Source organism: Eucyclogobius newberryi, unplaced genomic scaffold (genome assembly GCF_026437365.1).
Source record: "Eucyclogobius newberryi isolate DKJ021-1_F unplaced genomic scaffold, fEucNew1.0.hap1 SCAF_13, whole genome shotgun sequence".
NCBI classification, from domain to species: domain Eukaryota; kingdom Metazoa; phylum Chordata; class Actinopteri; order Gobiiformes; family Gobiidae; genus Eucyclogobius; species Eucyclogobius newberryi.
In genome coordinates this window covers 31,245,940-31,380,812 of record NW_027315757.1, presented here as the reverse complement: position 1 = coordinate 31,380,812, position 134,873 = coordinate 31,245,940, and the positions used below count along the sequence as shown (strand labels likewise).

Genomic DNA, 134,873 nt, shown 5'->3' with positions numbered 1-134,873 from the left:
AACTCATACAAACTTCACACGAGTTAACGCACGTCTCAACGCCGTTCCGAAACGCGCACGTTCCCCCGTATTTCTGGCGGCGGAGTCCGTTGCATCCCTCCGCGTCTCTCTTGCCTACAGGCTTGTTTACAGTCGCCTCTTCCCGACATCCGCGTCACGTTCAAGGGGGTGTGGCGCACCAGCGAGCGCAGCCAATCGCGGCGCGCACCGGTCCCTGGCAGCGAGCGCGTGCGAGGGGTGTATATAAAAGGTTTGACAGCGGCTCACCCGAAACACACCTCAACACGCACTGGCCGAAGGGAGCGCGCTGGCGGAAAGGAAAAGGAAAAGCCCTGTTTAAGAACGCTCTGACGGGACCGCAAACACTGGACACGAGTTGATTTCACTTTCTCTTGGACTTTGGACGGCTTTTTGGAAAGGCGTTTTGTAAAATAAAAAAAAGAAAAAACACTGATTTTTGACGAAGGAGCTTACATTGACGCATGTTTTCTGCTGACATTTGTTCACTATCCAGAGTGACTTTATAAAAAAAAAAAAAAAACAGCGGGTAAGCTCCTCATTTTTTTTTCCTGTTACGACTTTATGTCTACAAAGATGGAACAGCCTTTTTATCATGACGACTCCTTTTTGCCGGCTTATGGCCACTCAGACGCGGCACTGCACGACTACAAAGCGCTAAAGCAGAATATGAATTTGAACTTGACAGAGCCGTATCGCAACCTGAAGTCTCAGCTGAGAGGCGAGGTGGAGGCGTACCACCACCAGCACCAGCACCACCACCACCACCACCACCCGGGCGCGCAGCCGGACTCCCTGAAGCTCGCGTCCCCCGAGCTGGAGAGACTCATCATCCAGAACAGCAACGGGGTCATCACCACTCCCACGCCGGGCCAGTACTTCTACAACCGGGGCATCACCGACGAGCAGGAGGGCTTCGCGGAGGGGTTCGTCAAGGCGCTGGATGAACTCCACAAGATGAACCAAATGGCACCGCCGAACGTGTCGCTCGGCGCGGCGGGCGGCGTCGCGGCGGCGTGCTCCGCGGCGGCCTCTAGCGTCTTCGGCTCGGCACTGCAGCCCGAGCCGCCCATCTACACCACGCTGAACGCCTTCTGCCCCAACACCAGCCTCACTTCCGCCTCCAGCTACCCCACCGCCACCATCAGCTACCTGCCGCCGCACCAGCAGCAGCAGCAGCACGCGAACACGGCGCCGTTCCAGCCGTCCCTCCCCGGGTCCTCGCTCCACCCGCAGCGGCTGCTCACGCTCAAAGAGGAACCGCAGACCGTCCCGGACTTCCTGAGCAGCGACGGCTCTCCGCCAATGTCCCCCATCGACCTGGAGACGCAGGAGCGCATCAAAGCCGAGAGGAAGAGGCTGAGGAACCGGCTGGCGGCGACCAAATGCCGGCGGCGCAAGCTCGAGCGCATCGCCCGGTTGGAGGATAAAGTGAAAGGGCTGAAAAGTGACAACGCGGGTCTGTCCAACACCGCGTCGGTGCTGCGGGACCAGGTGGCGCAGCTGAAGCAGAAGGTCCTGACGCACGTGAGCAGCGGCTGTCAGATCATGCTCGCCAGCAAAATGGAGGCGTTTTAAAACACACGGGACTACTGTATCTGACGATGATAATAATGAGACTGAAACGAAGTAAAAACACTGGAGTCATGTTGTACCGGCTCGTGTTGTGGACTGTATTGGGGGACATGGGACTTCCGGATGCTGGACACCGCTTGAGGGACCGTTCCACCTGAACATACAATGGCAGCCTCCAGACCTGGCACAATTTAGTCTGGTTCAAATGGTATAACATGAGAATTATTTGTACTTTTACAAATGTTATTGTCTTGCAATGCTGCATTTATTAAATGTGTAAATTATTTTTGTTTGTCTGGTTGATCCAGATAAACTAATAACGTCCAATGTTTACAATGTATTTTTTATTTGTGATGTGTATTTAAGTAAAGTGTCTTTAAATGAATGACATCCTCTCGAGTTGTCTTATTACACAATCTATTATTAGTAATAAGCATTTAAGGCTGGTCACCATAAGAACTCTTACACAAGCATTTTCTCTTTCCGTGTTTTTACGCACCAAACGTAGCATACGTCCTAATTACGCACGAGGCTTTCCGTATATGGACATGTTGTGAGCACTCCGTCACACAGAGGAGGGTTGTTGGGAACCCCCTCCCAGGCAACACAGCGTGGTTTCTGCTGAATGCCTCGCTCAGAGTCGGTCACAGTGGAACTTCCTCCAGTTGTTGCGCATTAAGGGCAAAGTAACAACATATAACGGTGATAAGCGATAAAGGAGATGACAGGACGTGCAATAAAGTAGTCTAAGCAACACAGTTCCTTTTCACCAATAAGGTCGACACCACCAAAATAAAAACTTGCAGTTGCAATAACTGTAGTTGAACCTGACCATTATTAGAAACAACTGCTCTTGAACATATATTTGCACCAAATTTACAAAAGTAACTTTTTTAATTCCCCATCTCTATTAAATCATATAGTTGTGATGTAGATGGAATTAAGTCATGAAGTAGAAGAACCAGAGCCAAACCTAAGTAATACAATAGTCATAATGAAATATTACATTTTAGATGCACAAAATAACAGTTTGTGTAGTAATATACAGACCCAGAGCTCAGAATATCTACTATAAAAACATTCTCATGCAATGGTATTTATTTATTTATTTATTTATTTGTCTATGGGAGTTTTTATTTATTTATAGGAGATCTTCTACTGAAAGTGTTTTTCAGACTTCCTATAAGTGATCTGTTCTTCTGGATCTACCTCTGTATCTACCTGCGTTGCACCAATGAAATTTCCCCATGTGGGACAATAAAGGAATATCTTATCTTATCTTATCTTAACCTAGCGGTTCTCCGCACATGTCCCAGGCATATTGGCAGAATTCACAGGGGAAGTGACAGTGTCTTGAGGAATGCTGGGGGTGTTTGTTGCGGGCGTCCTGAGGGTGCAGGGGATAGAGTGATGCCAAGCACAACATTCTGATGGGGACACATCACTGGACAAGTATGAGGGTCCAAAAGAGCAAAGAAAGGGGAAAGTCCCACATTAGAAAGACCTGAGTGAGTCAGTGAGGTCTGGGTCACCATACAAACCAAAGATCTGCAACCAATTGAGAGTATTGCAGAGTGCCATTATATACTCCGTAGTTCTTGCAAAAGGTTTATAAACCTATCCAAAGAAAAACCTCGGTGACACCGAGACTGTCTTAAAAAAGGCCAAACCAAAACTATAACTAAAGCAGCTCTGAGAAACTCCCCAAAGCAGGTCTAAAGTTACCCAACAATATTTTAGACTTGAAGTGTGCCTGACTTTTGAAGTCATGTTTTTAAGCATGAGCCTGACCAACGTTTAAAATCTTGGCCAATTATAATCCTAATTGCCAAAAATACTGTAGTTCAGATGGTGCCATTGTGAAGCCTGGTTTACATGATCTTTTTTTTTTTAAAACAATACATAACAGACAACACATTGAAAACAAATTGACATCTGACATCATCACCGCAACTGCTCTGCTGACCTTATTCTCAGAGATTCACAAAATGCACAAACAAGATTCTTATATCTGAGTGTGGACATCCCCTTTAATGCAGCTGAAAGTATCTTGAGTGGGTGAGCCTGGTTGTTTTTCCACATCTCTGGCACAGAAATAGGAGAGGCAGACGTGTTATTGACGGAAACATGGCACATGAAAGCCCTGTAGACAAGGCCTCCCTCCAAAACAGGTTGAGGTGAGAGTGCTCAGACCACAGGGCGCACAATGGGACGCCCTTCAAGTGGTTTGAGTGTGTCAGACAAACGCAAGAGCTTGTTCACGTCATAAGTACAAAAACTCTCATAGTTCTCCTAATGTCTTTCATCAACCAAGGAACAATGTTTTAAAACTAATTTAATGCACATTTCCCCCCCAGAACTTCCTCTGAGGATGGTTGTTTCAGTTTATGTTGTTTTCTTCTCCTAATTATTTCTTCTTCTTCTAATAATAATAATAATAATAATAATAATAATAATAATAATAATAATAATAATAATAATAATAATAATAATAATATAATATAATAATGGATGGGTGGATGGAATTATTATTATTATTATAATAGTTTTTTTTTAAGATAGATGGAGAAATTGGGCCAAGGACAGGTTGCGTGAGCATATCACACAAACATATTTTGTACCATTGGGGAGATGGGGATTCTTCAAACCAAGTCACAGGAGAGCAGTGTGAAGAAAATAATCACAATTTAAATCATCTGATAATAAGATAAGGTAAAATAAGATATGCCTTTAATGTCCACACATGGGGAAATTGTGGTGTTACAGCGCAGGTAGGTACAGGGGGAAAGGACAGATAAATAATAATAATAATTTACTGCTTTGAGAAATATGATGTTGTTTGATTATTGATTTGAACAATTCCGGACGGAGTTCTTTGCATCATTGTGTGACTGGAAACCGGTTGATTCGTTAAGTCTGTGAGGAGACTCTGTCTAATGTGCCACTGTAAATAGCTCTGAGCATCCTCTCCTCTCTTGTTCTACGCACGCGGCACCAGCAGGCCTACATATTCAAATTGCGCACGTCAAAAACGCGCACGCCGTCTCTTCCACTCCAGCCTGTGCTCCGCTCGCAGCCCACGGCACAGCGCGTCCGTGGGAACAGAGCGCTGACGTACGCACGACGACTGCTGCCTGGTGGGCTCGAGTTTCCCTCCGAGCCCCCTCCTCTCCCACGCACGCGCGCACGGCTCTTGAATTATTCCTCCCACCTCTCCGCGGCCGGCTGAGGCGCCTGCACGGTGTGGATTACCGCCGCCGCTATTAGAATGCAAAGTGATGTGGAATTAGGCCGGCTCATTATAAAAGTGATGGGGAAAGTTTAGCCGGGCAGAAGTAGGTTATTATGTGCATGTAAAAGTTTGGGAGATGAGTTCTTGGAGATGCAGTGTCCTGTGTGTTCTGTGTGGGTGTATTTCTTCCCTGTTTTTATTTAATTGTATTTTCATAAACAGTCAATATTCATGTGAAGCTGGCCTTATTATTGTTCTTATAGTTTGTTTCATACACAAATGCGGCCTATGATAAAAGAAAGACATGATACAACGTTGTTTATTATAATTTACCTTGAAATAAGTCATAGCTTCCATACTCAATATGTTACTTCTGCATTATGAGAGGCCTAAACTGAGTAAAGGAGACTTAATAATGGCTTTCATAATAAAACATGATATATATGGTGAGTCTATGTAGCCATGTCAGCCATGCAGTAATTGCACGTTTTTCCTTAAATGCCTAAGACAAGGTGTTAGTGGGGTTACAGTGCCACCTAATGGTAAAATGTTATTTCATTTTATTTTATTTATGTTTTTTAATTCAGTACCTAACATGATGGTGTTTTATTATTCTCAGCTGTAGTGTCAAGGCGGCTTGGTTAAAAAGGCATGGAGGTGTAGTTCCATGAATGAATGAATGTAAATCCTCCCTGCATCACTGGCTATGAGCTATTTCCATAGTTTCCATATCTGTGCTTGATTGTAATGTTTAAAAGTGTTACTCTTTTAAGTAAGCAACAGCAGCCATTATACACAGGGAAAAAAACACTTACCACATGTTGCAGAGTCTGGGTTTCTTATTAGTTTGAGTTTGAAGCTTATTGAAAGACATTAACTTGTTTTAGAGGCAACAAGTCTTTTGTCCTTTTTCCATTTGTACCAACTTGACTCAACTCAGACCTGCTTTAGCATATTTCCATTTGGTGCTACCTCTTCAGACCAGGTACTTTTTTAGTACCCTCTTCCTCCTTGGGTCAAGTCGAGCCAAGCAGGGACCAAACAAGACGAGCACAGACCGTCAGACGCTGATTGGGTAAAAGTGTTTCTGCTGCAGCAGGAACAGAACACCACTGTGTCCTCTGTAAACCAGATAAGACATGCTTTAGATGCACGTCCAAACTGAGTGCAGTGGGGCAGATAAAAGCACAGAAAGTGAGTTTACTGTGTAATCTGCTGCAGCTTCACTGACTCTTCCAACATAAAACTCAGGTGAAGAGCTACACCTGTCTCTTCAAAGTGGATTTGTATTGATATTTTGTGGACTGGGTGCCACTGAGCACCATTTGTAATGGAAATTCAACCAGATAATGGAGGAACGGCATTAGTGTCTTTGTGCAACGTGAATTGAATGGCAGTCTTTGCTTTTTCACTCAAAATGACAGGAGCCAGTGGTATTAAGTAAGTTCCACCACCAGGGGCGCTAAATGCTATGTAGTCCCTTTTCGTACATACAGTTATTGTGGAAGCTTTTAATTTGGCCCTTTGTTGAGTTTAGATTGATTGTTACTTGTTAGTTGTTTTTTCCTCCATCGCAGTAAGTACAACAAGCTCATATTTATAGGTGCAGTATATTTGCTGAATTCAGATTTTGCAGTCTCATTGTGAGGGATCAATAATTCTGTAACTGAACCTTAGACCTGCCCTATCATAGCACAAAAGTATTAAAGAAAATACAATACAAATTTAATAAATATTAAGATTGAGAAGAATATAATATAGAGCAAATGTGATGGATACTGTCATTATGTATCAGGCAGACACAGTCAAGAGTGTCAACGGTCCTCAAAGGTGGAGACGACACCGACCAAACATTTGAAATTCTGAAATTGATTTTAAAACAAATATTATGCACAATTAAAACGTAGGACTTTTTTAACTCCTAAAAAAGCTCTTGCAAATTTACAAATCGGCATGAAAATAAAACATGGATTTATTGTTTAAATAAGCACAGTAGGCAGGGAAAGATACTCACATCGTCCAATCAATTTTCAAACAGTTCTGCGCCATCATTGACCATTGTAAGCTGGATGTGTTTGAATCAGCATTTAATAGCAGGAATCTTATCCCAGAAATGCAGAGTTTTAAAAAAAAGTGAAGGTGATAAGTATCGCATCAACTACTTTTGACTGAAGTGCTTTTCGGTGTACTTTTGTCCTTTAATACACAAGGAAGCAGGGATGTATGTAAATGAGTATTCTGCAGCACATTTCTGCTCAAGGCAGACACTCAGACTGCCCTGTAAGACGCTCTGCAGGCGGTCTGCTATTTCAGAACACAAGAGTAGAGCTGCTATTCTAAACCAAGATGCTCTTTTGAATTCGGCCCTTTAAAAACAGCATCAAATACCAAACATGCAGACTCCATCAGTAATTCACACTATGTCCTCCGTGCAGACGCAGGTATGGGTTTAAGATTGCAATAATTTGGCATTCATTTTATGTAAACAAAAACGTTAAGAACTGTGAAAGTCTGTGGTTGCATTTAAAATGGTCTTTATTCAGAGTAAAGACAAGCACAGGGACATTATTTTGATAAAGAGGCACATTCCATCTTTTACCATTTACATTTTGTATCAGTTTAATCTAACAAGTATTTTTTCTACAGTGCCATTATAGAGGAACACATGAAAGTCTAGCAGAGCCTCATCTGGAGCCATCAATGCCTCCACTGGCAGGTCACGCGGTCTGCAAGGGACCGTCTGCTTCTGCATTTGAATTCTACCCCCAGGTTTTATTAAACTGTCAGAGCTCATCTCCTCAGCTTGTGCTACTCGTTAGAAAGACTAAAATACATTCATTATAATGTCTTCACAATTGTACGGCTCATGTAAGACATGCAAGTAGAATGTACATCATCACAGCATCACCACAGTATAAGAATCCACAGAACTGAAGTCCTAAATGATTTTAGACACATGGTAGGAGAAATACACAAAATATTTGTAATAAGTGCTTGATCTTCTTTTCAACAACAATGCTTAAGTTCATGTTACATGAAGACGGGGCTGAGAGTGATCATTTTATCTATAAGTGCCAGTCTACAAATGCTCTATAGTTAAATAGACATTTGCATATTGTGTGTATTACTGGAAGTGCAATACTCCCACTGTTATCATTAGAATTATCGACACACCAGCCCTTTCACCATTCAATGACTCCAAAATCACTATGGCAGCTCAGACCCAAATCTGAAGTTTTATAGAGCCTTTAAAATACTGTCGTCAGAATGTTCAAAATACTGGAAGCGACTGGAGGCCAAAGTGATGTGAATCATAATATTATTTAATATTATAAGTTATAATTGACATCAGATTTTAAATATTTATAATAAAAAAAATGAATTTCCAGGGTATATACACCCATAAAATACTATTTTCTAGCCATGACAGTTTAGTTGAACATAAAACATAATTTGTAGTAAAAGTATGTATATATATTTGTATTGTAAGTATTGGTCCAGTAAAAAATGTGTCAAGCATAATGTAATTACATAAACAAATAATGTTAAATAGTATAGTAAATGTCTTTTAAACCAGACTCTGATATCAGATCTATCTGAGTGGTTTTCATTTGATAAAATATTTTGTGATTTTCCCAGTTTCTCCATTGAAATCACATTATATCCAACCTAATTTTTGCCTCCATTCCAGAAAGTTTTTGTTTACAGACTTTTAAAGGGTCTATATGGAATCTTCAAAGCTATATCTAAACCTATATGACAACTGTGGTGTCTAGTTAACAGGGAAATGTTAACTTCAATAAAATCACTAATGACCGACTCTATTACATCACCGTATATAGTTGTGTTTATAAGCCGCTGCCGCTGCCCTCCCCGTCATCCACCCCCACTGAGCGTTTCCGTAGCACTGAGTTTGCCCTCCTCTGGGTGCGGGGCGGCAGAGGTGGTGGCGCGGTGTGGCAAGGGGCGCGGTACTGGGGCAACCCGGACTTGGTGGTGTCCAGTTCCTCCGGATCATCCTGCTGGGCTCTAAGGGCGGCCATCTTGTCTCTGTCAGAGGCGCTGAGGGTCAGGCACCCGCAGGGAGCACCTGTGCTCTCCATCAGCTCCTCGGGCTCATCCTCCACTGCCATGAAGGCATCGCCCCACAGGCTCTCACACAGGTCCCGTCCGTGCTGGTACATCTGTGGAGAGGACACAAGTGTCTTGTATAGATAATAAAGATAAAGAACTACTTTGATCATCTTTATTTTTTATCTTTATTTATCTTATTCATCTTTATTTATTTATTTGTCTATGGGAGTTTTTATTTATTTATAGGAGATCTTCTACTGAAAGTGTTTTTCAGACTTCCTAAAAGTGATCTGTTCTGTTCTTCTGTATCTACCGCTGTATCTACCTGCGTTGCACCAATGAAATTTCCCCATGTGGGACAATAAAGGAATATCTTATCTTATCTTATCTTGTTAATATATAATCTATGTTGAGGAGGAATTAGCATTGGTCATTAAATTTATATATAGCTTTTTAGAAACATATTTTTTCTCTTTTAGGTGAAATTCCAAGTGGTTTTCCAGACTGTCAAATGTACTTACTCCTTTGAATGACCTCCAAATGTCATTCAAACTGCATTAGAGCGAATTAAAAATGATTTACAATGACAACAATGGTCCTTAGTCCAATAAAGAGCAGAGGCTGCTGTTATGAGCCAGACCCACTGCCAGAGGTGACAGAGATGAATCTGACACACACTATCTATTCAAACTGTGTTCTCTCTCAAAATAGTGATTGGATAACAATTCTCCCCCTGCAGACACACAGTAAATATATCCTTTATTTTGGGCAATCTACAAGGCATCCTAACAAGTATGGACTGGCAAACAACAACAGAAAGAAGCTTTGATGAGCACCATTTTACTCTTTCTTGTTTGTAATTGAATATTTAGTCCAATCTCTAATCAAAAATGTTGAATACATCTAAAATATTGCTGCTCATCAAGTTTACGAAAATAACACAGAGCAACTGAAAACACTCTTTCATTAAATAAAATAGTTATGAACGAGACGGATGAAAGCTTCTGCTATGGCCTGTCAGCTATAACACATGGTTATCACATCTCGTCTGTTTTCCTGTCAGCAAACAGAGTAACTGTCGGAAAGAGAGAAAAAGCTATAACACATTTTAAAACCATTCCTATGTTATGACAGGTGTCACCATGCATGTGCTTAGAAATCATTGTCAGTATTGTTGTCTTTCTTAGGCGACAGACATCTGACACTTTACAATTCAATGTGAGCTATGGAGCTAAGTAATAGACTGTTTTTTGTCTGACGGTGCAAACAAAGCTGACTTTTGCATTGCCGTGTGTCCCGGGAGGTGTGATGGAGGAGACTTGGGGAGCTGAGATCGCCCTCTTCACCTCCTTCATCTGCTCCAGACTGCAGAGCAAATTACACGGCCCCCAGGCCAGCCCTGCCCCCACTGTGCACCAATTACAAACCATAGCAGCATCGATGAAGAGTTATCATAAAAGTCACCTAGCTTTTTGTGACAAGAAGACATTTATTTGTTCAGCTTTGTCTGGTTAAACCTTTCTTTGAGAGAAAAAGTCCAATTATTGCTGATATATTGCTGATGATTTCTGGAGCGTTAAAATACTTTGCATTAAGGTCAGGACATATATACGCAGAGTAGAATAGTATGGAGACTTTCCAAGCTTTACAAGAGTCTAAAAGCACTCCTGAGCACTGACTGACCGACACGTGGCGGCCATTCTGCCATTCCAACTGAGATCGAGTCAACAACCTTGCAGTTATACCTTACCACCTGAGTCACTGTCAACGAGTGACTCAGGGGCCAATTAGAGACGAGCCTCTAACTGGCACCAAAAAAAAAAAAACAGAAACCAAAAAACAGACAACAAAATAGCCCACAACAATACTGACAATGAGCCAGTTTTATTTCAAATAAAAAGGTCTGATTTTGATCTGACACATTCCCAGATCTGACCAGACCGCTGTAGTCCTCCAAAAGAAGAGGGCACTGCTGCATCTACACAGATCTTGGCGGCAGTTGCAGTGGGAGCAGTGCCAGTGGACTTTGCATGCACTGGATGTCTCTGTGTGGATGTATGAGCTTGTTTCTATGCAAATTGACATACAAAAAGTAGGAATTTACAATTCCCTTCTGTGGATACTAAAATAAAGCGCATAGTTATTTTTCTATTTGGCAGGGATTTCAGAAGGTGCGGCTGTACATCCTGCTGATAAACAAGGAATTTAGAGGAAGCCCCTTTTTCTTACAAAATAAATGCACCACAACAAAACATAATATGCATTAACCTTTAAATCAGACTTATATAAGACTTTATAGAGCTGTCGAGAAATTATTTTATGTTCAGGTTTAGTAGTTAGTAGCTTATTGTTAGTTGCCAAGACGTTTCAGTAAACCTTGAATTGAACCAGGATCAATTGATTAAAAATATTAGTATATAATTGTAAGCTGTTGTAGCCCTGGACAGTGTTACAAACTAGTGCTACTTTAGTTAGTGTTACTAACTGAAGTGGATCCGGTGAGAATTCATTTGGTCAACACTGTGACTCATTCCCCTTTTAGAAAACTGTATTCAGAGAGTTACCGGAATGTCTAGCTATTAGTTGTGTCCTAGATGAAAGTAGGCCAATGCCAACAAAACTGGGCAAACACAAAGACTTTAGAAGCTCTGCAGTGGCAAAATATCTGCTCCTGCTGCTACAATTAACAAAGCATGTAAGAAATGAGAAATAACTTTATTTTTGACATTGAAAGTTTAACTTTGACTTGACGTTTACTGCTGTTATAAATAGCACCATAAGAACCCAATAATAGTTTTGCAGCATGTTGTGCATCACGGGACTCTGACTGGCCAAAGAGCAGAATATACAGGGACACAGGGAGATGGATGGACATGTTTGTTTGTCCCAGCTGCTAGGCCTCTCGGTCACTCAGCCTCTTTAGAACCAGCTGCCTGTGTCCCCTTTTCATGCATGAGCCCACAGCCACATTAACCCTTCACTCTCTGATATCTCACTGAGCTGTTACCTGCCATGACGAGCTCATACCAACAGAACTGCCACTCCCAAAAGTAAAATGGAATAGGCTGATTAAGTAATGGTTAGAATTTGGACAATGGGTAGAAAGAGTAGACTTTTTGACAGTAAAATCCATTGTTTTTTACCTGTTGGTATGAAACACAGGATCCAGTGCAGTTCTGGCCCCGGGGGTCTTTGGCCCACTTGCGGGCACAGGTCATGTCCATTCTACATGCATCAAACCTAAAACAAAAGTAAAAACCATTAGAAAGTGGATCTGTACAAACTACAGAATCAATTTCATTTGGAAAGAATACTGAGTTTGGTCACAATCACGCCTGGATGGACAGAGATCCATGTATGATTGGTTCAATGGATTTTTAGAAGATAAAGTCAAACGGAATAAAAGAGATTAACAGGCCAGCAGATTACAAAAGAGGTTAAGAAGGAGGATGATTGAACCGTTATTCTCCCCCTAAGTAATAAGGTATTGTCCCACTAAGTTTGGCCAACTTTGATTTTCTTGATTTAGACATTGAGACAATGCATCTGATGTGTCCAATCAGGGAAAACTTCTGCCTCTATGGAGGCAGGAATATCACTTTGATGTGCTGCACAGTGACACAAGATATCTAGAAATCAGCTCATAATTATCTGACTTTCAACAGGACAATAGAAAATCCCCTTCTTTTATTATTTCCGTGGATGTCACTATTACAAAGCCCATGTGATTGGAATTAATATTGCACCGGGCTGTTGCTGCCATCATCTTGCCCTACAAGAGGCTAACCTTGATGTGGTTGGAGGTAATAACTCACCAGTCCCGGCAGAAGCTGTGGCACAGCGGCACGGCCTGGACGTACGAGGCGCGCTGAGGGTGAGGCCAGCGCGCAGCGTCCGGAGAGCAGCGGTAAAAACACGACACGCGCTTCAGGAAACCCTCACACCTGGAACACACCATCACAGGTATGGGATCATTATTGTTTTACACTGCAATAGGACTATTGAATATAGCAAGAGACCTAAACACACGTTTATATATCGGCTATAGCTCATACATTATATTTCAATTAAATGTCTGAAATTGCTGACTAGACTACTTTGTTTAGCTTATCAACCTTGTCATAACGTTCTCATAACGTCATAACCATAGTAAAAGCAGAGAAACTGACTTACTCTGGGCTCAGGGGTCCACACTTGTCCCAAGGCTCGTTCTTGTTGTTGGTGGAGGGGGCATGGGAGATGTCCCGGATGTGTTCCTCTGTACAACAGCTATCTGTCAGCAGAAATACATCCAGTCATGTGCTGTCCTGTCATTAGGCTACACTTTATTGTCACGTATTTTTCAGGATTGATACCCACTGTCTGCATAAAGAGAGCACTCCTGCAGATGAGGTTCTGGGCTGGGCACAGGTTTGTGTTTGCCATCCTGCAGACACAGCCCTTCAGAGTGGGATCCACCAATCAGTGCAGCCGCCAAAATTAGGCAAATTGGAGGCAGAAAGCAAAAGGTACCACCCATTTTCACAAAGTTGGGTTCTGTAAAAAATTCAGTACAAAATAAATAAGTAAATAAGTTGCATATTATAGGAAAAAAGAATCATCAGAATGTGCCCCTGAGTCTTTTCTTCAGTGTGTAAAAGAGTGTTCTTCAGCAGTAAAAGAGTTTCTCATCATCTTTACCACTTTATATGTCCTTTTCATATGGAACAAAACCAAAAACGTTTGGATGGGCTTGCAGAAGCATATTGACAGTTGACCACTGTACTGCTGTAGTCCTGCAGGACTTTAGCCTGGACGCTCTGCGTGTCTGACCTCGTCCACATGGTGAGCCTAATTAGGTGAGACTGTGGCACCTTGCTGAGTGGGACGACAGGCGGGTGCTTTAATCTGACAGAAGGCTGTCCGGAGCACAGCCTACAGAATTAAGCCAGTGTGGGGGAAGTGACCGCAGACAGACCAGGCTCTTAAGTTTCCTCACTTGTTTATGAAGCTCTGGGCAGTTTCTGCTTCAGCCTATTCTCTAGTCTGAGCATCAATCATTTGTTTTTAACACAATGGTGAAGATTTGAAAGAAATGTGAATACAATACAAACATTAAACAATATAGATTTCACATTATTAACGTTATAATATTTTTTTATTTGAATTTACTAAGCATCACTATCAAGTGAAAACATCTTTCTTTTTTCAACATTGCCGGCTCAGTGGTGGGAGAACTCCAATTTGTACATAATATGTGAATTTTGTTCACTGACAACGGCAATAAAACTGATCTGATTCTGATATTAGTGTGAATGTGGTGTTGGTAGTGGTTGGAGGGGCCTATGGCACAGACTCTTTGCCTTGCTTGCAGGGCAGCTGTGGCTACAAAAGGAGTGGATGAATAATGACTACCGGGTGGCACTGTGAAAGACCTGTAAAGCGCATTACAAGTGTAAGGAATTATTATTAATTCATAAGTTCACAAAGAACAATGTAAAACACGATACACATTTTGCCTTAGTGTTCTTGTAGAATTATGGAATTTTAAAGTGTAGTACAAGTTTAACCCCATGAACACAGAATTCTCCTGTTTTTCGATACGTAGTAAAATGCAATGCTGAACGAGTGCCTCATTATAGCCTCAAAATAACCAGTGGTGATCAAATAACGTTAAGCTCAATTACAAAGCGTTACTTTAAATACAACACACTGTTCTCCTTTGATCTTATTATTAGTAGTACCGTAATTACCTGTCGGTGAGAGAAAAAGAGGCGGTCAGTCTCGTCTGTGCTCTGCTGCTGTGTTGTGAGGCTGTGAATCCTTTGCTCTGCTCCGTCTCGCTCTGTCCCTCTCTGTCCCTCTCTGTCTGTGCTGTGATCTCTGCTGCCCAGAGGCTTCTCTCCACTTTGTCACAGTATTAAATGAAGGGCATGTCTGTCGTCTCTCCTCCCTCCCCTGACCAGGCTGGGAAAACACTCTCTCACCCCCACCACTCCTCTTCTCTCTGTTCTTGTTAATCTCCAAATAAGATGTTTACCAAATCCTCTGTGTTGACAGCCTTCGTGCATCTTAGTGCCAATGGAAACGCACAAACGAGATGGGAATAAATTGATTTAAAAGTAAAAAGAAGCCCAAGAGTGCCGTGTTGTCATTGTGAGGTGGTCGAGCATTCACACCTGCAGCTGAGTCACACCTGTCCTTCAGTGGCTGCGCTGGAGGTCAGACCACAGGGTCAGAGCTCGGTACAATGGATATTTAATACTGAGGGATTCGCTGAGGACACAGAACTCAAACTCTACGGAACAGAAATGGTGCAAACCACAGCACCTTTGTGTCCTGAAACATCAGCTGTCTGCTCCCAATATTCTCCCAACAACAGCATCTGCCGGTGGATCAAGTCCGAGGCACAGAACTCTCACATCGGGACACAATCAAATGTGGATTTTGGTCAATTCATTAGTTGTCTTGAACCTCTTGTCCTTTAAATAAAAACACAATAAAAGGGTAAGAGCGGTGTGAACACTTTATGTCCGCATCGCTCTAAGCCCCAATTATGTGCATAGTCATTTAAACATTCATATTGGTTTTGCCTAATCTCTAAATGCCTGGTTTGAATACGGATGACTGTACACGCCTGTGTATTTGTACACTGTGCTGCTTCTCTTGCCCTTTAATCCCAGTTCCTCTTGGACCGGGTACACCAGTCTAATCCCTTACTGCATGCCCTAATGAGACTTTTAACCAAAGTACAGGACATGGAGAGAGTCCGGTTGTCGATTATATCCGCCCAAAACTAGGAAACAACTGATGTTCCCTAGATTATGATTGGTTTTGGCAAAACCATGTTTGGAGGGACAAAACAGATTGGCTCTGGCTGAGAGATGAGGAAATGGGGCTGAATGTTGAGCCAGTTAAGACCACAGGTACACAACAGTCATCCAGGCTGACAATAGGAGTTATATACTGTAGAATAGCCTATGAGGTGGGTGGGTGTGGGTCAAGGGTCTTGGTGGGATTTGAAGCTCATAGCTTCCAGTAATGGGACAAGCACTCTAACCCAATAGAGTAGCAGTGACATCATAGCACATGAGATACTAAACTCTGTAGACTAAAATACAACTCGTTTCAAAGGAAGACCAGTGGATCCACCACATTTGGAGTATGATCCTTGCTTTTTTAACTGTATTTATTTATTTAGTTTATTTGAACTGGGACAGTGTACATTAATCAACATTTCTGTGAATGTGCCAGTATCAGCTGTAGTTAAGCTAGTTTCCAAATGTCGTCCCAGGCAAGGTGTAGAATTCCAGCAATATACAAAACATACTGCCAGAAAGCAGGGCTTATCACTGATAAGAAAACCCTGTTTTTCTTTGACATGTGACAAATAGTTTTGACTACACTGTAGACTCCTGAGAGCATTTTAAGATAAAAATGACTTCCACTGTCATCTTATTGTGATATTGTGTAATGAACAGTGAGTTTGTGCATACATTCATCAATATCTTTATTTCCAGCAGTAAACAAATGAGTGACGAAGTGACATTCATCCGGTAACTAGATGAGCAGTGGTCTGCGTCTTTGTGTTGGAGTTATTCTGGGAACAGAGGAGCTGTGGGACAAAGCAGATTACGTGTGCCCTTCTGTCCCTCATTTAATTCATTCTGGAATTTCCCCATTGTGAGATAAATAAAGTTGATCTTATCTTATCTTAAAAGGATTGGACCAGAGCCACTGTTGGCACCTTCGGGCAGTCCAACTAGCGACTAACATTTACTTAACCGCCATTTTGAGTTTATTTGTGCCACAAAAACACAGCAGATATTTTAACCTGCGTTCAAAAAGCTTTTGTGATGTCATTCTTCACTGTGTATTTGCTGCATATGGAATCAACAGTGGCGTTGTCTGTCTGCACAGTCACACAGTCTAGATACAAGATCAGTTAAGATAGACTTTAATATTCACATAGGAAAATTTGACCTCTGCATTTGACCCATCCTTCAATGCTGCTATTATTATTTTTGATTAGATCATTGGTAAAGTTATATGTTATTTTTATTGTGACACTAATATACAATAACATATACAATTTTGATGAGATTTACAGTCAAGTCCATCTCATTCATTTTTCAGGATAGAGCAGTAGACTGTGATAACTAGTGTTCATGATCATATGTAGAAACCAAAAATTATGTTTAAAACTTGGCAAAAATTTTATTATAACTTCAATTTGGTTAAGTTTCATGAATATATTAGAAGTGCAGGTTTCCACATAGCTGACCAAGCTTTCAAGTACTTACTATTTTATTCTATTGAAAAAATGAATGTGAATTTGACTTCTGCAGAGGTGATGACTGATGAGCTCACCACCCGCTTGTCTTCAGGTAATGTTAATGCATTGCCTGGAATGTTCCACAGGATGGCATTAAACTTTCAGGTGAAATAATAATATCTTCTCCAAGCTCTCCTCTAGGCTATGGACAGCTGGTTCTCAACAGTCAACATTAACGCAACCGATGCTGTACCAGTTAAAATGGACTGAAAACTGAAGCAACTAGGTTTGATAAAACATGTAAAGTTGGCTCTTTTTGCAGTAGTGTCCTTGAAAGACTTGGAGATATTCCTGGCACTGTTTGCTGCTTTTATGAACCTGCCACAGCAACCCCAGGTGATGAATGACTAAATATACTGAATACATTTCCAGTGACCCTTCAATATTAAAACCTTGCTAGACACAACCTAACTCCAAATCTCTATCTTAAATTTAAATCTTTGCCTTGAACTCGCAATGTGTTCCTTTAGCACGGATAATAAGCAGTTCTCTCTATGTTGTTCAGTTTGTCACATTTAATAACCAAGAAAAATGCCAGTGGATGTTTTGGAGCAAACAGACCCTGACCCTTCTCCTGACATAGATGCCATTTGTAAAATTATATATTTTCTTTTGAGCTAACTGTGGTTTTTACCGTGACAAAACAGAATCTGCAGTTGATAATCAAGAAAAAAGACATGCACACATTTCCTCCTCATTATTGGTGTTTATTTTCATTCAGTAACAGATTTGTATTTTTCCCCTCACAGCATTCTTGCTCTCAGCCATCCTCCTCATTCAGTAAGTAATGCTAAATTATTAGATCAGAGGCTTAACTCCAAAAAATCCCTGGTCGAAATGCTCTGTGGTTGTTCTCCATCTTGTGGTTATGTGGAAGCACTGCACGAACCACCACAGAACGTTCATGATGGTCTTCAGTAGCCATTTATGTGACATTAATGCATTCCATTAGGCACAGTGCCGTTTAGAGCATTAAGTATTAGCTTCATGACAGTCGTTCTCATTTGTCACACAGCCTCTGCTCTCCGTGCCATTACCAACCTCACGACAGAATTGAGTCCATCACTTAATATTGTAATGCTCCTAGAGACCGTTGGATCTTCTCTCTTTCAGGGTTTTCGCCATGTTCATTGTCAGCATAGTGACAGCGTACGTGGACAGGATCACAACGGTGCTGCTCACAAAATGCGAGGATGGTCCACGTTTGATTGCAGTCCTCCAGCTTGGCCTGTGTGTTTGAAGCACTGCGGTCTCTGTCTTCTGTACCAGGGGCTCCATGCTTGTACCTCCTTTACACAGGAAGCTGCTGCCACCAGTATTTCTCTCTACTCCTGGTACATGCCCTGTTCCTTAATGCTCCTTTATCTATCCAGCCAGGCCTCTATCACATGTATTAAATCCTCTGGCTCAGGTGGGTGCCCAACTACGTCAGCGGCATCTCTCTGGGACACATGTCTAGTACAGGAGGTCACCGACTGTCCAGACGGAAATTCAGAATAGAATGCACCAATGCCAATAGGGCAGATCAGCAAACCAGAGTTTATTTTGTTTTGAAATAACTGCACACCAATGAGTAGTTGTTCTTGACATGTGGCAAACCATTTAGCACAGTTTTCTAATTGTTAGAAAAATAAAATGGTAATAACACATTAAGTTCAGAGAGAATTGTATGCAGACAATTATCTAATCAGAAGATGTCTATGATAACCCAGGGGTGGGTGTGGTGAATACGCAATTAAAAAAAAAAAAAATCTATTTACTATCTCTAATTGTTATTTATTTGCAGAGAATGGTATTCTTACTGGTGGGCAACTGAGGAATTTGCAGAGCTCTGTGTTCTCATTTTAAGCGGGATCACAGGATTTAAATGTTTATTCAAATGTTAATTATTCATAACTGCTTACCCTTTAATATTCCAGTGGACCAGATCTTAGCATAGCATATGATGAGCTGGGACTTTCTTAGCTTGGTCCTATCGGCACCAGAGTTGACACACAAGTTTGGCTTTGTCACATGGTGTTTATTTCTCCCATTATTACACGTCTATATGTTATGAAGAAAATGTATATCAACAGTCCCAATATTCAACTGAATGGTTGGTGATATTTGCAGCAGAAGTGTCATGCCTGAAACAGCTTTTGAGATCAGCCCATTACTCATCTAAGTCCACACTCTTATTACACTTGCTGTATTATAATCTCATTTATTGTCCAATAGGCCTGGTAGATTGTGAGTCTCTCTTTCCTTCTATCTATTACTCATACAATAGCAGCTTTACATCTTATATGATATATTTAAGCTGTGGTAAAACCAAATGATCGATCTCAACCAGGTTTACCATGCATTAGGAGATATTTCACAGCCAGTTGAAGTGTGTTACTGTGTATTGTCTGCTGCTCAATAACTGATGGATGAACAATAACTTAACTTACAGCTGTTCATTTCCCTTAGTTTTAGCCCGTATTAAAACTCTGCATGGTAACAGTACTGTACCTTACCTTGCTTTTGTGCACATTTCCGGTCTGTGGAGGAGTCAGTTCAGGGTTGAAAGCATAAAGCCCCAGCTGTGTGCTACTTTCCAAATGTTGTTTACTCTTTGCGTCAGAGTAATAGGATTAGTGTGTTTGTGTGTATGCCTGTCTGAGGGACTTAAAACACCAGTGTTCTTGCCAAAGCTGCTTTGAAGTCACATCTTGCTGCCATTTCAATTTAACACTTATTTCTCTTCAACTTTAATTTAAATCAGTTTGGGCATTCAAAAGCACTCAGAGAGGTTTGGCCTTTGTTCCTGGTTGATACAAAATAGTGGACCTTTACTGTTGTAATAAGGAATAAAACATCTTCTTTTATATTTTCTTATCAAAACTTCAGCTGATTACATTTTTTTGTTATTATCATATGTTGGACATGTCTGCATTGCTTTTATATGTAGGCGATTGTAATCATGGTGATTGTCACTAGCAAAAATGGAACATTTGCATTCAGCAATCAGTGTGTAAATTCTGTAGTGCTGCAAGATACATTGCAATCTAATCTAAATTGCTATTTGAACGGTCCCAATTAGTAAATTGTAAAGATTGCAATTATTTAAGTAAAGTATTTTGAAATATATTTTTAAATGTGCAGGATTCTTATACCAGTTAAGCAGTTAGTATTTCAGCCTAATTTCAAATGTTAGTGTTAAAATGTGAACTTTTAACAAAATCCTTCAATGAAATTTAAAATCCCAAATGTATTTGAATTGCAACACTGATCCAAAAAAATATATTTTTTGAAAATTGCATCCAGAAGACTACGAGGGTAGTTTGTGTGCTTTGCAATGTGTGTCATTTTCACAAACACAAGAGACAATAGTTAACCTAGAACATATATGCGCACAAGCTTTATATTTGCACATTAGCCTGTTTCTCTGTGTGTTGGTTCAGTTGTGGCCTTAGCTTTCCTCCAATCCTCTTACAGTGGCCCATATGCAGAGCAGAGGAAGGCTTAGCCACATCCCACCTGGCTCCGCCCGCGTGCTGCAGGAAACAGGAGATGTGCCTCATTCACAAGAAAAACAGGATTACACACGTCCAATACCACCACTGACTTGACTCTGTGACTGGTCCAGTTCCTGAGGCAAGCAGTCCCAAGGAGCTCAACGATGTGAGGCCGGCACTAACACTGGTTGTTATGAAAAATGTTGGAAAACTGATCAGGTTTGAAATTTGGAGAAAAACAAATATTCCCTGGACCCCATGCAGTCTGCTTTTGGGCCACATGTGGAGTAGAGGATGCCACAACGTTACTCAATTTACTTTTTAAGCATTTAGAGGGGGTTGGAACACATTCACAACTTATTTTTATTTATTTTTCATCAGCATTTAATCCAACCACATATTCTTGCCAAGCAGCTTTTGGAACATTTTAATCTTGATTTTAATCTTGTGGGCTGGATTCTTCAAAGAGTAAGGGTCAATATAGTCCTTTCTGTTCATGTTGTACACTAACAAGTGCCAGAGCACCTATGAAAACAGGACTATCATAAAGTATGCAAACAATTTGGTTATAGTAATCTCCCTTCATGGCCCAATTGTTGAGCGTATTGTCAAATGGAGGGAAGAGTCATATCTACACTCAAATGTATCTCAAACCAAGGATATGATTATTTAAAGTGATCAGAGCAAAGGTGAGGATTCCGACAAATATCTTGGAAATTCAATGACTTTAAAATGAACTTTAACCTCAACTGTGTAGCTGTGTGTACAAAAGGCTACGAGCAAATTAATTCCTGTAAGAAAAGCTTTGTTCCAGCTGCTTTATTCTCGATGAATAAAATGTAAATTATCACAGTTGTGGACTTTTAGTGTGTTCATTGTTTATATATAGCACTATTTTGCATGGGAACATGAAATACTTTATTCTACTTTTGTATGTGTTTATCTGTCTATAACATTGATATGAATGAATGACATCTCAAAAAGGCAAAAAAGGAAAAAGTGAAAAAGTGAAAGGCAGTTATATATCTTTGTCTCCCGGATACAGTCAAATGTAGTCATTTGTCAGAACATCAAAAAATTATGTTTTACATGATGATAATATTTATTTTGGACTGTGGTCATTGCAATTATTTCAATGTATGCACTCATCAAATATGCCATACTGAAACCTGCATTTCAAACTATATTTTTAGGTTGTTTTATTTGTTTTGACACAGATACTCTAAAAGCCAGGGGTGTTCACAGAGGGCTGCATTTTGAAACTTATATGGAGCAGACGGCCACGAACAACCCGTGAAGTGAATCCTTCAAAATGTTGCATTTTGCATAGTTTCCATGAGCCTCCACACAATACTTTAACAATGATTGAAACATTAATAATAGGTGGTTATTACATCAAAATGTGTGATTCTTTCCAAATTTACTTAAAAAAGTATAACTTTTTGATCTTTGATCCAACTTAGCAGGGGGGCCAACAAAAATGGGTCTGAGGGCGCGCATTTGGCCCCCGGGCCATAGTTTGGACATGCATTCTTAAGATACTCTCATAATATCCTCCAGCTGGTGTTCATTTGAAGTACCAGCTTCCATCACAAGAGGTCACTGTTTATCAACACTTTATTAACTTGTAACTGCTGAAATGATCCTTTACCAGTCAGTTCTTCCTACATTTTGTTCAAATGCACAAACCTGACGGTTTTGTAAAGTGGTCTGTCGAAACGAGTTGGGACTGGCTTGTCAGGCAACTGGAATGACTGGTAAATGTGTCATATTTATCAGTAGAATAATTGCACATAAATCGTCTCCCATAAAAACGTATGAATAGGTGCACCTTTGATCCACTTCCTGTATGTTTTAGTCCGTTGCTTTTAAAATGTCTAAAATGTTTTATAATTAACAATTATTCTTTAGGGCTCTATTAGATGACATGCATTAGGTCGACACCTTAGTTCTTTTCTCCATTGGGAATACTTAGGAACGGAAGATCAGAGTGACACACAATACACTTACTATATGACTTACAATGTGTGACAAACAATACCCTTAAGTCTTTGCAGATTCATGTTGTTCCATGAATTGAAGCAAAGGTTTTTCCTTTTTCAAAATATACAGTTCAAATGAATTGTAAAGATAACCTTTAAAAATAAACAGAGGAGAGACAAACTTAAGTGAAGTAAAAGCAAAGGCAGACCATGAGCTTGTGTCTTGATTCTAAACATTAAGAAATAGTATAATATTAGTTCTAAACCTGCTCCATGCACGCTTTCATTTCAGAAGCAGCTCGCTTTACTAATGGAGCAATGTGGCATAAACTGGGGGTATTTGTTGTTTGAGACAGGTATATTGTTTTCCACAGATGCAGTGCTTAGTTGACATGTACAGGACACAGACACATGAGCAAAGAGGTGAGGAGGATATGTAGTTTCTATGGTTGTGCCAGATCTAAACATGGTCTAAACGATGGCACTTCCAGGTCTAAAAAAGAAACCCAATGAAGGACAACAATTTATTACATCAAATATAAATTCAACAAATATTTGTATTACAGGGGGCCAATGGGTAAGCTTTACTGTAGAAGCAAAAGAAGAAAAACAGCTTTAATTAATACATGTCATAATTTGGTTCTGGTTTGAGCCCAGTTTAGTCCTAATGTAAACTTAAATTTGTCCTGTTCTAGTCTTGGTTTAGTCCAGGCTTAGCTCGGGGTTTAATTCCAGTTTAGTTGTGGTTTTGATGTTGTTGTGCAACTGTGAACACACACAACATGTCCATTGGTTACTAGGATCAAAGAGGTTGGGTCTATCATTTTACCTTTGGGATTCTAGAATATGATTCACATGTTTTAAATGTCACCATAACCGTGTGATCAAAGCAAATACGTGCCATTATATAAGCTGGTCTATTTCCGATCTGGTGTCCTGTGTAATCGGGCCGAGTTGACCTTCAAAGTTCTACTCATCCACAAAAAGCCTCTCTTCGACCCTCGATTCAAAACCACACGAGGTGTTACTGAAATGACCCATTTACTACAGGACCCACGCCAGTCTGTGGGTTATGATGACATCACCGCAGCCATCGGAGCAGACTTCCACCTGGGCTTCACATTCTCACTTCCTTCCGCCGCTGCTCCAGCTCACACGGATCGACCCGGCCTTCATCCACTGCAGAGTGTGAAAATCCATACCGCCGAGTGCACGTTGTTAATAAAGAATGAACGTCTGTGTTGTACTTTTGTCATTATTGTTGTTTATGTCATTCGCCTTTCATATATTCCAACAGATGTTAGTGCTGCCTCTATATTTCGCCTTTTGTGTTTTTCACAGACTCCCGAAAACAGCCTCCATCAGCACTGCCACAGTCTGCCAGATCTGGTCCATCTAATCTAACGCAGACGCTGCTTACTCTCTCGTTTGTGCATTTGGACAGCGCAGCAGTAAACTCATTTGACATTCTGCTCCTTATCCACAGCACTCTGTTAAATCAAATGCTGCTCTTTTTGCTTTACCTCTAAAATGAAGTCAGTGTTTTTGAGCCACCAGCTGTGTCCCTTCTGGTGAGCGGAGGCCTAGTTTTGGAGAATTGCTGACCTCATGCTGTTATTGGCACTTATAAGGTCCAGCCTGTGTTGAACGCTCAGACCATATGTTATATAAAACTGTGTGAACGTCCTAATCCTGGTGTTACGCAAGGACTTTAGCCAAGTCCCGAATACTGGTGAAATCAGGATTTTAAACATGACGTGATGTCCTACCTTTCCCAAAAGAGTATCAGTATTTATTTTACTTAAATCATCCTGTATAGTTCAATTCTTCTATATAATAACAATGTTGAATAGCCTAAACGACTGCCCTTATAAACAAACTTAGATGAATCATATTTTAGATGATGTACTTGGCGTGATATTGAACAGTACAGTAAATGCTCTCTTAAGACATAGGGAGTTTAATGTCTGGATTCCTGTCATTTGAAGTGCAGTGCAGCATATATACTAAAAGCTGCAAGATCATGTTTCTATTTTAGTTTATTTTTTTACCGTGCACTCAGGCAAGTTTCACCCCGATCCTCTTTCAGTATCATTATTGCAGCTATCAGTTGTCGTTTGTAGAGACACTGTAAGTCACTGCAAAAGATGTACTTAGAACGTCTGACCAGTTAGTTTGTCCAGTTAGACAGAAATCATTTTCCATTTTCAGTCTAAATAAGCCTTGAGTTAGTCTTGATTTTGTCATGGTAAAGCTTTAATTTCTGCCAGTTTGACTAATACATTAAGGTTTAACTAGAATTATTGTGTCAAAGAGTATATTTAAATCTCAATATTGCAGCCATATCACATACAATATTGTGCAGCCCTAAAAAAAAGCTTTCTTACTGTTGAAGGAGAGTAGTTACCTTCCTCAAAAAAAAAAGTAAAAAGCCACCTATTAAAGAGAGTAAACGACACGACGTGCAGTCAATCAGGATGTACTTAGCAACAGTCTTGCTATAACACTCCTGAGATAATGAAATGGATGTTTATTGCAGACATGATGATATGATATGATGTGTTCTGCTTTACAGATAAAAGTAGCCAAGTGTCAATAACCTGGCATATTCTACACCAGTGGATAAGAGGAAGTGAAAGAGAAACAGCAGAAGTTACAAACAGGAACTTAAAAAAACAACAGAAAACGTAAACAATGGCTCAAAAAACGACCCACTGACGCGGGCACAGAGCGAGTGGTCCGCCGGGCTCTGCCTCCTGTCGCTGTCTGTGGTGCTGGACTGGCACCGGTCACGTGGTCCCCCTCCCCCTCCAGCAGACCCTCGCGGCACGTCCCACAGCGTCGCGCGCGGCTCGTGGAGGCGGCTGCGCATTGCTCCTCTGACGGTTTCCCTCACGTCTCTCGTTCACGGAGGGGGGAGGGGCGGCGGCAGGGATTCCCACGAAGGGGCTACAAGTATCGCGTTGCTGCCGTAGCCCCGTCCAGTCCCGTGTCTGCAGTTAGGGGGGGGGGAAGTGTGAAGGTAGATCACACACTAAACAACCGGGGAGGGATGCACGGACGCGACAGCACGTTTACCGAACCGCACACTGACTGAAACACCGCGCTACTTTGTGCCGTCAGCGCCCCGGGGGGGGGGGGGGGGGGGGGGGGGGCTCCAAGCGATTCAAGAGCCACAGCCCGCGGTCGGAGCTCCCGGACACCCCGTTCTTTGTAGCCGCACGAGATACGAGATCACGTTTTTGAAGCCGTCCTGCGCCAGCTCCTGAAAACCCAACGACATCGTGCGTTTTGTCCGCGAAGGATGGCAGTTCCGCCCCGCGCGCTCTTCTTCTTCCTCCGACGTGTCACGGGACCCTCCGGACCACTCTCCCGCCACTGAATGATCTGCTGAAAAAGGACAGTGCGTGTGTGCGTGTGCGTGTGTGTGTGCGTGTGTGTGCGTGCGTGCGTGTGTGTGCGTGTGTTTGTGTGCGTGTGTGTCCCAGCCATGGATGACTCGGGGATAATAAGACGTCGTAGGCTGCAGGTGAGTGGTTGAGCTACACTGGGGGTTAGAACCTTGGCACATTATTTGTCAAGAAGAGCTGGTTTAGACTGTCATTGTGTTGCCCTCGCGCCCTTAGACCCTGTGTTTAGTGTCATCTGATCCGTCCAAACGCTGTTGTACCACAGTAGTACTTTGTTTGAGGGGCCAGTGTGTAGTAAAGTAGTACAAATACATTCACATACAGCTTTAGCCCACAGTGGGGATGATTGTTAGTTGTCATATAGTTTGTGGGGCAGGCAATGGGGCAATGGCAGGCCGAGCCATTGTATGCAAATTCTGGTAATTACAATAATGTGAGTAGTAATAACTATGGTTACAGCGTAATAGTCTCAGTAACATGGAAGGGTATTTTGAATAAACAATGTGATTTTCACAGTCAAAACGTGATCGGTCGACAGAATTTAAAAATATCTTTCAATTCTATTTATGTTTGTAGCGCCCAAAATCACAACAGCAGTGAAAAAACAGATTAAACAATGTTCATAGGGACTTGGCAATGTCCCAGCATCCGGTGTCCTCAGACAAATGTCCTAAGCTCCCCTGTCCTTAGACCGTCCGTCTCGGCCAGGAAAAACTACAAAACCTGTTTGGTAAATAGTAGAAACCTGGAGGAGTTCCACAGTGAAGGAGAGATCCCACTCCCTCAGACGGACGCGAGAGAGACAGTGGAGCTGGAGCCACTCAGGAGGGGAACCAGTTCTTCAGGAGGAGAACCAGTTCTTCAGGAGGAGAACCAGTTCTTCAGGAGGAGAACCAGTCTTTGAGGCAGTTTAAGAACCGTTCATATGACATCTTTGTAAACGAGGGGTTGTTCCAGCTCTGCCTCAGCCTCACAGCAAGAAACCAAGAATGATTGTGAATCGTCACAGGCTTCGTGTCTCACATCCAAGCTGCTCTCAGCCCCCTTCAGCTGAAAAGATGAGCAGAAGAAATTGAATCTTTAAGAAACTCCCCTTTGGCGGCTCTGCTTCTTTCTGAGCCCCTCCTGGTGATAAGAACGGTTAATGTTCAAATTCTGAGTGGGATTGTTTCGCTAACAACCACTTTTGAAATCTATGATCCGTTTCAGTTGTCTCGAGTTCCACTTGACCTTGTGGAGAAAGGAACGGAAAGAAAATGAGTGTTTTACATGAAGAGATTCCCCAAAAATATACATCTCAGAACCTGTTATTTACTGTCGTGTCAAAGAAACCGTATGTCTTGTTGCATTCAAACAGACAGCAAAAGCAGAATACAAGATTGAGCATCGTTTTTTGCCTCAATATCAACAGAAAACTTAATCCTTTGCATCTGCGATATGGATAATGACATTGGTTTGCCGTCACCTGACACTCTAGGCTACGTTCTGGCTCACACTGGCCGACTGGACAGGCTTAACTCTGTAACTACACCCTGCTCTAGCTCTCGTCAAGGCGTCTCTTTTAAACACACGTCTCATAAAAGCAACATTTAGCCTCTGCCCTGTAGCGCTCCTTTTATGGTCCTCTCTGTCTTCACGAGTGACTCCACGACCGCGTAAACGATGCAACCAATCGCGCCGCATACCGATGTGTAAAAGCGATGTTTAAAAAGCAGTCGATTTAAGTGCGAGTGCTCCGTCCCAAGTGGATTCCTCCATCTTTGCAAGTGCATTTGAGTGAACGAAGCCAAGATGAGCAGCTGAGTAAAAATGTGGCCTCATTCTCCTACTGTCTCCCCTTCTGGAGCGTCACAAATAAATGGTGTAAAAAAGATCAACTTTCGGCTGTGACAGAGAACAGAGGAAGCAGAGGATCATGGGGGGGATTACCGCGGTGACGAGGTGAGCTGTGATGTATGACAGCAGCTTCTGGAGAACGAATCATCAAAGAGGCGCAAAGAACTGCCACTCCATCAGAAATACAAGCACAATATTTCGTATGGGTCGATATTGTATTTTCTGTATCGTTAGAAAAAGCAATGGTGCTACCAAGGTGTTGACTTTGCGTGTAGTTAGTGGTTTATTAGCGATTTACAACAGAAGGTTACTTTTCTTTTTCATATATACACAGATGCTCTGATGCTAATTAAAGAAACTAGTGATTACATGACTCATTCTCTTTGCCATGCGCGATATATTTGTTGAATTAAACATAGAATCCTTGACTAAAAAGCTGTGTTGTGGCTATTGATACTGCAAAAACGCCTTCAACAATTAAGCTTAAGTGTCAGTACATTGGAAAAGTATGTAGAAATGTAAAGCTCTAAACACAAGGATGTAACGCTCACTGACATTGTATTGGTCCGAGCCTGAAGCCGTTTGTACCTGAGGCGGGTGATAGAGCGGATAATCTCCAGTTAATCTCGGAGACACTTAGCAACCGACACCGACAAACCTTAAGCTAGCGTCGTTTACAGCAGCCTTTGAATGTCAATTATATACATCATAGTAAGTCACTTCACGGCATAATGAGTCACTATTAGACACTTATTTTACAAAATGAACGATTGTCAATCTACTTTTATACTCTTTGACAGACGGTTTTGTAAAAAAAAAAAAAAACGGTTTTATGGGTGGAAGCTGTGCAGTTGATTTACCAGGCAGTATTCGCGCTTGCCTGGCCATTTGTCATCATCTCCATGTGCCTGTGAACAAAATGATGTGTTGACGGGTGTAATTGGCTCGGTGGGTCCCGTGGGTGCCCTCAGCCCAACTGGCCCTGCTGAGAGTCTCCCGCCCAGTGCCATATGGCCACACGCCCCTCTTTTTCCTCAAATGTACCGGTAGTTTTTCCCCCACTTTGTGCCAAGTGAAAGTCTTTGTGTGCTTTTGGATCCTCAGACAAGCGCGACAGAAAACATGTCAAAATACCACGTGTTCAGGCAAATACAACACACGCCTGTCACCATTACTGTCACTATATCGACTTATTGTTCAATAGACAGCTGGAGCAATATTATTTGGGGTGCAATGTTTATTGTGTGTACAGTTCTTGTTATTTTTATAGTATGATACGGTATGAGCTGTAAAGGGTCAAATACGTTACTCATTGTAGACTCATTATAGATACTAAATAAGTACTATTTCGCTATTTAACGACATTATACATTTAGAAAAGGGTTTACTGAGATGAGCTGATTTTTAGGTTATTTTTGTCCACAACATAAAGTAGTTTCCGTTATAGAATTTATAGTGATATCTTTCTTTAGTAATATATTGCACTCAAAATGTGTTGTTAAGACAGGCCTACATCAACTTTGGAGGTAATTTGAAAGATTCAGCTGAATTATGGCTGGGCTTGTACTGTTGGAACTATAAACTACTGAAGGCTTAAGTTTTAACTTTAAACACTTATTACTCGCAAACAAAAGGCTATTACTGCTGTTGTATGTTGATGCCTCCTTTTCGAACATCGAGTGCACAATAAGGTCTAATAGCAGTGAGCCATTTGGTAACATGGTTGTAACATATGTGTAATACAACAAAAAATATGATCATTTTCTAAAACAATGTAATGATTATATTAGCCATCATGTCTCACCACCATTGTCCCTGTCCATCTGTCTCACAGCCCTGAACACATGAGTCCAGCAGTGACTCCTGGAGCTCTCATGCTCAGTCAGATTGCTGGTTTTGCTGTTGGTTTCGAGGCCTCCCTCACCACAGCTCCACCATTCTCCTTCTGTTTGAATCGAAAGGACTGACTGTCTTCACAGAGCTTTATGTGCATCAGTTTTTGTGATTTTATTACAAGGGCATTTTTTTTTCTTTGAGCAAAGCCTTGAGCCCTGGGACGGCACAGCATAAGGAGAGTTATAATGAGAGTAAGACTGTGAGAGATGCTGCAAGTGAAAATATGTCATACATGTTGGATGTGAGTTAAAGAACAAGAAGTCATTTGTATGTAGTGGTACTGCGCACTTTCTTGAGTTAGGATTTAGTTTTCATAAAGATTGACTTCTTTGACTGTGGAAGTATATTGCCTTCTAAAATACTAGTGTTGCAGAGATCTGTTAACTTTGCCTTGATGTTAGGGATGTACTTGTCCTGTGTGGCCTCTGTCAGGGGTAAACTGATCCTGCTCATGGAGACTGACAGTCGTGGGGCGACATGAGGAAACAGAAGCCCGCAGTGTGAACACGCTGCACTGAAGTTATCTGAGTTGCAACTAAACAAGAGACAAGTGCATTCAATGCAACAGAAGCAAGCAATAAACAAGTCTAAGTGTTACAGCCTTTTCTCTCTCAAAGCAAAGCATTCACCTACAATTATACTGACAATTATTCTGATAATTATACTGACAATTATACTGACAAAGACCCCAAAAGCGGACGACCTGGTCTTAAATTAACAACAATAAACAAAATATGAATGGCTTTGTAGATGTTGTATAAAGTTCAATATAGTACTTCAAATGTAATAAATAATAAATCGAGACCCCGCAAAAATAGGACTTGGATCTTGTTTTAAGGCATTTCTACTAAATTAACGCTAAATAAGTAGGATTATTAAGTTTATTTCAAGACTTCTTGATAAGTAAAAATCACTTTATACTGCACTGGTATAAGAAGGTATAATTTAGCAATGATTACGTTTTCACCACCACATCTCAGATTCAGCACCGTACAGCATGTGAAGGGTCCACTACACTCTGTACCCTCTGTCACGTTCCTTTGGGGGGTTTGCAAAATCAATATAGGCTCCCAACTTGCGATGATGTCTATCCAAATGACTCCAGCGTCATGTTTCTCATATGTGATGCTTGTCATTTTTGCATGAGATGTCCCATCTGCTGTCACTCACTCCTCACTTCATTAGTGAAACTACAGACAACAGCCTTCCATCTCGGGCCTTCACATATTTAGACGTTGGGTATTCAGTCATGCAGTGAGCTGTAAGCATGATTCACTAATTGAACCCCGTGGGACTTAAAAACCTTGTTTTCATATATATGTATATACAGTACCTATCCTGCGTGGCTTTTCTGTGTGGGATTCTCGTCATTGAAATGTGACTCACAAGGAAACAGCCTTCACTATGTTCCATGCAAATGACCAATTTCAAAGACTAAAGCTGAGAAATGAGCTCTTCTGTGACCCTTTGTACAGATTCCTGGATGAAGAGAAAATAAATGAGACCCGTCCCGAAGAGGTTTGGTAGTTTTTCATTACAGAGAAGGAGGGTCTAAGGACAGGGGAGTTTGTGACATTTGTCTAAGGACACGGAGTTTGTGACATTTGTCTAAGGACAGGGGAGTTTGTGACATTTGTCTAAGGACACGGGAGTTTGTGACATTTGTCTAAGGACACGGGAGTTTGTGGCATTTGTCTAAGGACAGGGGAGTTTGTGACATTTGTCTAAGGACACGGGAGTTTGTGACATTTGTCTAAGGACAGGGGAGTTTGTGACATTTGTCTAAGGACAGGGGAGTTTGTGACATTTGTCTAAGGACAGGGGAGTTTGTGACATTTGTCTAAGGACACGGGATGCTGGGACATTTGTCTAAGGACACGGGAGTTTGTGACATTTGTCTAAGGACAGGGGAGTTTGTGACATTTGTCTAAGGACACGGGATGCTGGGACATTTGTCTAAGGACACGGGAGTTTGTGACATTTGTCTAAGGACAGGGGAGTTTGTGACATTTGTCTAAGGACACGGGATGCTGGGACATTTGTCTAAGGACACGGGAGTTTGTGACATTTGTCTAAGGACAGGGGAGTTTGTGACATTTGTCTAAGGACACGGGATGCTGGGACATTTGTCTAAGGACACGGGAGTTTGTGAAATTTGTCTAAGGACAGGGGAGTTTGTGACATTTGTCTAAGGACACGGGATGCTGGGACATTTGTCTAAGGACACGGGAGTTTGTGACATTTGTCTAAGGACACGGGAGTTTTTGACATTTGTCTAAGGACAGGGGATGCTGGGACATTTGTCTAAGGACACGGGATGCTGGGACATTTGTCTAAGGACACGGGATGCTGGGACATTTGTCTAAGGACAGGGGAGTTTGGGACATTTGTCTAAGGACACGGGATGCTGGGACATTTGTCTAAGGACACGGGATGCTGGGACATTTGTCTAAGGACATGGGATGCTGGGACATTTGTCTAAGGACACGGGATGCTGGGACATTTGTCTAAGGACATGGGATGCTGGGACATTTGTCTAAGGGATGCTGGGACATTTGTCTAAGGACACGGGATGCTGGGACATTTGTCTAAGAGATGCTGGGACATTTGTCTAAGGACATGGGATGCTGGGACATTTGTCTAAGGGATGCTGGGACATTTGTCTAAGGACAGGGGAGTTTGGGACATTTGTCTAAGGACACGGGATGCTGGGACATTTGTCTAAGGGATGCTGGGACATTTGTCTAAGGACACGGGATGCTGGGACATTTGTCTAAGGACATGGGATGCTGGGACATTTGTCTAAGGACATGGGATGCTGGGACATTTGTCTAAGGGATGCTGGGACATTTGTCTAAGGACACGGGATGCTGGGACATTTGTCTAAGGGATGCTGGGACATTTGTCTAAGGGATGCTGGGACATTTGTCTAAGGACACGGGATGCTGGGACATTTGTCTAAGGACATGGGATGCTGGGACATTTGTCTAAGGGATGCTGGGACATTTGTCTAAGGGATGCTGGGACATTTGTCTAAGGACATGGGATGCTGGGACATTTGTCTAAGGGATGCTGGGACATTTGTCTAAGGGATGCTGGGACATTTGTCTAAGGACATGGGATGCTGGGACATTTGTCTAAAGGATGCTGGGACATTTGTCGAAGGACACGGGATGCTGGGACATTTGTCTAAGGACACGGGATGCTGGGACATTTGTCTAAGGACATGGGATGCTGGGACATTTGTCTAAGGGATGCTGGGACATTTGTCTAAGGGATGCTGGGACATTTGTCTAAGGACATGGGATGCTGGGACATTTGTCTAAGGGATGCTGGGACATTTGTCGAAGGACACGGGATGCTGGGACATTTGTCTAAGGACACGGGATGCTGGGACATTTGTCTAAGGACATGGGATGCTGGGACATTTGTCTAAGGGATGCTGGGACATTTGTCTAAGGGATGCTGGGACATTTGTCTAAGGACATGGGATGCTGGGACATTTGTCTAAGGGATGCTGGGACATTTGTCTAAGGACACGGGATGCTGGGACATTTGTCTAAGGGATGCTGGGACATTTGTCTAAGGGATGCTGGGACATTTGTCTAAGGACATGGGATGCTGGGACATTTGTCTAAGGGATGCTGGGACATTTGTCGAAGGACACGGGATGCTGGGACATTTGTCTAAGGGATGCTGGGACATTTGTCTAAGGACATGGGATGCTGGGACATTTGTCTAAGGGATGCTGGGACATTTGTCGAAGGACACGGGATGCTGGGACATTTGTCTAAGGACACGGGATGCTGGGACATTTGTCTAAGGACATGGGATGCTGGGACATTTGTCTAAGGGATGCTGGGACATTTGTCTAAGGGATGCTGGGACATTTGTCTAAGGACATGGGATGCTGGGACATTTGTCTAAGGGATGCTGGGACATTTGTCTAAGGACACGGGATGCTGGGATATTTGTCTAAGGGATGCTGGGACATTTGTCTAAGGACATGGGATAATGGGACATTTGTCTAAGGGATGCTGGGACATTTGTCTAAGGACACGGGATGCTGGGACATTTGTCTAAGGGATGCTGGGACATTTGTCTAAGGGATGCTGGGACATTTGTCTAAGGACATGGGATGCTGGGACATTTGTCTAAGGGATGCTGGGACATTTGTCTAAGGACACGGGATGCTGGGATATTTGTCTAAGGGATGCTGGGACATTTGTCTAAGGACATGGGATGCTGGGACATTTGTCTAAGGGATGCTGGGACATTTGTCTAAGGACACGGGATGCTGGGATATTTGTCTAAGGGATGCTGGGACATTTGTCTAAGGGATGCTGGGACATTTGTCTAAGGACACGGGATGCTGGGATATTTGTCTAAGGGATGCTGGGACATTTGTCTAAGGGATGCTGGGACATTTGTCGAAGGACACGGGATGCTGGGACATTTGTCGAAGGGATGCTGGGACATTTGTCGAAGGACACGGGATGCTGGAACCGCTGTAGTGATTTTGGGCGTCACAAAAATAAATTGAATTGAATAAATGATGCTACAGCAATGACACAATATTCAAAACGTGGCACTTTGTGATTGTGGCTGAGCTTTCTTGATTGAATTTCCACACAAGTTAATAAATGTACCTGACAAGGATTTAGTATGAGACTAAAAGGATTGGAAAAGATTGTGACATGTGACCTGGCTGATAATGACTGTGATAGCGAGGTTATTGCAATATTTTAATACACTTTTTGACTCAATAATTTAGGTTCTATTGAAAGTAAAATTACCACGTCTTCGTTTACAAGTCCCTCTGTCAAAACGAAGGCTCAAAACTATATGACAGGTTCTCATGTTTTTCTAATTGTGATGTTATTTGGTGAGTTCGTCCATGAGGTCAATATTTATACTTGTTTTTCAGGATGTAATGCTGAGTTCTACAAACCTCCAAAAGCGCCATTCCATCAAAAATGCAGAGAAAATTAGCTGATCATGTAAAACCAGGAAGTGACATTATTAACGTCACCAAAATTGCCAAATTGGAGAAACATGTTTTTTTTTAAATCTCAAACATAATCATATTCTCTTTATTTTTCTGAAAAGTGGAGTCCAACGTGTCTTTAACATTGAAAACCTTGGTTAAATCAAGGCTAATTTATGACTTGAGATTATAAATAAAATCTGTCTTTTTCCGAAAAAAATACATTTTCTTTAAAAAAAACAACAAAAAAACTTGCACATTTCTGTCGGATGGAAAACTTTGGTGTTGTTGCAAACTATTTGATTTGTTGCAATACATTATTTCGTCAGCAATATATTGTGCAGCTTTATTAGCAATAAATAAATACTCAAATGGATGAAATGTTACCACGTGTTGAACATGTATCAGTCGTTTGCAGTGACATTCTCCGCTGTCTCCTGCTCCAGACTTCTTTAGACATTTACACTGTCTGGACTTGCATTAGCATTTAAAGTTCTGCATAATTACAGGCCGGCAGAGGAAGCAGCTGTTCTTGACCAAACCCAGATTTTGACCAGTTTTTTCCAGTTCTACGTCTAAAACCAGACTCATGTGTCGGTGTCAGTTATAGTACATGGGGTTGTTACAATATATGAAAGTAATGAATGAAAGATTTCTGCATTTAGTGAGAGCAGCTCGATGGCAGAGAGGTTAACGCTCTCGAATACGGAAGACGTCTCCTCTCACATATTTTCAGACTGTAAAGATAAATGGGACGAGATGTTGAAAATATTCAGTAATTGAAAACATAAAGGCATAAAGCTTGACGACAACTGTGGCTTTTACTTGATTAATGCTAGCTTGCTGTGTAGTATGCATGATTTCAGAAAGATATTTAAGTGCCATTTTTTCTGGAAAGTATTGCAATTAGATTTGCAGTTAATATTTTAACCAAAGGATTCTGTTTAAAGTCCACATTTTAAACACATCCTGGTAAATTGAACAAAAAGTCTGAAATAGGCCTTTAAACTGACAAAATAATAAAAGAATCAAATGCGTTTCAGAACATGTTTGTACAGGGTTAGCAGCGTTTATGCAAAATAATGTTATTTGCGGAGGAAATTATGGTACTTAAAAGATTGTAGCCTATGCGCTTTGCTAAATGCGTCATTTCAAGCTGCAATTGTGAGTCGATGGCAATTGTATAGTCGGGCTATATTCCACTTAAGTCGTTCTTGGTTGACTAAAGACACGCTCTATCGACTGATTAGTTGAATAAACGAGCGAAGGATAACAGCCCTATTGTATCTGTCTGTCACACTATAGTGCTCAATGAAGCGAAAGTATTGCCTCCTCACAACCTTTCTCTGTCATTATTGGCGTTTTTAGAACTCGTGCAGCCGGCCAGTGTTTAAGCAGCTCTAGTTGTTCGCTGTAGCAATCAGCAGCACACTTTGTCTGTTCCCCTCCGTGCCAGAGATGGAACAAACTGCAGTGCACATACAGATTATATTTACAGTTCTTGTCTTCAGTTAAAAAGACAGTTTATCATGAGCAATATATTATGACCCAGCGCCTTTTTGAGGGAAAGCCTGGCACTGCTGTGAGGGAGAGGGAAGAGAGGTATGTAGAATATTGTCATGCATAAGAGATTCCTTTCCCCGTTGAAAGCTTTATTGCATCAGTTGGAGCTGTCGCGTCCCTGTGGTGTCTGTTAGTTACATGCTTTCATCACAGAGAGGCATGTTCTGATGCTAATAAGTTATCCTCCCCGGGCATCCACAGCTCAGGGTCAATTAACCTGATCAATGAAGGACAAAGTGAAAGAGGTCGATGATATTCACTTGTCCTTGTAACGCAGGGATTTGCTCCTGCGTACTACACTGGGATGTGGAATAGGTACATTTCTGGTTGGAAACCTCTTGTTGTTGTGGAATAGATTCACAGGCAACTTCTGGAATGGCATAATTTGATCACTTAGGAATTTTCCAAGAACTGAGCAATATTTTTTAGTTCCATTGTTTTGCTACTCATAATAGCCCTTTGACATTGTCTCTAGCGTGAACCTTTCAGGGCAACATTTTAATTCATGCTACATCAGGTCTTGACCCAATGAATACTGATATCACTCATTGTTTAACTTTTGATCCTTTGTCACGGTCTTATATTCCAATGCTCTTTCCTTGAGCGATGCACTGGTCATGTTCCATGAATGTGCTAGTTTACAGGAATTGTATGTTTGGTGGTGAGTGCTTTTGAAGGAAGTTTGACAGTAACTGATGCGAATAGGTCTTGACCTTGTGGACATTGACAAAAAAATGGAGTGATCCACTTGAGGTTTGTCCTTGTAGCTTTATTGTGAGAGAAGAATAGTTTCTGCCCGCTACACTACAGAGCCCACCCGCTACACGTGTGTGAAGGTGAATCTAATAATCACATTGCCACTCTAACTCCATCTTAACAGTGTTAGTCAGTGCGTGACAGCAGAAGGTGTGGTGTGGCTAATTGTATCTGTTACTATATACTGCCCACCTCAGAGACACTTTACACATGGTATGTCAGGGACAGGAGACCCACTGGACAATCAATCAATCAACAAATCAACCAACCTTTATTAATTGAGCCATTTACAACACTCAGTGTGACAAAAGTGCTTTCCCATAAAAATCAATACAATTAACAAATGTACAAAATGTGTCACTGTATGTTAAAAGCCAGTTTGAATAAATATGCCACATGCTGTGTGTCTGAAAATGTTTTAATTTCTTGTTTTTATCAAACTGAAATGTCCTTGAGCTTCTTTCCTTTGAATGTGTTGTTTATTTTCGCTCCCTGATCTCTTCTTTGTCTTCCCTCTGTCTGCTTTGTTCCAGAAGGATCTGCCTCTGCCCCGAAAGAACAGCAGGTGAGTCTTACCTCTGCCCCCCTCCCCCTCTCCTCTGAGCCTTTCTGCGCTGCTCTCCCTGGGCAACCACTCCAGATCTTTCCATTGCTCCATGATGAAGAAAAACAACACACAACATTCGTCTGCTTGACATGACTCACTGGCAGACTGTTTTTGAGAGAGAGACACCCCGGTGTGAATGTTGCAGTGTGGAATTCTGTGATATCGGTTTGTGGAGTGTGATTAAACCAGGGGGGAGTGCAGCCGGGTTGCTGTCCATGGTGCTGAAATCATCCTCTTCAGCCTTTTCCAGTCGGTTTCTCCGCTTCGCTCCCACTACGCTGGGCCCTCGCTTTGATTTTACTTACAGGGCTCTGGCTGCTTCTTTGCTTTCCATGTTTCTGTTTGTTCGAGCCAGAAATGCAAATACTGTGTAAAATTTGCTATATACAGAAAAGCTGCACAAATAAAGATACTTATGTTGGTATGGATGGATGAGTCTCAGTAGCTTTGCTCAGTTTGAGGATGAATGGCATTTGGAAAGGGCACACTATTTTGGGACAGCTCATTAATTGTTTCAAGTAAACTTTGGCATCATCACTGATTGAGCTCTTTGTTTTATGATATTGTTGAGTTACTGTATATTCACAACTGTGCATGATCCTCATAGTATTTTGGGGACACATTGATATTCCAGCGCTCCTTTGAACAGGCATATTTAAACACAGGGAAGTCCAGTCTTTGCTTACCTACCTCTGCAGCTTTAAGAATGATTAACGTGGTTCTTTTTGATTCCACGCCTGCATTGGGGTGGTAAATGTATGCTGATATATTCTCCACTATAGCTGTTTGAAATCCAGAGCTTTTATCTTTCTGGTTCTCTGTCAGTTTTATTATTCCTGCTGCTCAATAGCTTATTCATCTTACAGAGAATATTGAAGTATAAAGTGAGCCAATGTCAATATCACCTATCTATAATTGGTGAACTTTTTGTGGGTTTGAGTTTTAAAAAAATATGGCAGCTGGGGGCACAGTATTAGTTGGTGTTCTTACAGATAGTATGAGTTTCCGTGTTTGCAGGTGGATACAAGCTGCTGCCTTAGGACTCTCCTCATATGTCATTCCTATATTTCCAAATCTCTATCTATCAAACACGCACACACACACACACACACACACACACACACACACACACACACACACAGGTCCTCCCGATCATCACGCCTAATCACACACCAAATGAAGCTTTGCGACAGCTCCGGTTTGGCCTCCTCTATCCATCTCAGTTTAAGATAAGATAAGATATTCCTTTATTGTCCCACATGGGGAAATTTCATTGGTGCAACGCAGGTAGATACAGAGGTAGATACAGAAGAACAGATCACTTATAGGAAGTCTGAAAAACACTTTCAGTAGAAGATCTCCTATAAATAAATAAAAACTCCCATAGACAAATAAATAAATAAATAAATACCATTGCATGTGATCCCGACAGTAATTGCACATGAATGTGTGTCACGACAGCACATAGATTGCACATGAATTTCACAGTAATTGCACATGAATTGCACATGAATTCCAACAGCAATTGCACATACGACAGAATTGCACATCAGTATTAGGTTAGGTCAGTATTGCGACGGGATAACGTGACGATCTCCGGGTAAGACGACAGTTCTCCGCAGTTTCATTAGTTCCTCCTTTGTGGAAACGCGGTACGGCGCCGGCCGGGGGGCGGGGCCGGAGCCAAAACACATCGCAACGACACGACGAAAACACTCAATCCAGCCGAATAAAGTCAAAACAAGTTAATTTAAAGCGATTCCAGTACGTGTCCCGATCGTTCATGAAGTTCCTCTTTCATATAAACGTGTATATAAACGTGTACCGACGACACGCCGTACTTTAGCGCGGCCGGAGGGCGCGGGGGGGGGGGGGGGGGGGGCTGGTGGGCTCGCTCGGAGCTAGCTCACGTCACAACAACGCAACGAACGCAACGAAAAACGCTCAAATCCAGCCGAAAAAAGTCAAAAACAGTTGAATTAAAAAACTATTCCAGCGCGTGTCCCTATCGTACAGTAATTCCTGTGCGCTCATTGGTCTTTCCTATTGTATTTTCACTCTCTCTCCCGTCCCGACTGCAGAGGCGGGACACTATCAGGGCTCCATCCATTATAGATGAGGCCAGTGGCTCCAATCTGCCGCCGCTGTGTCCATCCATGGGTACACACGCCGCGCACATGTGGACACAGACTGTTTGCATTCCCAAGGTGTAATGTACCAAAACTAGGTCGTTATTCTTGCCAGAGGAGAAGTTCACGTTGGTAATGAAGTAAAACCTCAGAAATGAAGCTGGATACACAATCGTAAAGCAATTTTATAATAATCATTTCCTTGTATTTCCTTGGGTTCTTCAAATTGCCGGGAGTTGATTTGTGTAGACCCTGTGCAGTTGGTTAAGGGATCTTTAAAAATAGCATTGTTAAATTCAAAGTTATCAGCACTTTCAAACCCCCAATCCCCCAACAATAAAAAGAACATTAACCAAATATCCCTACTTTCTTTGCTAACCTCTTCATATTACAGAGGTGCTGTTAAGGTAGACTTATGGAGGTCATTAAAGCCTGCCGAGGTGCCAGAAGTAGCAAAATAAGAGTTTTCCAAAAATTAAAATATAAATTGAATGTCCATAATGCAGTGGTTTTCAGTGCAATAAACTAAAAAATAAAATGTTTTAATAACAGCAGTTTATTAAGTTTCAGAAATAAAAAAAAATAAAAAAAGGAACACATGAAAGAAGCACAAAGTCCTAAAAATGTGGAATCTGGTGAGAATTTGTACAAGTAAAGAAGTAAATACATTAAAAGGTTTCACCCCCAGAAATCTTTGAACATAATAATTTTTCAGTCGACAGGGAAAAAATTATGTGAAATTTACTTCTAGAACCTTCGATGTTCAATTCTTCCCTCATAACCAATCCCTATGTTATTGCTATTAAGATTTAGCTCATCTTAAATGAATTACAACGTAGCAAAGTGCTCTCAGATGCTGAAGCACTCAGTTCAGTTTGACTTAAACTATGTTTTTGACCGGGGGCTCCTTGAATGGCACTGCATGTTCCATCACATTTCATTCAACATCTGCTGATGCGTTATGCAACGGTGCATGTGACGTGTCCGTCTGGACCCCCCTGTGGAGAAACATGACTTGACCTCCTTCTCTTTCTTTCTCTTACATTAGGAGCACCAAGCCCCCTGGGAATAAGCTTTTACTTTCCACCAGCTTTCTCACAAACAAATGTTACACAATGACAGTGCACATTTGAATCAACAAAATGCCCCGTAATCCCATGTTGCCTCTTGTTGTTTTGGACCCACCCACCTCTCTCTCTCACTCTCTATTTTAGTTGCTCCTTAAAACCATTTTTTGCCAGTCAGACAAGACACAAGCAAACTACTGTTCACATCATGAAGATCGCACCAATCATTTGACTTTTTCTTTGTCTTTGGATTGCTTGGATTAGAGTCTCGACATGTTTCGGAGGACTAAAAGGTACAGAGGGAAGGATGTGGTGATATGTGCGTTTGTTTTGCTCAACTGCTTGTCTGTGGGCTGGGCTGGTTCAGCAGTGTTCATTACAGATGGGATGGTGCTGACTGTGAGAGCCGAGTGTGAGGACACGGAGTGCTGTATGGGGGGTTTTAGATTTCAGTTTGGCTGTAAATCAGTGGTTAATGGAAAACTTGACCTAAGAGTTTCAAGTACAGACATGAGATGCCAATAAAAAAGCAGCTCTGAATAGTAAAAAGTATCCCTGCTGAAAATGTACACATATGAAAGGGGTGAAAGGTTCTGACTCACAGGGTTCTCGCTAACCTGTTTTGATCTTCAGCTCCTCTGCTGTTTACGTGTGTTTGTGGCTCTTGTTTATTTGATCCTGGTGTGAATGCAAGCCCGTAATCAGATATATCAGCAGTGACTCAGTCCACTTTGACTGTGTTTCCGGTAGACTGGGTTGCAGGTGGACTGATTCATGCTCTGAAGTCAGAGTGCCAGTTACAATCAGATCAAATCAAGTTCTTAGTAATATTTCATACAGCTCATACTTCTTACTGGAAGTTGTGGTTCAGCAACGACAAGCCCCCTTGGGTGTACCATGAATGAAAGTGAGAAGGCGACTAGATGGCGTGTTGCCTGGTGATGTCATTATAATTTTGGTTGAAGTTTTCCATTGGTTGCTTGGAATGTCATCCCAAAATCTTTCCAATATTATTCCTGATTCATTATTTTTTATTGAAGTATTGTATTGAGTACCACGTTAATGTCGTGAAATGGGATTTTATTATTTCTTTAACTTAACAGCTTATTGCTATGTTGGACCTAAGGAAGGTTTGATTTTAGAAAGTAAGTAAAGCAGACTTTCTTCTTCGTTCTTGTAGCTTATTTGCTCTTGCTGATGAATAATTGTTACAGTTTACTTGCTGTGTAAATATGACACTTGAGCAGTTTTCCTCCTCAGTCGCATCAGTGGTCTCATCCCACTGTGTCTCTGTCCAGGACTCCAGCTCACCCGCTAGGAAAGGATTAAAGCACTTTATACTCCAGCCCCCAGACTGAGGAGCAGACACAAGTTCAGTGACAAACAATATTAATGCTTCGTGCTTGTAAATTGTGATACATATAGACATAGAGGAATCACTAGATTGCAAGATAGCAATGCCTTGTACATGAATATAATGATAATAATGATAATGATAATGATAATAATAATAATATGTACAACCAATTTTTGCACCTTTTACTGAAAATAAAAGCACACAATTTTAAATCATTACATCAAATTGAATTAATTGTTTCTATTGAAAAAATGTCAAAATATCCTCTTATCCTCGTGGCCCCAGTCACATGTTTGGTCTCATGTCTCCAATTTTTCAATGTACTGTGTCCTGCTAATGCTCAGTATTACATCAAAGCTCTTTTTAAATTCAGCCAACCGTAAACATGTAAAACTGATTATAGCCATTTGCAGAGTGTGACGCAGTAGCACAGAGAAGTGTTTAAGAGGACGAAAGTGAAAGAGGAGCAAGGCCCTAGAGCGCTGTAGCTCTATATGTGCACTTAGAGTTACGTGAGACTCACTTGAAAGAGTGTGCTTTTTTCTCTTTCCCTTCTCTAATTCAGAAAATGCTGGCACACACCCACTATAGTGTCTAAACTTGCACACACTGTCACATAATTGTCATGTCTCCCTGCACACAATACCCGCTCATATTCTTGCGCAGTAACTAAATATGCCATTAAAGCTCACCTTTTGAATAGAAGAACAATATGCAGCTGAGCCAAGGCACTTGAACCAGACAATAAATAGGGTTAATAAGAGGCCAAACTGGATTTGCTCCTATAAGATTTTTTTATTATAAGAATGTTTGTTGTAGCTTTTTTTGTGTCTGCATGTTACCCACCCCTCATTACCTTTGGAGCACAGACTGCTTAAGCTTCAGGATTGCCGTTTACACTGTGCATCCCCCAAAGAAACCCATCCTTTATGCTGTGAGGAAAAAGGGAAATGATCAACTAATGTAAAGCTATTTGCCATTTTCATTGAAATTATGATGCATGCAAAATTGAGATTTATTGTTATTTGTACATGTAATCGTCTTGAAGTTGTATATTTTAGAGATGCACCGATCCAGCTATTTCTGGTCCAACATTGTAATGGATATTTTGTCTTTTAGTATCTGTCGTCAACCAACACCAGTACATACAAACTGGTAATAATAATAATAATAATAATAATAAATATGACTACAACTGAAGCTTTTTCTACAATAATAATGATAATGATAATAACATTCTTGGTACATCCTATTTATCTTGGCTTGGGGATGTCTTCAGTATCCACACCAAAGGCAAGAGCCCTACTCTCTTATCAAGTGTGCTGCAGGACCAGACACAATAGCAGTCATAACTCTTGCTTCAAGAAAAAATCCTCAATTAAATGAGGCAGCCCTGAATTTCCCTCTCGTCCTCCGGCCCTCTCACGCCCTCAGGGACCTCAGGGCACACTCACTAAAATCACTTCACTCTAAGGACAAGAGCGTCTCCACAACACCATTTTCCAGAGTGCTCTCGACTGTTAATACTGGTCACTACTGTTTGCTCACAAGAATATGTGATCCTTTACAGGCAAATCTAGCTCAAAATCAAGGCTTTTTGAAAGAGCCTGTCTGAAGTCCCAGACAGATGAAAAAGAAGCTGCCTCATCTGTTTCATGTTCTTCTGGTCATTGTACTTGAGGTCTGGCTGAGGTGTTGACATTTGACAATACAATGATCGGCAGGTCCGTCTAGTGGAGACACTGGTCAGCCTGAGGGCCCGCATGACCCCTGTCTTCTCTCTGCACGGCTGTAGCCCATGTGAGATATACTTAAAGAGGTTTACAAGGGTTAACATGCACATCAATAAAGCTATCAGGGCCCGGTTCAACGTGGAGCCTGCATAAGCCCATTACAGATTATATTTATCTGCTTTGAGGTTGACCTCAAACTGCAAGGAAAGAATGGATTAGGCTAATTTATTTAAGCCACTGACTGTACACTTCACCTGCCAATGGAACAAATGCATTTGTATTTTATATCATTTCACCAGCGTGAGTCAGTCAAAGTGAGGTTCATTTCTTCTGTTCTGCCTTATCATACTGTGTAACCATTAGCTCACTGCACATGTTGATACTAAGGGAAATGCTCGATACCGATTTCGATACCACAATAATGGTTAAAAAAACAAAACCTTTTAGGTGATGGAAGTTTCTTTTATATTATTATTTTGTCATATATTTGTTTTGATATAGACCCAGATCAATCTAAAACTAATCAAGAAAGGTCCATCAGTCATTTTATGTATTTGTTTTTGTAATGATACCTGTTCAATGATTAAGTATTACAGTCTTAATTTTAGCATTTCTCATTAGCAGCGTCTTTAGTTTAGTAAAAGATAAGCACAGAAGTCTTTAGGCTGTCCTCCTTCCAATGACCCAAATTAAATCTCTTGTCACAACCTGTTGCTTGATCCAGTTGTTTGTTTCTGTGACTTTACTTGCTGGCTTTTTCGCAAGGGTTCCACTTTGTGTCATAATTTGATTGCTCTTGCGCTGCTCAATGTCCCTAACCTTTTAACCTAAGTTGGCATCTTAGCCTTTGTTTTGAGACTCAGGGTGAAGGTAACCGACAGGAGCTCAGAGATGGCCTTGGGTTCATCATCAAGTGTGATTTGGGTCAGACCGTGTCACTCCGGCATTGGCCTCCTTCCCCTTTGTGTGACTCAGATGATCGACCCTCACTGTCTAACTTTGAACTTGAGTTTCTTGTCCGTCAGACGCATCAGTCCTCTTCCCTGGGTGTGGTCCCTCGGTGCCATTACCAAAGCCTCTCGCCACCATCTCCGTAGCAACAACATGACCTCCACTCGTGCCTCTTCTTTTATCCTCCAGGCTTTAAGACACAACGTGGATATGGTCCCTAGAGCATAATTGCATACATACATACATACATACATACAAACATACATACATACATACATACATACAAACATACATACATACATACATACACACATACACACATACACACATACATACACACATACACACATACACACATACATACATACACACATACACACACACATACACACATACACACACACACATACATACATACATCTACATTTTCTATTATTTTTAGCTCTTGATTCAAGTTCTACACGCTCTTGCTGAAAGCTAAATATTCAGACTGCTCAGACAAATACTTGATTGTCTTGATTGTCTTGATTGGATTAACAGCAGAACAAATAGAGAAATCAAACTTTTGTTAAATCCTGTTGAGAGAAAAGCACAAACATTTTCCCACAAATGTGCATTGTTTCCCTTTGCAAGATTTTTCTTTTCTTTTTATGTGAGTTTCTTTCTTTCTTTCTTTTTTTGTGTGAAAAGCAACAAATAAAGAAACAAACTGAAACACGGGGAGGGAACAAAGCAAAAGGGGAAAGAAAAAAATATCTACAAAATCAATGTCACTTTTTTGCCAAGACGGAATAGTCCTTTCTGCTAAAATAAACTGACGTTTGTTAGCGTTGTGATGTTTGTTTTGGTTGGTTTAAGAACTTCATCTTCTGAACCTCTTTTATTTTTACATTTTAAGGCTTTGGGAATAAAGTGTGTAATGACACTATTTTCTTTTTAACATTTAAAAAGGTTCTCAACTTTGTGCTGCTTTCATCACTGCCATATTGTGTGATACTGTGCAGTTATCATACAGAGACCTCAATTTATCTTCATGTGTTATTGATGAGCATTGCTTGAGGAAACATCCAATGCTCCATAGATTTTGCCCTGCACTAGAATAAAACACCAATAACTGTCCTTTAATGCGCCTCTTTAGACCCCGGTCTATTAGGCGTGTGCTGTAGATCATCTCCTGTGCGCTGCTTTAGGTTTAAATCAATATTAATGCTACAAGATGCTCTTTTATGAACATGCTGATGACAAAGGCTCCCATTTGTCTGACGCTGTCGTCACACTTTCCCTCTGGCGTGTCTGTGCTGGGCCTGTGCAGAAGTGGGTCATGTTGACTTACTGCGTTCCCAACACTCCTTACATTTCAAATTCTCTATTCATTCATTATGTCTCTTTTTGTTCTGCTTTCCCTGCTACACTTAAGCTTGATTTGTACTTCAGAGCATTATCTCCTCAGTTGTTTGATTTGATTTTACAATAACATCTTAAGAATGCATGTGCTGTGGCCTGGCAGTCATTTGTCAGAATCAAGTCTAAATCTTTACAAAACAAGTGAGATTGTGATAAATTGCAACAACAACCTTCCTACTTCTTCCTCAAGGCTCCTTGTTTTCCCTAGATTTGTTGAATTCTTATCTTCCTCTGGATTGACCAGTGAGCAAATATTTTTGGCCTGAGGCATTGTGTTCCGAAACAGGCTTTGGGTTGTTTCTACATGTTTATATAAAGATAAAGTCAGCGCCAGCCCAGTGTTGAGTATCGTGGTGTTTACGGCATTGATTTCCCACAGCAGAAAGAATCCATTGACCCACAAAAGTTCTGTTTGCCTTGGTTTTACACAGTGTGCTCCAGAGCAGATGGGAGCAGGGTCAGTGAAAGTATGTTCAGGTCCACTGTTCTGAAGAGTTTTATAAAACAAGTACCTATATGACCATTGGGACTAACGGATACATATATTTAACTAAAGACCAACTAGAACATAATTGGGACTGAATCAGGACCAAGACAGGATTAAATGAGACTGAACTACCAAACCAGGACTAAACCTGGACTAGAATGGATTAGAATTTGATTAAAGTCATCCATCTGTTTCATGCCATTGATCTCTACTTTACTGGTCTGCATAACATGTTAGTGAACGTAGATGATTGAGGCTCTTTTCCCAGAAGAAAAGAACATCGCTGTGAGAGAAGGATTGATAGAGTGTTTAATGTTTGAATGGAGCCTTTTGGCTGTTCAGATCAATATCCACAAGGCTGTTATAGATGCCGTTGCTCATATTTCCTGTGTGCACATAATGAAAACAGAGAGATGGATAAAGCATCAGTTCAGTGACTTTATTTTCAGACACAATTTATACCATTAAATCAAAGCTGAACAGGTAAAAAAATAAAAAATAATGGCATTAGCTTCAGGCTGCATCGGGATGGGCGTGTCTGTCAAGTCACTGTTGATTCCTTTACATAGAAACGTTGTGAATTATATTCTATATGCTATATATTAGCTGGTGTATGAACAAGAATGTGTGTTTATGAAAGCAAATGTGGGACAACAGATAGAAATTAGCCCATAGCAACAATCTGGCATGTTTAGGCAAGGCAAGTTTATTTGTAGAGGACAATTCATACACAAGAACATTCAAAGACATGACAGAAATCACAAAACGGATATGTATATCATGTATATTAATAAATATACACGATATACATATATCATGTATATTCATTAACATTGAGCTGTCTCCAGCAATTAAATCAATTGTTGTTATGAGAGCAAACACAAGGAGGTACAAGCTCATGTCTTTTTGGTGCTAGTCCCAGAACTTGATAAATATAATCAACAATAACAATCAAAATCCTGTCTAAGCAGGTTTTATTGTAACATGGTCACATTGAGGAGTAATGTATGATACCTGTAGGTGACTCTGTTTTACTCCTTTGAAGTAACCTCTTTTGTGAGGTCTGTGTACTGGACAGTCAGTGTGGTTATAATCAGGAGCAGTGATGAGGCTGTGACAGGACGACAGGACGACAGGACGACAGGAGAAAAAACAGAACCAAAGGCCTGGAACCATGTAGCTTTTGTGCTTTTTAATGAAAACAGAAGTGAACTATATCATATTTTATTTCATATTTACATTGAGGCCAGTAATTCAATGGCCTTCAGTGTCAAATTGCTGTTTTGTGTGTATTTGAACAAATAGAGGTCACTTGACTGTGAGGCTTGACTGTGAGGCTTTACTTCATTATAATGAGACAAAAGCTGCAGATTCTGATCCTTGCCTGTCTGTCTCCGCCTCTGTCTCTCTCACTTTGACTCCTCGCTCTCGGTTATCTGGACATAGACGGATGATGGAGGAAATTGTGTCTTGTTAATCTTCTGCAGTGACTCTTTAGCATTTGCATGGCTGCTTCTCCAGCTTTGACAGAAAAATGTGTTGTTACATTTACTCTTTTTGAAATGTTATATTTCAAATGTGAAGTTTCATGATTTTTGACACTTGCAGAATAGCACAATGTCCATCCATCCATCTTCTACCGCTTGTTCCCTTTCGGGGTCGCGGGTGACTGGAGCCTATCCCAGTGACTTCGGGCCTTAGGCGGGGTACACCCTGGACAGTGGCCAACTTGTCGCAGGGTCAACACAGAGACACAGACATTACAGACAGACATTCACTCTCACATTCAATCACTAGGGCCAATTTAGAGTCACCAATTTTGCCTAAACACACGGTGGGAGGAGCCGGAGAACCCGGAGAGAACCCACGGTAACACGGGGAGAACATGCAGACTCCACCCAGAGAGATCGTGTGATGTTGGTCTGGTCCGGGAATCGAACCCATGATCTCCTTCTTGGGAGGCAAGAGCGCTAACCGCCTTTGCCACCCCTATAGCACAATGAATTCAACTCAATTAGATCATCAATTTAGAAATGCCATATACTATATTTAGCCTACTATTTTACCATATTTTTGTGTAATAATATATATTTAAATCTACATAAAGACATTCTAATTAAATTATTCTTCCATAAACCGGCACCCTTTTCCCAGTATTAATTGCATTAGTTTTCATAATGTAATGAGTTTTAAAGTTATTTATTGCTCTTCTGTTTTCACTCAGCTGTCGGGCCAGTAACAGAAAGAGTTTGATCCTCACCACCACGTCTCCCACCCTGCCACGGCCACACTCGCCCCTGCCGCTCCCTGGACACCTCGGTACGAAAACAAATGCACAAACCCAGCAATATTACAAGCAATGCTTCGCTTACAACATTGCAACGTTCTATGTCTCTGTATAGATTACTGATATGATGTTGTACATGTTCCTCTTGTTAGATGGAAGCAAATAAATCAATAATTGCAAAATAAATACACTTTATATAGCTTTTAGAAATAATCATGTAACACAAGAATCAAATTAAATGTTAGGGTTTTATTTAGTTTTGGACTAGAAGATTTTATATTTTACAATTTTCTTTTGTAATTATACATCCATCCATTTTCTACCGCTTGTTCCCTTTCGGGGTCGCGGGTGACTGGAGCCTATCCCAGTGAATTCGGGCCTTAGGCGGGGTACACCCTGGACAGTGGCCAACTTGTCGCAGGAATTATTATCAAGGGAACTAAAGGAAAAGCTTGATACTTGATCCCACTATAGTAATAACAAACACATTTTTGGGGACAATAGAATACTTATAAATAGAGCCTGTTTATAATACATAGTCTGGCCATTGAATAACAATTTGACTTTATTTGTCCTAAGTTTTATAACAAGTTTAGACACATTGCCAATCCAATAATAGGCCAATGGAAAACTAACATGTTTTGACTTTCTTTTTACAATTTGCGTTTTACGTCTACAGGAAGCAGCCCCCTCGACAGCCCCCGAAACTTCTCCCCCAGTAACCCGGCTCACTTCTCTTTCACCTCGTCCAGAAGGTCAGTGAAGCTGATTTGTGTAACTGAAATCATCCGTAGTAAACTATACATTTTCTTAACTTCGGTCCAAGCGGTTATTCATATTCATACAGGTTATGTATTTCTTGTTATCCATGTTTAATGACTATAGTTTGTGTAGCGCTGCAGTTCACGCTCTCTTCACACTCCAGCTCCTTCACTGTATATGATGCATGGGCTGTATTTAGTGCTGTGTTCCGATGCTCAGTGACGTAACATGTCCTGTGCACAGAGCGGACGGCAGGAGGTGGTCCCTGGCGTCTCTGCCCTCGTCCGGATATGGCACCAACACACCCAGCTCCACGGTAACTCTCTCTCCCCCTTGGTAACCTTCATGTGTGGCGCTGCTTGACGTCACTGCTCCTTCGCTCATGTCTTATTCTGACGGAACTATTACATAACAGCGGGGTCAATGGGGCCAATTCTCTAATGGGACGAGGGAGGGGGGCTCGTGTGGCTAGACCGCTGAAACTATTGTGGCAGAGAATGGAAAGTGGACTCAGGAGATCCTTTTTTAGACTTTGTTAGCTAAAGACTCATTTTATGTTCTTGCAACATTGCTTTGTTTATCATTTAGATGTTTTTTAAATTTTCAATTAATTATTCTGAATTTTGTATTATTTTTGTGTCTATACTTTGCAATAACTTTAGCAGAGAATCAACTTAACATAACTAAACCAGATCTTTGAATTTGAAAAAAAAAAAAAAGGACTCAATGATGATTATTATTAACTTTGATAAGATAAGATATTCCTTTATTGTCCACACATGGGGAAATTTCATTGTTGCAACACAGGTAGATACAGAGGAAAAGGACAGATAACTCTTATAAACAAAAACTCCTATTGACAAAACCTCTCATTTCCTAATAAGGAATGGAGGGAAAAAATAAAGATAAAATTAAATTAAAATAAAATAAAAAACAGCTAGCGTACAGAGGAATGCAACTTTATATCCTACTTGACACAGATTTCAATACCACAATCATCATCAAAACAATCCTATAGAATAATGGTCATTTAGCTAGTAGTTCCATGTGGTCTTATACTAGTTCTGATCTTTGAATTCTAGTTTTATTCTCATTTAGTATTTGGGTATTTTGACAACCTTTAATGACACTCTCAGTTAAAAAGCACCAGCAGCAGTGTCATGTGAAAAGTATCGTGACGAGTTACTCTATCCAGGCACAAAATAAAATGATACCTGTGAGAAATGTCCTGTTATCCATCTCTTTTAACTGTGTTCAATAAGTGTCGCTGTGATGAATCTGCTCCCGATGGCACTTTGATGAAGGCAGATGAGGCAGTCCAACATGGCTCTGCTGTCAGACACCTATAGGACACTCTTATTTACTTTAATTTAAAATGTATAGATCAACACACAGTCATTCGTTACTTCAAATATAGTGAGTGTTTCTAGCTGGTTAACTCAAGCTCCTGTTTCTCCTGTTTCCGGCCAATAACCCTAACAGCATTTCAAACATCAAACATGCTGAATGCTTTAGAAAAAAGACACATGGACGTTAGTTTTATTCAGTGCACCTGGACAAGGCCCACACATACATCCAGCTTTGGTGAAATTAGTGCTGTCTGGGGTAAAGTTAACAAACTGTACTTGGCTTTTTTCTTTTTTCTTCACTTTTGGATTTTACTTGTACAAAAATAGTTTGAAAATAAGATTGGTGCAAATAGGACAGTCAGCATTAATGTGTGGGTCAGCACACAAATACCAACACCAGTAAAAAGCATCAAATACTTAGCTGTTGTGTTTTTCCTTCAGTCTTCCAGTTCGTCCCAAGAGCGCCTGCACCAGCTGCCCTTCCAGCCCACCATGGACGAGCTGCACTTCCTGTCCAAGCATTTCGGCAGTTCAGAGAGCATCACAGACGACGACGGGGGGCGCTGTTCCCCCCACATGAGGCCTCGCTCGCGCAGTCTAAGGTCAGTGCAACACTTCTCTGCCCCTCAAGTAGAGGAGGATTAGGCCAGAAGTTCATCCCATATTCTAAAGACTGAGAAGTGACTAAATGCATTTTAAAATGCAACTGTTCGACCATAACTGTTTTTATGTAATCTTGCTGTTTGTTTGTTTCATTTAGATACAGACCTCTCACATATTCATAAATAGAGCGAGTAATGCAGAGTTATTGTATTTTTGATGTATCAAATAGACTTAATCAGGTGAGGTTTTATCATTATTCCAGCCCGGGACGGTCCTCCTCCTGCTACGACAATGAGATAGTGATGATGAATCATGTGTACAAGGAGCGCTTCCCTAAGGTGAGTGCGTAACACTGTATTAGGTGTAATAAAATGTACTAAATGGCCGCTCTAATCCCATAAAGCCATAATAATAATAACAAACAGATTACCAGTACATTTTTATGCAAAAAATGTTTTTGCATATCATGCTACCAAAACAAAATATCTGCTTGGGGGTTGTAAACTGTAGCAAAGTAAATCAGTTGAGCTTTGTATTCTGTCTGTAGACCACAGAATTCATACATTATTATTTTTTGTGTGTGAAAATGGGCATGTCAAAGGACAAACTAGGTAAAATCCTCCAGCTAAGATAAAACCAAGCCTAGTTCTAGATCATGAGATGTGTCCTCGGGCGGAGCTCCTGAGAGACGCTCCAGCGCCATCGAAGGATGAGTCAAATGCAGGAGACACATTCTCTACAGGGATCATCATGGCTAATTTGGAAAATGTACTGATCTAAATGTTAAGATTTTTTTTTTCATCCAATTGATACATGACCCCATTTCCTACCAAAACATCTGTAAATTTCTTTACAACCAGATGCTTCTAAATATTTCATCTTTGGATTTTGAATTATTGCACGAGTGTCTCTTTAGTCTAAAAACATAGTAGCTACTAAAGTATAATTTGAATTATATATGATAATATATAATTAAATGTATATGATATATTTCATCAGAACTAATGGAGCTCTCTTTTCTCTCTTTCTTCTCACCAGGCCACAGCTCAGATGGAGGGGCGCCTGGCAGACTTTATAAAAGTATACTCTCCTGACCACACCCTCCCTCTGGCTGATGGAGCCCTGAGCTTCATCCACCACCAGATTGTTGAACTGGCTCGGGACTGCCTAGCCAAAGCCCAGGAAGGTCTCATCACATCAGTCTACTTCTTTGAACTGCAGGAAAACCTGGAGAAACTCATCCATGAGGTGAATTTGACCGGGAAAAACGACATATTTAGTTTAACAACTGAAGGGCAAACTGGCTTAAATTTAACTTTTTGTAAAATGCAATGTAAAGTGGACATATTATATCCTACATATTATACGTTAGTTTTTAATCTTATCATGTGGATGTTTCCTCATCATTTGATTACTCAGAGTTGTATTTTGATTGATTCGTGCATGTTTGAGTAATCCTGTCCTGCAACTGAGGCTTGCACAGAACATTTCAGTTTTCTCCAATGAGAGAAACCAATCAAGTTCCAATGGCACAAGAAGTCATTGTTCAACAATAAAAACATGTGAATGAAAATCTTCTGCTTGCTAATGTGAAATGCAACTATGGAGAGGCTTTTCAGTTCTGCAGTTTAAACAGGAAGTCAATGGACGTTTCTTTTAGACAGCCGTTTTAGACCAATATTGCTGTTTACAATAAACAAAGTGAAAAATGATTATCTACTTGTGTTATATTTCTACTAAGTGCCCGGAAAAAGTATAATATCTTTACATTAACTAATACAACACTGAACAACCCTTTTATTTACCGCAAACTACATTTACATTTGTCTTCTGTAAGGTCAGAATATAAACTAATGGATTGCTAAGTAAATGATTAATGTCAGATTTGAGCTTGAATGCTTCCACCTGCCATCCAACAAGTAACAATTTTGTTGTGATCAATCAATAATGCACTAACTATTAATCAAGTATGAACCTACTATTGTTCACCTGGTATAAAACAACTATTGAGGGTTCATCTTTCACACGTATTTGGCTGCAGACATGACTGATGCTGGCTGTCTGGGATTGAAATGTGTGGTAAATGAGGTGTAACGGTGAATGTGATTTGACAAAGCAGATAACAGGTATCTCTGAGACGCTGTGATTAGAGTGGGCTGCATCTGCCCGACTCTATCTGATGATGATAGTGGAATATACCTCCATCTCGCATCTGAAAGAGCATTTTAGAAGAAGCTAAAAAGTGTCTGTGTTTTTCATATCTTCTCTCTGTCATCAGGCCATCGAGCGATCGGAGAGTGCAGAGGTCACATTTATCACAGAAATGGTGAAGAAACTGCTCATCATTATCTCCAGACCAGCACGGCTTTTGGAATGTCTGGTAAGACAACATACAGGAAGGAATAGAAGCCGTGTGGGCATGTGATCTGTGTTAAATCACAGTGAGGGAGAATTCCAATGCAAACTCATGCGTTAAATTAGCTGTTCCAGCCACAGTTAAATAACATTCTATATCACTACACTGGGGACCATAGCAACAGGTAAACAAATGCTCAGCTGTTGGGGACTAAAGGCCAATTCATACTTCAGAAGAAGCAAGACGTTTGTTCTTACACCTAAAGCTGTGAGAACAAAATTACATAATTTTGATCTCACAGCTCTTGTTCTGCAGTTCTTGCAGCTTGTTCTCAATCGCCATAGCAACACCATAGCAACAGCTGTTTGAGTTCACTGGGGGCAGGACATAGGCCGAAGAACCTCTGAAGTATGCAATGTCTCAGCCCATTAGAAGTTTGTTTTTGTTCTTGCAGTTCAAGGTAAAAGAATAAACTTTTTGCTTCTAATGAAGTATGAATTTGGCCTTAATGCTGCGTTCCAGTTGTACTCTGAGGTAAAACACAGAAATAACTAATATCTCAGACGTTAATGATAATGAACAGTCTTTTATGATCTGTGCGTTTAACAGTTTTAATACACATCACGCCTTAAAACTTTAACGCTTAACTTATTGTTTAATATATTACATAGGGGATTTATTTTAGTGTAGTACTGAATACTACTTATTGCAACACACAACTTTTTAGTTAGATAACATAACATAGTAGGACATATTTTTGTCCAGATTGGGGTAGAAAGTTTACATCTAAGAGAACATAATACACTCATGTCATGCATGACCCAGACAAGGTCACTCACTCGCCTTGCAGCCCACACATCCTATTTTCAAGTTTTAATCAGATTAATGGTATGTATTCTACCGCAACACAATGCTACGGTTCACATCATTTTTAAGCCTCATGACACGATTGACTTTCTTTCAATAAACATGAGCTCACACGCTCATTTGTCAGCCTATTATAAGTATTTAAGCATTGATATATTACACAGTGGGGGGAGGCTCAGAACCCAGCCAGGCTTGTATAAATGGTCCCAGTACAGCCTGTCCTGACCAAATTAGCATTTAGATGAAAATTTACCTTAATGACATCCCCTCTACCCTCCTTGTTGCCTTTGACGATGGCCAAGTTTTTGTGTGGCTCACCCAAAACGTCCGTGTTCCATCCACACATTCTCCATAGATGAGTCAGATGGTCATTGACGCACTCATTATGACTGACAGGATGAGGAATTAACCGAGCAATCTCCATCATACATTTTTGATTAGGGAATGAATCAACTGGAGATTGGAGGAAAATGTAATAACCAGAATGGAAGTTCAGAAATAATTGCTGCTTGATTTTTTACTGAACTAAAATAAAAGCTTGTATCTAACGTTTATGTCATGTAGTGAGAAATGCTATATATTACTTTTATTCTATATATATTTTCAATGCATCATTAGAAGTATGGTTCATTTTATTTTACGTTGTGTTAATGTAATTTTCTATGTGGTGTAATTCATTTGTATTTGTGATATTTGTTTTTCAGGAGTTTAATCCAGAGGAGTTCTACCATCTGTTGGAAGCAGCAGAGGACCATGCCAAAGAGGGCCACCTCATGAAGACAGATATTCCTCGCTACATCATCAGTCAGCTGGGCCTGACCCGGGACCCCATCGAAGGTGAGAGCCACCAAGTGCATATTCACTCATTACACCAAGTTTGCTTCTGTTTCTACTTTTGGAAAGATTTGGACTGATTCATTCAAGTATCTATGATTTCCAGCACCATTTATTGTTTACTTGTTAACCATACTATAATGGTTGCACTTAATCCTTTGAGCAAACGCATTTACCTTCTGAGCTTTTATAGGATAACTCTTATTAGTGTTTGTGTTCTGGGCCTTTTGACTATTGGCTGATTTAGATGATGACACTGAAATACCATTGCAGAAAATGTATTAAACACATTGTGGGTCCAGGAGGTTCTGTACTTAGCACTCAGTATTCTCTGGATTGTAAACGTTGTGCTGTGTGTTTTGGCAGAAATGGTGAACCTGGACAGTTACGACAGCGAAGGCCCCGTTACGCCTGAGACTGATGACTCCACCGAGGTGAGACATTAGATCATTACTATTATTTACTCATTTATTTTGCCTATTAGCTGCACAGATTTCATCTGACTTGGTACGCACTGCCTCCCATCTGCTGATCCCTCAGCACATGTTAGCCATCTCATTTAGCTAATTTATGCTCAAGCAGTGAAACAGCACTCCTTCTCGCTCCAGGCATCGCCCCAGCTGCCCGATTTTTACCACGTAGACAATAAAAAAAGAGGACATTTTTAAATTAAATTCGGCCTGTAGCACTCCTACTTGCTAAGATATTAATGAAATATTAATATTCATCTGCTTAATTCTTTGATCTTTAGGGAAAAATAAAAACGATGAAGCCTCCAGGAGAAGCCGATTTCCAGACCATCAAGCTGATCAGCAATGGAGCATATGGGTAAGTGGATCATTAGAACAACAAATCACAAGGCAAAGAACAATAGCCCCAGCCCATGAAATAGACTATTATGTTGGAACTCGGAAGAAAGCGATTATACTAGAAATCTAAAATTCATACAAATTACATATTATTACATCATACATATTATTTTGGCGTACAAATACAGGATAACATTATTACTTTAACTTTTCATTTGGGGGTTTTTATCTCTGACTTGTAAATGCCTTTGTGCAGGGCTGTATATCTGGTGCGACATCTGGAGACGCGGCAGCGCTTCGCCATGAAGAAGATCAACAAACAGAACCTGATGCTGCGCAACCAGATCCAGCAGGCGTTTGTGGAGCGGGACATCCTGACCTTTGCAGAGAACCCCTTTGTGGTCTCCATGTTCTGCTCCTTCGAGACAAGGAGACACCTCTGCATGGTTATGGAGTATGTGGAGGGTACGTCATAGTGGTCCACATGTTTCATGGCAGAGACCTCAATTACGCTATATAAGTATACTTAAATGTTGAGAAAAAAGCTGCTGAAAATGTGCATTTGTTTAAATCTATGGTTTGAGCCTTTAAAACACTAAATAAAAACTGATACAGCTCAGAGAAAAGTTATATGAATTTGTTGTGAGATGCGACGACCTAATGAAAATCTAGAAACGTAATATATGTGTATTTATGGCAGGTGGAGACTGTGCCACTCTTCTGAAGAACATTGGTGCTCTGCCGTTGGAAATGGCGCGGCTGTACTTCGCAGAGACTGTGCTAGCTTTAGAATACGTGCACAACTATGGCATCGTGCACCGCGACATCAAACCTGACAAGTAAGAACTGTAAACGCTGCATATTACAACATTTCGATGCTTTCATTTCCTGTTAATCAAAGTTATAATTTGAATTACAGCCTTCTGATTACATCCATGGGCCACATCAAACTGACTGATTTTGGCCTGTCCAAGATCGGCCTGATGAACCTCACCACTAACCTGTACGAAGGGCACATCGAGAAGGATACCCGGGAGTTCCTGGATAAACAAGTATGAATTATGCATCGTGACTAATCCTCCAAGACACACTCTCCTGTCACGTAGCGAATCCAAGCTGTGTTTAAATTGAAATCGTTCTTTGATGTCCTCATTTCTATGCAAATGTATTCCATGTCCCTTTGTGCTTAGAAAATATAGTCGGCAGAAGAACTGCTCACTATTCATGTATCATTAGTTGAGTGAGTTGAGATGTTTAGTTTTTTTCTGTATCTTATTATGACCTGTCCAACATGGCTGCCTCACTTCTGTTCATTTGCTCTTGAAATCCTTTTATCTCTGCATCTCAGAAGTGGGCTGCTCTACAGGACAAAAATATAAACTGGCATAAACGGAGTGAAAACGTTGTGTATTCTGCTATACTCTTTTGTAGAATGTAACGTTTTACAGTGTACACCTTATATCATCATGTATTGTTTAGTCTAAACAATTTGTCAACTATCACATTTACTATTACAGTTTGAAAATGATTTGTGTTTTGACTTGGTTAAAAAAGACTTCTGTTAAACATCTGGTCCATGTGTTGCCAGGTGTGTGGTACACCAGAGTACATAGCCCCAGAGGTGATCCTCCGTCAGGGCTATGGTAAACCGGTAGACTGGTGGGCCATGGGCATCATCCTCTATGAGTTTTTAGTGGGCTGTGTGCCTTTCTTTGGAGACACTCCCGAAGAGCTGTTTGGACAAGTCATCACAGGTGAGGACGGTTTCTATTTAGACTGTTAAGGCTTTCACCAGCACTCAGTGTAACCACAATCAAAGTAAATTACCAATTGTTTGATTTTTGTAGATGATATAGAGTGGCCTGATGGTGATGAAGCTCTTCCTGTAGAAGCACAGGACCTAATCTCCTGTTTGCTGCAGACAGACCCTCTGATTCGACTGGGCACTGGTCAGTAACATTTAGTTCCATTACTTCTCTTTGGACTTATAGCTCTCCTTTGTTCTCATACTAGTCTGTTTGTTTGTGCAGGAGGTGGGTATGAGGTGAAGCAGCACCCATTCTTCTCAGAGGTTGACTGGAACAGCCTGCTCAGGCAGAAGGCAGAGTTCATCCCTCACCTGGAGTCTGAGGAGGACACCAGTTACTTTGACAGTGAGTCCACAGTCCAGAGACCCAGGCTCATCCTTGCCTCTTGCCTGGACATTCAGCACAGAAATGAGACACAAGAATTGATCAGAGAGCACATAGGCAGCATATAGTCAACTTGTTACAGTTTTCTTTGATGAGCTCCTGCTAGTTTTGCAAATACAATTCTCTGAGAAATAGTAAAAGCAATATACTGCTTCCTGGTGGTTGAGTGGTTAAGCCACAGCACACGTATGCCAGGCTCCAAGTGCAGCCGGCCGCAGTGTCGTCAGTTCAAATCCCAACTCAATTTACTGCATGTTTTCCCCTCTCTCTCATTCCCCATTTCACCCTGTCCTCTTCTATCTAATAAAGCTTATGAGCAACAAAATCCTTTAAGTGCAATTTCAACTTTATCTTGTTGTTCTCCTCTCAGCTCGTTCCGAACGTTATCACCACATTCACTCGTTCGATGAAGATAACACTAACGACGATGAGCCTGTGGAAATCCACCACTTCCAGTCCTGCTCCCCACGCTTCAGCAAGGTACAGGAGAATATGTATTACAGAGTTTTGAAGAGCAGTGAGAAGAGCAGGTGTTAAGTGAGTGTGCTCTGCACCTGCAGGTCTACAGCAGCATGGAGCACCTGTCTCAGCTGGAACATAAGCCCCATGGCGTCACCCTCAGAGAGCACAAGGGCCCACGGGAGGACAGAGTGGAGAGGATGGCCAAAAGAGAGAGTCTGGGGAGCCTGACGCTCCGGGACAAGAGCTGGAGGACTGGATCACCAGAACTGTGAGTGACAAAAAAAACAATAGACTTTTAAATGGCAAGGAAAAAGGACAGAAATCTAAAAGCCAAGAGTGCATTTATACAAATAGCCTTAGAGCTAATTATTGGCAAGGCAAGACAGGAATCAGGTTGTGATTGGCTGAAAGTAGGAAAAAACAGGGTAAAAGATATGGTCTTTCTGATTTAATTCAAGCTACCTTTATTACCCAGATAGATAATTATGTTGGTTAATGTATGTTCAGTAATGGTGTGGTTCAATGACGTGATGATGTAGCTTTGACACATTTTGCTTCTCCATTCCATCTCACTTAATAATAATATAATATCTGAAATCTCTTATCTATACCAGTAGGTGTTAATTAGTATTTCGTTTGTAGAAATATTCTCCTGGATTATTTCATTACTTTTATACATTCTTTACAAAAACGTAAGTTCTTAGTTAAAAGCTACTCATTGGAAATCAAGCATAAAACATCTCAATCACTGTAATAAATGCATTTGGGGGTAATCTGTATTTCATTGTATTGAATATTTCTTCATTGGCTCCTTTTTGAGGCTGCTGTAGATTAGTTCAGCCACTCCGGATAGTTATATAGCACAGAATAACAAACGGTATATGTCTGATTTATCTAATGGCGTTGTGTATATGTTCTGCAGAAAGCGTTTGTCCTGCTCAGAGTCGTCGTTCACAGAGAGCGACTCCAGCCCCCCGTCTGGAGTCAGGAGGAGGTTTTCTGCTCTGATGGATCCACACAGACTGGCCTCAGACCCAGAGCAGAGCAGGCAGAATGCAGGGAAGACAAGGGGCTCATCACTAGAGGGTGCTATAGGTGCTGGAAGCAGCCAGGGAGACCTGAGGGCATTTCTAAAAGAAAGCGCAACAATCACATCAGGAGGTAAAATGTTTATTTTTCTGGTGTCTTGTTAATTGCACAATATCCAAAAAACAGCTTAGTCAAAGTTATTTTATGAATTTGCTCAGACAAGCTGCTCAGACCTGACACTTCCTTGCCCCTGCCAGCCAGTGCTACAGTCTTGGGACTTCCAGACACTCAGGGGCCTCGAGGGGCCATCACTGACCTGGTCCTGCGCCGGGCCCATCACCACCAGCTCACCACAGAGGGGGAAAAACGCAAAGTCATCAAATCTGCCTCCGCCACTGCTCTCTCTGTCATCATTCCTGCTGGTAAATGTATTTAAAAATACAATTATGCATTCACAAGTTCACAAGTTCATGAATGATTTCTTCTTTTCGTGTGTAGTTGAGCAACATGGAGCATCTCCCTTGGCCAGCCCCATGTCCCCCCGCTCTCTCTCATCCAACGCCTCGTCCAGAGACTCTTCCCCCAGCAGGGACTACTCCCCCATGGTCAGCGTCTTGCATTCCCCCATTACCATCCACCGCTCAGGCAAAAAGTATGGCTTCACCCTCAGGGCCATCAGGGTCTACATGGGAGATAGTGACGTGTACAGTGTGCATCACATGGTTTGGGTAAGACATAAAATACATACATTTCATTGAACAAAAGCTCAAACATGAGACTTTAAAAGGCATTATGTAACCAAAAATATGAATATACTGAATATATTTGTTTTTCAGCACGTAGAGGAGGGGGGTCCTGCTCAGGAGGCAGGGCTCGGTTCAGGTGACCTCATCACTCATGTGAACGGAGAGTCGGTCCATGGGCTTGTCCACACAGAGGTGGTGGAGCTCATTCTCAAGGTGAAAATACATATATTATTCAAAATCAGATGGGACCAATACATAGGGGGACATGTGCCTGACTGACTTTTTAATTGTTGTCTACTGTTTTAATTTTATTTAGTCTTTCTGCTCTCTGGTCTGGTTCTGTTTTTATCAAATAAAATAAAATAAAAAATCTATTTTTAAATGTCATATGTTTTTTATTGAATTTGTTTAGAGTGGGAACAAGGTGACCGTTACAACCACCCCATTTGAGAACACTTCTATTAAAGTGGGTCCTGCTCGCAAGACCAGCTATAAATCCAAGATGGCTCGCCACAGTAAGAGGAGCGGTGCCAAGGAGGGACAAGAGTAAGTCACAACAGAATACTACGTTTCAGATGATACCAGTATCCTTAAGTCCTGTAACTTGGGACGGGAAAATGTCCATGTATAGATGACATGCTAATTGTGTGTTGTAGTTGGTTAAATCGAGAGGGAAGATGGAGCCTGTTATATTGACAATTCCACATTAATGATTATTTTCTAGTGATAACTGTTACTATGTTTGTGTGTATTTGTATTATAGTAAGAAACGCAACTCCTTGTTTCGTAAAATCACAAAGCAGTCAAACCTGCTCCACACCAGCCGTAGCCTGTCGTCTCTGAACCGCTCCCTGTCGTCCGGAGACAGTCTGCCCTGTTCCCCAACGCACGGACTGTCCGCTCGCTCTCCCACCCAGAACTACCGCACCAACATCGAATCGCCATATCTGGGTAAATATTCAGCTTTTTTCATAAATAATAATAGTTATAGGTTATATAGTTGTATCTGCAGAGGTTATGAATGGACTTATTTTTGTCTTAATAGTACTGCTACATTTAGGGATAGGCAATATGACTTAAATAAGCCACATTTTTTCCTTTAGCTACATTACAGATAAACTAAGAATAGGTTTTTGTACTTTTTACAGTGTAATAGTTGGCTAATTAAAATGTTAAAATGGCTAATTACTCAGATTTAGAAATGTCATATGCAACACAAAAATCATTCAACAGTCATTTTTTTGTATTCTAACTACGTATATTGTAGATTCACAGAGATACACGGATTCAAAACAAGATACATTATTCAGGTTTTCTTATATCAAATTGTCTCTCTTAAAAACATCACACTTCCAGTCCATACATGAAAATATCTTACATTAGGATTGGGAAAGCTGATGAAGCCGAGGTGTTCACAGATTATTCTGTTTCTCCTGCAGGCAACTCATCTCAGAGCAGCTCCCCGGCCTCCAGCACGCCCAACTCCCCCGCCACTTCGCACCACATGAGACCCAGCTCCCTGCACGGTCTCTCTCCCAAACTGCATCGCCAGTACCGCTCGGCTCGCTGCAAGTCCGCCGGCAACATCCCCCTATCCCCCTTAGCCCACACGCCCTCCCCCACCACGTCGTCCCCTCCGCCCCTCTCGGGACACTCTGTGGGCAGCTCCAACACCACGCAGACCTTCCCTGCCAAGCTCCACTCCTCTCCCCCGGTGTCGCGACCTCGCCCCAAAAGCGCAGAGCCGCCCAGGTCCCCGTTACTGCAGCGAGTGCAGTCGGCGGAGAAGCTCGGGGCCCCCATGCTCCCTTCATCCTCTTCCTCCTCGTCCTCACCTTCACCTCTGACCGGTGGTGTTTCGCTACGCAAACACAGCCTGGAGGTGGCACACGGTGACTACCGAAGAGAGTCGTTTCACTGTGAACATAGCTTACAGAGTTTGCTAGAAATCGAAGGGGAAAATGGACCAGCTCCTCCCTCCCCGTCGTCTTCGTCATCCCCGTCCCCCTCGCCGCCGCTGGGAGGAGAAATCACAGGGTTAAAACCGTCGAGGAGAATGGGACGACAAGAATCGCCACTGAGCCGTGAATCGATACTCACGACTACAGGGAAAGACGCTCAAGCGGTTGAACCTAAAACGTCACAAACTAGCAACGGCAATATTGTGACAAGTGCATCTACAATAAATGTAGAGAAAAACATGGAAGTTGCAGCTGAAACTAAATCTGGCAATGTGGATAAAGATGCAGGTGTTTGGGGTGCACAGTCTGAGTCAGCAGTCTCAAAGAGCAATGAGAAAAGTGACAGGCAGCAAAGTGTACAAACAGAAAGCGTGACAAAAGCTAGAAAGAAAGATGTCAAACAGGCAAACATGCAAACAGACTCTGGGGCTACTGAGAAGAAACTAGACATCAAGACGGATAACAGGGCTAAAAGTAAGCAGCAGGATGGTAAACAACTTAATGTCCTCACAGATCACGCAAATAAAAACAAGCTGCCAGACAGTAAGCAGCAAATTACACAAACGGAAAATACAGCAAAGGCAAAAGAAGATGGCAAACAACAGAGCCTGCTCACAGATCCATCATCTAAAGGTAAACGACAAGATAGTGCGCAGCTAAATGCACAAGCAGAGACTTCAACTAAGGCTAAGCAACATGACAGCAAGCTGCAAAGTGTGCCAGCTGACGGCGCTAGTAAATTTAGGGACAAGGTTGACGAAAGAACAAAACATACATCTGCTTCTGACAAAGCAAACGTGCAGAAAAACACCGAGCCTATCGCAGCCAAGTCACGCAGAGGTTCGGAGACGTCAGAAAAGGCGGATAACGCTGATAAAATTATAACTAGCAAATCTAAAGGACAAGCGCCACCAGCACCAACGCAGGTCCCAGTGGGAGTAACGCAGGCTCCAGCGAGGAACAAATCTGAGAAGCAGTCGGGTCCAACCAGCAGCTATCGCACGGGTAAAGATGAGAGAGCTCACTTAGAGGCGCTGGAGGAAAACCCAATGTCTCCATCTTCTTGTACACCGTCACCATCCTCGAGCAAATCCAGGCCTATGTCTCCTGGAGATAAAAACAGCTTTGTTACTCAACTCACAAGTGTGGCCAAAACTGTACTGGGGCCAATCAAAGGGGGGGCACAAGAAGGGGTTAAAGGCAAAGACAAAATGAGTGAGGAGAAGAGAGGAAACACAGCAGGGAAATCGGAGGCTGGAGGGGGGCGCAGAGGCGGTCCGTCAGGTCAGTTTGATAAAACGAACAGCCGAAGCTCCAAGTATCACTAGTGAAAAAGACTTTTCCAAGAGACTTTCCCATGTATTGCCTTTTACCGTAGCGCCATACTGACATATCAACAACTGAAAGGGAGAAAATATCTGAGAATAAAAGAAAATGCTTGAAAGACCAAAAAGATTTACAAAAGAGTTGTGAATAAACAGCATCTGCTCCTGTGACGTCATGAACAGGCCTGTGTATGTCCTGAGCACTACAGTGTGTTTAGTTGCATAGTACTGCGCGTATGTCTTAATGCATGTTTGACATTGTACATAAATTATACTGAAAAGGGAAGATAAAGCAGACTCTAAAGGAGTGAACACTGTGAACATTTTAACATATTCAACCATAGGAATTGTATGAAAAGTGGACTCTGCCATCAGATGTGATTTATAATATAACAGTAAGTGCTCACAGTTTGTGAAAAAATACAATTAATATCAATTTGAATTGTTTGTCGTCAAAGGTCATAATTTTGTTTATATGGTATGGAAATAGCTTCCTGAATAGAAAATGAGAAAATCCTGACGAAAGGCCTAATTTAGAAGCAATCTTAAGATATTTTTCTGTTGTTTTGTCCAATTATTGAACTTCACTGAGTTTCACAGACTGTGAGACAAAAAGTTGTTAGAAGTTGAAAAAAAAGATACCAGTTTTCATCTGGACCAAACTAGTACCATGCTTGAGTCAGTTCAGACTAATTTCACTGTTTTCACTATTTTCCACTTCCACGTCGATGTAGGTCACTTACACATAAGATTACCCCCAACTTGGACCAAGACACCAAATCCTTCCTAATGGCATTTGTTTGGAATCTGTTAAAGGGCTGTATTTCTGTAGTACATGAGATAAACTTGCACAGTTGCGCCATGCTAATTTACTATCAATTTTGGTGTCCCCGGTTTTTATGTTTACATTTGGGAATGAGAAACAGTTGATGAAAAGAAAAGGGTTGCAATAATCCAAGCAAACACACATCCACTATGGTGATATATGTGCAATTTTATACCTTAGCCTTTTGTGTTAATACATAGCTGAAATGTTTTGTTATTTCAAATACAGAAAGTGCGCTAGGTACCATCAAACCTAGCACTTATCAATAAATAATAGGCTCCCTCTTTTTCTATCCATTCAAAAATATTGTAATCTTAATTGCTATGTGTTAAAAAGTGCCAGTGTTTTTATTTAGGGATATTGTGCTATTTTTGTTTACAATATAATGTAGAATAATATGCAATCCAACAGTGCCCGGTTCTACCAAACTGAGCACCTTGGTCAGTTGTAGATTAATAAAAAGACTGGATTAGATTGTTCAATTTAGTGGTGAGATAGTGATTGTCTTATGCTGTTATAGAAAAGAAAAGACAATGGGGACATAGATGGCTCAGAGTTGTGTAGGACTGCCACCTGGTGGACTATATCAGACCAAAAGGGGGACAGAAATGTTTAATTGTAAAAGATGTCTTCTTTCTGTGAGTATCTCAATCTTTTGATTCTGATAGAAAAAGATAAAAGATAAACACATATTCCACACATTGTCATAGTGTATCCAATGTAATGATTTAATGACACATTTAAGCCATCATTAGTGCACTGATTTTATTTGTGTAATGTGATAAAATTGCACTTTATTTTGTGCTATTTAGCCTATTCATAGGTTTTATTTATAGCATTTTATTTATTATTTTATGTATTGTATACATTTTGATTTGTCGTGTTTTCAATTATTCAGAATATAAATCCATGTGGTTTACCCAAATGATTATTCCATGAAGCTAAAAGGTGTCATGTCATGTCTGTCCTGTGTTTTGTACATCAACAACTATGTCTGATTGTTGTTGCTCTTTTTCATTCTGTTGATGCATAATTACTATTGTTGTGAAAATTATAATGCAAAAAAGCCCCACAAAATAAAATAATTGAAAATCAAAGTTTGCAATTAGTGATGTGTTGCAGATCCACTATAATACTGTAGGGAGTATTTATATATATTTATTATGGTTACAGTCTGTTGCTTTTTAAATACAAAGCCTTCATCTTAATTAACCTTTACGTGCAGTTAAAATAAGAACCAACAAAAACATGTTCAAATTGAGGTATCCATTTCATTGACCTTCTGTGTTTCCTCTAGACATGTATGTTTATTTCACCCATTGCAATACAAGTTCAAGTTAAATAGTCAATAAACCTCTCCAGTGCCTATACACATCAGGCTGTCTGTGTGTAAAATCTATGTTGACTTCATTAACACTTGAGTCAGTCTCTCCTATTTGATTTGATTGACACACCATGAATATACTGTACTTTATACTTTACATATACTTTACATGTACTTTACACGTCCATGGGTTTTACACACAGAGCCCTGGCTGTGTGTCTCCTCCCATTGGTCTCCTCGTGACCAATCAACGCAGAGCCGACACGTGACGAACACAAACAGGAAGAGTGGCTGACGTCTGGCTACTTTAAATTGTAAATTGTGTTTGTACAAGTTTAAGACCAAACGCTACATTTATTTGGTACATTATGTAGTGCAAGACGAGTGCATATTGGTATGTGCTTATATGAAGACAGATAGAGGACGGGACCATGGAGGTAACACATGAAACAACTTTCTCTATGTAACACGAGAACACGAAACTAAAGTATCGTCAGGCTCAGTGTCTATGAATGCTGCAGGGACCTATTGAGTAAAAGTAACGTCGCAGTAAATAATCTAATGTATTGTACAGTATTTAGGCTGTATCTCAGCAAAATGTATTACTGTTCATGAATAAAATCTTGAGATGTTGCTGATTTAAATACCATTTGATTAACTCTAAAGCATTGTAGCTTGATCAACTTGTGTTGGTTGTTGTGGTGTGTCTGTAGACATGTGGTAATGGCCCTTGTGACTTTTGGTTTATTGAGCTGTTAATGCAGAATAAAATCTTAATTCTAAGAGTAGGAGTCCTTAGACCTTAAACCTCTTCTGTTTCAGGAGTAGGACACATTAGCCACACATTAGCCACATCACATGGTGTCTCCATTTCTCCAATGTCATGCTCACTTTATTGTGGTAAATAGAGTCAGTCACAGAGAGAGATCAAATGTAAACGTTATGTCACAAGTTAACTCGAACAAAGGAAAGTATTGATTTTCCTTTTTGTTTTCAGCTCTGCCAAAATGGGAAGACAGATCCTGTTTTTAAGCTGTAAAGATGGATAACAATATGTCCACGACGGAGTTTGAAGACCTGTCTTTGACAGAAGACCCGATGGAAGAGTGGCTCTTCCTGTCCTCAGAATCAGCTTCACCTCCAAGCCCGAGTGTGAGCCGAGAAGAGCAGCCCGAGGACACAACTAAACTCAAGTCTAAACTGCTCTCAGCATGGAACAGCTTCAGATATGGTCCGTCTGGTTTTTCAGTTTGTATTTCTACTTCCTATGTACATTCATCATTTCTGTCTTCTTCTAGTGTCTGCCTGGTCACTCAAACAGAAATCCAAATTCAACAAAAGTTCACCAGTGATTATGCTTGGGAAAACATATGTGCTGACGCATCCAGGTACATTGTTTACATTACCCCAAAAGGTGGAAAGTAGACTCTTATTATCTCTCATATAGGACAATCTTGTAAGACTGGTCCCTGTGGCGAGGGTTGTGTTTTTTGTGAACATTTATAAATTCAAAGGTTTTGTTTAATATTTTTGTGTGTGTTTTTATGCCCAGTAAATTAGTCATCAACAATACCTCTTTATTTGCATTTTCTACACATTGGGGCTGCTTGAAAAATATCCATATCTTCAAAATAGGATTCTGTTTAAAGTTCGTATTTTAAACATGTCCTGTCGAATTGACTAAAAGACTGAAATAGGCTAAATGAAATGACAAACTAATAAAAAAAAAATCTAAATGTATTTGTACATATCTTAACTACAGAGTTTACCGTTTTATGCATATTGAGTTGCTTGTGGAGGAAGTTTTATTGTAAAAAATCTTCTACAGATTTTCTTTTGGCTGACCTGCTGCCTAAAGAATACACATGCTGCTGTCTTTGGACAGGGCACTGCACAAAATGTGACTAGCATAGTTTAGGATTCATTCATTCATTTTCTACTGCTTGTTCCCTTGCAGTTTCGGGGTCGTGGGTGACTGGAGCCTATCCCAGTGACTTTGGGCCTTAGGCGGGGTAAACCCTGGCCAGTGGCCAACTCGTTGCAGGGCCAACATCCTGTTGATTTATAGTTTAGGATAAATTAACAAGATCAGGCCATTAGTTTCGCTGGCTTTTTTTTTTTTTCATGCCTGTTAGTGGTGCCTTATATTCCTGATCTCATGTGTTGTTTGTGTCTCCCAGGCGACAGAGAGCACTTTCGCCGCTCGTTCTCCTCTTTGCTGTGGCTCACTTACAGAAGAGGCTTCCCTCCGCTGCCCGGCTGCGGTCTCTCCACTGACAGTGGCTGGGGCTGTATGCTCAGAACTGGACAAATGCTGCTGGCTCAGGGGCTGCTGCTCCACCTCATGCCTCCAGGTCAAAATATACATTTCTGGTTCACTGCTGCTTTACCTTTATCACGCTATGATGTCTATTTTTGAATGAACGCTAAGTTAGTATTTTGCATCTTAAAACATCCACTGGACATTAGGCTTCCTGAAAATTCTGATGTGTGACTTATTGGTTTATTCTGTGGACCTGGAAAATGAAATTAAATGAATAAGTAGTTATTTAATCACTCTAAATAGTTTCTTTCACTTACAAACCCTTTGGCACACTGTTGGTATTCACATGAATTTATAATTGGGTACCCACCTTTTAATAATTGTAATGTACGTACACTAAAAGATGTGATTTGGTTTTCTTTTGCAGACTGGTCTTGGACCTCCAACCTCCACTCAGTAAAAGACGATATAGACCTCCAGGACAGCCACGCCTCAGCCAGCTCAGACCAGAGTCAGAGAAACGGTAAGCTGAGTCGACAGCTGAGCCTGGGTTCCCTGCTGGACAGACCTATGGTGGCCACTCACAGGAGAATGGTGACCTGGTTTGCAGACCGCCCATCGGCTCCATTTGGGATACACAAACTGGTGGATTTGGGAAAGAGCTCAGGAAAGAAGGCAGGGGACTGGTATGGACCCTCCATAGTGGCACATATTCTCAGGTGGGAATATTATACACTTGAATAAAACTTACTGTTACTGTTACTGTTTTAAGATGGTAATTTTGGTTTCAGGAAAGCTCTGAATAAATCACCAGATCTTTCCAAGCTTTCAGTGTATGTCGCACAAGATTGCACTGGTGAGTAATATCCTGACTATTGCCTTGTACACCTTTTATAACATCTGAATTCAGAGAGAAGCCGTGTATTGTGTTACCCTTTTGTCATTGTGTTGGTTAGTGTACAAAGAGGATGTGAGCAGCTTGTGTGAGTGGCCTGGCTCTGACAGCGCCACCTTCTGGACATCCGTCATCATCTTGGTTCCAGTACGACTTGGGGGACAGGAGCTCAACCCCAACTACATTCCCTTTGTCAAAGTACACAATATAGAATATTTCATTTGTTTGAAAATCACATTATGTTGCAGGTTACACTTATATAATATCTACACAAAGGCTTAAAAATAATTACAAAATACCTTTTTATGAATAGAAACTGCTTGGCTTGCACTCCTGCATTGGAATCATTGGGGGGAAGCCGAAGCACTCGCTGTTTTTTGTTGGCTATCAAGGTATTGGCATATATTGTGAATTATCTCTAATGTTAATTTAATTATATAATTCAACCAATTGTCATTTAAAAGACAACTATTTGCTGTATCTGGACCCTCATGTCTGTCAGCCCTCTGTGGATGTGAGCAAGGGCAACTTCCCCTTAGAGGTATGTGAAGTCAGCAGGTTAGGCTTTCTATTCTCAAATTGTTACCATTAAACTGACAAATCTTTGATCAAATCTTTTATATTCAGTCATTTCACTGTAAACACCCAAAGAAGATCCCGTTTTCTCGGATGGATCCCAGCTGTACAATAGGATTCTACGCCAAAGATCCAACTGACTTTGAAACACTCTGCAAAGATGTCACTGAGGTGAGCAAATCGAGAGCAAGTGGGAATCAAAACAGAACATTCAAATACGTCCATAGTTCAAAGTCTTGAAGCATTGTCTTCCCTTAATTCTAGTTGTAAGAGACAATTAAGATTTATAAGCATAATATTTAGTTACAGGATATGTTCCAATATTTTAAACATTATTATTCATACAAGATCTCATTGTCATCTCTGTTCTCCCACAGGCTCTGTTCACCTCCAAGGACACATATCCCATCTTTATTTTTGAAGAGGGCCCTGGTCCACAGGAGGAGACAATTACTGTGTCCACTGACCTCACCTACATTCAGAGGAAGAGCCAGAGAAAGAGACTGCTCACCTCAAGCAGCATGGACGAGTTTGTCCTGCTCTGACTACAACAGGTTTCTGCTGAACTGTTAAGACATTAGCATGTTTTAAAGACTTTTTCTATTTCTATTTATTGTTTTATAAGGGCCTTTCTTAATTTAGAGGAGCACGGTAACACTACAGATCAGGTAGGTCTGAGCTCATATGGAAACGTATACATTAGGTAATAAGTAATAATGGTTCATATAAGAATCCGCCAATAATGTTATTTAATCATGTAAATCATGTTCAATTATAAGTGGAATGGAAAGTGCTGATAAATTATTATTATTATTATTATTAAAATGATTGCAAGTAACAAATAATACTATAAATTGTAAGCTGTTAAGTAATTTTATTATTATTATTATTATAGGCTATGTATGACAATATTTGAACATTGTGTTTTTGTATTGCATTTTCTAAAATGCTGCCCAATTGAATATCACATGTTTGTATTTTAGCACATTTTAATGACAGTACTGGCAAGCATTTATTGCCTTTACATTATTTTTAAAAATGTTTTAATTATTGGCAGATATGTAATGTTATTGGTTATTATTACTTTATTAGTTGCGCTGGTCCAGGCCCCAAACTAAAGTCATGTGACCCGATGCGCCGTCACATGAGCTTAATCTGTGAATGGATTAGAAGATTGGATTTCTGTAAACATGTGACTGACTCCAGGGAAAGTCTGGAGCATAATACGAAGCAGCTACTATTGGGCTCCAAATGATTCATGCTCAGCTGAATGATCATTTTAATGTAATTAATTTGAATGCCTCTGTTTGACTGTAAATTGAGTGATGTACTGATTCAACTGTGAACTTAATAAAGGGTTTATGGAAGAGACTTCTTTGCATGTTTGTTATTATAGTTGAGATTGTATTTTATTTGAATATTTTATAAAGCAATGCATTTTAGTCATGTTTTGGGAATGCTTCTTGCACTGGTAACAATGAGCATTCTTGTAATAACGCAGTGTATCTCTTACCATAGACATTCATTTAAAAGTAAGATATAATTTGCATTAATAGCAAAATACAAATATATTAAAAAAAATTACACAAAAAAAGTCTTACCACTAAGTTGTTGGACTTTTTGTATTCATGGGTTTCAGCTTTCTGTTACATGCTACATTTCAGGACTTTTACTATTCGAATTATACATTTAATTTTGAATCACTATGACGGTACTAACATGTTGTCATTGATCTGAAACCAGGTGACTGCATTGGTCCATTTCGGTTAACTTCACTGCAACCGTGCATAATTGATACAATATGCAGCATTGAGTTTACAGTCCACTGGTGTCATTGGTGTTTAAAAACCTCTCCTTAAACACGTCCTCGTGATGTGTGCTGTTTTTGTCAATTTGAGGTTGACATTTGTGAGACCAGGACCTGACATTTTGTGAGCTATATGTAAGATCAGAAAATCATCACATTTATTTCAGCCCGCGTTCATATCTCGTCCATACTGCTGGTAGTACAAGTGAGCGTGATACTGATGTTCTCAAACAGAAGCCTTGTTCCTGTTTTGTCAGGTTTGAGTGCACCTCATTTCCTAAAATAGTGAGCGAGTTGGTTTGCCAAGGTCTCACCAAATCCTCCAGCTCTTCAGGTGGAACTCCTCTTCTGGCAAAGCATTTTTGTCTAATTATTTCTGTAGACACTCTCAGCAGTTTTACCTCCCTCTGCAACCTTTGCCACCCCATACTGTTGCCCGGCTATTTAAGCAAAAATAGGCGAGTTCCTCCAATTCTAAGTTCAATAGTGCACCCAACAGGATAAGTGATTCATCAAAATGTTCTGCTATCACAACCAAGCTGAAGGTCTCCTCAAGCAAAGCCAGGTCCACTGGCCACGAGGATCAAACCTGATTGTTAAGGCCAAGGTCAAAAGTCATTGGATTTTTTGCCAATCCATTGTGCGGAACCTTTGGGTCCCAAAACATCTCAGGAGAGTCCAAGAAGACTGACAGGGCAGTTTTGTTGCTATTAGTCCTTTTGGCCCTAAGTGAAGGCTAGGATAGAAGAGAAGTAATAGGCAAAAATGGACTCAAAAGTGTGCCCCGCATCTGGCAGGATGGTGATGAAGATCGGATCAGAGGGTATGACGTTTTTCAGCTCGGAGAGGTCAAAGCAAAGGGAGGAGGAGAGGATGTCAAACTGTCCAGAGCCACTGAGTAATTCCTCCACAGATTCAAACTGGAATCTGAAAGTAGTTCATTAATAGGATGTTTTCATTTCTGGCCATTTACAAGATTGTTACATTTTGTTTTTTAAATTAATACAATGAAAGTCCTGGGTTTATTTTTATGGCCAAAATTCTAAGTTACAAGTGATTGAAATAATAAATTCAAAAGTAGTGACTTGGTAATATACTTGTCAGGGTAGTTGAAGTAGTAGCCGTGACGAGGAAAAGCAAAAGCAGAAGCATCCTTCTCTCCCATACGGAACTTCAAACTACGAGAGCTACACACAACAAAATAAGACTTAGCATAAACCTATAGAATTAACTTATTCATTAACTATGCTGTTCTTTTCTGTGTTACTGTCTGCAGTTGCTGCTTGAGCCTCTAAACAGCGGCTTTAAGAAACCATCAGGTTTGTGAGCTCAGCTTGAGAAGATAATCATTGACACAGGCCAATCAGCACATGGGCCAATTAAACATATCCAACCAAGATGTTAAATTAGGCATTTAATGCAGGTCACTATGTCACACCTGAGGGCCCACACGTAATATATTTAACAAAGCCCGAAGATTTAGTATTATTTTAATTGTCAGGTTTTTATTTTTGTTTAACCATTATTCATTAAAAGCCTAATATTGTTTATCATATTAACTGGACCATTTAATACAGCTAAGTTTTTTGAAAATAAAATTCTGCTTCTTGCCTTGACTCTCTCTCCTCCCTCCTCCTCCTGCTTCTTGCCTTGACTCTCTCTCCTCTCTCATCCTCCTGCTTCTTGCCTTGACTCTCTCTCCTCCCTCCTCCTCCTGCTTCTTGCCTTGACTCTCTCTCCTCCCTCCTCCTCCTGCTTCTTGCCTTGACTCTCTCTCCTCCCTCCTCCTCCTGCTTCTTGCCTTGACTCTCTCCTCTCTCCTCCCTCCTCCTCCTGCTTCTTGCCTTGACTCTCTCTCCTCTCTCATCCTCCTGCTTCTTGCCTTGACTCTCTCTCCTCCCTCCTCCTCTTGCTTCTTGCCTTGACTCTCTCCTCTCTCCTCTCTCCTCCTCCTGCTTCTTGCCTTGACTCTCTCCTCTCTCCTCCCTCCTCCTCCTGCTTCTTGCCTTGACTCTCTCTCCTCTCTCCTCCTCCTGCTTCTTGCCTTGACTCTCTCTCCTCCCTCCTCCTCCTGCTTCTTGCCTTGACTCTCTCCTCTCTCCTCCCTCCTCCTCCTGCTTCTTGCCTTGACTCTCTCTCCTCTCTCCTCCTCCTGCTTCTTGCCTTGACTCTCTCTCCTCCCTCCTCCTCCTGCTTCTTGCCTTGACTCTCTCTCCTCCCTCCTCCTCCTGCTTCTTGCCTTGACTCTCTCTCCTCCTCCCTCCTCCTGCTTCTTGCCTTGACTCTCTCCTCCTCCTGCTTCTTGCCTTGACTCTCTCCTCTCTCCTCCTCCTGCTTCTTGCCTTGACTCTCTCTCCTCTCTCCTCCTCCTGCTTCTTGCCTTGACTCTCTCTCCTCCCTCCTCCTCCTGCTTCTTGCCTTGACTCTCTCTCCTCTCTCCTCCTGCTTCTTGCCTTGACTCTCTCTCCTCCCTCCTCCTCCTGCTTCTTGCCTTGACTCTCTCTCCTCCTCCCTCCTCCTGCTTCTTGCCTTGACTTTCTCTCCTCCTGCTTCTTGCCTTGACTCTCTCTCATCTCTCCTCCTCCTGCTTCTTGCATTGACTCTCTCCTCTCTCCTCCCTCCTCCTCCTGCTTCTTGCCTTGACTCTCTCTCCTCTCTCATCCTCCTGCTTCTTGCCTTGACTCTCTCTCCTCCCTCCTCCTCCTGCTTCTTGCCTTGACTCTCTCTCCTCCCTCCTCCTCCTGCTTCTTGCCTTGACTCTCTCCTCTCTCCTCCCTCCTCCTCCTGCTTCTTGCCTTGACTCTCTCTCCTCTCTCATCCTCCTGCTTCTTGCCTTGACTCTCTCTCCTCCCTCCTCCTCCTGCTTCTTGCCTTGACTCTCTCCTCTCTCCTCCCTCCTCCACCTGCTTCTTTCCTTGACTCTCTCTCCTCTCTCCTGCTTCTTGCCTTGACTCTCTCTCCTCTCTCCTCCTCCTGCTTCTTGCCTTGACTCTCTCCTCTCTCCTCCCTCCTCCTCCTGCTTCTTGCCTTGACTCTCTCTCCTCTCTCCTCCTCCTGCTTCTTGCCTTGACTCTCTCTCCTCCCTCCTCCTCCTGCTTCTTGCCTTGACTCTCTCTCCTCCCTCCTCCTCCTGCTTCTTGCCTTGACTCTCTCCTCTCTCCTCCCTCCTCCACCTGCTTCTTTCCTTGACTCTCTCTCCTCTCTCCTGCTTCTTGCCTTGACTCTCTCTCCTCTCTCCTCCTCCTGCTTCTTGCCTTGACTCTCTCCTCTCTCCTCCCTCCTCCTCCTGCTTCTTGCCTTGACTCTCTCTCCTCTCTCCTCCTCCTGCTTCTTGCCTTGACTCTCTCTCCTCCCTCCTCCTCCTGCTTCTTGCCTTGACTCTCTCTCCTCTCTCCTCCTGCTTCTTGCCTTGACTCTCTCTCCTCCCTCCTCCTCCTGCTTCTTGCCTTGACTCTCTCTCCTCCTCCCTCCTCCTGCTTCTTGCCTTGACTCTCTCCTCCTCCTGCTTCTTGCCTTGACTCTCTCCTCTCTCCTCCTCCTGCTTCTTGCCTTGACTCTCTCTCCTCTCTCCTCCTCCTGCTTCTTGCCTTGACTCTCTCTCCTCCCTCCTCCTCCTGCTTCTTGCCTTGACTCTCTCTCCTCTCTCCTCCTGCTTCTTGCCTTGACTCTCTCTCCTCCCTCCTCCTCCTGCTTCTTGCCTTGACTCTCTCTCCTCCTGCTTCTTGCCTTGACTCTCTCCTCTCTCCTCCTGCTTCTTGCCTTGACTCTCTCTCCTCCCTCCTCCTCCTGCTTCTTGCCTTGACTCTCTCTCCTCCCTCCTCCTCCTGCTTCTTGCCTTGACTCTCTCTCCTCTCTCCTCCTGCTTCTTGCCTTGACTCTCTCTCCTCTCTCATCCTCCTGCTTCTTGCCTTGACTCTCTCTCCTCCCTCCTCCTCCTGCTTCTTGCCTTGACTCTCTCCTCTCTCCTCCCTCCTCCACCTGCTTCTTTCCTTGACTCTGTCTCCTCTCTCCTGCTTCTTGCCTTGACTCTCTCTCCTCTCTCCTCCTCCTGCTTCTTGCCTTGACTCTCTCCTCTCTCCTCCCTCCTCCTCCTGCTTCTTGCCTTGACTCTCTCTCCTCTCTCCTCCTCCTGCTTCTTGCCTTGACTCTCTCTCCTCCCTCCTCCTCCTGCTTCTTGCCTTGACTCTCTCCCCTCTCTCCTCCTCCTGCTTCTTGCCTTGACTCTCTCCTCTCTCCTCCCTCCTCCTCCTGCTTCTTGCCTTGACTCTCTCTCATCTCTCCTCCTCCTGCTTCTTGCATTGACTCTCTCCTCTCTCCTCCCTCCTCCTCCTGCTTCTTGCCTTGACTCTCTCTCCTCTCTCATCCTCCTGCTTCTTGCCTTGACTCTCTCTCCTCCCTCCTCCTCCTGCTTCTTGCCTTGACTCTCTCTCCTCCCTCCTCCTCCTGCTTCTTGCCTTGACTCTCTCCTCTCTCCTCCCTCCTCCTCCTGCTTCTTGCCTTGACTCTCTCTCCTCTCTCATCCTCCTGCTTCTTGCCTTGACTCTCTCTCCTCCCTCCTCCTCCTGCTTCTTGCCTTGACTCTCTCCTCTCTCCTCCCTCCTCCACCTGCTTCTTTCCTTGACTCTCTCTCCTCTCTCCTGCTTCTTGCCTTGACTCTCTCTCCTCTCTCCTCCTCCTGCTTCTTGCCTTGACTCTCTCCTCTCTCCTCCCTCCTCCTCCTGCTTCTTGCCTTGACTCTCTCTCCTCTCTCCTCCTCCTGCTTCTTGCCTTGACTCTCTCTCCTCCCTCCTCCTCCTGCTTCTTGCCTTGACTCTCTCTCCTCTCTCCTCCTGCTTCTTGCCTTGACTCTCTCTCCTCCCTCCTCCTCCTGCTTCTTGCCTTGACTCTCTCTCCTCCTCCCTCCTCCTGCTTCTTGCCTTGACTCTCTCCTCCTCCTGCTTCTTGCCTTGACTCTCTCCTCTCTCCTCCTCCTGCTTCTTGCCTTGACTCTCTCTCCTCTCTCCTCCTCCTGCTTCTTGCCTTGACTCTCTCTCCTCCCTCCTCCTCCTGCTTCTTGCCTTGACTCTCTCTCCTCTCTCCTCCTGCTTCTTGCCTTGACTCTCTCTCCTCCCTCCTCCTCCTGCTTCTTGCCTTGACTCTCTCTCCTCCTGCTTCTTGCCTTGACTCTCTCCTCTCTCCTCCTGCTTCTTGCCTTGACTCTCTCTCCTCCCTCCTCCTCCTGCTTCTTGCCTTGACTCTCTCTCCTCCCTCCTCCTCCTGCTTCTTGCCTTGACTCTCTCTCCTCTCTCCTCCTGCTTCTTGCCTTGACTCTCTCTCCTCCCTCCTCCTCCTGCTTCTTGCCTTGACTCTCTCTCCTCCTCCCTCCTCCTGCTTCTTGCCTTGACTCTCTCCTCCTCCTGCTTCTTGCCTTGACTCTCTCCTCTCTCCTCCTCCTGCTTCTTGCCTTGACTCTCTCTCCTCTCTCCTCCTCCTGCTTCTTGCCTTGACTCTCTCTCCTCCCTCCTCCTCCTGCTTCTTGCCTTGACTCTCTCCTCTCTCCTCCTCCTGCTTCTTGCCTTGACTCTCTCTCCTCCCTCCTCCTCCTGCTTCTTGCCTTGACTCTCTCTCCTCCTGCTTCTTGCCTTGACTCTCTCCTCTCTCCTCCTGCTTCTTGCCTTGACTCTCTCTCCTCCCTCCTCCTCCTGCTTCTTGCCTTGACTCTCTCTCCTCCTGCTTCTTGCCTTGACTCTCTCCTCTCTCCTCCTGCTTCTTGCCTTGACTCTCTCTCCTCCCTCCTCCTCCTGCTTCTTGCCTTGACTCTCTCTCCTCCTGCTTCTTGCCTTGACTCTCTCCTCTCTCCTCCTCCTGCTTCTTGCCTTGAGTCGAGCCCACAGTGGTGTTCTTGCTGAAATAATGATAATGATAATAATAATGCTGATTGTATCTCTCGATCCACTCGTGCTGCTGTAGAGCTCTCACTTGTAATGTCAGACTATAAAGTAAAAACAGCCTCACTGCCTCTGAGATCGACCGGTAGATCGGGCCCTGTACTGGTCATAAATGTTGCCTTTCAGCTTCATAGCCAAGTTAAAATACACAGCAATATATGACAAACTCTCAAGGTTTGAGAGTAGTGTTGTTTGTGCAGAATGATGAGAGGAGGCTTTAAGAATTCCATTGATAAATGTTATGCTGGATGCCCACATTTGTGCCAGTAGTAACAAACGTCTTGGCCAACCTTTGCTAGCTTTGCTTAAAAGCTACTGCCTCTGAGGAGATGAATATAGAGTCTAAATCTTATTTAAGGAATAATGGGCCATTCCGGCGGGGGTAAGAACTGGGGCATTGTGATCTGGGCATATTTCCCTGAAGCTCAGATACTGTGGTTTGACCCAGTTTATTCTCAAAAACCCTATGTTAAAACAATTCTGAAGAAAAAGAGGGCCAATGGTAAATTTTGCTGCAAAGGGTTACCCAACCAGTTAAGGGCGCTATTTCATTTTCATAAATTTTGCTTAGCCCATTATCATCAACATTTTTCATCATAATTTGATCCTCTAATCTGAAATGCGCCTATAATGAGTCGTATGATCTGTCTGTTCTCTGTGTAGATCATTGTAAACATGAGTGGTGTTTGGGCTCCCCTCCCCCACGGCCTGTGCGCCTGCGCGCCTGTAGGGGGCGCTGCGGAGCCGCAGAGGCCTGTCGCGGAGAGACGGGAGACGGAAAAACCCACAGACTCGGTCTTTGTTTCTGGGAGGAAAATCTAGACACTGCGACCGGCGAGTTTTCAAACATCACATTTGGGCGCTTGTGTGAGTAAACTCAACTTTGATGACTTTTGTTAGGGTGGTTACTTGTCTGTTTGTGTACGCCTTTGTCTTTCGGAGAATATTTAGTGTTTTAGTTGGTTTGCGAAAAGATGAGAGCGACATTGAGCGGCGCTGCCGCGGCGCGGCTCAGCGCAATGAATGAAAATAGTTTTTGTAAATGTGCTCAGAGCGGAGCCAAGTGTACGGAAGGCGCCTTGGATCAATCAACTCCACAGATTAATGTGCTCGACATTTACACTTCTCCAAATATATTTCCTCGTCTGTCTGATCTGTGTAATTGGCCTCAAAGAGCATGGTCGGCTAAGCTAAAGCTAGCATGCTAACCCAGTCAACAGTGGTTAGTGTTGTTGTTGTGTTATGGCAGTGGTTGTAGGGGCACTTTGTCTGAATATACCTAGTTATGTCTTAAACACAAGTGAGAAACAAACCGATTTTCAATGGAACGACTGAAATAGTTTGAGATCAAATATATGACTGGAAATGTAAGCTTTTGATTTGTAAGGACACGCTAAGATTAGCGATCTATGTATACTGCCAAGCTAAGACAACCAAAGCTACTTTGACTAAGATTTAATAACTTTAACTCTTAATGCTGAAATGCTGAATCCAGTGTTTAGCTTCAGCTTTGTTGATATGCGGCAACTTTGGAGCTTTGTGTGTGAACAGGCCCTGAGAGCATGAACATGATATATTTAAGAAGTACAGTATTGTTTATTCATAGCAAGATGTTTGTCAATGTTTGATTGTGTTTGGTGTCTTGCATTTATTGTTGGAAATGATCCATAATTGATAAGAACACCTTTAGTACATTTTTGCCTCTGCTATTTATTCAAATGCCAGATATTTTTCTCTCAATTATTAAAGGTTATTTTTTGGGGTTTTTGTTTGGCAAATAGCTGCTTTATGTGCGTGGATGTGTGTGTGTGTGTGTGTGTGTGTGTGTGTGTGTTTTAATGCTTAATAACAATAGACATTTTACGTGGATCCATCTCAATTACTGTAGGATTAATGATGATGGGATGCCACCAAATCGCAGCAGTACCTGACCTGTAGCAGACCTGTAGTGTTCCCATAGTTGGCAACAAAATATATATTGTATATATTTTTTACTAAACTACTAAAATCTCTCTTCCAGTGGATTTTGCTGGTGCAGCACACCCCCAGATCCCCCTGAGACATGTCCACTCCTGACCCCCCTATGGGAGGGACCCCTCGGCCCGGTCCCTCCCCGGGCCCAGGGCCGTCTCCAGGAGGCCCGTCTCCGGGTTCAGCCCACAGCATGATGGGACCCAGTCCGGGACCTCCACACCCCTCTCAGGGACCCACTGGATATTCTCAGGAAAACATGCACCAGATGCATAAGGTACTGTTTAGAAACACTCTGGATAGAAGAATTCAACTTTAAAATTAAAATGTACTGTCTCCAATTAATTATTGGGAGAAGAAATACTGCACTAAATTGTCTCAAATATTGATGCCATGAATTAAGATATCTTTGATTCACTTAATTCAAGTTGTAATAGATTACCATGCCCTTAGAGTTAGAGATCTTTTAGCTTTTATTATATTGTAATTTGTTTTTCATAATAGTGTTTTATTTGTGTGTTCTATAGCCCATGGAGCCCATGCACGACAAGGGGATGCCTGACGATCCCCGCTATAATCAGATGAAAGGCATGGGGATGAGGCCAGGTTCACATCCTGGTATGGGACCACCTCCAAGTCCCATGGACCAACATTCTCAAGGTAAGGTTTGGTATTTGATTTGATCGGTTGAAAAGTAATGTTTCTTGTAGTCTGTTAAATACATTTTTGGATAAATATCCAGTAAACACGTAATTGTGATTCTGTCTGTGAAGAGGAGTTGTGAATGTCTTAAAATAATTAGTATTTATTATTTTCCGTATTGTATTTTTATTATGTAGAGCATTGTATTGGCTGTTGTAGTTTGTAGTTCGTCTGCCCTACATATCCACCTAACTATATCGGCTATGAAAAAACAAGCAAACATATTGGTCGAGCTCTTGCCTGTGATTAGACTTTAGTTTGTCTGTTCACCAAGCCCAAATATTGTTAATTTCATCAGTCAATATAGTCATTAATATGACGGGCCTAGTTGTAAATGTGTTTCATAAGATGATATACATTTATTTTTGATGATTATTCAGCCCTAAACGTAGCATAAACAAAAATCTTTAATCCAAGAAATATTGGCAAATATAAAGTGAGCAAGTAAAGATGCAGTTTGACAATTATCTAATTCTAATACATTTTCGGTTGAAAAGAAAATAAGTTGTTATTATCCAAGTTTGAATCACTGCTGCTTTTGTATTGTTCTTTTGTGTTCTGTGACTGAGAACACTATTATAGTGGCAGCTTTTATGGAGCTCAACTTTCAGGACTGCAACACTCTGTGAACATGCTTGACTGTACATGCTTTCCTGTCACAGGTTACCCCTCACCATTGGGTGGCTCAGAGCATGCCCCCAGCCCTGTCCCATCTAATGGCCCTCCCTCTGGGCCTATGATGCCTGGTGCCCCCCCTGGCTCTGTGGCTGGCCCGATGGAGGCCAATGGGGACCCCAACCAGGCGATGGCACAGCCCAACCGTGTTGGTCCTCCTGGTCCTCCTGGTCCAGGGGGGCCAGCTGGACCTGGTGCAGGACCGGGTGGTGCAGGGGGACCCACTCCCTTCAACCAGAACCAGCTGCACCAACTCAGGGCTCAGATCATGGCATACAAGATGTTGGCGCGCAGCCAGCCTCTCCCAGATCACCTGCAGATGGCAGTGCAAGGGAAGAGACCCATGCCCAACATGCCCCCCTCTGCTGTCCCTGGGGGGGCACCAGGGGCAGGACCAGCACTGCCTCAAGGAAACTACAACCGACCACACGGTAAACCACCTATAGAATGACTATTGTTTTGTTTTTTTATAAATTGAGTTGGCAAACTGGGCCAAAACGTTCAACCATGCTCCTGTAAAGAGCCACACCAAACTACTGCCAGTCATGTCTCTGGGTGTATTCCCGAGGAAAATTATTAATAAATCAGGTGCAATTTCATAAATGTTGATGTATTTTAGGTTTTTCATTCATTTTTTCATAACAATATCTGGGAGTTTAATCCCACTGTCAGTTCCACCCCTGCAATAGTTGTTTATGAGCCTTAAGTCTGACTAGACTTCCTAGCGTTCTCTTCTCCCGTTTTATCCAGTTGACCTTACATTTTAGAGTAGTTCTCCTCTCCTTCTTGCATACAGTTTAATGCACCATTCTCATTTCTGTATTCAGGTGTGGTTGGGCCTAATATGGCTCCCCCTGGACCTGCTGGAGTACCTCCAGGAATGCCTGGTCAACCAACCAATGGACCTCCTAAATCATGGCCTGAAGGTATGCTTCTTATTTTATTATGATCCCGTGACTCATCTTTTGGGGTGTTTCATCCAAGTCGCTTAACATGTTCAAGCGTATTCTGAAATCCGGGGCTGAATTTAGCTCCATCTCCCGCTTAAGCCTCAAGTCGTTTCATGAAAGAAATAAGCCTTATCTGACCAACCTAATTCAGGCTTGAGGCTTAAACTGCGATTTGTGCATGTTTCCGGTGAATGATGGAATCTCATGGAATACCCCCAATGTTTTTTTTGACACTGCTTGTGTTTTGTATTCATAGGCCCCATGGTGAATGCTGCTGCCCCCTCTAGTGGCCCTCAGAAGATGATTCCTCCCCAACCAACAGGCCGGCCCTCTCCTGCGCCACCTTCAGTGCCTCCAGCTGCCTCACCGGTGATACCTCCTCAGACCCAGTCTCCAGGGCAGCCTGCCCAGCCCCCTCCTATGATGATGAAGCAGAGTCGCATCACCCCCATCCAGAAGCCTCGTGGGCTGGACCCAGTTGAGATCCTTCAGGAGAGGGAATACAGGTGAGGAGAAATTCATCTTTATCAATGTATTTGACTAGATGGGTGTTGAGGTGGGCACAAATGAGAAAGTGGATTAGATGCTCAATTGATTCTGAAGGAAATCCAAAGGTAGAGTAAAGGATGAGATTTGGCAGTGCATTCAAGCTGTTCATATTGAGGTATCCTATCATTACAACAGCCCAGACGGGTTAAGTGCAGCGTTGTGTTTTCCCTCTCCTTATAGTCACAATGCTTCTCATTTTTCACACTTTTGCTCTGACCGACCAAAACAGTAGCTGCCCGAGGGAATTTAAATACACTATCTGCATATTATTAAACTGATAAGCTAAGGTATACAAAGCTGCAAGTTATTATTTATGCTTTCAGACAAGAGCCACTTCTGTAAAGGATTTTATATCAATTGATTTTAAGGGTACATATACAGATAGATATAGCTACGGTTGTTCCTGCATCAAAAACCTGCTTCAATCACAACATTTACAATATTATATTTCTGTTTGCTAGGTCTTCTCATTCTGAGCTCTCGGAAAGCTCTTTGTTTCAATCACATGCTAATATGTCTCTTTAGTTATTAGATATGAGAACTGTCTCTCAGTATGCGTTGTACATTGTTTTCACAGGCTTCAGGCACGAATAACTCATCGTATTCAGGAGCTGGAGAACCTGCCTGGGTCTCTGGCCGGAGACATTCGCACTAAGGCAACTATAGAACTCAAGGCTCTCCGGCTGCTCAATTTCCAGAGACAGGTAAGCGGTTAACATTTTTCCCTTGAAAAAAATACATGAGATTGTACATTTTTTTTGTCTTTCAAAGTTGAGACAAGAAGTGGTGGTTTGCATGCGCCGGGACACCTCTTTGGAAACTGCCCTCAATGCCAAGGCTTACAAACGCAGCAAACGCCAATCTTTACGTGAGGCTCGAATCACAGAGAAGCTGGAGAAACAGCAGAAAATTGAGCAGGAGCGCAAACGCAGACAGAAACACCAAGTATGTAAACACACCACTTGATTTTCTCTCTGCCTTTTTAAAACTTGATTTAGATTAGCTAAATTTAAATTTCACATGACCTGTCTCTAGGAATACCTCAACAGCATCCTTCAACATGCCAAGGACTTCAAGGAGTACCATCGCTCCATCACTGCCAAGCTCCAGAAGGCCACAAAAGCTGTCGCTACCTACCACGCCAACACTGAGCGTGAGCAGAAAAAAGAGAACGAACGCATTGAGAAGGAGAGAATGCGGAGGCTGATGGTAAGTCACCAGTGAATGTGGAAACTCCTCCCTTTTAGCTCCAGAATATACAGTAGTATAGTCACAATGCTTCTCATTTTTCACACTTCTTTTGCTCTGACAGACTAAAACAGTAGCTGCCCGAGGGAATTTAAATACACTATCTGCATATTATTAAACTGATAACTTGTAGCTTTGTATACCGTAGCTTATTATTTATGCTTTCAGACAAGAGACACTTCTGTAAAGGATTTTATATCAATTGATTTTAAGGGTACATATACAAAACTGGCTCATTTATAGATAGATAGATAGATATAGCTAAGGTTGTTCCTGCATCAAAAACCTGCTTCAATCACAGCATTTTCAATATTATATTTCTGTTTGCTAGGTCTTCTCATTCTGAGCTCTCGGAAAGCTCTTTGTTTATTTTAATATTATGGCCGCACGTTGGCACAGCATTTGACACACTCTCCTCACAGCAAAAACACACAATTGCCAATTTAGGTAACTAAAAGTGTGTCCATCCTCCACAACTGTATCAACTGTCATTATTTTGCCCAGGCTGAAGATGAAGAAGGCTACCGTAAACTTATTGACCAGAAGAAGGACAAGCGCTTGGCCTACTTGCTGCAGCAAACAGACGAGTATGTGGCTAATCTCACAGAGCTGGTACGGGCTCACAAGGCTGCACAGGCTCTCAAAGAAAGGAAGAAAAAGAAGAAAAAGAAGGTATGAGCTTTAATTTCAGATAATTTTCTGTGTGATGTAGATTTAATTTCATGAACCTGTTTGGTTTGCAGAAGCCTGAGCCCACAGAAGGGGGCGTTGCTGCTTTGGGACCTGATGGAGAGGTGTTTGTTTTATGATAAGGTTGAATCGAACCAAAATGGAAGAAACTGTATTTGCATAACTAACACGTTTTGTTTGTGTTCCAGCCGTTGGATGAGACCAGCCAGATGAGCGACCTTCCAGTGAAGGTGATTCATGTGGACAGTGGAAAAATTCTGACTGGACTGGACGCTCCCAAGTCTGGTCAGCTGGAGACATGGCTCGAGATGAACCCAGGGTCCGTAATCTTCATATTTAAATTTGAGTTTTAACTACAAAGTGAATTGCCTATGTTTTTACAGCAATATGTTGGCCAGCTTTTTTACTCAACTCTGTCACCTTTGTAATAGATTAATAACTCCTATATATATATATATATATATATATATATATATATATATATATATATATATATATATATATATATATATATATATATATATATATATATATATATATATATATATATATATATATATATATATATATATTATTGAATACAAGTTTGTTGGTGAATCCGTCTAACCTTTTCAAATACTTTACTTACAGATATGAAGTAGCTCCTCGATCGGACAGTGAAGACAGCAGTTCAGATGGTGAAGAAGAGGTAACAGTTATAAATGGACCAAATATATTTTGTCTTGGTTTGAACTTGTCTTTTTATGTATTAGGAGGAAGAGGAGGAGCCCCAGCCCTCTACAGCTTCATCAGATGACAAGAAGAAGATCCCTAACCCGGAGACTGACGAAGTGAATGAAGCTGATGCTCAACATATTATTGAGTAAGTTGCTATATTTCTGAACCAAGGCTAACTGGGGCGTAAATGTGAACTCAATCTTGAATTGAAAAGAGTTCTAAGGAGAGCAATTTGTGTAAATTTAGAAATGAAATTTTTTACTGATATAAGAACAATTTACGGTGCATCTTATTGAGTTTATTTTTAGGCTGCGGCATTTCCCTTATAGCCTCATGGCTAACCTTAACCCGGCGCGGTCTAAAACGCGGTCAAATAGCGGCGCCGTTTCAGGAGCCGCAGCGCGCGGCCGGCACAAAAATAACATAGCAGTTTCGGCCGCGCGCCGCGGCTCTGCAAACACTCCCTTATTTTTAAGTGTAAATCCACACATTTTAGTGCATAGGTTGGTAAAAAGTCATGGTTGTTAGTCATTTGGGTAAAATAATAAATTCAAATTATAAATCAATACTTTTTAAGTACGGTAATTCAAATTTAAGTGTATCCTATCTGAGCCCTTCTGCAGGAGCAGACTGGGGCTAAACTCTGGGTTGGCAGTATAAAACGTGCTCCAGACCAGATTTTATGCCTTTTAACCCAGTTATCATAGCAATAGTGGTCTCTAATAAACTTTCACCTAGGTCTTGTTTGAGAAAATTTCCACAAGTCAGAACTGTTTCTGCCACTTTTATATTATAATATATATTTTTGTGCCAAGGTATTTTTTACGATTTACAAAGTAATTCTATGTTGTATCAAATTGTCATATTAAATAAATTGAAATTGTTTTATTGCTCATTTCAAAGTTGATTTGAGGCCAAATCTAAAGCTGACATGAGATACAGGAGCAGAATTCTGCTTTTGCTCTGATCAGAACATCACATGGACCCTGACTGGCTTTCCTGTGTCTGCCTTCCTCCTCGTCTGAGAGGGGAAACCAAGGAGACACAAACCCCCATCCCTAACACAGGGAGGCTGCACTGCTTGTTCTCCATGAATGAGGGGCTTACGTGGTTCACTCTAAAGTTTCGTATCAGAGGTTCAGGTCCAGATTAGACGGTGCTTGGGTCGGGATCCGGTCCGGAGTCCTCCTATTAGTGACCTGGGAGCTAGAGAGTTAGACTTAACAGAGTTGTGTTTATTTAACCCTGCTTTGGGAAACCGTAAAACCAGTTTGATTTCAGGGTTATTCTACTAAGTGTTCAAAATGCTTTGTTCTGTACCTTTCTGATAAATGCTTCCCGTTTTGTTCTCTCCAGAAACGCCAAGCAGGATGTGGATGACGAGTACGGCAGCCAGGCCTTCAACAGAGGGCTGCAGTCGTACTACGCTGTGGCCCACGCTGTCACTGAGAGGGTGGATAAACAGTCCTCTCTAATGGTCAACGGGCAGCTCAAACAATACCAGGTACACAAACTAGCCATCTGTACTAACCACAAAACGGTAATATTATGGAAGTGCCAAAAGGACTGCTAACCAAAAAGTGATTTCCACCTGGGAAGATGTAGGACGGTGTTTTAAAAAAAATGTTTAATGGTAGTCCAGATGACAACAAATAGACCATTTTTAAGGTGCCATTTAAAAAAAAAAAAAAACTATGGCCCTCAACACAAACTTTAACACTAGAGACAATCATAACTTATAATTTTTACATTCTTTCCAAACATTATTTGCTCATTGTGTTCACAGATCAAAGGTCTGGAGTGGCTCGTGTCTCTTTACAACAACAACCTCAATGGCATCCTGGCTGACGAGATGGGCCTGGGCAAGACCATCCAGACCATCGGACTCGTCACTTACCTCATGGAGCTCAAGCGCATTAACGGCCCCTTCCTCGTCATCGTGCCTCTGTCGTGAGTTCAAACCTCATACAATGCTCTCTGCTCCTACCGTCCCCGTCTCAAACTTTACTGCATCAATATGGAGACTTGGGAACGTGTGTTTTGAGTGCTCTGCGTGTCAACCTAAGGCCCCAAAAACATTGTACTGAAGGACACGGTCTCAAGCATGTCTTGTGTTTTCAGAACTCTATCAAACTGGGTGCTGGAGTTTGATAAGTGGGCACCATCAGTTGTCAAGATTTCATACAAGGTCAGTATTCATCTGTTAAATCAAGCAAGATGTGTGCACCATGAGAGGAACAACAAGATATGTCCCAAATGCCTCCCCTTGATACTTACACTACCAGTTGGCCCAACATTTTAATCATTAGGTATGGGACAAGACATGAATTTGGTTCCACGAGATGATGAGATTAAAAAATGTTGGCCTCACAACAAATGTATTTTTCTGTGTCGTTGTTTTGAAACGTCAAACTACACGTCTGGTGTTACTTTCTAAGCCATGTCTGAATTCGTCCCTAGGTATCATAAGAGAAAATGTTGTGATAGGGGTTAAGCGTCTTGCCTTTCCTCTCTTGTCGCGTCATCAAATCTGAGCTAAAATGGCATTCCCCAAGATGTAGTTGAATGATTTTGTTCTGGATTCTTTCCTTCCAGGGGTCCCCAGCTGCTCGACGTGCCTTTCTTCCCATTCTGCGCAGTGGCAAGTTTAATGTGCTGCTCACGACATACGAATACATCATCAAAGACAAACAAGTGCTAGCTAAAGTAAGGAAATCCACTCCAAAAATGGTATTGTCTACACTGTCCGACATGTTTGTGACTGATCTGCTGACTGCTCCTCAGCTTCGTTGGAAGTACATGATTGTGGACGAGGGCCATAGAATGAAGAACCACCACTGTAAGCTGACTCAGGTGTTGAATACTCACTACCTAGCCCCCCGACGTGTGCTCTTGACCGGGACGCCACTCCAAAACAAGCTGCCTGAGCTCTGGGCACTGCTCAACTTCCTGCTCCCCACCATCTTCAAAAGCTGCACCACCTTTGAGCAGTGGTTCAATGCCCCCTTCGCCATGACTGGAGAGAAGGTCAGACATGCTGATAATATACCTTAAGTGTCTGTATATACATTTTGCACCCTTTGCCACAGCATTGTCCATCTGATACTGTGTGATGTTTGTACATTTTGATTAAGTGATCGTCTAAATGAGATCATTTGTTTGACCTGTTTCTCATGTTAGGTGGACCTAAATGAAGAGGAGACCATTCTGATCATTCGCCGTCTTCACAAAGTTCTCAGGCCTTTCCTCTTGAGAAGACTCAAGAAGGAGGTGGAGGCTCAGCTGCCGGAGAAGGTTAGAACACTTTATATTACCATTTATATCATGCTTAATTTTCCCCCAATTACTATTTATCTACTATGGATTGATGCCTATAGTTACCTGTATTTTGTGGTTGTTCCTGTAGGTGGAGTATGTGATCAAGTGCGACATGTCTGCTCTCCAGAGGGTTCTGTACAGACACATGCAGGCCAAAGGGGTGCTTCTCACAGACGGATCAGAGAAGGACAAGAAGGTACAGGGTGAACTGTGCTTTGCACAGCAGAACGCAGGGATAATGTTTGTTTAAATAATAGCTGATATGTTTCATTCCAGGGTAAAGGTGGTACGAAGACTCTGATGAACACCATTATGCAGCTGAGGAAGATATGTAACCACCCCTTCATGTTCCAGCACATTGAGGTACGCAGACCAATTCAATTTATTTTTGTAATGCCCAAAATCACAACAGCAGTTGCCTCGAGGGTCGGCAGTGAAAAAACAGATTAAACGATGTTCATAGGGACTTGGCAAATGTCCCAGCATCCCGTGTCCTTAGACAAATAACACAATAGACCAGTGTGTTGTGGCTGTTCAAAAGAATCTTTTATTCATATTTATTTTTTGCCTCGCAGGAGTCCTTCTCTGAACATCTTGGCTTCTCGAACGGCGTTGTAACTGGGTATGTATGAATACAACATAAGTGGAGGCTTTATTTTGATCCATATTTGGACCACATACATGAATTTATGAATGAATGTTGTGTTGTTATTGTGTGCTGCATACGCACACATGCCCAGCCCTTTCGTTGTCTTTATAAGACCATTATCAACACACACATTAACATATATATTTGTATTTACAGATAAAAACTATTTTGTTTAATATGTTTTTGTTTGTTTGAAGTTATAAAACATGAAATACAGACTGCAACATTATGATTATGAAGAAATCATTCCCATTTTTGTACTGATGCTTGCAACATGGCAATGACCATAATATCCTTAAAGTGCTGTTGATCTTTGCAGATCGGAACTGTACCGCTCCTCAGGAAAGTTTGAACTTCTGGACAGGATCCTGCCTAAACTCAGGGCCACAGACCACAAAGTGCTGCTCTTCTGTCAGATGACCTCTCTCATGAACATCATGGAGGACTACTTTGCATTTCGCAGCTTCAAATACCTGCGTCTGGACGGTAACATACTCCTCTGCAACCTTTGAAATATCAGGGATAGGTGGTAGGGATATGTGTCTGTAAATTTGATTGTCCGCATATTTACCAATATATCAATGAATCAAGCAATAACTATTATTGTCTCTGTAATTGGTGTTTCTATTTTAGGTACAACTAAGGCAGAGGACCGTGGGCTGCTGCTGCAATCTTTCAATGACCCTGCCTCAGAGTACTTTATTTTCTTACTCAGTACTAGAGCAGGAGGTCTGGGGCTGAACTTGCAGTCCGCTGACACTGTCATCATCTTCGACAGTGACTGGAACCCTCATCAGGTCAGCAATGACACTCAAATGTGACAAATACTAGGAACCTTGAATAATGCATACGACTGGATTACAATAGAAGCAGTGGTACCTCCACAAATCTTGTACATGACTGCCATTTCACAGACTTTACATCGGTTGTTGGTTCCTATAATGATGGGCTTTCCTGCTTGCTTCTCTAGGACTTGCAGGCCCAGGACCGAGCACATCGTATCGGGCAGCAGAATGAGGTGCGCGTGCTTCGTCTGTGCACAGTCAACAGTGTGGAGGAGAAGATCCTGGCAGCTGCCAAGTACAAGCTGAATGTGGATCAGAAGGTCATCCAGGCCGGCATGTTTGACCAGAAGTCCTCAGGATTTGAGAGGAGAGCCTTTCTACAGGCCATCCTGGAGCATGAAGAACAGGATGAGGTCAGGGCTCATTTATTTTTGAAGAATGATAATAGAATCTTCATTAAAGTTCTTCCAGCATCAAAAAAAAAAAAGACAGACAATCAGACGTTGAACCTGGTCATTTATAATTGTTCTTCTTCTTTGCAGGAGGAGGATGAAGTTCCCGATGATGAGACAGTCAATCAGATGATTGCCAGAAGCGAAGAGGAGTTTGAACAATTTATGGTTAGTGAATTGTTTTAGTTACAGAATTCCACCTTAGTTACTGACCTGAGTTGAAACAATAGATTAAATCATGTAGACACTGTCATGGCCCTGTACAGTGTGCATCGCCGGTAGTTAGCCTGGCATGTGAAGGATTAATATGAATCATGACTGATATTAAGTGTATACAATAACTGATGCATCTGTGAATGTGATTATGCCGCTATGTCCTGTGCAAAGAGTTGGTGTTCCCTGTTTCCATTTTTATTACTCAATAGTTGTACAACATGACAAACATTTCCATAATAGCTTTTAATAACTTGTTTCAGCGTATGGACCTGGATCGACGGCGTGAGGACGCACGTAACCCCAAGAGAAAGCCCCGTCTGATGGAAGAGGATGACATGCCCGGCTGGATCCTGAAGGACGATGCCGAGGTGGAGAGGCTGACCTGTGAGGAAGAGGAGGAGAAGATGTTTGGACGAGGGTCACGCCAACGCAAAGAGGTGGACTACAGCGACTCGCTCACCGAGAAACAGTGGCTCAAGGTACTTTTGCTCTCAACTAGTGTACACTTTCTCAACTTGCCCTCTAATATTTGAAGGGAAACTCAAAAATTTGCCTTTTTTGAACTTGGGCTTTAATCTGGTGTCATGTTGATTATGATGCATGGTTTTATCATGTTTAGTCGCAGCACGTGAAATGCAGTTAAAACATAACTAACCCCCCAGGCCATAGAGGACGGCAACCTGGAGGACCTTGAAGAAGAGGTGCGTCACAAGAAGCCAACCCGGAAACGCAAAAGGGACCGAGACGATGGTTTGTCCACCCCGAGCAGCTCCAGCCGGGGGAGGGACAAGGACGAGGACGGAAAGAAGGCCAAGAAACGTGGCCGCCCTCCAGCCGAGAAACTGTCCCCGAACCCGCCCTCGCTCACCAAGAAGATGAAGAAAATCGTGGATGCCGTGATTAAGTATAAGGACGGGTGGGTAGAGCGTCTCATGTTTGTGCTTTTTTGCTATCACTATTTTCGATTCGGTTCTGATTTAAAATAAAATGTGGCGTTCAAGAACATGGAAAACAAAACGCACTAAAAATGGTTAATTTGAACTTTCCAAACCATATGCTTCTACTACCTCAGGATGAAATGGTTTTGTATAAAAGTTGGTTAAAGCTTAACGTAAGCTCCGACAAAGAGAGAAAGAGAGAACAAAAACTTGAGTCACGTCAGTCAATAATTGGTCATGTTTCTGTTTGCAGCAATGGCCGACAACTGAGTGAAGTCTTTATCCAGCTTCCCTCTCGAAAGGAACTGCCGGAGTATTATGAGCTCATACGCAAACCCGTGGACTTCAGAAAGATTAAGGTACGTGCATGAAATGATTTAAACGCCGCAAAATGTGTAACTTGTTTTTTAAATGTACAAACTTGCACTGACATTGTAGTGGGTCAGTATAATAGTATTTAGCACCTGTAGAAGCACATCAGATCAGTCCAATAATCCTACTCAAGGACCGTAGTTTATGGGTAACTATTTCCACCAGCACAATTTATTTCATTCAATACTTGTCAAGGTCATTTGAATTAATATAACTAACATCAAACCCGTTTTAACGTTTGTCTTAGTCCAAACCTCTGCTTCCCTTGTTCTTCAGGAGAGGATCCGTAGCCACAAATATCGTGGCCTCAACGACCTGGAGAAAGATGTGATGCTGCTATGTCAAAACGCACAAACCTTTAACCTGGAGGGCTCTCTGGTCAGTCATCTGTCCCGTCCCCGCTTCTAGGCTTGGTCCAGTGAACAATGTGTCAACAACTGGGTCTTAATCTTTTCAGATCTACGAGGACTCCATTGTGCTGCAATCTGTGTTCACCAGTGTGAGGCAGAAGATCGAGAAGGAGGAGGAGAGCGAAGGAGAAGATAGTGATGAAGAGGAGGAGGAGATGGACGAAGGCTCAGAGTCTGAATGTAAGAATACTCGCCGCTCATTCAGACTTAAAGAAGTGTTTCTTTTTTTCTGACAACATTGTTTTGTTTGTGTCCCCAGCTCGATCGGTGAAGGTGAAGATTAAACTGAGCCGGAAAGAGAAGGGCGACAAAGGGGGGAAAGGCCAAAAGAGGAAAAGCCGAGGGTCCCGGGCCAAACCTGTGGTGAGCGACGACGACAGCGAGGACGAGCAGGAGGAGGTGAGCGCATTCTGCTGCTGATCTCAAGCTTTACTTTTCTTTATTTATAGAGACACAGAGGGGAAACGGCAAGTGTAACTGGTACAGAGTATATGGGCGATTATCCCAGTTACACCCGTATCTGGTAAATATATATTGGGGCTGTACCAAATATTCTTGTCATAAAGTTAAATCTGTTTTGACCCAGTACATGCATATATTGTAAAAGCAGCTCTTTAAGTGAAAATGAGACTGCAGTGAGCCGTTTACACCTAATTGTATATTTGTATATGTTTATTTTCCCGAGAAGTAGTGCTTTTAGTATGCTAGTTGTTAAGAAACACTTAGGAAGTGAATAAAATGTATGAACTTTTTTCATTTTGAAGACAGTAAAAATAATATACAGCACATTTAACTGAGAAGGTACATTTTTCCATCTTATAAATATCCGTTGTTATTTGAGGCCAGTCCATGTCGATTGGTTCATTTCTTTTGTGGTTGTTTTTTTACTGCTGCCAAAAGTAGAATCCGAATCAGAAAATGTTTATTGCCATTGTCGATGAACAAAATTCACAAACATAGAAACGTGTCTCAAAAGGTAAAATGATGAAACAACTTATATCAAATCAAAAAGAAAAACAGTTGGTACATTCTAAAGGGATCCTTCTCTCTGCCTGGTGTATAATCAGTGCTTGTGTGTGTTGCCTCCAGGATCGCTCCGGCAGTGGCAGTGAGGAGGACTGAGCCCTCCCCAGATTCCACACACATCCCTCTTGCCCTTCGACTGTGATTTATATATTTTACTTAGAAACCGCAGGTCTTAGTTTTACCTAGAAGAGCTCATTTTGAGGCTCATTTGAGACTGACGTATTCTCATAAAGTATAGCATTAATTAAAACCCATTAAACTAAGATATGAAGCACCCATTCCCATATTTAATGCATTTTCCTGTATGAATAGTAGTGTCTTTTGTTTAAGTGCAACATGTTGAAGTCTATTGTAGACTGATTGTGGGTTTTTTTAAGTGGTATTTTTCCTCATATTTGGGACCAGAAGTACTTTTCTGAATGCATGATTGTCTGGATGTGTCTTCATTATTAGTGTCTCTAATTTAAAAGACTTTCTCAATGGGTCTGGGCTCGTCCCACCAGCAAACCCCCTCCCCTTCAGGTTGGTAAATGGGGAGGGAGGGACAAAGCCGTTACCTCGTGTTGCTGTCACTGGACTCAAATTTCACAATAAAGGCATCTCATAATAAAGTTTGAGTTGTTTGTTGCAGTTACACCCGTGGACACTAGATGGCATCAGTGCACTCTTGAGCCAGTTCGAAAGGTTCTTCATAACCCAACAACACCGTGTTCAAATCATAATCAGATCCTCAGAAAAAAACAACAACTAGATTGTTGGTTTTTTAATCCTAGAATGTGATTTTGTCATAGGGCCACATGGGCTGCAAGAGCCAAACTTCCCTATTGATAACATTGTATTTTGCCATGAACTATAGAAACAAAATATCACTAAGTAATTCGACACATCCACTATTGTAACTGTTATTTCTCACAATGGGGAAATTCAAGTATTAAAACAATTCTGTATTTTAACAATATTTTTTTAGCTGCCCCATTTGCAGTAAATTTTATTGGAATAAAGTCATGTGAAAAAAAGAGATAAAACCCATTTCATAAAAACAAATTAAGACTTGTTTTTGATTTGATAGAGGGCACCTGTTTGGACAGAAATGTTTCATCCGTCATACACGCCATGTTTATCTGCCATGTGTTAAGTTATACCATTTGGAATTTGCACACAGCATATGGGTCAAAAGCCAGTCTACACTATTTGCCAATACCACAAACACCAGTGTTTACCATTCTCAAGAACTTCCCATTCTGAATTACTAGTAATGATGTGTGCCTCCAATACAAATGTCCTGTTTTATTCTCCTGACACACCACTTTTGTTCTGGGGACTCTGCGTGCAGTGTGTGTTGTGCCTGACCTGACTTTGATTAATCATTCCAAAAATGGTTCTTTGAAAACAAGATGCGGAAAAACATGTCCATCTGATGTCACAAGTTTCACAATTTACACTTTTCATGTTATGTTTTAAGCCAGCTTCTCTCACATAGTCTGTGTAGAGCCTCTTGACCTTTACATTCTCCCCTGACCTTGACCCTGCACATGTCAGAGCAGTCCAGTGGCTTTAGGCAGTGTTTGTTATGTCACAATAGTCTTTGACACAGAAATGTGTGCAGTCAGTACTGGGGCAGTCTATCATTCGTGCTCATTAAAGGTGCACTATGTCACTTTTCTGGTGGAGGGCGCAGCAACTATTTGTCTCCATGGAGATTATTGCTTTGCCTGGAATCTCCATGGAGACAAGCAGGTGACACCACCAAGCCAAGTTACAGGATCAGATCAGTGGAGAGGCGACCCTGACCTTGCTCACATGTTTTTCATGGTGTTAGTCTAAAACCTCTGCAATAGAGTAAACACGAAATAAATGACAGATGGGTAATAGATTATAAAATGACAGGGAATACATTCACATCTGCAGAAGGTGGCAGATCCTTCACCAGACAAGTGCACCTTTGTAAAACTCTACTTTACCTCTGTTAGGAATTTGTTTAATTCTGAATATTATGCAGATGAATCTCAAAAGGTGCGTGTCTGTGTGTCTTGTGGATGTCAAAAGCTTCTAACCATGTGACGTGTAATCAGTTAATGACTCTTTGTTACTTTCTATAGTAAAGCATAAGAACAGCAGCAGCATGTTATGGATCAGAGGGCTGTAAACATCTCTCCATGCCGGATGCATTCATTCAGATAGCTGTTGTCTCAGTTATCACCCGAATAGATGCATTCAAGCATGTAGAGATGTTTTATATTTGTACTTGTGGTGAAGAGGGAGATGGAAGACCTGCTGATTGTGCTGCTGCTGAGCTTGGAGCAAAAAACGGTTGTTTTGATGACCTTGAATTCAAACATTGTTCTTCCTTTTGCCACATGTTACAAAAGGAGTCTGTGCGAGGTTGTTGCAATAAGCTGTTCTTTGGAACCCCGAAAATTCGAGGAAATTTTCACATCAGTGTTGTGTTTCAGTTCCTAGAACCTCCAGGGGCTGGAAGTTCTAGGAAAGCGGGGGGCAGAGGAGGGGGGGTACTTCTCTGCACGTGGGGCCATAACCACATACCACCACATCTGCTCATGCCAAAATATACAACTGTGCTACGTCTGAAGGCTCCGGCCGTTCTGCTCAGCCCATCTACTTTAACACTTCTGGAATAAAAAAAATATATAGGCCAAATGCTTGCATATAAAGACAAAAGTAGGAGTCATTCAGCCTTTATTTATTATCTAACTTATTGAAAATGTGCTGGAGGTTGGAGAGACAAAAAAAAACAACCAAGAAGAAAATATCGTGTCTCTGTAAAGCCACTGATGCTAAAACAAATATGGACACAAGGCCACAATGATTCTATAATAAATAGACTTTTTATTTATGTACAACAAAACAGCAAAAACAACATGGGCAACAAATATTTACAATTATCCACATCATATGTACACACGCTTTTCACGGACACAATATTATGTACAGTTCTGAGGCCTCCAATAGGCTTCCCTTTTTAAACACTCATTTTTACATGACCTCACTTTGCAACTGTTTCACGTCCATCTAACATCCCACTGCAAACAGATCAGAACAAGGCACACATCAGCCACTATTAACATATGGCTTTCCTTAGGGGGGAATGCAAAGGCAGGTCCGGGCCTTCACAAGGATGTAAATAATGTCCACATGAATCGCACAGAAGGCAGGGGCCCATTACTCACACGTGGGGCCGTCAAAGCACCCGTGAACAGAGAGGAATGTTATCGTCCTCCTGAGAGGGATGAGGAAAGGCCTCCTACAAGTCCTGAATAAGTGCAGTACCACTTTAAAAACACAGGTGGGTCAGAGAAGAGTGCAGCGAGTCAAGGCACAAGCAGCGTGGCTCAACAGTGGCTTAGGTCCCTTTAGATGAGGATACATGAGGTGGTGAGGTCACTACGGTGAAAGCATTATTGAGTTGATAATAGTTAGAGTGGACATTCATATTCGTCTTTTACTCTAAAATAGAATAAAACCAAACCTGACAGTTACTTGAATAACAACAGATTTAAGTTATGTGAATGTTTTTCTAAACCCAGGCTAATTTCTTTTCTTGTCTAAAACCCTTTCAGAGTGACACAACCTCTGCTGAGTTAAATGGAGGTTGTAAAGATTGTCAATGAAGCTCGTACACCTGATATTTAACCCTGGTTGTCCACTGAGTTCGCATGTGAGGTAGAGGTCTTCAGTTTTCAGTGAAGGCTGGATTGTCTGCTTCTTCATTCAAGTCCACTATCTGTCTCTGAACAAAACAGAGGCAAAGCTGTTAAACAAGTCGTTACATTGTTCTTTAGATATGTTTTTAAGAGCTAATACTTACTTTTGGATAAGTGTAACCAGCATCAAAACTGTTGCTCCTCCAGATGTGCACCTGGTCCTCTGTAGTCTTCTGGTACACCGGGTTGTCGAAGTGAATCGTGTTGGTGTTTTTGAGTCTGTAGTTTCTCCACAGCAGCAATCCACCAACAATCACCATACACACAATCACTAAAAAAAACACACAAGTGACAATAAGACGTACAGTTTGAATCAAGCATTTCCTCTATAAACAATATTTGACTAGTGACTGTGACTAGTGATGACCTAGAATTCATCTCAACTAAATATACACATCCGGATTAAACTAGAACCAGTCCAGAAGGCACGGATAATAAACCGAGACTTAAATGAACTCTGCCAGAAGATATCCATACATCACTAGAACCATTGCTCTAAATCTTTAAAGCCAAAATCAAAGCACTCACCCAGAGGTAGGGCGATGTATAGGGCAAAGGGGGTACTTGAGGCAGCACTGGGTATGGCTCCAACCACATGTCTGAAGTCTGAAGGGACAGTAGAAAAAAATATTGATGTCAATGTCGAACGCAACTGCTGTGTATGCCGACTGAGAGCAATGCACCCTGGGGCTCAGGTACCAGTCATGACTTTGAGCCCTGCAGAAGTAGTTCAGGCTCACTGACTGTAAATACAGGTGAACTGAGATAGCAGCCTGAATAGAAATGGGGTTATGACGTCTGTTATTATCTGAATGCAGTGCTGAGTCAACATGTTTTCATCCTGCGAGTCTTATAACTGTCTAGTATTTGGGGGCAATAGGTTGTGTTCAAGTCCATAGAATTTGATGATGTCATAATCTCAGATGGGGGCAAGGGCCTCTGAAGGTCTGTGGGAGAGTGACTGTTTTTGAAAGAAATATCAAAAACAACTGTTGAATCTTATTATTTGGCTCCACAAACTTGTCATATTAATCCTTGTCCATAAAGTCTGTTCAGTTGACAACAATCACGTGTTTGGAGGTGAAGAACAGCACCACCTCCATCACTCTGAGGCTATTGTGAAACACTGATTTAACTTTTATTTATTTATGCTGATAGAGAAGATGCTGAACATTGTGCCAGTTTCTCTTTCTGTTTGGCCCAGTAATTACAGGTCAACAACAACAATCTGACAGTTAAAATGTATTACACTATAGGGCTTCCTGTTTGTGACATTACAATCCAAGCTGTCTTTGCCAGTTCTGTTTTCAATATCTCCTTGTTAAAATGAATTTGCCTTGCTGTCATATTGTATAGTTAACCCTAACCCAAGTACCTGAGGTAGTAGCCGGAGCCTGGGAGCTGGTCCGAACGCTGGGCCGCACAGTGGTGGAGGTCACAACTTTGGGTGGAGGAGTGCTGGGTGCAGCGGTGGTCTTTACGGCGGCTGCGGTGGTGCGTGGAGCAGGACGGATCGCAGGTGTGGGGGGAGGCGTGGTCATCGGTTTATGGACCACTACAGGAGCCTGGGGGGTGGTGCGGACCAGGGGTTTAGCTGTGGTGGTGGGTGGGACGGGGGGCTGCACGCGCTCGGGACGGGCGGTGACAGGACGGGCAGGCGTGGGGACTCCTGGAAGGGAGCAAACCGTGAACGTTAGCTCGAGTTTTATTTAGGAATGTTGAGGGAGAAGTAATAGGATTCATAAGAAATGGTCCTCATACCGGGCACACATCTCCTCATGTCTCGGGCCAGCATCATGTTGTCAGGACACACACAGGTGTAGCGCGGTGGGTGTCTCCCCACCTGAGGGGCCGGCAGACACATGAACTCACAGCCACCATTGGACACTTGGCACCAGTCTCTGCCTACAATCGTTCAAATGAGAATATAATAACGTTCCAAATATTGATCATAGTTTGAAAAAGAGATATAGCCTAATATTGATCAAGTATGAGCAATGTTCTCGTACCGGCAGGCTGCTTGAGGTTATGGTACAGAATAATGTCCTCAGGTGATGAGAGGTGTTCGGCCACTGGTCTTATGTCCTCTCCGGTCAGTCTGTTTGCACTGAAGATGGCGTTATTACTGACGTCTGTCCAGAAGACTTTCTCCTGAAAACAGATTATCCAGTATTATTCAGGTCACAACACAATGGTAAATACTGGAAAGTTATTATCATAAGAATAATTGTGGGCAGCAGTGAGTTCTTATTTCTGTTTAATCTACACTCTAAATAGTTTACCAAAATATGTGGTTTAATGTAATGTAATTAGATCTGGTTTAATGTAAGAATATCATTACTTTTTCATTCAGACAGTTTGACATCATAAAGCTTGCAATAAATGATGAGTGTTGTTTGGCCATCGAACCAGTAATGGTGAATAAATGTAAAATTTTCTTTATTTTCACAATAATCTATATCTATATGTATTATAAGATAGCTAATTGGTTCTATTTTAGTTGGGTTGTCACACCAACTTTTTTTCCTAAATATTGTTGTTGAATACATTTTGGTCAAATGCAATGTTTTAAATCCACTTTTATAGAAATTGACCTCTCATTAGTGAGCGTGGAGTGCTACAGTTAACTAGCGTGTTGAGACCTTTACAGCTTGTTGTAATCAGCCTTTATCGTGCGGCATATCTACCTCAAACACGGTCAATCCCAGCGGGTGAGCCAACTGCTGCTGGTCAATAATGAGGGTGCGCCGCCCGCCGCCTTGCACGTCGATGCTGGAGAGAGTGTGCAACTTAGAGTCCACCCAGTACAGCCGCTGGTTCAACAGGTCTGAGGGAGGCAGGGCAGGAATCAGACCAAACTGGACCCATTAACACAAAGAACAGAGGAAACTCAAGTGTTTACCCAGAGAGATGCCGTTGGGCCACTCGATGTTGTCAGTAACCAGAGCGGTGCGGTCCACTCCATTCAGCCCGCCCTTCTCGATCTTAGCAGGGAAACCCCAGTCTGTCCAGTACAGGAAGCTGGGGACAAAAATCATGATTATTTACCTGTCATGTGTTTGTAATTAACTATAAAATATACTATAAAAAACTACATTAAAGGGCCAGTTCTATGCTAAATTGATTTTCTGCAAAGTTAACCTAAATATAACTTCAAGTTGAAGCCTTTAAGCTAATATTCAGAAAAAATATAGTCTATTTCAGATTGTAACAAGACACTGGAGTTTGGAATGTGTTTTGGAAATAAAACTAATACGAATGTGATTTTTTTTAAGATAAAAAAGCTGAATAAAAACGTGTAATGGGAACAGTAATAATCCTCATAATGTTGCTCTCCGTTTGCCTGAGGCCTTTGCTGTGCCTTTGAAGACTTACTTGCTGTGAGGGTCGACCACTATGGCCCGCGGCTTGGATAATCCTTGGCGGAAGAGAGTTTTACGTCGTGTCCCATCAGCGGTTACCACGGAGACAGTGCTGCGAATGCTGTCGGTCCAGTACAGGTTACCGTGGACCCAGTCAAAAGCGATTCCCTCTGGAGCCTCGATGTCACCACTGATGAGTATGTTATGGCTGGAGGGGTTTTCGGCCAAATCCATCTGAGCTCTAGAGAGGTACCACAAATTAAACAGGAAAATAAAGGGGAAATTATTGTGTTCAGTGTGAATAAACTACCTGTAGATCTTCTTCTGAGAGATGTCAGACCAGTATATGTCTTTGGTGGCCATGTTCATGTCCAGAGCCACAGCGTTTTTCAGCCGGGGGATTACTCTAGTGTACTCACTCTTGTCCAGGGTCATCTTCCTGACCTCATGACGGTTGGTAAAGAAAAGATAAGCAATGGTACCTAAATAAATGAAAATGCATGTATTAAATTGAAAAAATAAAGAAATATTGATAGTGCTACACTGATACAGTCACTTTGTACTCAAAATTGGACTTTACCAATTGCTTTGCAGGCTTTGGTCGCAGGGTCCACTTGGTATCCCTCCTCACATTCACATTTGTAACTGCCGATCTGATTGATACAGATCTGACTGCAGGTGTCTGGGTTGGCACACTCATCGATGTCTGACGGAACAGAGCAAAAAAAACAATCATCGAAGGGCAACGTCATTGAAATATTTCACTGACATAGAAGCACGAGTAAACAAAGTGTGCAACAACGTACAAACTATCAAAAAACAAATATTTGATTAGACTCAGTTACCTTCACATCTCTTTTTATCAACCAGATAGAACCCAGAAGGACAAAGACACTCATATCCAATCTTCAGGTCGTTGCAGATGTGCGAGCAGCCGCCGTTGCTGAAGAGACACTCGTTGGTTCCTGCGGAGACGGTGACAGAATGTTTTTGTCTTTCTGTCTGCAGATGCTTGTTAGAGACACGGGTATTGTAAATATGTGTAGAAGATTATTGCTGTACTTACCACATTCTCTGAGAGGCTCGTCGGACCAGTCCCTACAGTCCCTTTTCCTGTCACACACTTTGTCCGTGTGGATGCACTCCCCACTGCGGCATCGGAAACTTTGCGGGCCCTGGCACTGTGTCACTGCGGGTGAGAAACAAACAAACAACAGGTAAAACATGGGGGAAATGGTAGATAATATGCAAAGTGCTTAGGATGAATAATTAAAAAACAGAGCTAACTTATGAGTAATACCAAATATATACAATTTTTCATTCATATTTGAGTCATCTTACAATTATCTCCCCTTTTTTAGCTTATATTATATAATAAACTAAAAAACAAAGCTAACTTATGAGTAATACCAATGTCAGGTTTGCAAATGTATTCGATTTTTCATTCATATTTGAGTCATCTTACAATTATCGCCCCTTTTTTAGCTTATATTATATAATAAACTAAAAAACAAAGCTAACTTATGAGTAATACCAATGTCAGGTTTGCAAATATATTCGATTTTTCATTCATATTTGAGTCATCTTACAATTATCGCCCCTTTTTTAGCTTATATTATATGAGTGAATTGGGGTGCTTGTTTTCCGTGCAATAACAATGAAACTATCTAAGTATTATATTGGTGGGAGACCGTACCATTGACACAGCCCAGCTCGTCGCTCATGTCCCTGCAGTCGTACTGGTGGTTGCACTGGTGGCTCCCGTGGATACAAGTCCCATCTCCACATTCAAACTCATCCGGACGGCAAGTGGTGCGAGCTACAACCACAACAACGACAACACCAACCATTTCAAAAACATATTGACTTTTCAGAATATGAGCGTAATAAGAGCTAGTAGCAGGAGGACAAGGAGTAGCCGGTGCCTTTTGTATTGACATATTTCTTTACCAGCAGCGTTTCTACACTAGTGTGAGAAATCGAATTCAAAATCGATTTTCATTTTTATTTTAAGGGCTTGATACACAATATTTTTTATTAACAGCATTGAATGTTTAACTTGTTTCTTAGATATAAGAAAGTAATCTTACTTACTAATCTTCCTATAAGTTACCTGTCCTTTTCCTCTGTAGCTACCTGCGTTGCAACAATGAAATTTCCCCATGTGTGGACAATAAAGGATTATATTATCTCATCTTATCTTATCTTACACTCGTTCTGATAAAGACCCAGACCATTCTAAAACTAATTAGACTTTTCCGGAAGAAATGTAGACTTATTTATACATAAAATATTGATAATTATTTAGTTTCAACATTAGCTTTAGCATGGATTAGTATTGAGTCTGTATTTCCAAGATCCCTTTTCAATACAATGATGATATAGCTGACTCACCACAGTCGGCTTCATCAGACCGGTCCAGACAGTCCTCTCCTCCGTCACACCTCCAGCTACTGTGGATGCACTCGCCGCTGCCACAGCTGAACTCCAGAGCGGAGCAGCGCTTGTTGGCCCCCACCGTGGTCCGGGATCCGCAGTTGGAGGGCCACTCGTCGGATCCGTCGCTGCAGTCCAAGTCCCCGTCGCAGGCCCACAGGCGGGGCACGCAGGCCGAGCTGTTACACCTGAAGGAGGCGGAGCTACAGGTGACCGGGGGGCACGACACCTCGTCGCTGCCGTCCTCGCAGTCCGACTCGTCATCGCACACGAACGTGGAGGAGACGCACTGGCCCGTCCCGCACCGGAACTCGGCGTCCGTGCACTGTTTGGGAGCTGAGGGGAAAACGGAGAACGGGGTGAATACGGGGGGGAATTGCCTCTCTTACTTCCTGTTTTTCATCCATTTGCGTTTGTTGAGGGTGTCGGTGTGTGACGATGGCGTACCACAGCTTTCCTCGTCGGCTCCGTTCTCACAGTCCGCCTTCCCGTCACACTGCCAGCTCTTTGGGATGCACTGGTTCAGTCGGTCGGAGCACGTGAAGTCTGTAGGTCTGCACGATTTAGCCGCTGCAAAAAAATACACACGCAACTTAGAACACTTTGCACCGGTGCATTCAGTCCCTCCATTACATTCTAACTCTTATCTAATGCCTTGATGTTGAAATTTCACACAGAAATAATTTAACTTACAATAACGGCGGCTCAGTCATGTGCAATACTGAATTAACCATGTGCAATACCGTCATATTCATGTGCAATTACTGTCGTACTCACAAGCAATTAAGGTCATATTCATGTGCATACAACTGATGTAAATAAGAGTGTTTCACTTACTTACTTTCACTTTTGTTTACTTACTTACTATTAGTATTATTTAGTCTTATGCTAGCTATTTTTACTTTACTTTATTTTATTATTATTATTTTCTTATTTTTATTTTTACCTTTTTATTTTATTTATCTATTTTAATTTATTTTTCCCCCCCTCCAATCCCTATTTAAGATATGAGAGGAGTTTTGTTAATAAGAGTTTTTCTATTAAGAGTGTTTTTTCTTCCTATTATCTGCATTGTAACACCAAAATTTCCCCATGTGTGGACATTAAAGTAATATCTTATCTTATCAGTTATGTACAAATCACATTTTAACATTACCGTGAAGCATTTCTACAGCCTCTTTTGGTCATTTTTGTGAATACTAAGAGACCATTGTGGGTGAGACTTACAGCAGGTGCCAGGGAGCTCGTCTGTGCCGTCTCCACAGTCGTCTGTCCCATCACAAACCCATCTGGCCGTGATGCACTTCCCGTTGCCACACTGGAACTGCCTCGTCCCACAGGTAACCAATGCGCCTGTTTAAAAAGACACAAGACATTTAGATGAATTTGTATGTCTGTAATCATTTGAATTGATTGATAGGTGCAGTAATTAGACAAACACAAGGACCTGTTAAACTGTATGCAAACAAACTTTCCTACAGAACAGATTTGTCAAAATGTCAATTATCAGTAGTCGAGATCAATAAAAAGAGAAAGGTGGATTTCCAACTGCCGTCGATCCAGTTTTCATGACGTGGGCAACAGCTCGTGTTTCTTCTTGTTGAAACAGGGCTGAATATAGTTAACACACCTCCTGGCTGCACCTATAGCGCGCCTCCTGGTCATCGTCATGTGTCCACAGACGCTACTGCTGTTCAAATAAATAATATGTATGATAATAAACAGCCCATCCCCCAATGTCATCGTCACAACACGACTTAAGAGAGCCCAGTCCCCCTGGAGACCACCTGTTTGTGAGAGGAGTCGCACCAACACACAGAAGCACCAGTGATAAGGCAAATCCTAAATACTGTGTGTCATTGATTGTATGAAATGGGTATTTTTGACTGATATAATGGAATAACGTTTAAATCATACAGTAATGTTTTTGCCAACCAAACGTGGGCATCTGTTCCTATTGGTCACGCCTCTTCTCTTTCATGCAGAAAAATGCTATGCAGGCTGAGAATTTACTATAGCTTTATGGCTTCACGTGACAGTTGTGAAGACATAAAACTTACCATAGGTTATCAGTGGTGGAAGTTACTGCAATAAACACAGAACTATTAAAGTGTTTACCGTAGAATCATAAATTACTCATTAAAAGTTAAGGTTCCGGTACAAATGTTGTATTACTTTCAATACAAATGGACTATCCCTACTCTATAATTATTTTAATATTGTAAAATATAGATTAACCTACATGTTTACTTTTACTACATACTACTTCATGTTTCCTAGAAGTTCACTGCCCCCTTAACGGAACAACATTGGACAGTAGGTTTCCCAAAAGCATCTGTTTTCCCAGGATTGCGGTTGACTTAGTTCACGTGGCGTATTTACTGAGCTTAAAGTTCAGCAGTCGCAAACCCACTGATGGTGGCGTTATCGTCTGCGTGAGTGCTTAAGTTATAAAGAAAACATGTTTGACTTAATGAAAGTTGAAGAATGCAGCAAAAATACAAGGGGCAGTAAGTGTGAACGATGTATCCCGATGTCTTAAATGTATCAGTTGAGGCTCAAACAAAGTGTGAAATGACTATACATTTACTCACAGAATTGCAGAAATATATCTTTATAATCCTTATCAGGAGTTTAAAACCTTTTTTTAAGCTCTTTTTTTAAGCTTTTTGCAGTATTTTGAGATTTTCATTTACAATCCATTTTTTTTCTTTTCCTCATAATCTATACATCCAATATTTTCTAAGCAGCATTTACACTTGTATTGATTTCCTGCCCATCTCTCAGACAATTGTGTTAGTCCCAAGAGGGTTGCATCAGACAGCACATTTGATCCAAAACAAAACTAAAATAATGTAATATTTGAATTGGCTCTTCCAGTTTAATCATGAAATACTTACTTATACGTACGTACTTACAAATAAGTTAAGTTTTAACCATCTTTAATACAACGTGAGGCCATGCGCTCTTCACTATAACAGGTTTGCCCATAACCTTCCACTCAGAGACAACAAAGTGCATTCTTGTGGCTGATGAAAGGCGGTTTTGAGCCAGTTTGGACAAGTTTCACCTAAAGCACATTTTCCCCAGTCTCAGCGCAAACCTGGGCGTGCTCTGTTTGTCCTACAGTTCATTTAAGGTAAAGTGAGTGGATCTGACTCAGGATCCAAATAGCAATCTTATCTTACAAGAATTACACTAGAATAAACAAAGCTTCCCCTCCAGTTCATTGGATATTGCGTCAGGGATTCCATGCTCTTGGCTGATGCAATAAATCACGCCACTTTCCTTGACCATGTGCTCCAGAAAGGTTTTGTGAGTTGCCATTGGCGCGTGTCCCGAAGAGAAACCCGGCTTTTCTCTCACTCCACTGGACACACTGTATTCAGGCGCTTCTTGCAGCTCATTGGCTGCAAGGAGCGCCTCAGTATCTCAAATATACCGCTCCATTCACACCATCACGTGTATTACAGAGTGATCGTTGTCATTGCTGGAAGTTTTCAGAGGGAATTTGAGGTGAAATGTTTTCAACGAAAGCAGAAAGGGGAGTGAAGAAAAAAGAAAAAGAAAAAACGAGATTTGACCTACATTTAGAGGGATATCCGCGCCCTCCCCCATCACTTGTATCCGATAGTGTAATGTGTGTCACGTGCAGTAATTGGCTCAATTGAGGTGTAATTTTCTTTCATGATAAATGTTTGTTCTTGGGGGAACTCCAGATTGATGCCCAGTGCACAGTATTTAGTTTGATTTGTAAATATCACTAAAAAAAACTAAAAAATAAGTTCACTCAAATGGATTTAAGCTGTAAATTCCACTTACTTGTCCGATCAATGGTGAAGATGATGAAGACGACGTACGCGTAAAGAGGTCGCCCCATGTCTCCAAACCCGCGACTGTTTGAACTATTACGCGTCTGTTCTTCTGTCCAGTGTGACAGTGTCTGTGTCTGTGAGTGATGCCACTGCCTGTCACTCAAATACAGGACCCGAATGACTCAATGAAAAGTGTTGGGAATATTATTTCAATATTAGTTCCCGTTGGGTCAGAAATATGTTGGTCCAGCTGATGCTCAGGGCTGGGACGCTCCACACACTGTTCTGTTTGGCAACAACATCAGACCAATTTCAATGTGGTCCAGTGTGGGTGGGACCCGGGGGCCCCTAGAGGGCGGAGCCTACAGTGGTGTGATTTCGGAGGAACACGGTCCCAAAAATCTGAAGGCGGTGTCACGTGCCGTGGATTCTACTCCCAACGTGTTAACCCTTCACGCACGGGAGGGTGTGCGCAGACTGCCTCTGTTTGTGGACGTTAGAGCCTCACGGCGGGGCGGAGGAATTTGACCTCGCCATCGCAGCTGCAGGGCCCCCCGGAGGGCCCCGCGTGCATTTACATGCCATTTTCATCTTTAAGAAAGACTAAAGCCTTCAAATACTATCACTTTGTGGAGGAGGGAAAAAGCGCCTTTTAGACATAAATATGATAATGACAAGTTGGTTTACTTACTTAGAGCACCAATGAATGTAGATCACTAATCCCATCTCATCATTACTTTCCTGCATCTTGTACTGTTGCAATAATACTAATAATAATACTAATAATAATAATGATTATTATTATTATATGCAACAATGCAACAAATTTCTTGAAGATGAGTGTTTTAGATTTACAGTCTCACCATATAAATACACATTAGCCATGATTGTGTCTCACACTCATTGACAGTAATTCTACACTACTATCACTACTGGATAGTTATGACACAAAAGAGCAGCATAAAAGCTGAGATATTTTTATTTCCCCCCATGAAAGTGAAAGCTAGTCTCAACCCAGACCTGACACTATTGGAGTGTCTAAAAACAAATCTATTTAAATAAATGATACGTGGTGCATGTCTGAAGTCCCTATTTAAGAGATCACAACGACACATATACAAGGTTGGCACAGTACAATCACATTCACCAATAAAAGTATCTATAAAATGAACTAGAATACAAATGGTTAAAAGTGTGATGAACATAAAAAAGCTATAAAGTAGAAATGGATATGTTTACTTAGAATGACTTGCACTGCCGTCTGTTATAAACACATTTGGGGTCCAAAGTCTGTGGCCCTTGTAGTTTACAACATAGCAGATAAAATGTTGTCTAAAGAGATAAAACTTCTAAGCAACCTTGAACCATTGTGAAGAAGACAACATGATCCATGACGCAAAACATTACGATTATACAATTATAAAAATATATACTAAAAAATATAAAAAAAATAGAAACTGTTGGCCTTAGTTTTACTCTACTACAGTTCAAATAGATTTGTATGAATAAAAACTGTATAAAGGAACAGACAGCAGATACAGCGGGAGCGTGTTCAAGCATTATTATTGTTTTAACAGAAAAATAAAGTCAATTAAGCACCACCAAACCTTTATTAAAGATTGGAACACTGATGTTTGGTCTTTCTAAATGTTTGTTTTGTTATTAAAGTCACGTTTAAGAATTTTCTAAAAATGTAAAAATAAGATAACTGCTTATGCTGATTTGGGTCAATCCAACAGGAAGCCAGAGATCCAACACATTTTTTCCCCAAAGCTGGTTAATTTCCAAATTGTATCATAGGCTAATGTAATGCCAAGACAACGTGTGAAAGCTGGTTAACTGGGATCAAATCAGTGTCTTATGTGGATAACTCATCCCAATTCTAGTACTGTAATCCCATTAAAAGGCTTTGTTCTGTGAACCGGCTCACCATTGCAGACTGTGGGCCGGGGGCTGCTTAATCTGAACTGACATGGAGTTCCAGGGCCTCTGCAGAAGTGGGTGAACTGCATCCTATGGCACAAAACTGCAAATGTAACTTGCCATGGAAATGCCCCACCTTTAACAGTCACATGCAGGTCAGGCCAAGGACAAGAGGAGAGGGATCACTTTGGGCAGTTTTTCCTCATGGACCACAACACATGGTGGTTTGGTAGTTTTTATTATGGTTGATGCCCTAACTGTGACTGGGCCCTGTCTTACTCAGGGACAGTCCAGTCTATCATTGATTGGTTCTTGATGTATGTGTTTTTTTTATTAAACATATTCTGTGTATCAATCTATATTTTTGTCCTATTTCTATGCGCTCAAAATAAAAAATAAAAAATGCACAAGAACCATCTGGCTACTGTCCCATACAAACTGTTGATGGTCCAGGTCAGAAGAGGAAACCAGTACATATAAGGTGAAGTTCTAACCAAACCACACCCCCATTCCTATCAATACTGCCACACTGCAGCAAGAAAATATTTCAGTTTTTTCCACTTACTACCAGTCACCGCCCACTCACATCAAACAACCGCACAGTTGGCGGAGAGATCACTATTCATAGCTTCAGCTTGAAGGTTAAATCAGGTTCTCCCAGAACTGCAGAGTAGCTCCTCCCCACGAAGGAGAATGGATCGCAGCGATGTGGCTGTGTGGGCTCCGGCCAAGAGCACAAAGGAAAGACTTGTGTTTGCGTTTGCTCATAACTTTGAAATGAAGTGCTATATTATGGTCTGGCTGCTGTCTATTTGTGTAATGCATATGGAATCATTTTCTGCGAATTGGAATGGAAAAGCATCAGGCCAGAGTATGGATACAATAAGCCAAGAGTGCCATTATAGGTCATTTTGAAATAACAACAGTCTTCTTTTAAACTTTATACATTTCAGATGTGTATACAAGTCTATGTCCTGATATATTATAATTACTTACATGCTGAATCTGACACAAGCCTCTTTCACGAAAAAAAAAGTGCAGCTTGGCTTAACAAAGGTCGACAGAGGACACGGAATCATTCATAATAAGTGCATGCGTGTTTTTGTTTTGTGGATAGTTTCTTCACTTATGATATACATTTAAAAAAGAATGCTACTTCAGGAAAGGCATAAAGTGTGAAGTTATACAACAAACAAACAAACAAGGAAACTGGCAAACATGGCATGACTTTGGAAATGACTGCTTTTAATGTGTGTATGAATGTGTGAAGGTTTATAGGTTATACACCCACATCATGCACTTTAAAGCAGCAACAATCTCATGACTAACTTTAGCCAATCCTGTCAGGCCATGTAAAAAGCAGTATAAGTGATCTGTGATGTCACGTTACAGTGTAAGAGGAAAGACACCTTCTCGTTGTGTAACCCACGCCCATGTTTACTCGGGGGGGGGCCTCACGCTGCAGATAATACAGCACGGGCCCCGGGATGTGAGTCAACGCGTGAGGGAGGGTCATGGTCAACAATCCTGTGAGATAGGAGAAAAGCAGATTACAGACACTGAAATGAGGTTACTTCAAATCACTGTTGTTAGATGTCAAATCTATCATTAAGGATATGTTATAAAAAAAACATCAAGTACATTTAGTCAGATCAGAAGTGAGGTCTGAAGTGTATACATTACAACTGTGGTAATCCTGAAGGGTCATGACTTCTCTAAACCAACTCAGAGGAAGTAGGTCAGATGAGAAGTTCACCGTGTTAACAGAAAGAAGAAAAAACAGAGAGAGGCTGTTAATTGGTAGAGTGCTATAACGCCCCCTTTTTTAATATACAATCTATAAATTTAATAAAAGTGTATCTGAAGGAGAAAACGTGTGTAAGACAATTAGTGGTAAACATTCTGATAGAAAATAAAAGTGATAGGGGCACTTACAATGTGAAATGTGCTAGAATTTAAAGAATACTCCTTAGTCTATGTATTGATTATCACGAAAGACATACTATACAAGAAACAAGATTGATCTCCTAATTTGCAACAAAAAAGTATGAGAAACGTAAGAAACACGTTCATCTGTGATATACAAGTGACTTAATTACTTTGTTACAATCTGCGACAAGTTGGCCACTGTCCAGGATGTACCCCGCCTAAGGCCCGAAGTCACTGGGATAGGCTCCAGTCACCCGCGACCCCGAAAGGGACCAAGCGGTAGAAAATGGATGGATGGATGGACAATCTATTTTTTCTATGTAGTCATGTTACAATGATGTTTACAAATCATGCGGTTCCTGGAGTTGTGTTTGTTAAAGTTGCACCATAAAACTTTCACCTGCTTGGTTCCATGGAGATATTATTGCTTTACCTGAGACACGTGGCAATAACCTTCTCATGTTTAAGGTGCTCCATATACTGTGCATCTGACACACCCTTCTTGCCATTGGTGCGACCTGTCAAGAGCAAGTAGTTAGTAACAGCACCAGTCTAACACGTGTAAAGAGGCATATGATTACATACAACTACAATCTGTAAATAAATCCCTCCTTAAATAAATAAATCAATAAAAAGTGAATAAATGTATGTTTTCTGTATGTTAGGATTGTTTTACAAGTACCAAACATGTGTTGATGTGATCAGTTGGCAATCCAGTCAGTATTTGTGTGAGTGAGTGACTTTAAAATAATAAAAAAGCACAAAGCAAGTGACCCAAATAGTATTTACTCAACTAGAGCAAAATATCTGTTTGGAGAAACTAGAGTTAATGTAATTTGACAGACACAACATTGGAAGACACATTATACAATCTTTTCTCCCAAGTTTTTAACCATTAATAGAAAGTAACGTATACTTTAAGTAGATGACTATTTTAAGTGCTAAAACATGGCATGCCGATGCAAAGGTACTCAAGAGTATGTTTAAAGGGCAACAAGAATACAGACGATGCACATGCACTTTAAATAATGCACACATTCTGGTCAAAGCAAAAACATTACACAAATGTATATCAGAAGGCAAAAAGTACAGCACGCAAATGTTCAAATCATTGAGTATTGTCAACATAAAGCTTTTGTTACAGCGGGAAGAACCACCATATATAGTATAGTATAGTATAGTATAGTATAGTATAGTATAGTATAGTATAGTATAGTATAGTATAGTATAGTATAGTATAGTATAGTATAGTACAAGTTGCAAGATGAATCTGAAGTTTCCACAAGATAAAAGCTTTCTTATTGCGCCCTCTGCTGGAGGATGAACGCCATGATCGTGCGTTCTCCGCGAAACCGGAAACCACGTGGTGCAGACAGAGCTCCAGCCGGAAGCCACAGCCTGCATCAAAACACATTACTGCGCATCATTTACATTAAAATACTGACGCACGTTATTGGACGAACATGCCCGAGAATGCGGAATTTAAAATCAACTCACAATTTGCGCAAAGATATGAGAAGTATCGTCAGAAAGAAGAGCTACAGAGGCGTAAGTTTGCAGCTGCTAGCTAAATACGGCTAACAACACAACGTGGGGCAGTGTGGAGTTGGTTTGCATGTGGCTGTTCCTCTGTGATATACTTACTATACTTATACTTAATATTGTTTTACAGTGAAGGATCGTTTCGGAAACAGAGATGAAGACAGTGAATCCTCCTCAGAATCCAGCTCTGACGAAAGTGAAGTGGTGAGCGCTGGCGATTGGTCATCTTCTCATTTAGTTTCAATTTGTACCATTATCAGGGAGAGGGAATTATTCTTCATCCAATGCAATGTACAACTCTTTGACATGAGAATAGCCATACTTTGAAAACAGTGACACTCCATTAATTGTCTGAACAAAGTAGCCGAGAATAATATGTTTCTTAAATATACATTTGGTCTCATCCCAGGAACTGGACCCAAAGCTGGAGAGGGACTTCTATAGAACATTATCACTGCTGAAGAAGAAAGACCCAAAGATCTATGAGAAAGATGTGACGTTTTACTCTGAAGGTAGGTTTTGGGGAGACAAAAATATTTTTTTGCAAACCAGTTACTCAGTTTAATTTATCATACTTCTGTTTAGTTCCATCCACCAGTGATGAAAAGCCCTCAACCTCCAAGAAAGCAGTGAAACCCATGTATCTAAAAGACTATGAGCGCAAAGTCATCCTGGAGAGGGAGGGGTGAGTGGTCTACACTTGTAGCTTCTTCACAGCCATAGCTTAGTCTCATCTGTCATACTTTTATTACAGTAAATTTGAAGATGATGATGGAAGTGATGAAGAGGAAGCTGCTCTGAGGAATGAGGTGTGTTGTCTATTTGTGTGTAAAATGTGTAATGTCCATGATATTGATATTACTCTAAACTTAAAGGTTTAAAATAAATATCAAATATATATTCCATTTTTTGTTCTTTCTCCTCCGCAGAGAGCAGCGTCTCCAAGCTACATTCAAGAACAGAATGAGCTAAAGCAAAGGTAATATGTTTAAGTGTGGTGATGTTGGTATTGGAATATAAATAACATTTGAAATTGTCCTCAGCTTTCGCAAGTTCATCCAGGACAGTGACAATGAGGAAGAGGCAGGGGAATGTGAGGTGTCACAACTGCTGACCAGGAGGATCAAAACACAAGACGAAAAGGTCTGAAATGTCCTTCTACAGGAAACCGTGTCTTAAAAAAACAACACAATCTGATTATTGTTACTTTATCGTGTTTTCAGGATAAAGAAGAGGCCGACTATATGGAGTGGATGAAAGGCCAAGCTGAGATGGACGACTCAGAGGAGGTGACGGACCTGGTGAGGAACGCACACGTTTATTGTAGATGTTCTTAGTGTGAAAGTGAGCAGTGGTGGCAAGGTAATCCTTAAAGCTTATTTTCAGTAACATTTGTCTGTTACTGTCTGGGTTGTGGCAGAAATATTTGCGGGACTATTGGAATGACCCTGAACTGGATGAGAAGGAGCGTTTCCTCAGAGACTACGTCCTGAACAAGGGCTATCACGAAGAAGACCAAGAGCAGGACCGGTACGTGCAGATCTCAATTTTTGCAAAAAGAAGTCTTATTGACCTTATTGAAACTCTACTGTGTTTTTATACTTTAGGATTCCCACATATGATGAGTTGGTCCAGGATGAGGTGGAGGACTCTGAGGAGGAGGGAGAGAGCTTCCTGAAGCGACAGGAGGATTTTGAGAGGAGCTACAACTTTCGCTTTGAAGAGCCGGATTCTCAAGAGATCAAAACGTATCCACGCAACATCGCCACATCCGTGCGCTCGAAAGACGAGACGAGAAGACACAAGCGCGAGGAGGTGAAGGAGCGCAAGCAGAAGGTACGTGTTACTCACATGAAGCTCGCGCTGCATTGGGAATGGAAAAGTTCTGATACTAGAGTTTTACTTTGTTACACCTTTACTGGCCGTTCAGGGTTCACAATTATGAAAAAATAATCATAGTAATTTTCACGGTTATTCACGCGATTGTTTGCAAGATTGTTTGAGGCTACAATCTATAATTACGAGATTGAACAGATGGAATTAAAGTAGATGTGTATGTAACATGAAATAAGCCTCTAATCTGCTGCAACTTTTTATCTTTATTATTAATTATACGTCAATATGCGTGTAGAACAAATTTCAAAGTACTAGGTGTAAATGTAGTGTAGCGACCCTAGTTACAGTATATATATTTTTTTGTAATTGGTGGTAGTAGTAGTCACTAGATGTAATAATTGTGATTAATGAATAAATCAAGATGAACGATTTTGATTGACAGGAAAAAGAGCAGAAACAAGAGCAGCTGAAGCAGTTGAAGAACCTGAAGCGCTGTGAGATCATGGACAAGCTGAAGCGGCTGCAGGAGCTGACGGGAAACGAGCAGCTGGCCTTCAGTCCCGACGATCTGGACGGAGACTTCGACCCTCAAAAACACGACCAGCTCATGCAGGTGCACATATATCAGACGTATTACTCCTCAACAATCTGGAGTCCTGATTGGTTTAACTGAGATGGGGGAGTGGTTGGTGAAATGACTGTGGATAATAGATAAATAGATAATCGTGAACTTCTCAAAGGGAAATCTAAAGCCTTTTGCTTATATCTTAATCTTTATCTTAATTGATATTTTCTTCTGTACTTTTTACATTGCCCTTACTGTAAATAACCATTTTCATTTGCAGAATATGTTTGGAGATGAATACTACGGAGGAGAGGAAGACGAGAAGCCTCATTTTGATGAAGATGAAGAAATGCAAGGTAAGTCAGTACAATGGAAACTGACAACACAAAATTAGACCTAAACGTCTCATGTCCAACAGAGCATTGGAACTGGGACATGTGGACTGGAGAGGGCAGAGAGGATGAAGAGGATGAAGAGGATGCAGACTATGGTGAAGAGGGGCAGTTCCAGCCTCACTGTGACGACGAGGGCTTTGTTGTGAGCCACACTTCCACTAAAAATCCAAAACCTATTTTACCTTTGCTATTCGTAAGTCGTAAACATGTTTCTCGGTAGATGGACGCCGACTATGACCCGAGCCAGCACACGTCCAAAAAGCAGAAGAAGAAGGAGCGGCTGAAGCTGAAGAGGGAGGACGTGCCACAGATGGGCAAGAGGAAGAAGAAATCCCACTTTGCAGAAGTCGTCACCAAAAGCAAGCCGGTATTTGACCCCAGTACGTCACACCACTGGAGTAAACACAACATGATGTAAAGGCCTGTACTACAGTATGAGTATATTTGTGTTTTTTAGAGGAGAAGAGCTTCGAACAGTATTTGGATGAGTACTATAAACTGGACTATGAAGATATTATCGATGACCTCCCATGTAGGTTTCGATACAGGAGCGTGTTGGCAAATGACTTTGGGCTGAGCACAGATGAGGTGAGAAAGGCATCAAAATACAACCTAAATCCTTTTTTCTTGCATTTCACACACTTAATGCTTCTAAAATATCACAGAAAATCTATTCAAAATGGGCAAATACCTTAGTTCTGTTCCATATTGTCCCATATTGTTCTGTGGCGGTGATGAGTGTGCAAAGACTGACCTGGTATTGCTGTCCTCGTGGCTGCTCTGACCAGGGCATGATCTCGGATATTTAATCTTCTCTCTGAGCGCAGCGCACATCCGCTCAATCCTGAGGTGAAGCAGGCGCTTAGTACTTTTGAAAATATTCTTGTTCTTTATTCAGATTTTAAATGCTAATGACAAGGAGCTGAACCAGTGGTGTTCTCTGAAGAAGACCTGCATGTTCAGGTATGACGGCTCCTCCTGCTCCAGTATGTACTCCAGGCATTATAAAGGGAATACTATGCACAAACATTATAAAGGGAACACTATGAACAAACATTATAAAGGGAATACTATGCACAAACATTATAAAGGGAATACTATGCACAAACATTATAAAGGGAATACTATGCACAAACATTATAAAGGGAATACTATGCACAAACATTATAAAGGGAATACTATGCACAATCATTATAAAGGGAATACTATGCACAATCATTATAAAGGGAACACTATGCACAAACATTATAAAGGGAATACTATGCACAAATATTATAAAGGGAATACTATGCACAAACATAAAGGGAATACTATGCACAATCATTATAAAGGGAACACTATGCACAATCATTATAAAGGGAACACTATGCACAAACATTATAAAGGGAATACTATGCACAAATATTATAAAGGGAATACTATGCACAAACATTATAAAGGGAATACTATGCACAAACATTATAAAGGGAACACTATGCACAAACATTATAAAGGGAATACTATGCACAAACATTATAAAGGGAATACTATGCACAAACATAAAGGGAATACTATGCACAAACATTATAAAGGGAATACTATGCACAAACATTATAAAGGGAACACTATGCACAAACATTATAAAGGGAACACTATGCACAAACATTATAAAGGGAACACTATGCACAAACATTATAAAGGGAATACTATGCACAAACATTATAAAGGGAATACTATGCACAAACATAAAGGGAATACTATGCACAAACATTAGGGTTTGATTACGTTTTGTCTTTCTTAGGTCTGAAAAAGAAGAGATGAGTGATTTGCAGAACTACAACATAAAAGCTCGAAATGAAAAGAGGAAAAAGGAGATTCTCAGTTCAATATATTTACAGTAAGTATTTTTCTTCTTTTACATTGAGATTTTCTGTAAAATGGCAATAGAACAGAGTGTTTCCAAATGTCCGCAGGGAGGAGGAAGAAACGACTGATGCTAAAGGTAAAATGGGCAAGAATCAAAGAGACCGCTTCAAGAATGCTGAGAAACGGGGCAGAGCGGAGGAAGAGGAGGACACTTCTGCTCCTGCCACTGCCACTGCTCCTGCCACTGCTCCTGCTCCCGCTTTAAACATTACAGCAGAGGAAGAGGAGCAAGAGCCAGTCCTGATACCCAAGAAGAAAAAGAAACACACAGAAGGGGAAGGTCTAGTGGCAGAGGCGGCAGGGGAAGAGGCGAAACCAACCACCAAGGACAAACCAACCACCAAGGACAAACCAAAGTGGACCAAGAAGAAGCCTAAACGCTCAGGGCTCCTGTCTGCGTCTGGGCTGAAGATCGGTGGGAGAGAGTTCAGCCGACAGAGACTGAAGGCCTACGGGCTCAATCCCAAGAGACTGTACTTCAAACAGCTGGGCCGCCAAAGGCGCAAGGAGCAACAGAAGAAGGAGAAACAACAAAAGAAAGACTCATGACCAGTGTTAATTACAGGACGGGTAGAGAAGAAAATGTAGTGGACAAATTTTGTACCATAAGATTTTATACATATTCGAAAGTTCCAGTTGATTTTTTATGACATCAAATATAAGTTTTGGATTACTGATGAATGTTTTTTCCTTTTTTTAACATACACGGCGGCAATACAGTTTAAGGGTGTATGATACCTTGTGACTCCTCCAACAATACCCACACCATTGAATGAACGTCTTTGTTATAATTGCTGTACATACTGCAGTTGTCAGCACAAATTAGGCGTTGATCTATATTGGGCAGTATTGACATATTTTAGACTAATTTACTCATTAATTCCATCCTCTTTGGCTCCACATTATAGATCACAGATGAAAGTAGCAAACTTTAGTCTTCATTATCACCAGCAGAGAATACATTGATTCAAAATAAATTAAGTTGAACCCACTAAAGTCCAGAGTTCTCCATAGTGACTGCAATGTATATTTTTACATCACTTTTTGTGATGCTGAGGCGGCTTGGACGCTAGTAAACCTATGCCAGGCCAGTAAAGGGCGCGCCAGGCCAGTAGAGGGCGCGCCAGGCCCGTGTATCCGCCATCGAGGAAGAGAACGGGCGCGATCTGGAGCGACATTTGAATCCAGACAAAAACAGCGAAGTGAGTATTTTTTTCTTATTTTTTCACGGTCTACCGGGTTTTTATAAAGTGTTTTCAGCTAAACACCCAATCCCGTGTGTTCGAAGTTAGTGTCCTTGCCTTTACTGATACTTTATAACTGGCATTCAGCTCAAAAGGTAAACAATGCTCGAGATAAGCATTACTAAGATGTATAAAAGTGTCGTAGTTACCGGCTGCTGAAAGGGATAAACTAGAACGTAACACTGTATAAGGCGAACGAAATATAAAGAAGATGTTCTAGGTAACTTCTCGTGGAGGATCCTTCTGTTTGTCTCTTCGGAGATGTTATTACTTTGCTCAGAACGTTCCACAGTAACATTAAACTGCTCGTTCAGGTGTAGACGTTATTCATTAGTGTTTTTATTGCTTAAAAATACACTGAATGTTAGCTCAATGACAATGGTTAGATCACGTCAACTAACCATTCAATGTGCTTTTGCTTTGAATGAAGTTTGCCTGCCACTATGTTTAAATCAATGTGCCCTGTTTCCCCTTTAGGTGGAGAAGAATGGCACAGGGACTGAAGTTCCAGGATCTGGTGGAGAGCGGGGCAGCTCTGGTGGACTTCGTCAACAGCTGTCAGCTCCACAAACTCCGAGGGGTCAAAGATAATCAACAGATGCTGTACGACCGACACACCGACACAAAGAAGACTGTCACACAGATTCTGACGGGCAAGTGTTCTTCATTATGTACATTATGTGTGTTTTTCCTCTGTTATTGGTGAACAGAAATGACAACATTGAGTTTTTGTTTTCTCAGGCATGGCCCAGATCGAGGAGCATGCCGGACAGAGGTTGCAGGACTTGCAGGACGAGCAGAAGAGAAGAGAGCAGGAGTATCACGGTTTAGAGGAGCAGCTGAGACAGTGCACAGCCAAAAGCCAGATGACCGACTCTGACCTACAGTATCCTTCAAATGTCTGTTTACTGCAGGGAAACAAACGACATCAAACTTAGAACATTTTGTTATTGCTTTTGAGCACCTGAAGGGCAAGTATTTCTATGCGTTTCTGTTCTTTAACACTCCACACAGATTTCTGCAGAAGGAGTTTGATAACTTACTGAACGATGAACAAGAGCTGGAGGTTCTTCAGGGTCAGGTGGCTGAAGATACCACAGAAGTGATCCCTTCATCTATGTAAGAAGGACCAATTTGTCTTTTAACCTTCAGCGTTTTGGTTTTGTTTGTCTTTTTCACTTAGTTATTTCCTTTCATGAATAGCCTTTCTTCGTCCATCATTTCATGCATGCCTGTGATCTTCCTCTTGCTCCCTCAGTCCAACCTGAGCATCTTTTTCCAATCTTCACCATCACAAAAATCACCACCTTTTTACCACTCTCTTTAACCTCATTCAGTTGCTTCTCTCTATAATATTATAACTTTCAAAACATTTTAACTTCCTCTACTCGTGTAGAAGTAAGCAAAAAGTAACAAAACAAAAGTGAATGCTTCCACCAGTTTAATACATGGCCAACCAATGCTTCTGCTGGATAAGGTCAGATTTTGATGGACTATGGTATATATTTTTTAATGTACTTGTCCTGACACATTGGCTGTTCATGTAGCTGACAGTCCTGTAAAACAAATGATATGGGTTTTGTAATCCAGCGCAACAAAAACATTAGTTTAGGAAACGTTTGTGACTTTTTTTTAAGGATGTGCATGTGTCGGGAATCAGAATATATATTGTTTCATGTGGTGACGATAGCCTAAATATGTGGGGGGTAAATAAAAGTATTTAAAATGTTGTGTTTTCTCTCATCTCTCCTCAGCTATGTTGCAAAATTGTACTACTTAATAACCAAGATAAAGTGGGAGTACGACACAGAGCCCCATATCCTGAAAGGAGGTACAGTCCGTTTGAATAGTTGAAACGCATCTCTCTGCCCCGTGGCTTATGTTTCTGTTGTGCTGTGTTTTGCAGTGCACTATGGGGCGGAGCTGGCCAGTCTCATTCACACAGACAAAACCAGCCAGTCTCCAGGAGAAGTGAGCGACCATCTCTGGAGCTTTGTCGACTCTTGAGCACTGGAAGAAACTCAACTGTTTTATCTTCTATGTTCATGTCATTTTTATATTCCCTGTAACGTTTTTAAATCTAAAACAAATCTCTAATATTCTGAGGCATTTCATTTTGTACATTATTATCTGTAACTGTATTGCACTGTAGTATTTTGGCCACTAGATGTCGCAATGTGTCAGTTGAAGTCCACTGTTAATCTGTTATGCAGCAAATAGGAAAATATTTGATGCATAATAATGAGGTAATCTGATAAATGTTTTTGGAAATATATATATAGAAAATAATTATTAAGAATGTATGGTTAATTCAGGCTTTAAACTTACTTTGTTTGTGAGGGTAGTTTCTATGGTACACTGACTTTCAGACTGGCATCACTTCTGGGAACAACAGCTTGTGGTTCATCTCTGCTGTGAACCACGCGGGTGATGATGTGTCAGGGGCCGACTCGTTTCCTTGTTGACCTACAGTATATTTGTGTCGTACTATTTGATCGAATTCAAGATTAAATTCTTATCTACAAAATTTCAGGATAATTAAGAAAAATACGTGTGTTTCAAGCAAGAGTGACAGATGAGGGAAAAGTAATTGAAAATGTGACTGATTTAAACATTTATTCCAAATGTTTGAAATAAACATTAAACACAAACAAACTGGGTTATTTAAAAAGTAATGCAAACTTTCTGTTTAGAGAACACTCAGTGCTGCTTGAGCTTTTATGTCATATGCCTGCAACAAGACACTTATAATAATCTACCTTTATTTTTTAATTTTTCTAAAGGATGTTTTGGCCCGTTGGCTTTATTTGACAACTTATTGTCATTTTATTTTCAATGTGTTTTTATTCACTTGCTACCTAAATGTAATTGATGTCAACATTGCAGCATTTGAACTTAACAGTAATTTAGCTATTCATCAATAAATTGTTTTCCTACAGCTTCTGGCAAATTCTACTAAGAAGTCAAGATGAATATTCTCATGTGATGGGCCTAGTTCACCTCATGGTTTTAAAAACAAACATGGCAATTTAAAATGGAAAGATTTACCAAAGGCAAAGAGCGTGGAGGACATTTGTTTCACTTTGGCACAAAACAGATTTATAGTGTTCTAATTTAGAGTAAAATAGATATAAATGCAGATACATTATTATTTGCATTTTAGAAAAATATAATTACAATGATTTTGTAATCTTGCTGTGGGCTTCACAGTTACTTGCCTCCCAGTGGTTCATGTCAAGGGGTATTTAGCACCTAAACCCTGTAATTAACTGCATTTAATTAAGTCTAGTTTGGTGTAATTAAAGTGTTTTGTTTTAAACCATAGCTGGTAAAACAGAAAGAGCAAGCCTATCAAAATGTTTTTCTTTTGTGACTCAAATGGAGAGTTGTAGTTTCTCTTCTCCTGTGTAATACTTCTGAGAAGTGTTTGTGTATATTTTAGTCTGTATATTTAAAACAAAATGACTATAAACGCTAACCCTATGTATATAAAAGAATCTGAATTGGCAAACTGGGCTCGTGCACTAAAGCAAGTAAAGACTGACTATGTTTATTATACTATAGTAAAAAATCAACATTTGTGCAAACAAGATTCACATAATATTGTACAGTTTATTCAGTGCAAGTATAAAATAGAATCATAACTTAAGTGAATATTGAACAATACAAATGTCACATTGAAAAACAATGTACAAAACTATGTATATGAGACAGTAAATTATTTATATATATATTTTACATTTATTTACAGAATACAACATTGTTATATTACTACAGTCACAATAAAACGGCATTAAACTTCATCCAAGTCAATTGTAACATGGGAAATGTGGTATTTTTGTACAAGATGAAGTAGCCAGCTGTGATATTGCGGTGGAGAAGGCGTCACAAGCCTGGCTGTCATCTCTAATGCTGCTCTTATTCATCATGTGTTGCTACATATGTTTGGTGGACCTCCAGGGCTGCACCACCAGCGCTGGACCCTGCCCACCGCTGCACCCTGCCCACCGCTGCACCCTGCCCACCGCTGCACCCTGCCCACCGCTGCACCCTGCCCACCGCTGCACCGACACTCACGTGGGCTTGATTACAGATCTGGCAGCACAGTCTGGGTGTGGATACTCTGATGGATAACAGTGTGTGATTATGTGCTACAAAGGGAAAGGGAGGATAAACGTCTCTGGCCTTCACTCCCAGCCCGTCAGGCGGACACACACACCACTGTTCTGAGCTTTTATATCATGTGCCTACAACCTATTACCATGTCAACTGCTAGAACCTCGATTGAAATACTGGCTTTCAAAATGTGGATGCATCTTATTGCTACACAAATGTAGACTGTATCATTCAACCATTCATCAGATGCTGTTGCTTTCCTTCTGTCAAATATAACAGGTGTTTGGATCCAGTGGTATTCACCAGCTCAAACAAGTAACAACATCTGTCTTGCTTATTATTGCTGATTAATATTACCAAGCTTAATTGACCCAACTTATCAAAACTAAGCATTGTTGCCATGTGACTACACAGTCCAACAACATACAATTTAGTCTCAACTTCATGTAAACGTGCATGTTACTTCTATAACGTTTTCAGTTTAGAAGTAACCATGGAAGTGGTTTTGTCCATTATGTCTTGTCAGGATAGTGTCATGATCTGGATATCTTGGGGTAGATGGCTTTAATGGTTGACGGCGTGAAGTTCCCAGAGGACACCGTCGTCTCCAAACCCTCTAACCTGTGAGAGGCTGCGTCTGTTTTACTCGTGCTGCACTCCAGGAAATGGATGCCAATCTTCTTCACCTGCCCGTCTTTGGTGAGGAGGCAGGGTCGACAGAGCAGCCGCAGAATGGCCTTCCTCATGTCTTTGCTCGTTAAAGTGTAGATGATCGGATTGAGGAGAGAGTTGAGCATGGCGATCCCCAAGAAATAGTCCGCTTTGAAGAGCACTTGGCAACTTTTAGCCGGGGAGAAAAAGTCCAGAAGCAGCAGGATAAAGAGCGGGGACCAACACGCAATGAAAACTCCCAGAACGATGGTGACAGTCTTGAGTAGCGCCATGTACTTCTGCGACTTGCGATACAGCCCTTTCCGGTGGGGACCAGAACCGAGGCGCTGCGTGTTGATCTTGACGATGCGGAAGATTCTCACGTACAAAACTACAATCGCCATCAATATAGCGGTGAAAACGGTCACGTTGAAGAGAATGTAACTTTTGGCATAAAGGGGTAGAACCGTGGAGCACTGGTCGAGTTTTCCAATACAGTTCCAGCCTAGTATGGGAAGAACTCCAAGGAAAATGGACAGCACCCAGCTCGCTCCGATCAAGGCGAACATTCGGCCTTGCTTGTCTCCTTGGTACGGCTTCATCCTCACCATAGTAACGTGGCGCTCGATTGCGATGGCTAGCAGGCTAATGACAGACGCTGCTAACATGATGAAGACGCCGCCTTCTCTTAAAAACCAAAGCACGGGGGTCATCTTAAGAGTGTTGGCGCCGGACGTGATGATGTTGACCATGTATGTAAATCCCGCCAGCAGGTCGGACAGAGTCAAGTTTCCCAGTAAGTAATACATGGGAACGTGGAACTTCTTGTTTCTCCATAATGCAATTAGAACAATGGCGTTCTCGAGCACAATTAGCAAACAAACCAGCAGAAACACAATGGCTTCAGGTTTTAAGCCCTCTTTGTATTTATTCTCCTTGAGTTTGCCGGTAAAGTTATAGTGCTCGATTATAACGTTGTTGCTCTGATATTCGTCAAACATTTTCAGAAAATTCCCCGTGGACGGAGTCATCGGTTGCACGGACGGAGGGACAGCGGCATAGGCAGAATGGAAAGCTTCAGTTACCATTATTTTCAAAAAAGAAAGCGCCCCAAATCCGTCCTTTTTTCAAACATGCAATTTAAATCCAGATGTCATAAGGTCACTGCAGGGTGTAATGTCTTCATTGTCAGAGAGCCGGGTGTTAATGCCAAACAGGAGGCTTGTGTTGTGGGTGCTGTGGTTGGGAGATAATGCAGTGGAGGGTGATAAGAGCTGACCTGTGGGAACAGAAGGGAGAGAAGTTACAATTTGACTCTGAAACAATAGAAACACTTTGAATGCAATAGAAATGCTTAAGTGAGTCATTTTAATACAACAGGCTTTTTATCCTCATTTGACATTGAGGCTATGACTGAGCAAAACATGCACTTGAATGTATGTTAAATGAGCGTTTCAAAAAAGCCTATTAAATCAGAAATGGCGCAATTATCACCAAACAGCGCATCAAGCCACAACTGCGTGTAATAAACCAGAGGCACTTTTAAAGTTTAAAGCATTTGACACGATTCTACATGTTTGTATTTTAACAGTGTGTGTTTGGACTCCCTCGAAATTGAAATGATTCATCTCAAGGAGGCGATTTAATGATATTTAATGATACATTTCAATTTCACAACTATGACACATTTGTGCGCACGGATCAAGCCAATGTTGTTCCAGTCACACTCATGGACTTGAGCTTTAGTTTAAGAGTTTAAAGTTTATATTAGGCTCTTGACAATGGCAACAACAAGGCGATTTACTCTGTGTTAAACCATCACTATATTTTCATCCCACACACTTGGAGACGTTCAGAAGCTTTACGCACAAGGACTTTACGCACAAGGACTTTACGCACACTACAAGTTGCTTTGGACTTCTCACTTCCACACAGATCCTTCTATAATCAACGATGTGATGTTTCTGATTGTTCCCTTATTGTAAAAGAATCTGAAAGCACAAACGGTTGCAGTTACGCACCTTGTTGTGGAGCCGGTCCCCGCGCGGTGCGTGTCACAGTCACATGTGAGACAGAGTGAGAGCTGTGGGAGCGGGGCAGGACTGGACTCGCACATGTGGGCTGGTCTACGGCGCTGCTTCCCTTCAAACACCCCCTCACCCTGTCAGGACCCCCTCTCAGGACCCCCTCTCAGAAAGGACCCCCTCTCAGGAGGAAGGGCCCCGCTCCTGACGCAGCTGAAGTCAGAGGTGAGACTTTCACAGTTTAGCCCTCGGCTGCTCTGCCAGTGCCAAGAAAAGTGTTACTTTTGCTCATGACTGGAAACTCAGGTTTGGTCTCTCTCTTTTCATGTGGCAGTGACAATTAAACAAACAACCAAACTAACTGACAAACAACATTATAAATTAAAGCCGACACTGAATTATCTTAGACTTTATTCTCTTAGACTTTATTCTCTTAGACTTTATTCTCTTAGACTTTATTCTTTATTATTCTTTAAGACTTTCTTCTTTAGACTTTATTCTTGTTCTTTTTATTCTTTAGACTTTATTCTTGTTCTTTTTATTCTTTAGACTTTATTCTTTAGACTTTTATTCTTTAGACATTCTTGTTCTTTTTATTCTTTAGACTTTATTCTTGTTCTTTTTATTCTTTAGACTTTATTCTTTAGACTTTATTCTTTAGACATTCTTGTTCTTTTTATTCTTTAGACTTTATTCTTTAGACTTTATTCTTTAAACCCCTCCTCCCTGTACCTCCGTCACCTAGCAACAGAGACCCGCCGCTAACGCTGATGCTAACGCTAATGCTAAGATCACGGCACGAGAGGAAATGTTCCATCAAAATAAAAGAGGAAGGCATTCATTGCGCCTCTGCTGGTCAATTGTGAAAATACACAATATCTGCAATGCACTTTTTTCATGGCGTCTCGAGGAGAATATAAACCATGAGTTTCAAACAAATCAGACAATGTTGAGTTTTTCACACAATGGGTAGGGGGCGCTATAGAGTCAATTTGTTACATGGTATTTATTATTTCCAATAAGACCATAAAAACACATTAATGAGTGAAATATGAGCTCCGTAGATCAATTCCGTTAGGCGTGATTTGTCCTTGAAAAAACAGGAAATTAAGCATTTCTTGAGGGCGTGTTACGCAGAGACCGTAAAGAATATCAACATTCTTTTGAATATTTATTACATTTCAATGTCTTTAGATGCAAAAAGTGTTGTTATGAGCTCGATCGGACGTAAAACCTAGGACAAGTACGATTTTGTAAAAAAAAAAGTCAAGCGTGGCGGTGCCACTTTGATTCGACATGGCTGACTTCCTGTTTATCGTACAGCGGTGCTGCCAGGTGTGTTTTACTCGTCAAAGGTCAGAGGTCAAAGGTCGCTCTATCACTGTCCCAAGTTTCATGTGCCTAGGCCAAAGATTAAGCGTTTCATGTTTTTTCTTTTTTGAACTAGCACTGTTGCGACGATCGCGTCTATGACCCCATGTGTGACCTATGACCCCATGTGTGACCTATGACCCCATGTGGACGCATCATCGATGTTCAGGGGGTCAAAAATGCCTGAGTTGTGGCAAAATGACCATGAATAATAATAATAAGAAGAAACCAGGCAATAACAAAGACTCGTCGTATTCCATTCCATGGAATGGCTCGAGCCATTTAAAAGTGTCATCACTCATGTACAGCTCCGAAGAAAAAGTTGGAACTTTATAGTTCCCACAAAATCAGTGCAGATTTAAAATGATCAGTGATGATAAATATGTACTAAATTCACCACTATTAAGTAGCCTTGGCTATTCATACAAAGGCCCTAAAACCAAGCCTTTCCTTAATAATTCTCAAATATCTGATGTCAAGTGAAAATATTGACTGTACAATCTCCATAAGCTTTGGCTTTGAACTAATCAGAAGCTGAATATGACTTCATTGCACTTGTGTCACTGGTTGACGTGTTGTAACTGAGTCATACAAGTCATAAATGACGAGGGAGCTGCAGGTGTTAATGTACAACATTTCAGGGACATAAATGGACATGGTTCATATACGGTATGTTATTTTACAATCATAACAAAGTACTTGTTGACTTGATGTGATATTTTTCAGGTAAAATGGGAAACTTTGTAGTAGCACCATTACAAATCAAACCAAACAGTCTAAAACAGCACCAAACCTTACTTTTCTTAGAACTTGTTCAGGCCAGAAACCCCAGATTTCAGAAATAACTTGAGCCCTCATCTGTAATTATCCCTCACTCACCATCAAAACGTAGTCTTTTAGTGAGTTTGTGTGGTAAGTTTTTACTACATCACACAAGACAGCCCAAAATCTGCCCCTTTAATGAACTGCTGCTTTGTCTGCACAACATGTGGATCTACTACAGGCAACATTCAGGTCACAATGCTGTTACAAACATCATTATTGTGTAGTAAAATTATTGTACAATATATTATAAAATAATCCTTTGTTGAAACAATGTGGTTGCACCCTTTGGGAATCGAAGTGCATTATATTATAAAGTCATATTGGCACACACAGAGTTCCGTCACAACAATCCTGCTCCTGTTGCTGGTAATGAGCCTTTTCCACACTGTTGGTTGTACATTTATAAATAATAGCTTTTTTTAAATTACACTTGATGAAATGAAAGTTCTCCCTGAAGCAGTGTTGTGGTGACAATAGTGAGCGGTAGGATGAGGGGAAATGACGTAAGGCTAAGTTCATGATGGAAGACTGGGCCGGTGCTGCTCCAAACAGGAAGCAGCTCATTGTGCCTCGAAAGGACCGGGATATCCTTGAGAAACAGATGAAGTCACGGGTGACACATAAGAACATGACTAACAGTGACGTCCCAGACTGGTCGGCATCACTTCCCACTGCGAGTGATAATGGCATTATGTTTACAGGATCTTTATGTGGACACGTCACGGCCCTGTGTCGTGTCAAAAAGAAAAAGTCACCGGGACATTTCTACATTCATTGTTCTTATAACTTGACAAAAATCCTATTCAAGTATAATTGGAGTGTGGATGAGCTAAGATTCCCACATTCTAGTTGTAGCTCAGATCTCATTACACCTGCTGCTTTGGGGTGAACCTGTAGTTTCCAGTTGTCGTGCCTGACTCCCACACCACAGTGAGTCAAAGCCCCGCCCTCTCTCGCTCTGTGACACAGTGGCACTGAGCCCCCCCGCCGGGCCCCTGTGACCCGCTCCCCGCCGGGCCCCTGTGACCCGCTCCCCGCCGGGCCCCTGTGACCCGCTCCCCGCAGGCCTCCTCTCATTAGTTAGCACACAAAGACCTGGACAGCAGGGCTCTCCTCTGGTTCTTCTTCCCACAGTGGGCCCCTGTCACAATAATGTGTATTTCTCACAAACATCTCCAGAGCCATTTTTTTTTATCTCCAAATCTTGCAGATTGAGGGCATTCTATGCAATCTAAACTCTTTAAACGCACAGCAAGCATGTGAGTGTTGCTAAAGTTTAATCTTAGATCTGTTTTTAAGACGTAATGTTAATTATATAATGGAATAATGCTTAATCTGCCTAAGATATTCAAGGAACAGTGACTTCTTCTAAGTTGGTCTTGACTTAAGTGTGATCTTTAGGCCATTTGATGCAGGTCACACCTCACAATGACGATCACACCTCGGCTGCATTTAATGTTGTTTCACCTGCATAATGGAGCACGTTCACACCTCTTCTGCTCAGAGAATCCACTGAGTTCAGAGCAAAAGAAAAGTGCAGCGTTCAGCGCTCAGACAGGAAGTCAGACCTCTGTGTTCTGGGGAACGGCTCCATATTTACACAGTTTTATCGATGTTTTATCACCAGTAAAATAGCAACTAATTTATACATTCAGAACCAAATGAGGAGTATGCAAAAACACGCTTGGTTGGGCCCATTTTTACGATCCTGAATAATCAGACATCAATACTATGAGTCAGATTGTGCTAATTGTGTAACATTATTCCTTTCACTTCTGTTTAGAATTGTTCTGCTGCAAATCCATTTTAAAGCTGAATGAATGCAGCAACAATTCATTATGATCTTATCCTTTTAATCGGAAGAAATCTCACTAATCCTCATGAAGTAAATTGAATATACAAAAATAATATGTTTCAACTAAAACACTGATCACATTTCTAACAAAAATAAATTCTTTAATCTAGTAAGTCATTAATGTTTTGTCCTGTATTGTAAATGAACACACGCTTGATCTGCAATTCTGAGGCTGAAAAAGAGAATGAAAAACAGAGAACACTGACAGGCATTTAGAGGAATCCTGGAAATATCTTTGTCCAAGCGGCGCTCCGTGCACAGTCCGGACCTGCAGCAGCTGTGCCACCAGCTCCTAATAAGGGGAAATGGGAAGAACACATGGAAATATGGGAATGTTGCTTTTCCATAGACTGACCCCGTCTCCCAGTGTGAGAGTCCAGCTGCTCTGGCTGAATGTGTGTCGTCCCCTCTTTTCTTAATCATGGGCCCAAATGAGGCCTCTCCATTACAGCAGCTGAATAGAGACAGACTAAATGAACACAAACAGTGATCGCAAACACAGCAGTGGCTTTCTTACTCTATTCTTATGTTGCTCTTTTAATGACCTCCCTCTGACATGCAAACATGTGTAAATGGAGATGATAAAGGCCAGTGGCTGCAGTGAAACATTTACATTGAGTGTGCTGTTTCTGGAGCCCATGTGAAAACTTCATTATGTCGAGGGATTTGCTAATAACGTTTGACTCATGAAGGTCGATCCGGATCTCCACAGCCTATACAGTTTGTAAATGTTACAAGTAAAACGTAAAAGTAGCAACGTGAAAACAAATGTGGCGGAACCTTCAGCTTTTCACTGCACTTTCAAACAATTGAAACCGAAGATGAATTTTGTCCTTTGAAAAGTTTCCGTTTATTCAGCCTTTATTCCCCAACGGTAAAAACATCTTCGCTGTGCTTTGTGATATGAATGTATGGAGAAGGTTGTGTTTTGATGAATCTTTGAGAATCTCATATTCTTTAAGCCAGTTATTGACTGTAAAAATATTTCTGTGAACTTACAGTAAAGGTGTTATTTCAAATTCTCATTCATAATTATGCAAAAACCTTAAAAAGTTGCGTGGAAAACACAACAATTATTTTTTATCAAAACAAAAGTGCCAATGTTTTCTTTGATTAATGCTCCTATACCTGGTCCCTGTGAAATAAACTACACTGAATGAGCTTTGTTGGTGAAGTGACTTAAGTCACTAGATGTTCTGGTCCAGATAAACACAGGAAGAGGCCTTAATTGGAGGGGTTTTGGTTTGACGTGAAGTAAGCTCATGTGACGTGTCACTCATGTTCATACGAGAACAATAACATCCTCCTCATGTAAACCTTTGGTTGGCTATCGTTCACACAGCGCACACTTTCCATAACACGGATACATTATTATTCAGTCATTTTGTGCTTATTCATGACTTTCCGCTAAGGCACTTACGGCTGTGTTTATTAAAATAAGCCTTTGCATCTCTGTATGCACAGAAGAGTGTGGTTTGAGTTTGAAACCGCAGAGCTGCATCATGTCTCTGCCAAGAGAGGAAGTTGCTGTATGTGTTTGTCATTAAGGCTCGTTCAGTGAGCGTGATAAAACCATTTCAAATTATCATTGTGGGACTTTGGGACTTGACTTTTTCCCATTGTCAAAGTTTTGTTAACAATGTTACAGTTTGAATGTTATGCTAATCATCCTTCATGTTAGCAGATGCATGATCGTTCTATAAGTCAAGAGATAACTGTAACCCAGCAACAGTATGTTTTCATTGATGCCATGAAGTTAGCTACATTTGAGAGGATTAAAGCTAGTTGCCCTGTTGTGGGGCGACTTGACTTATCTTCAGCCTCTGTTTTGACCGTTATGTCAAGTTGTTCTCTTCAACTTCACCATAACTTGATGATAATAATAATAATAATTGCATTGCTACGCTTTATATTGCATCAATCATTTGATGGTAAGCTAGGCCGGAGCCACAGCTGTCCTGGGGTCGACTCACTGAAGCGAGGCTGCCAATGTGTGCCACATTCATGCTATGTGAGGACTTCATTTACTGTATGGGAAAGTGTAAGCATGGCACATCTTTACATCAGAAATGACTTTGGGAAATTAGAACTTTACATATAATATTAGTGTAAAGTCATCTGTGTCCATGGTAATACGGCCTCAAACTGATCTGAATAACCCTCTCTGTTCTACTCTAGCAGGCCTTAAGATTGAAACATTGAGCACTTATCGTAATGCAGTTTGGTATGATTTAGCTTCTAAAACCATCCAAAATCAAAGCAGTAAAACCGTCACCGCAGACCACGGTATGTCCTTAATAAACCATCTGTAATAAGGATAGTTCAATCTACAGATGAACCTCAATGCCTTTGTCATGAGCGTCCACATTCCCACATTTTAACATCTAACCTCTTTTTCATGGCTGACGTCTCTGATAGAGCCACATCTTGATGAAAACACATTCTTTCCTCACACAGACTGTGGATGTTCTGCCATCGCATGTTTCCATGTTTCTGCAGCGTGCCCTTTCCCTTCAGTGTACATTCATTGACCGATCATTCCATGCATGTATTTTCCGGTATTAGCTGTGAATGTGAACGCTCGGTTTTATGAAAGGTGGTTTTGTTCGTAGAGCCACAGCTTGGGATGAGTTCATCCTGGAGGAGAGAATGGAAGGAATGAGCAAAACACAAAAGTCAAAGAGCGTTTCCCACATGCAGCGGAGCGGCCGGGAGGAGAGGGGCTCGGGTCTGCTGGGTGGGATGAGTCATGTGAATTACAAGCTGGACCCTGGAAGAGATTTATTCGTCAATTAACAGCACGTCAGAAAGCCACAAGAGCCTCACTATCAGGGGCAGGATTCTGGGAAGCACGTCTCAGCCTCAAACAGAGAGAGCCAAACCAGAGCGGTGGCTTCACATGAACCGCTCATTTTGTGTGGAGATGATGTCAGGATTCTTTGTTGTTGTTGTTGTTGTTGTTGTTGTTGTTATTGTTGTTTATTTAGTTACTCTTGGGTTCCTTTTGAAATTGAAATTATAGCCCTCAATCCCAAAGATATTGTCCTACATTTTCAACAATGGCCAGAGCATTTATAAGCAAAAATATAGATTACTGTATGGAATAAAGTAAGAACGGTCTTATTCTATTGGTGAAAACACTCATTTGGTTTGGATGGAGATAAATTGCCTCTCATTGTCTCCCCAATATGAGATTGTGGAGTTAGTCAATACTTTATGCTTTCAACAAGACTTTACAAAATCCTATAGTGTGGACCGGGTTCTGTCTCCACGAGGTTGGTATGATTGGATTGGAGAATCCACGGTCAGTTCATTTCAACCCAAACATTTACAATCAAAAATAACACATAAACAGATTGAATCACTTAATAAAGCACAAAACTCAGTGAATCTAAGAGACGTGCTACAAATAAGTTGCTGTGATTGGATCGTCTCATTTGGACTGTTTGGTACCACATCATTTGAATACACACAGTTGAAAGTAAAGGAAGGACTGGAGTGAGCGTTATATCCACTGGAAGCACTGGACATTCTAAAATGTGTTTCTGGTCATTCTGGTCCTAAACTGCTGCAGCAATAGACTCAGTACATTTTATGTTAGTTGGCCCAAAGTATGTTTTCCCTCTAATTTGGTTCCTATGTCTGCTGGGTCTGCCAAGGTCACAGGTGTGACTCTTTTTATGAAAACATGGTGATGTCATGTCTTTGCAGAGTGAGGATTAAAAAGATTTGTGATTAATTGTGATGAGTGAAATAAACAATGACATTGTTTCTGTGAGTGAAACTTGGAGGTTGGAGGCAGGTGTTTTTAGATGAATATGAAGGCTACATAACAACTGATGTCGTACTGCGTCTTTAATTTAGTTTTGAAATGTAATTTAATGTTCATTCATTCATTTCTACCGCTTGCTCCCGTTAGGGGTCGTGGGTGACAGGAGCCTATCCCAGTGACTTTGGGCTTCAGATAATAATATCATCCAGATAATTGTTTCCAGTTGTATTCTTGTTTCGCTTTTTGTTTGTTTCACTCATTCCATGTTCAAATACATAAGTAACAAGATGTAAGTGTGTTACCAAAGGAAAAACACTATAATGCATGGATGTGTGAGTTCACTGCCGTTCCACATAGAAAATCAAGCTGACATAACTGTTACTCTAGTGCCAGAACGAGTGTGGGGCTCAACACAAAGGAAGCCGACAACAAACAGGCACAGCCAGATTAGAAATACAATAGGAATGTAATATACATGGAGGAAATGTCCCAGTTGTTAGGCCATTAGAGGGATTATAAACCATTACTACTGCAGCAGTCATTCTGTGCTACTTGGCATCTTGGTTCAAAATGCCTCCATTGTCTCATTTCAATAGTATTTCCTTTTATGATCCACTCCCACCAACGCGCCTCAAATCAAAAATGTTTCACTTCAAATACGAATAAAGTTGGTTACTGTTACAGCCAGAGTCGGCCCACTTCCTGTATGGAAACGTTCTCCATATGAAACACACTGAAGCTGAACATACGGGGCATTGTGTGCAGGAGGAAATAACACCTAAACATTTGTGGCTTTGTCCAACTCATCCAGAAACCTTTCAAGAATACTATGTCGGAGATACTATGTCAGAATGTATATTTCTTAAAGAGTCAAAAGCCGGTAGTTAATTCCTGTGTACGAGGTAATTGTTTCAAGGTTGATAAAGAAAGAGAAAACACGAGTTGATGAATCGGCCCCAAAATCAATGTGACTTCCACCATCTTTAATTGGTTGCTACATATAAAGCTCTTGTAGTGCAGCTGAGGTTAGAGGAGATTAACGTTTATTCAGAAAATGTAGCTCCTGGTCAAAGGTCTAAACCAGAGAAAAATATTTCGGCGATAAAAAAATCAGAAGTACTTACCTGATAAAACAAAAGTTAATAAATACATATAAATACATAAATATATAGATACTTAAACCCTAAATTAGGATAAACCCTTTTCTAAATGAATTCACCCATTAACATGATTTGCATTAAATAAACCACTGTATAAGCGTTCTTGAATGTAAACGTGTTTTTAATAGATTCCCTACAATTAAATTACCGCAAAAAATGAGAAAACTTTCACCACTACTGCAAATAAAAGTATTCAGAAAAGTTTCATACAAAATAACACTAAACTAACTAAACAAATCAATATTTTAACATTTCATTTAGTTTTCGTGACAGGCTTATGCCCCAATTCAACCACCAAAATGATGTGTTCATTGAAATGTTCAATCTTATTTGTTTATTAGTATTAATTTATTTATTATTACTAGGCCTAGATGCTTTTCCCCAGCTCATTGTGAAATTAAACTACATGTTGTTGATAGTGTGGACAAACCAGTTCCTGCCTCCATTAATGATGGAATGTAGGGATTTGTTAGAGCGACTAAGGCAAATATTCATAAGTCGTGACTGCAGTTCCTGAGTTCTGTTCTGAAGTATTTGCTCATGTACCTCTGAAGGATATTTAAACATTTAGTCTGTGGCTGTGAGTGCAAACAAAGCTTCAGTATCTCTTCTAGTCACACACTTGGACTTGGACCACCGTGGAACTGTCCTCTGGTGTGAACCTGAGTAGACACTTCCATTGCGTATTTCCACATGGTTT

General features: G+C 41.4%; 10 protein-coding genes and 1 non-coding gene across 16 annotated transcripts; 7 read left to right on the top strand and 4 right to left on the bottom strand.

The window, feature by feature from the left end:
* The first annotated feature begins 284 nt into the window (after positions 1–284).
* On the top strand, positions 285–1,978 carry junbb (JunB proto-oncogene, AP-1 transcription factor subunit b). Its single transcript, XM_072443502.1, has one exon. The coding sequence runs from the start codon at positions 583–585 to the stop codon at positions 1,594–1,596; it is 1,014 nt and encodes a 337-aa protein (XP_072299603.1). The 5' UTR covers positions 285–582; the 3' UTR covers positions 1,597–1,978.
* Positions 1,979–8,594: 6,616 nt separating this feature from the next.
* On the bottom strand, positions 8,595–14,882 carry rtbdn (retbindin). Its single transcript, XM_072443530.1, has 6 exons — positions 14,632–14,882; positions 13,259–13,435; positions 13,073–13,172; positions 12,715–12,843; positions 12,043–12,139; positions 8,595–9,009 (listed from the first exon to the last, which is right to left on the bottom strand). Exons 2-6 carry the CDS (start codon positions 13,416–13,418, stop codon positions 8,674–8,676), a joined length of 822 nt encoding a protein of 273 aa, XP_072299631.1. The 5' UTR covers positions 13,419–13,435; positions 14,632–14,882; the 3' UTR covers positions 8,595–8,673.
* An 11,118-nt stretch (positions 14,883–26,000) lies between these two features.
* Positions 26,001–64,901, top strand: LOC140358594 (microtubule-associated serine/threonine-protein kinase 1-like). Of its 4 annotated transcripts, none has more exons than XM_072443520.1 (27): positions 26,001–26,203; positions 37,659–37,687; positions 49,082–49,176; positions 49,824–49,899; positions 50,150–50,222; positions 51,697–51,857; positions 52,121–52,196; positions 52,897–53,106; positions 54,137–54,238; positions 55,786–55,918; positions 56,282–56,349; positions 56,667–56,743; positions 56,981–57,189; positions 57,425–57,563; positions 57,644–57,776; positions 58,313–58,478; positions 58,572–58,673; positions 58,755–58,877; positions 59,287–59,396; positions 59,477–59,646; positions 60,301–60,539; positions 60,626–60,829; positions 60,906–61,135; positions 61,244–61,366; positions 61,566–61,699; positions 61,917–62,104; positions 62,593–64,901. In XM_072443520.1, exons 1-27 carry the CDS (start codon positions 26,165–26,167, stop codon positions 64,440–64,442), a joined length of 5,259 nt encoding a protein of 1,752 aa, XP_072299621.1. In that variant the 5' UTR covers positions 26,001–26,164; the 3' UTR covers positions 64,443–64,901. The 4 variants fall into 4 exon arrangements, with proteins under 4 accessions (XP_072299621.1, XP_072299620.1, XP_072299622.1 ...); XM_072443519.1 differs by having other exon boundaries at positions 37,656–37,687; XM_072443521.1 differs by having other exon boundaries at positions 26,002–26,203; positions 37,656–37,687; positions 60,665–60,829.
* A 1,944-nt stretch (positions 64,902–66,845) lies between these two features.
* On the top strand, positions 66,846–71,121 carry LOC140358598 (cysteine protease atg4da). Its single transcript, XM_072443528.1, has 11 exons — positions 66,846–67,026; positions 67,587–67,820; positions 67,888–67,977; positions 68,770–68,943; positions 69,280–69,571; positions 69,644–69,708; positions 69,809–69,945; positions 70,061–70,139; positions 70,212–70,288; positions 70,375–70,494; positions 70,701–71,121. The coding sequence occupies exons 2-11, from the start codon at positions 67,631–67,633 to the stop codon at positions 70,866–70,868; spliced, it is 1,392 nt and encodes a 463-aa protein (XP_072299629.1). The 5' UTR covers positions 66,846–67,026; positions 67,587–67,630; the 3' UTR covers positions 70,869–71,121.
* A 1,149-nt stretch (positions 71,122–72,270) lies between these two features.
* Positions 72,271–78,189, bottom strand: LOC140358817 (galactosylceramide sulfotransferase). Its single transcript, XM_072443866.1, is given in 6 exon segments — positions 72,271–72,351; positions 72,353–72,560; positions 72,563–72,860; positions 72,862–73,057; positions 73,228–73,317; positions 78,161–78,189. Coding segments are annotated over 6 exon segments (879 nt in total). The 3' UTR covers positions 72,271–72,293.
* A 615-nt stretch (positions 78,190–78,804) lies between these two features.
* On the top strand, positions 78,805–94,336 carry smarca4a (SWI/SNF related BAF chromatin remodeling complex subunit ATPase 4a). 3 transcript variants are annotated; one of them, XM_072443501.1, is made up of 34 exons: positions 78,805–78,924; positions 80,078–80,305; positions 80,556–80,688; positions 81,393–81,836; positions 82,233–82,331; positions 82,612–82,861; positions 83,482–83,608; positions 83,676–83,849; positions 83,940–84,113; positions 84,657–84,824; positions 84,896–84,946; positions 85,031–85,161; positions 85,473–85,530; positions 85,595–85,704; positions 86,916–87,063; positions 87,346–87,509; positions 87,681–87,747; positions 88,155–88,265; positions 88,344–88,586; positions 88,740–88,853; positions 88,966–89,073; positions 89,154–89,240; positions 89,453–89,499; positions 89,846–90,012; positions 90,160–90,323; positions 90,497–90,724; positions 90,854–90,931; positions 91,240–91,458; positions 91,642–91,895; positions 92,171–92,276; positions 92,566–92,667; positions 92,747–92,879; positions 92,959–93,098; positions 93,789–94,336. In XM_072443501.1, exons 2-34 carry the CDS (start codon positions 80,120–80,122, stop codon positions 93,819–93,821), a joined length of 4,818 nt encoding a protein of 1,605 aa, XP_072299602.1. In that variant the 5' UTR covers positions 78,805–78,924; positions 80,078–80,119; the 3' UTR covers positions 93,822–94,336. The 3 variants fall into 3 exon arrangements, with proteins under 3 accessions (XP_072299602.1, XP_072299601.1, XP_072299600.1); XM_072443500.1 differs by having other exon boundaries at positions 85,473–85,536; positions 85,598–85,704; XM_072443499.1 differs by having other exon boundaries at positions 90,497–90,931.
* A 2,213-nt stretch (positions 94,337–96,549) lies between these two features.
* On the bottom strand, positions 96,550–107,350 carry ldlra (low density lipoprotein receptor a). The gene is made up of 18 exons (XM_072443498.1): positions 107,068–107,350; positions 104,473–104,598; positions 103,693–103,815; positions 103,204–103,581; positions 102,506–102,628; positions 101,876–101,998; positions 101,655–101,774; positions 101,390–101,515; positions 101,120–101,291; positions 100,823–101,050; positions 100,350–100,468; positions 100,135–100,274; positions 99,457–99,598; positions 99,209–99,352; positions 98,823–99,116; positions 97,976–98,053; positions 97,552–97,718; positions 96,550–97,473 (listed from the first exon to the last, which is right to left on the bottom strand). The coding sequence occupies exons 1-18, from the start codon at positions 107,123–107,125 to the stop codon at positions 97,417–97,419; spliced, it is 2,718 nt and encodes a 905-aa protein (XP_072299599.1). The 5' UTR covers positions 107,126–107,350; the 3' UTR covers positions 96,550–97,416.
* A 4,909-nt stretch (positions 107,351–112,259) lies between these two features.
* kri1 (KRI1 homolog) lies at positions 112,260–117,832 on the top strand. The gene is made up of 18 exons (XM_072443497.1): positions 112,260–112,460; positions 112,585–112,658; positions 112,864–112,966; positions 113,040–113,139; positions 113,209–113,263; positions 113,384–113,433; positions 113,498–113,597; positions 113,678–113,755; positions 113,875–113,984; positions 114,062–114,290; positions 114,733–114,903; positions 115,136–115,211; positions 115,274–115,392; positions 115,471–115,630; positions 115,708–115,838; positions 116,149–116,213; positions 117,031–117,126; positions 117,203–117,832. The coding sequence occupies exons 1-18, from the start codon at positions 112,376–112,378 to the stop codon at positions 117,702–117,704; spliced, it is 2,304 nt and encodes a 767-aa protein (XP_072299598.1). The 5' UTR covers positions 112,260–112,375; the 3' UTR covers positions 117,705–117,832.
* Positions 115,977–116,075, top strand: LOC140358855 (Z30 small nucleolar RNA). The gene has a single exon (XR_011926738.1). It is a non-coding gene; the product is annotated as a Z30 small nucleolar RNA (small nucleolar RNA).
* A 476-nt stretch (positions 117,833–118,308) lies between the features above and the next one.
* Positions 118,309–121,054, top strand: spc24 (SPC24 component of NDC80 kinetochore complex). The gene is made up of 6 exons (XM_072442226.1): positions 118,309–118,357; positions 118,877–119,052; positions 119,141–119,285; positions 119,414–119,518; positions 120,154–120,230; positions 120,306–121,054. The coding sequence occupies exons 2-6, from the start codon at positions 118,887–118,889 to the stop codon at positions 120,404–120,406; spliced, it is 594 nt and encodes a 197-aa protein (XP_072298327.1). The 5' UTR covers positions 118,309–118,357; positions 118,877–118,886; the 3' UTR covers positions 120,407–121,054.
* Positions 121,055–121,991: 937 nt separating this feature from the next.
* On the bottom strand, positions 121,992–124,445 carry s1pr5a (sphingosine-1-phosphate receptor 5a). The gene has a single exon (XM_072443496.1). It carries the CDS (start codon positions 124,252–124,254, stop codon positions 123,049–123,051), a length of 1,206 nt encoding a protein of 401 aa, XP_072299597.1. The 5' UTR covers positions 124,255–124,445; the 3' UTR covers positions 121,992–123,048.
* Between the last annotated feature and the right edge of the window lie 10,428 nt (positions 124,446–134,873).

What these genes read in the sequence shown, in the direction of transcription:
- smarca4a (XM_072443499.1), top strand. Translation starts at nt 80,120, where the DNA reads ATGTCCACTCCTGACCCCCCTATGGGAGGGACCCCTCGGCCCGGTCCC. An exon ending in AAACTACAACCGACCACACG is followed by an intron (nt 81,837 to 82,232) that starts GTAAACCACCTA and finishes TTCTGTATTCAG; the next exon opens with GTGTGGTTGGGCCTAATATG. An exon ending in ACAAACAAGTGCTAGCTAAA is followed by an intron (nt 88,266 to 88,343) that starts GTAAGGAAATCC and finishes ACTGCTCCTCAG; the next exon opens with CTTCGTTGGAAGTACATGAT.
- kri1 (XM_072443497.1), top strand. Translation starts at nt 112,376, where the DNA reads ATGCCCGAGAATGCGGAATTTAAAATCAACTCACAATTTGCGCAAAGA. An exon ending in TGTGACGTTTTACTCTGAAG is followed by an intron (nt 112,967 to 113,039) that starts GTAGGTTTTGGG and finishes ACTTCTGTTTAG; the next exon opens with TTCCATCCACCAGTGATGAA. An exon ending in GAAGACCAAGAGCAGGACCG is followed by an intron (nt 113,985 to 114,061) that starts GTACGTGCAGAT and finishes TTTATACTTTAG; the next exon opens with GATTCCCACATATGATGAGT.
- junbb (XM_072443502.1), top strand. Translation starts at nt 583, where the DNA reads ATGTCTACAAAGATGGAACAGCCTTTTTATCATGACGACTCCTTTTTG.
- ldlra (XM_072443498.1), bottom strand. Translation starts at nt 107,125, where the DNA reads ATGGGGCGACCTCTTTACGCGTACGTCGTCTTCATCATCTTCACCATT. An exon ending in CGAGCTGGGCTGTGTCAATG is followed by an intron (nt 101,999 to 102,505) that starts GTACGGTCTCCC and finishes TCTCACCCGCAG; the next exon opens with TGACACAGTGCCAGGGCCCG. An exon ending in GTGGTCGACCCTCACAGCAA is followed by an intron (nt 100,469 to 100,822) that starts GTAAGTCTTCAA and finishes TTTTGTCCCCAG; the next exon opens with CTTCCTGTACTGGACAGACT.
- LOC140358594 (XM_072443519.1), top strand. Translation starts at nt 26,165, where the DNA reads ATGGATGACTCGGGGATAATAAGACGTCGTAGGCTGCAG. An exon ending in CCAACACACCCAGCTCCACG is followed by an intron (nt 50,223 to 51,696) that starts GTAACTCTCTCT and finishes TTTTTCCTTCAG; the next exon opens with TCTTCCAGTTCGTCCCAAGA. An exon ending in GACCCGGGACCCCATCGAAG is followed by an intron (nt 55,919 to 56,281) that starts GTGAGAGCCACC and finishes GTGTTTTGGCAG; the next exon opens with AAATGGTGAACCTGGACAGT.
- rtbdn (XM_072443530.1), bottom strand. Translation starts at nt 13,418, where the DNA reads ATGGGTGGTACCTTTTGCTTTCTGCCTCCAATTTGCCTAATTTTGGCG. An exon ending in TGTGGACCCCTGAGCCCAGA is followed by an intron (nt 12,844 to 13,072) that starts GTAAGTCAGTTT and finishes GGTGTGTTCCAG; the next exon opens with GTGTGAGGGTTTCCTGAAGC. An exon ending in CACAGCTTCTGCCGGGACTG is followed by an intron (nt 12,140 to 12,714) that starts GTGAGTTATTAC and finishes CTTTTGTTTTAG; the next exon opens with GTTTGATGCATGTAGAATGG.
- LOC140358598 (XM_072443528.1), top strand. Translation starts at nt 67,631, where the DNA reads ATGGATAACAATATGTCCACGACGGAGTTTGAAGACCTGTCTTTGACA. An exon ending in ATATGTGCTGACGCATCCAG is followed by an intron (nt 67,978 to 68,769) that starts GTACATTGTTTA and finishes TGTGTCTCCCAG; the next exon opens with GCGACAGAGAGCACTTTCGC. An exon ending in ACTACATTCCCTTTGTCAAA is followed by an intron (nt 69,946 to 70,060) that starts GTACACAATATA and finishes TTTTATGAATAG; the next exon opens with AAACTGCTTGGCTTGCACTC.
- spc24 (XM_072442226.1), top strand. Translation starts at nt 118,887, where the DNA reads ATGGCACAGGGACTGAAGTTCCAGGATCTGGTGGAGAGCGGGGCAGCT. An exon ending in TGTCACACAGATTCTGACGG is followed by an intron (nt 119,053 to 119,140) that starts GCAAGTGTTCTT and finishes TTGTTTTCTCAG; the next exon opens with GCATGGCCCAGATCGAGGAG. An exon ending in GAAGTGATCCCTTCATCTAT is followed by an intron (nt 119,519 to 120,153) that starts GTAAGAAGGACC and finishes ATCTCTCCTCAG; the next exon opens with CTATGTTGCAAAATTGTACT.
- s1pr5a (XM_072443496.1), bottom strand. Translation starts at nt 124,254, where the DNA reads ATGGTAACTGAAGCTTTCCATTCTGCCTATGCCGCTGTCCCTCCGTCC.